The sequence below is a fragment of the Monodon monoceros genome, unplaced genomic scaffold (assembly GCF_005190385.1).
Source record: "Monodon monoceros isolate NGI ecotype Baffin Bay Population unplaced genomic scaffold, NGI_Narwhal_1 Super_Scaffold_21, whole genome shotgun sequence".
Lineage (NCBI taxonomy): Eukaryota > Metazoa > Chordata > Mammalia > Artiodactyla > Monodontidae > Monodon > Monodon monoceros.
In genome coordinates this window covers 114,235,916-114,378,577 of record NW_021703778.1, presented here as the reverse complement: position 1 = coordinate 114,378,577, position 142,662 = coordinate 114,235,916, and the positions used below count along the sequence as shown (strand labels likewise).

The 142,662-nt window shown below is 37.8% G+C and overlaps 2 pseudogenes; both read right to left on the bottom strand.

Annotated features, from left to right (window-relative positions):
* Positions 1 to 29,312: 29,312 nt before the first annotated feature.
* On the bottom strand, positions 29,313 to 37,167 carry LOC114903894 (annotated as a pseudogene).
* Positions 37,168 to 37,202: 35 nt separating this feature from the next.
* Positions 37,203 to 105,928, bottom strand: LOC114903893 (annotated as a pseudogene).
* Between the last annotated feature and the right edge of the window lie 36,734 nt (positions 105,929 to 142,662).

Sequence of the window (142,662 nt, the reverse complement as noted above, 5' to 3'; positions counted from 1 at the left end):
ACATACACACACACACACACACACACACACACACACACACGCACAATGGAATATTACTCAGCCATAACGAAGAATGTAATCTTGCCATTTGTGACAATATGGGTAGACCTAGAGGGCATTATGCTAAGTGAAATAAGTCAGACAGAGAAAGACAAATACTGTATGATCTCACTTATATGTGGAATCTAAAAGACCAAATTCAACCTCCAGCATTTCTTTAGTCTCTTAGGAATGCAAATTATTGCCCTTCACTCCTCTCTGCCCTCCCTGCCTCAGTCTCTCAGGGCAGATACCCATACATCTGCCAGCATTCCTTGCTTCTACCTCCAAAGAGAGCAGAATGATGCCCTTTGTATATTTTTAAGCTATTGATTTGTACCTACTAGTTAGTATTTTTGTTGACATTCAAATCTTCTTTAAGTAATTTGAAAGAATGTATTTGAAACAGAAATATGCTGTTTGGAACTCTGTATATAATGTTAAATTTTGTTTAGAATTCTTATTTATTTGTATGCTATGTTGTTGCATTTAAGAAATAAAAAATCAGGACAAATAAGGTAATATATGGGAAAGCACTTCAAACCATTTGGAAAAGCGAGACACCACATAAGTCCAAGGTATATTCATAAGAAGCTGGCAGCCCTCCATGAATGTAAATATTTCTTTCTGTAGAAATCTCCTATGATGCATTTAAAAGACAAAATTAAAAGACAAAATTGATTAAAATAGCCATATAAAATGTGACACTAATTAGTCTCATTAAATAAATAAGTCTCCCAATAAATAAACATTTATTCAGTATTTGCTATGTGCCTGGGTACTGTTTTAGAACTAGGGATATTTAAAGAGTAATCATTCTCAAGAGCTCACTGTCTAGCCAGGGACGTCACGAGGATAGAATTAACCATTTTGGGGTAACAGCATAGGAATTCTAAAAAGACTTTTATTTATAAAACTTTGGGAATACTTTATATGGAGACCCGCTCTTTACAAAGCCAAGATGTTTAACTTGAGCAGAAGTGGTTTGATACCCAGATTTAGAGCCAGGTTGAATAAGAAGTCACCAGGTATTTCTCGCTTGTTCTTCCTGCTGAGCCTACGTAGAACTGAAACCCCAAACAGCCCACTGGGATTAAATTTGTTAATTTAATGTCAGACTGGAAGGTAAAAGCCATCCTGCACTGCAGGTGAGGGCCTACAGCCTGTAAGTGAGCTGAAATTCAAATTTAACTGGATGTCCTATGTTTTATCTGGCAACTCTATTCCAATCCAATACATGACAGATGGTGGTAAGTACTATGGAGAAGATGAAGCGGAAGAGGATGATGAGGAGTGCTAGGAAGGTGGGGAGAAGAGGATGCTATTTCCAGCAGAGTGGACAAGGAAGGCTCACTGAGGCAGTATTTGAGCAAAGACCTACAGGAAGTGAGTCAGTAAGCCCTGTCGCTATGTGGGGGAAGAGCATTCCAGGCAGAAGGAACAGCAAGTGCAAAGGATGCTGAGGTAGGTGTGTGTCTGGTACTTTCAAAGAGTAGCAAGTCGGCTGGGAAGGCTGGAGTGGAATGAGCAAGGGGAAGAATAGCAGCCTATGAAGTTAGAGGAGTAATAGAAGCCAGATGGCGTAGAGCACTGTAGGCCATTACAAAAACCTTATTTTTAACTCAGACGCGAAGCCACAGGAGTATTTTGAAAAGAGTAGTGACATGATTTGAATTTATATTTAAAAAGTATCACTTTGTCTGTGTGTTAAGAACAGACTGAAGGAGGAATTTGGGAGACTCTAATTAAAGCCATTGCAGTAATCCAGTAAGTGGTGGTGGTGTGTTGGCAAGACGGTGGCAGTAGATGCGGTGATGATAAATGGTTATGTATCACCTATCTATATCCAAATATATTAGGGAAATTGAGAGAGAGAAGGGAAGCTCTCCTGAAGCCCTCATTATTAAATGAGATGATGGCGGGAGGAGTACATGAATAAGACTGGGGACACCTTACCTACCTGGGGACAGGTAGGTTTCTAGATGGAGGTGATGAGTTGAGCCATGGAAGCTGACTGAAGGTTGTAGTTGTGGAAAAGAGAGAGAGCCTGTCCATTCTGCTTCTTTCTCTTATTCCTACTGGTGAAGGACCCCTCCTTCTATCTAAAGCCATTCTTGTTCCCAGTGTTCTTTAGTTTGTTCCTCTCATCTTCCCAAGGAACTATTGATGACTTATGCTCTTCCATATGCAAGGTTCTGCCTCTAAAAAATAACACTGTTTAAATGATATTTATTATAGATAATATTAAAATAATACTATGTGTCCCGTTTGTTTATAAACATCCTAGCTGTGATTCTCAGTTTTTCCTTCTTATTAGCAGTGTGTGAACTTCATACCTCCCATTACATGTTTTTTTTATGTTATCCCTATTTAGCAGGATAGTATCCTAGAACTGCTACAACTTTTGTACACCATTATACATATGAGGAAATAGTTCTAGAAAATAAAGCCATTTATAACCTTACTTCCTGCCTCTTATAGGTAATAGAAGTTTATGTCATGCATTTTAGTTTTGAATTGTTCTGAAGTCAGTTGCTAGCTGAACAGCCTTTTTTAAAAATTTAATTTTCTCCTGTATACTTTTAGGGCATGAAAAATCTAAAGAAGAATATATTTCACAATGAGAGATTAGCTGTGACTTAATATTGTCTCCCAAATACACTTTTGATCCCATAAACACTAGTTCACTCCTTTCCTGGTGGGGGAGGAGTTTCTCTCCATCCTAACCCATTTTTCTGCTGCTCTGCCATGTTCATTTTATTCTCTCTAGGCACAGGTGAGGGTGACACTGAAGTTTACTTTTTTTTTTTTTTAACAAATGTGAAACAGATGTGGATAAGCTCGCAACTCAAATTTTCTTTGAAGGAGGAAATACATTTTTGCCTGCCAGAAGATGTTATTAAGAGTTAAATAAATTCAAAAAACATATTTCTTTTAATAAAAAAATCCTATTTAGTTTCTAAAAGAAATGTATGCATATGTGTTATGCATTGTAAAAGATAGGTGGTACAGCTAACTCTGGGGAATGGATATTTGATCACTCTTCTCCAGCTATATAAAATTCCATAAATGAGTGACAAGCAGATGGTGTCTCGTTATCTCCACCGGAGAGCCTTGAGTGTAGCCTGTAAGCCTTTGAATAGTCTGTTTTGTCTAAGTGAAAAACTTTCGAGCTTAGTCTTTTTTCCCTTTTTTTTTGCATAGACACATTCCTAGGCTGTATTAACTCTGAAGATCAAATTGATTCCTATCTCTATACTTGGAAAATTGCTCACTTTGAGAATGACGATATAGATTTCACATTGTGGATTTGAAGTCACAATAAACAGTGTAGGAGTGGGAATTTGAAAAATTAAGTCAACAATAAATATGTCTAAAAATAATAAATGTCTATAATAGACACAGGCAAATTAATTAAGTAGAAGCTTATTCAGGTGGGTATTTTATGGGTTTTTGGATGGCAAGGATTAGGCCCATTAAGCGTAGGGCCCATGCCTTACTCATCACCTGATTTTGTACTCCCCCCTGCCACACTCTTGCACACACACACCACCTAGCACCATGCCTATCTAGAAGCAATTTCATTAAATTCATTGAATTATTGAAAATAATTTGTTTTAGTTGATACTACATTTGAACTTTTGCTGCATTGGATTCTTATGGTTAATCTCAATGCATCATGAAACATGCTTATGCTTAAATTTATGATGACTGCACAGCTTAAAATTTCTAAAGAGAATTCTGTTTTGATGTAGCCTTTTAATAAAAGTATCAATTACAGGCATTTCTAAGTATAGTTCAGATTTCATAATTCTGTAAGTCTTTATATGTAAATGAATGAGCAAATAAAATAATTCCTGACCTACTCCAGTGCTAGTGGAAGACCCAGAATATTAAAAATTTACCATCATATTCAGATCAGTAGCATTGGGTCTATTCCACACTGTATTAGTCAGCTCAGGCTGCTATAACAAAATACTGTAGACTGGGTGGTTTAAACCAGGGGTCCCCAACCCCCCAGGCCGCAGACTGCTACCAGTCCACAGCCTTTTAGGAACTGGACCGCACAGCAGGAGGTGACTGTGGGCGAGCAAGTGAAGCTTCACCTGCCGCTCCCCATCGCTCCCCATCGCTAGCATTACTGCCTGAACCACCCCCCCCCACACACACACACACCTGTCTGTGGAAAAATTGTCTTCCGGGAAACTGGTCCCTCGTGCCAAAAAGATTGGAGACTGCTGGTTTAAACAACAGAAATTTATTTCTCACAGTTCTGGAAGCTGGGAAGTCCAAGATCAAGGTGCTGGCCAATTCAGTTCCTGGTGAGGGCTCTCTTCCCGCCTTTCAGGTGGCTGCCTCCTCTCTGTGTTCTCACATGGCCATTTCTCAGTGTATGCACACACACGCACACGCACACACACACACACACACACAGCTTTCACTGCTCTTTGGTGTCTTATAAGAGCACTAATTGCATCAAGAAGGCTCCACCTTCATGGCCTCTTCCATCCTAATTACCTCCTAAAGGCCTCATTTCTGAGTATCATCCCATTGGGGGCATCAGCGTGTAAATTCTGGGGGGCTGGGGCACAAATCCTCAGGCAGAGCTCATTTTTTATATATCTATTGCCACTCTCCCGACTTCAAGTCAGCTTCCGTGGCCTTGACATTCATGCTGACCCATAAAATGAGCTAAGAGAAAAAAAGAAAATAATTGATGAATGAGGAGAATGAAATGAAAGTACAGTGTTGGAACAATGTTAAGTTAGATGATGGTTGGGAGTAGAACCAATGAAGAGGCCAGATGTTATTAACCAATGAAAAAAATTTAAAGTAAAATCCAAAAGCATATGAGGCTTAGTCAGACAAAGAATGACAATCGGTGTACTGGAGTGGTATTGAGATGCTTGCCAAGGGACTTCGGGAGCAGCCTGTCAGATGCCACCAAGGCAGATACCAGCCCCAGGGATGGATGGTCAGGGGTACCCATGGCGCTTCTCTGGCAATATATCAGATATGTGTGGGGTCTGGGTGCTAGGAGGTGCTTTCCCCTCTTCCCTGGGATCATCTGACACTGAAGGATCCCAAGTCCATGTCTGTGTGGTTGTTCACTAGTTATGGTAGCCATGATAACCCAGCAGTTGCTTTGTTTCAATAGTTCAGGCAAATTCAGCCTGAGGAGCATCTTCTTAAACCCCTGAGGTTACTCTGTCTAGGGTATGAAGACAGCTCATTAGCTAAGATTTTTTACCCTGGCTCTGTAGTGATGACATGGACATTGGGATTCTGAGTGTGGCTGCAGGGATGTGCAGCCTCTGTCAGTGAGAACATAGTACACAATATTTTAACATGATAATATAGTTAGTGCAGCGATGTTTCCACTAGTTAAAACTTCTGGAAATCTTTGTCAGTCCTAATAGTTCCTCTAGACCTAATAGGACACCAGAATATTATTTCTAATGTGATTTGTCCAGCAAGATTTGAGTTTTCTTTCTTAACATCATTGGTGCAAGCTACCATACCAGAGAAAGGCCAACCACAGGACAAGGACCAAAGAATTAAGTTAGTGAATCCTACCCTTGGAATTCTTCCTGGAGCTAGTCTTTTTCTACTTGATTACTCGGTTTCTGGAATTAAAAGCCTGCAGTTGCGGTTAGGAAAAGCTACTGATGATTTAGTTACTGTGCTATTATCTACACTTATAATTACCTCTGTTAATGGGAAATTCTTTAGGTTACGAATCATGTGTTATTCACCAGTGTATCTTAAGCATTTAGCATTTTAATGAATGGAATAATCGTGAATGAGCTACATTTTTCTGAAAACAGAGGCAAGATTAGGTATCGAGAAAAGTTACAGTATTCATAATGTATTCCTGACTCTGAGGCAAGTGAAAAAATCCATCCTTTCAAAACTGGGATCAGTGGCACGCCATGTTCACATCAAAGGTTGTTTTCCTCCTCTCATTTCCTTTCAGTTTCCTGAAATGGGATGATTCTAATAATAGTAACAGATATCATATGGTTCACGCTTATTAGAGTTTAAGAACTGTGATATACACTTTAAATTACACTAAAGATACTACTACTAGCAGTAGCTAATAGTACTGAGCACTTGCTGTGTGCCAGGCACTAAGTGGTTTTTATATAATAACTACTTAAACTGTATCAGTCTCATATTGCAGACAAGGAAACTAAAGTACAGAGAAGAGGGCATGGACCAGTCAGCTGGTAGGTGTGGAGTCAGATATTGAACTTAGCCTCTGTGCTGGCTCTTTACCCTACTGATGTGGACATGAAAAGATATACAGTATTACTAATCAATCACCAGAGAAATGTCATATTTTAATGAATGCTTTAAGTGATTTTTCAAAAACAACTTAAAGTTACTGATTTCGCAACAATATTATAGTCATTAGTTAATATAAATTGTAAAATTTTACGAAGTTGCAGTAATTCACACTTATCATAATTTTCAAATTATATATGTCATTTGAACAGTACTTCTCAAACTGTAGTGTGCATTCAGCTCACCTGGAGATCATGTTAAAATGTAGATTCTAATTCAGTAGGTCTGGTGGGGCCTGATATTCTGTAATTCTAACAATCTTCCAGTTAAAAGTGATGTTGCTGGTCCATGAACTATATTAGCAAATATCTAGAACTATGAAGAGGCCATGATATTCTTCATTTTCATAAGCCTTTCTTTTAAAGACAATATTGTCATATCCAGTATAAGAAAAAATTGCTTTTGAAACAGTTTTGGATCATAGCTAGGCTGATAGTGAGATTTATAGGTGAATTAAATCTTCTCCTTTTCCTGGTAATTCAGTGTTAGAGAAGCTGGTGTCAGAGTCAAGAAGGTCTGCAACTGGTTCAACATCAATGATATAATTTTAGTAAACAGCATCGCTTCATGTTTCTTCAAAGAATTTCTTATCCCCTTTGATCCTTTGAAGGGTATTACTGATTAAATTTTGGTTCCTGCACATTTTGCATATAGCATTAAATAATACTGATGTTGCAAGAGGCTAAAATATTTTAATGGCAGTTAAATTTTGTACTGCCAGAATTTCCATAACAAAAAATAATCAATTGCCATATCAAGTTAGTGACAACATAGTAATATCCAGTTTATACCTAAGTAATATTTACTTTGTGTATTATTGATGGGAAATGAATATTTGTTGTTAGGTAATAATTTATGTCATCATGAAAGTATTTGTAGATTTAAGTGAAGAACTCAGAAATATTATTCTGATTCAGTAAGCAAATAGCAGCTGATATGAGCTGCACTGTACAGCATCACATTTAACCTGTGCACTAATACCAATAGAGAACTTTTTGGCTCCCATTTTCAGATACTTACCTATCAGTACACTAGTCAGAAGTGTAATTTCTTGTGTAAAAACACAGGTTATTTTAGATGTTTGACCAGCAAGGCCTTTTGATTATCAGTTATGTTTGTTTGTTGTCAGGCAATGTTTGCAATATTCTGATTCTGTTAGAACAGCAGGCAGTGCTGCTATCTGCTAGAAAATTGTCAGTTAATAAACCCGTATTTTGAGTCAATAAGGTTAAATAAAAGTGTGACAAAATTGTCTATGGTGTGAGTGATGCCTCTTGAATATGGAGCCCCTGGAAAGTGCATAAATGAACAACCCTGCATGGCAGCCCTGGCTGCTTCCTCAGCCTCTTTCACCCCAGGGCTGTTTTCTCACAGTGTCCCACATTAAGGCTGTGCTTGTACTGGTTGCATCACTCCTGGCATCTCCACTCTCCAAATTAACCTCAAGAATTCAGTCATAGAGAACTAGCTAGGACACTTGAAGTCTTTCCACAAGTAGCAGTGATAAATCTGTTTAGGTTTTTATATGGAGGCCTCTTGGAGAGGGAGCTGCTGTTGGTAGGTTTTCCATCCATGGAGTCTGTAGGTCAGCTGTTGAGCAGAAAGAAGGGGAATTCATGCAGGTCTCTGCACAGCGATCTTTGCATTTAACAGCCCTTTTGTAGTAGCAGATAGGGGCCTATGTCTCAGGCTCTATAAATTTATCCAATGACAGAGCAGATCCTACCACCACCCATTACTCCATGCAAAGGAAGTCTGAGCTGGAGTTCTTCCTTGCCCGAGGGCCACATCCCTGCAACATTTGGGTCACATTACATCTTGATTTTCGTGTCACCTTGACTAGAAATGCCAGTTCATGGTACCCGTATCATGTCTGGAAGGAACCTGTGGAATCACCTAGCTCAACGTCCTCTCCAGCGCAGTAATCCCCTTTCCAGCTTCCTTGAGTACCTCCCTTTTAGCTGAGGGTTTCCAGTGATGGGCTGCTCAATAGTCCATTTCATTTCAGTGCATTCCAGAGGCCCAGATCTATTTACTAGAAATATTGACCATATCTTAGATTCTCTTATTTATCAGTTAATTAATTATTAGTTTCCTTGTAACTTTATTTATTCAAATTATTTTTTTTCTGAAACAGTAAAACTTTGATCCCCTTCATGTTTATCAAAGGTGAATTTAAAGTCCACATGTAGCTATAAAGAAATATATAGAAGTAGAATATAGGATTATAGAACTTCAGAATGGGAAGAAATTATATAATGATTTATATTTGATTTTCTTCATTTACCCCCTTCCCCCACAGATGTTTAAATATAGTATTCCCCTTGTGTACCAACTTTAAATATCAAAAGAAAATCTCTTCTAGAGTGTAAGAGCTGAACTGCTATCAAAATACCACTGAAAATAAATGCTCTGTGGAATGTAACTGTATAGAAATGTTCAAGGTCGTTTAGTCTTATTAGCAATAAAGTCAATCAATATACACTGAATGCAGTGGATGCTCATGGAAATAATTAAGCTAATTGTCTTTGGGGAATCCATGTTGCAGATTTCTTTTCCAGTTTGCTATGCTCTAAGGCTGCCTTTTCCCCTTCTCTTTCTAGTTCTTTTAATGTTTTCACTTGAGGTCCATAAAGATCCAGTCAGAATTTAAACTGGAAGGATTCTCATGGGAACTCTAACTCTATCCTTTCTTCTTCCCTTTTAACCAGGCCCATTTTTTTTTTCATGAAAGATTTGGGCTGAGTTTGAATAAATCATAATCATTGTGGTTCTCTTAGCTGTTAACAAGAACAAAATGAGGGTGCATGCTTTCTGGACAGTTTTGATTGCAGGCTGCATGTGGATGGGCATGCTACTGAGGAAGGCTGTATGCTTGGTAGCTGTCTGACAAATTTGGGCCCACCCTTCCCCTCAATTATCATTGGTGGGGAGGATTATTGACAGAGCGTAAAAAAGGGACAATGCGCCCTGTAATGGCCAATCCCAACATGATCTTGGGTCTATGGATGTGTTTAATGCACAATTTCCAGAGGGCACACAGAGATATCCAGGCTTGAGGTGTTACTCATAGCTTTTCCCCCAAAGTTTTACTTACCGTTCAATTGCATAATCTAGAATAATTGTCAAGACATTTAGTAGGAAAGTTGGAATCATAGTGAAAATAAATCCTCATGGTTCAACTTTTTCTTTGATTCTTGCTTCTTTCAACTGTCTGCACCTGTATATAGAAACAAAATCAACAAATATTAAGTAAACCCTATGGAGGATTCTTGTAGGAAAATGATCAAGCTAAGAAAAAATCCCTACCTTCTATTAATTTATAATCTAACTGGAGGAGAAAAGATGAGAGAATCATGTCTGAAAAATTATTCAGGCTCAGTATGTTTTTCTGAAAAGGCAAAAAAAGGAGGGGGGGTTTACAGCAAAGGAAGTTTTATGTGCATTGTAACAATGTACTTTGAATAGTGCCAGTTTATAATATTGTGTCCCATTAACTCCATAGATTATCTAAATATTCTGATGGTGCCACTTTTTTTTTAACCTCCAAATTCTATTTTTCAGATGATCTTTCTCCTAAAAGTGATGACAAAACCTAGTCAGATTGTATGTTCTCATTTATATTTCAGAAATTTTGGTCACTATATTAGTTTTAGATTTTCTGCTAACTTGAGCGTGACCCTAGACAATCCTCTTCAGTTCTATAATTCTTGGATTCCTAGTCAGTAAAATGAACTGCTTGATCTGGTTTATCCCTGAAGTACATTGGGGTTCTAAAATGCAATGATTTTGATACTTATATATAATAGGGTAAACCTTTTTGGCCTTAGAGGTTTCTTCATGGTGTCAATCTCAGATGTTGCCAAATCTTGGACACGGATTTTTTTTTAAATGTCTTTTTAATTAGAAAAGTAGTTTATGCTAGTCATAAAAAATTAAGAAAATAGGGCTTCCCTGGTGGCGCAGTGGTTGAGAGTCCGCTTGCTGATGCAGGGGACACAGGTTCGTTCCCCGGTCTGGGAAGATCCCACATGCCGTGGAGCGGCTAGGCCTGTGAGCCATGGCCGCTGAGCCTGTGCGTCCGGAGCCTGTGCTCCGCAACGGGAGAGGCCACAACAGTGAGAGGCCCAAGTACCGCAAAAAAAATAAAATAAAATAAGAAAATACAAATGAGAGAAAAAGGCCCAACCACCAGAATAACTGAATAATCGTATATGCTTCCTTTTCCACTTGTGCCCTGTCCCAGTTCAGCCCAGGTGACGGTCACAATAATTGTGATGTGACAGCACACCTGAGGGGTTACCACCACACACTTTTCATCATCCTGAGGACTGGATGTTGCCTGACCAGTGAGTGATCCGATTCCATAATCACATCCTGAAGAGCCTGCTTTCTAAAACCATTTTAAAAAATTTTATCTCTTTATAATTTATTGATGTGAACACTTATATCATGAATTCTAGATCTTTCCTAATGTAAGCACTTATTTTTCCCTCTAAGCAATTTGTTAGAATGCATCCCACAAATTTTGATATGTTGTAGTTTTAAATTTTTCATTCAGTTCAAAATATATTCTAGTTTTCTTTGTGGTGCTTCTTTGACCCATGGCTAATTTATAAATACATTGTTTAATATCCAAATACTTGGAGATTTCTGGAAATATTTCTTATTATAATTTCTAGTTTAATTCCATTGTAGTCTGATAACTAATTTGTATGGTTTTAATCTTCTGTTTATTAAGACTTTATGGTAAAGAATATTGTTTATCTTCGTGAATGACTTGTGTGCACTTAAACAGAATGTTAATCTGTTGTTTGGGGGCATAGTTTTCTATAAATGTCATTTAAGTCAAATTGGTTTATAGCTGCATTCAAGTCTTCTGTATCCTTACCCATTTGCTGTCTAGTTATCCTACTACAGTTGAGAAACGAATACTGACGTCTCCAGCTATAAATTTGGATTTATTTCTTTCTCCTTGTAGCACTATCCATTTTTGCTTCATGAGTTTTGAAGCTCTGCATAAGCATTTAGCACTGGTCTATCCTCTTATTGAATTGAGTTCTTTATCATGATGAAAGGAACCTCTTTATCCCTGGTAATATTTCTTTTTTCGGAAACCTAATTTTTCTGATATTAGTATAGTCATGCCACTTATGATTAATTTTTGCATGTTATATTTTCCCCATCATTTAAATTTTAACCTATTAGTCTTTTTATATTTAAAGTGGGTTTCTTATGCATATTATATAGTTGGATCTTCACATTCTTGACAGTTTTTGCATTTCAACTGAGTATTTAGACTATTTATGTTTAATGTAATTAGTGATATGGCAGGATTTAGAACTACCAGCTTGCTACTTGTTTTCTATTTGTCTCTTCTGTTCTTTGTTCCTTTTTCTTCTTTTTATGTTTTCCTTTGGTTTAGTTGAGATTTTAAAAATTCCATTTTATTTTAAATAACAGCTTTTAACTATACCTGTTTTATTTTTAGTGGTTGCTCTAGGGATAACTATACATCTTTAATTTACCACAGTCTACTTTCAAATACTGTCATAACACTTTCCCTTTACTGTAAAACCTTTACAAAAATATACATCCATTTATTCCCTCCCATCCTTTGTACTGTTATAGTTAGCCATTGTACTTTTCACTGGCTGTAAATCACACAATCCAGTGTTATTATTTTTGCTTTAAAGTGCCAATGATCTTTTATAGAGATTTAAAAATAAGATGAAATATATTTGTGTCTACTCACATGTTTACCATTTAGCAGTCTTTATTCCTTTGTGTAGAGTCAGATTTTCCTCTGGTATCATTTTCCTTCTGCTTAAAGAATTTCCTTTAACATTTCTAGCAGGGCAGGAGCTAGGGATAAATTCTCTTAACTTTTATTTTTCTGAAAAAATCTTTATTTCTCTTTATTTTTGTAAGATATTTTTCTGGCTGACAAGAATTCTATGTGACAAGCTTTCTTCTTTCAGTGTTTTAATGTCTCTTTATTATATTCTGGCTTGAATATTTTTTGATAAGTATGCTGTCATTTAAATCCTTGTTCCGTTATACATAACGTGTCTTTTCTCTTTCTGGCCGTTTTTAAGATTTTATCAGTGGATGTTTAACAATTTGATTCTGATATGCCTTGGCATTTTTTTTCTTTATAGTTCTTCTGATTGGCATTTATTGAGCTTGAATCTGTGGTTTTATATAGTTTTTCATTAAATTTCAAAGAAGTCACTGTTTATTCCCAAAATTTCTGTTCATGTCCCTCTTCTCTACCAATTACATGTATGTTAGAATGCTGATATTCTGGGCTTTCTAATTTTTTTAAGTTTTTTTTCCCTTTATGTTCATTTTGGATGGTTTCTATGGCTCTGTCTTCAAATTCGCTGATCTTTTCTTTTGCAGTATCTAGTAAGATGTTAATTCCATCTAGTGTATTCTAAATTTCAAATTCATTTTTCATCTCTTAAAGTTTGGTTTGGTTCTTTGTTTTTACCTTGCATTTCTATTCTCAGCATGCTCATGTTTTCTCTCCCTTCTTGAAATATGAAGCATTTTTAACATCCTTGTCCACTAGTTCTGTCATCTCTGTTTCTGTGTCTGTTTCTATTGGTTGATATTTCCTGTTATAAGTTATAGTTTCCTGCTTGTTGCATGGCAATTTTTTATTAGATGATAGATGTAAATTGTACATTTCTGGTGCTAGATTTTGTTTTCCTTTTAATACTATTGAATTTTATTTTTGTGTGCAATGAATTTACTTTGTATCAGTTGGAATGTTTTGAGGTTTGCTTTTAATTTTCTTAGGCCATTAATCTATAGCTAATGTAGTCCCACCATTTAGGCAATATACTTTTGAAGATTTTACTTGATTTCTCATCTACTATAAGATCTTTCCACTCTTTCTGATGGGAACACAAGCTCTTCCCAGCTCTGTGTCCTTAGGAAATTGCCCAGCTCTGTGTTGGCCCTCTCCCACTCAGCTCCTCACTGCAGCCTGGTAACTGTCTCCCAGGGCACAAGCTTGGTCAATAGTAGGGCTCATCTTGCTTGTTTCTCTTCTTTCGTGGATCACAGTCTTGTCTTGCTTTTTGTCCAGTGTCTGAAAATTGTCATTTCATATATTTTACCTGATTTTCTAGTTGTTTATAGTAGGAAGGTAAATATAGTGTGTGTTATTCCATCTTGGTTACTAGCAAAATCTGTATTTTTTTTTTTTTTTACAAATATACAGTTTCTGATAAAGTATGCTGATTAGAAAACACACTCAGTATAACTTCAGTCTCTTGAAATTGTTGATGCTTGTTTTAGGGCCTTTATGGTTTTTGTCTCTTTGCTTTATCAGTTATTGAAAAGGTGTGTTATAATTCACAGAATGATTATGAATTTGTCTATTTTTCCTTATCATCCTTTAACATTTTGCTTTTTATACTTACAGTTTATGTTATTAGTTATTACAGTTACATTATTCCATTATGTTAAATTTAATAACGCTCTATCTTCCTGGTGTATTGAACCTTTTGAAGTGGGTGACCATCTTTATGTTTAGTAATGCTTTTTGCCTTAAAGCCTATTTTTTTCTGGTATCAATATATCTGTTTTCATAGTGTATCTTTTTTTAATATATTACCTGCAACCTTGCACTGTATGTTTTAAATAACTATTTTATATATTTTACATATTTTACATAAATATATATCTGATCTGGTAATTTTTTCCTTTTAATTGGAGCATTTAGGCCATTTATATTAAATGTAATTACTGACATATTCATGTTAAATCTAGTGTCTCATGTAATTTCTGTTTGTTCTGCTTGTTCTCTATTTCTTCTTTTCCCTCTTTTTTGGACTTTTATTTTTAATATACTAATTATTTTTTAAAATTTTACATAAAATAGAAATGAATACAAATGCAAAGTATATCAATCAATGTAAATTTAAATAGAGCCAAACAAGATATTAATATTTCTAAATGAAAAAGTAAAACAGAAAAACTTTTCACCTTATATAAAATTATTCATATTTTAGATGTATGTTGCTTGAATTGTCATTTTTCTCTTAGGATTAAAATAATGCTCTCCATTAAACTTAATTAGGCCATGAATGATTAAATATTATTTGAAAAATCACAAATGCAAACAGATTCTAAAACTTAAGAATTTACAAATAATCACAACTGATTATTGAACTCTTTTCCATGTTTAAAAACTCTAAAAATCTAGAATATGAATTCTGTATGGAAATAACTAGCCAAACACCATGTATCTTAAGTAAAACTCAGCTTCTAAGACGGTATATAAAGCATAAATAGAATCTGAAATATAAAGAAGTTTTTGTGAACAAATGAGTTTTGTCAATTACTTTTAAATATAAAGAAGCTGCAGTTCCTCAGATTCTTCTTAGTCAATGTTAGAACTTAAAAGGACTTCTTAACACAATCAAGGACAAAAAAACCCACCAAAACTCCTTTTCTTTTTCCTGAATTTTATTTATTTACTTTTTGTACAGCATGTTCTTATGAGTTACCTATTTTATACATATTAGTATATATATGTCAATCCCAATCTCCCAATTCACCCCACAACCACCAACACCCCTCCCTCGCTTTCCCCCCTTGGTGGCCATACATTTGTTCTCTACATGTGTCTCTATTTCTGCCTTGCAAACTGGTTCATCTCTAACATTTTTCTAGATTCCACATATATGCATTAATATATGATATTTGTTTTTCTCTTTCTGACTTACTTCACTCTGTATGACAGTCTCTAGGTCCATCCATGTCTCTACAAATGACCCAATTTTGTTCGTTTTTATGGTTGAGTAATATTCCATTGTATATATGTACCACAACTTCCTTATCCATTTATCTGTCATTGGGCATTTAGGTTGCTCCCATGACCTGGCTCTTGTAAGTAGTGCTGCAATGAACATTGGGGTGCATGTATCTTTTTGAATTATGGTTTTCTCTGGGTATATGCCCAGTAGTGGGATTGCTGGGTCACATGGTAATTCTATTTTTAGTTTTTAAAGGAACCTCCATACTGTTCTCCATAGTGCCTGCATCAATTTACATTCCCACCAACAGTGCAAGAGGGTTCCCTTTTCTCCACACCCTCTCCAGCATTTGTTGTTTGTAGACTTTCTGATAATGCCTATTCTAACTGGTGTGAGGTGATACCTCATTGTAGTTTTGATCTGCATTTCTCTAATAATTAGTGATGTTGAGAAGCTTTTAATGTGCCTCTTGGCCCCATGTATGTCTTTGGAGAAATGTCCATTTAGGTCTTCTGCCCATTTTTTGGTTGGGTTGTTTGTTTTTTTAATACTGAGCTGCATGAGCTGTTTATATATTTTGGAGATTAATCCTTTGTCCATTGATTCATTTGAAAATATTTTCTCCCATTCTGGGGTTGCCTTTTCGTCTTGTTTATAGTTTCCTTTGCTGTGCTATTAAGCTTTTAAGTTTCATTAGGACCCATTTGTTTATTTTTGTTTTTATTTTCGTTACTCTAGGAGGTGGATCAAAAAAGATCTTGCTGTGATTTATGTCAAAGAGTGTTCTTCCTATGTTTTCCTCTTAAGAGTTTTATAGTGTCTGGTCTTACATTTAGGTCTTTAATCCATTTTGGGTTTATTTATGTGTATGGTGTTAGGGAGTACTCTAATTTACTCTTTACATGTAGCTGTCAGGTTTACCCAGCACCACTTATTGAAGAGACTGTCTTCTCCATTGTATATCATTGCCTCCTTTGTCATAGATTACTTTACCATAGGTGCGTGGGTTTATCTCTGGGCTTTCTATCCTGTTCCATTGATCTATGTTTCTGTTTTTGTGCCAGTACCATATTGTCTTGATTACTGTAGCTTTGTAGTATAGTCTGAAGTCAGGGAGTCTGATTCCTCCAGCTCCATTTTTTTCCCTCAAGATTGCTTTGGCTATTTGGGGTCTTTTGTGTCTCCATAAAAATTTTAAGTTTCTTTTGTTCTAGTTCTGTATAAAATGCCACTGGTAATTTGATAGGGATGGCATTGAATCAGTAGATGGCTTTGGGTAATATAGTCATTTTCACAATATTGATTCTTCCAATCCAAGGACATGGTATATCTCTCCGTCAGTTTGTGTCATCTTTGATTTCTTTCATCAGTGTCTTATAGTTTTCTGAGTACAGGTATTTACCTCCTTAGGTAGGTTTATTACTAGGTATTTGATTCTTTTTGTTGCAATTGTGAATGGGATTGTTCCTTTTTTTTTTTTTCTTTTTTTTTTCAGTACGCGGGCCTCTTACTGCCGTGGCCTCTCCCGTTGCGGAGCACAGGCTCCTGACGCGCAGGCTCAGTGGCCATGGCTCAGAGGCCCAGCTGCTCCGCGGCATGTGGGATATTCCCAGAACAGGGCATGAACCCGTGTCCCCTGCATCGGCAGGCGGACTCTCAACCACTGTGCCACCAGGGAAGCCCTACCACTGATTCTTTTAGTGCGCCACCAGGGAAGCCCTACCACTGATTCTTTTAGTGTATTTTTTTTGCGGTACGCGGGCCTCTTACTGTTGTGGCCTCTCCCGTTGCAGAGCACCGGCTCCGGACGCACAGGCTCAGCGGCCATGGCTCACGGGCCCAGCCGCTCCACGGCCGTGGGATCTTCCCGGACCGGGGCATGAACCCGCATCCCCTGCATCGGCAGGCGGACTCAACCTCTGCGCCACCAGGGGACCCCAAGGGATTGTTTCTTAATTTCTCTTTCTGATCTTTCATTGTTAGTTTATAGGAATGCAGGTGATTTCTAGTAGTTTTCTGGTGGCATCTTTAGGATTTTCTATGTATAGTATCATGTAATCTGCAAACAGTGACAGTGTTATTTCTTCTTTTCCAGTTTCGATTCCTTTTATTTCTTTTTGTTCTCTGATTGCTCTGGCTAGGACTTCGAAAACTATGTTGAATAACTGTGGTGAAGGTGGACATCCTTGTCTTGTTCCTGATCTTAGAGGAAATGCTTTCAGTTTTTCACCATTGAGAATGATGTTTGCTGTGGGTTTGTCATATATGGCCTTTATTATGTTGAGGTAGATTCCCTCTGAGCCCACTTTCTAGAGAGATTTTATCATAAATGGATGTTGAATTTTGTCAAAATCTTTTTCTGCATCTATTGAGATGATCATACGGTTTTTTTCTTCTAATTTGTTACTATGGTGATTCACATTGATTTGCATAGATTGAAGAATCCTTGCATACATGGGATAAATCCCACTTGATCATGGTGTATGATCCTTTTAATGTGTTGTTGGGTTCTCTTTGCTAGCATTTTTTTGAGGTTTTTTTCATCTATATTCATCAGCGCTATTGGTCTGTAATTTTCTTTTTTTGTAGTATCTTTGTCTGGTTTTGGTTTCAAGTTGATGGTGGCTTCATAGAATGAGTTTGGGAGTGTTCCTTCCTCTGCAAATTTTTGGAAGAGTTTGAGAAGGGTGGGTGTTAGATCTTTTCTAAATGTTTGATAGAATTCGTCTGTGCAGCCATCTGGTCCTGGGCTTTGTATGTTGGAAGATTTTTTTTATCACAGTTTCAATTTCATTACTTGTGATTGGTCTGTTCATATTTTCTATGTCTTCCTGGTTCAGTCTTGGAAGGTTATACCTTTTTAAGACTTTGTCCATTTCTTCCACGTTGTCCATTTATTGGCATAGAGTTGCTTGTAGTAGTCTCTCGTGATGCTTTGTATTTCTGTAGTGTCCGTTGTATCTTCTCCTTTTTCATTTCTAATTTTCTTGATTTGAGTCCTCTCCCTCTTTTTCTTGATGAGTCTGGCTAAAGTTTTATCAGTTTTGTTTATCTTCTCAAAGAACCAGCTTTTAGTTTTATTGATCTTTGCTATTGTTTTCTTTGTTTCTACTTCATTTATTTCTGCTGTGATCTTTATGATTTCTTTCCTTCTACTAAATTTGGGTTTTGTTTGTTCTTCTTTCTCTAGTTCCTTTAGGTGAAACATTAGATTGTTTATTTGAGATTTTTCTTGCTTCTTGAGGTACAATTTTGTTGCTATAAGCTTCCCCTTTAAGAACTGCTTTTGCTGCATCACATAGATTTTGGTTTGTCGTGTTTTTATTGTCATTTGTCTGTAGGTATTTTTTAATTTCCTTTTTGTTTTCTTCAGTGATCTCTTGGTTATTTAGTAGTGTATTGTGTAGCCTCCATGTGTTTGTGTTCTTTACATTTTTTCCCCTGTAATTGATTTCGCATCTCAAAGCCTTGTAGTCAGAAAAGATGCTTGTATGATTTCAGTTTTCTTAAATTTACTGAGGCTTGATTTGTGACCCAAGATATAATCTATCCTGGAGAATGTTGCATGTGCACTTGAGAAGAAAGTAAATTCTGTTGTTTTGGGATCAGATGTCCTATAAATACCAATAAAATCTATCTGGTCTATTGTGTCATTTAAACCTTGTGTTTCTTTATTAATTTTTTGTCTGGATGATCTGTGCATTGGTGAAAGTGAGGTATTAAAGCCCCGCACTATTATTGTGTTACTTTTGATTTCCTCTTTTATAGCTGTTAGCATTTGCCTTATGTATTGAGGTGCTCCTATTTTGGGTGCATATATATATATATATGTGTGTGTGTGTATATATATATATATATATTTTACATGTTATTGGAGTATAATTGCTTTACAGTGATGTGTTATTTTCTGCTTTATAACACAGTGAATCAGTTATACATATACATATGTTCCCGTATCTCTTCCCTCTTGCGCCTCACTCCCTCTCACCATCCCTATCCCACCCCTCTAGGTGGTCACAAAGCACCGAACTATCTCCTTGTGCTGTGCGGCTGCTTCCCACTAGCTATCTATTTTACGTTTGGTACTGTATACATGTCCAGGCCACTCTCTTGCTTTGTCACAGCTTACCCTTCCCCCTCCCCATATCCTCAAGTCCATTCTCTAGTAGGTTTGTCTTTATTCCTGTCTTACCCCTAGGTTCTTCATGACAATTTTTTTTCTTAAATTCCATATATATGTGTTAGCATACAGTATTTGTTTTTCTCTTTCTGACTTACTTCATGCTGTATGACAGACTCTAGGTCCATCCACCTCATTACAAATAGCTCAATTTTGTTTCTTTTTTATGACAGAGTAATATTCCATTGTATATATGTGCCACATCTTCTTTATCCATTCATCCAATGATGGACACTTAGGTTGTTTCCATGTCCTGGCTATTGTAAATAGAGCTGCAATGAACATTTTGGTACATGACTCCTTTTGAATTATGGTTTTCTCAGGGTATATGCCCAGTAGTGGGATTGCTGGGTCATATGGTAGTTCTATTTGTAGTTTTTTAAGGAAGCCCCATACTGTTCTCCATAGTGGCTGTACCAATTCACATTCCCACCAGCAGTGCAAGAGTGTTCCCTTTTCTCCACACCCTCTCCAGCACTTATTGTTTCTAGATTTTTTGAGAATGGCCATTCTGACTGGTGTGAGATGATATATCTCATTGTAGTTTTGATTTGCATTTCCCTAATGATTAATGATGTTGAGCATTCTTTCATGTGTTTGTTGGCAGTCTGTATATCTTCTTTGGAGAAATGTCTGTTTAGGTCTTCTGCCCATTTTTGGATTGGGTTGTTTGTTTTTTTGTTATTGAGCTGCATGAGCTGCTTATACATTTTGGAGGTTAATCCTTTGTCCGTTGCTTCATTTGCAAATATTTTCTCCCATTCTAAGGGTTGTATTTTGGTCTTGTTTATGGTTTCCTTTGCCGTGCCAAAGCTTTGAAGTTTCATTAGATCCCATTTGTATATTTTTGTTTTTATTTCCATTTCTCTAGGAGGTGGGTCAAAAAGGATGTTGTTGTGATTTACGTCATAGAGTGTTCTATGTTTTCCTCCAAGAGTTTTATAGTTTCTGTCCTTATATTTAGGTCTTTAATCCATTTTGAGCTTATTTTTGTGTATGATGTTAGGGAGTGATCTAATCTCATACTTTTACATGTACCTGTCCAGTTTTCCCAGCACCACTTATTGAAGAGGCTGTCTTTTCTCCACTGTATATTCCTCCTGCCTTTATCAAAGATAGGGTGACCATATGTGCGTGGGTTTATCTGTAGGCTCTCTCTCCTGTTCCATTGATGTGTCTTTCTGTGTTTCTTTTGCCAGTACCATACTGTCTTGATTACTGTAGCTTTGTAGTATAGTCTGAAGTCAGGGAGCCTGATTCCTCCAGCTCCATTTTTCGTTCTCAAGATTGGTTTGGCTATTCGAGGTCTTTGGTGTTTCCATACAAATTGTGAAATTTTTTTTCTAGTTCTGTGAAAAATGTCAGTCGTAGTTTGATAGGGATTGCATTGAATCTGTAGATTGCTTTGGGTAGTAGAGTCATTTTCACAACGTTGATTCTTCCAATCCAAGAACATTGTATGTCTCCATCTATTTGTATCATCTTTAATTTATTTCATCAGTGTCTTATAATTTTCTGCATACAGGTCTTTTGTCTCCTTAGGGAGGTTTATTCCTAGATATTTTATTCTTTTTGTTGCAATGGTAAATGGGAGTGTTTTCTTGATTTCACTTTCAGATTTTTCATCATTAGTATATAGGAATGCCAGAGATTTCTGTGCATTAATTTTGTATCCTGCTACTTTACCAAATTCATTTAGTAGCTCTAGTAGTTTTCTGGTAGCATGTTTAGGATTCTCTATCTATAGTATCACGTCATCTGCAAACAGTGACAGCTTTATTTCTTCTTTTCCAATTTGGATTCCTTTTATTTCCTTTTCTCCTCTGATTGCTGTGGCTAAAACTTCCAAAATTATGTTGAAAAAGAGTGGTGAGAGTGGGCAACTTTGTTTTGTTCCTCATCTTAGTGGAAATGGTTTCAGTTTTTCACCATTGAGGATGATGTTGGCTGTGGGTTTCTCATATATAGCCTTTATTATGTTGAGGAAAATTCCCTCTATGCCGACTTTCTGCACAGTTTTTATCATAAATGGGTGCTGAATTTTGTCGAAAGCTTTCTCCGCATCTATTGAGATGATCATATGATTTTTCTCCTTCAATTTGTTAATATGGTGTATCACGTTGATTGATTTGCGTATTTTGAAAAATCCTTGCATTCCTGGAATAAACCCCACTTCATTATGGTGTATGATCCTTTTAATGTGCTGTTGGATTCTGTTTGCTAGTGTTTTGTTGAGGATTTTTGCATCTATGTTCATCAGTGATATTGGCCTGTAGTTTTCTTTCTTTGTGACATCCTTGTCTGGTTTTGGTATCAGGGTGATGGTGGCCTCATAGAATGAGTTTGGGAGTGTTCCTCCCTCTGCTATATTTTGGAAGAGTTTGAGAAGGTTAGGTGTTAGCTCTTTTCTAAATGTTTGATAGAAATCGCCTGTGAAGCCATCTGGTCCTGTGATTTTGTTTGTTGGAAGATTTTTAATCACAGTTGCAATTTCAGTGCTTGTGATTGGTCTGTTCATATTTTCTATTTCTTCCTGATTCAGTCTTGGCACGATATGCATTTCTAAGAATTTGTCCATTTCTTCCAGGCTGTCCATTTTATTGGCATAGAGTTGCTTGTAGTAATCTCTCACGATCTTTTGTATTTCTGCAGTGTCAGTTGTTACTTCTTTTTCATTTCTAATTCTATTGATTTGAGTCTTCTCCCTTTTTTTCTTGATGAGTCTGGCTAATGGTTTATCAATTTTGTTTATCTTCTCAGACAACCAGCTTTTAGTTTTATTGATATTTGCTATCGGTTCTTTCATTTCTTTTTCATTTATTTCTGATCTGATTTTTATGATTTCTTTCCTTCTGCTAACTTTGGGGGTTTTTTGTTCTTTCTCTAATTGCTTTAGGTGCAAGTTTAGGTTGTTTATTTGAGGTGTTTCCTGTTTCTTAAAGTAGGATTGTATTGCTATAAAGTTCCCTCTTAGAACTGCTTTTGCTGCATCCCATAGGTTTTGGGTCGTCGTGTCTCCATAGTCATTTGTTTTTAGGTATTTTTTGATTTCCTCTTTGATTTCTTCAGTGATGACTTTGTTATTAAGTAGTGTATTGTTTAGCCTCCATGTGTTTGTATTTTTTACAGATCTTTTCCTGTAATTGAAATCTAGTCTCATAGCATTGTGGTTGGAAAAGATACTTGACACAATTTCAATTTTCTTAAATTTACCAAGGCTAGATTTTTGACCCAAGATATGATCTATCCTGGAGAATGTTCCATGAGCACTTGAGAAAAATGTGTATTGTGTTGTTTTTGGTTGGAATGTCCTATAAATATCAATTAAGTCCATCTTGTTTAATGTGTCATTTAAAGCTTGTGTTTCCTTATTTATTTTCATTTTGGATGATCTGTCCATTGGTGAAAGTGGGGTGTTAAAGTCCCCTGCTGTGAATGTGTTACTGTCGATTTCCCCTTTTATGTCTGTTAGTATTTGCCTTATGTATTGAGGTGCTCCTATGTTGGGTGCATAAATATTTACAATTGTTATATCTTTTTCTTGGATCGATCACTTGTTTATTATGTAGTGTCCTTCTTTGTCTCTTGTAGTAGTCTTTATTTTAAAGTCTATTTTGTCTGATATGAGAATTGCTACTCCAGCTTTCTTTTGGTTTCCATTTGCATGGAATATCTTTTTCCATCCCCTTACTTTCAGTCTGTATGTGTGTCTAGGTCTGAAGTAGGTCTCTTGTAGACAGCATATGTAAGGGTCTTGTTTTTGTATCCGTTCAGCCAATCTGTGTCTTTTGGTGGGAGCATTTAGTCCTTTTACATTTAAGGTTATTATTGATATGTATGTTCCTATTCCCATTTTCTTAATTGTTTTGGCTTCATCATTGTAGGTCTTTTTCTTCTCTTGTGTTTCTTTCCTATAGAAATTCCTTTAGCATTTGTTGTAAAGCTGGTTTGGTGGTGCTGAACTCTCTCAGTTTTGGTTGTCTGTAAAGGTTTTAATTTCTCCATGAAATCTTAATGAGATCCTTGCTGGGTAGAGTAATCTTGGTTGCAGGTTTTTCTCCTTCATCACTTTAAATATGTCCTGCGAGTCCCTTTTGGCTTTCAGAGTTTCTGCTGAAAGATCAGCTGTTAACCTTATGGGGATTCCCTTGTGTGTTATTTGTTGTTTTTCCCTTGCTGCTTTTAATATGTTTTCTTTGTATTTAATTTTTGATAGTTTGATTAATATGTGTCTTGGCGTATTTCTCCTTGGATTTATCCTGTATGGGACTCTCTGTGCTTCCTGGACTTGATTAACTATTTCCTTTCCCATATTAGGGAAGTTTTCAACTATAATCTCTTCAAATATTTTTTCAGTCCCTTTCTTTTTCTCTTCTTCTTTTGGAACCCCTATAATTTGAATGTTTGTGGGTTTAAGGTTGTCCCAGAGGTCTCTGAGACTGTCCTCAGTTCTTTTTATTCTTTTTTGTTTATTCTTCTCTGCAGTAGTTCTTTCCACTATTTTATCTTCTAGGTCACTTATCCGTTCTTCTGCCTCAGTTATTCTGCTATTGATCCCATCTAGAGTACTTTTAATTTCATTTATTGTGTTGTTTATTGTTGCTTGTTTCCTCTTTAGTTCTTCTAGGTCCTTGTTAAATGTTTCTTGCATTTTGTCTATTGTGTTTCCAAGATTTTGAATCATCTTTACTATCATTATTTTGAATTCTTTTTCAGGTAGACTGCCTATTTCCTCTTCATTTGTTAGGTCTGGTGGGTTTTTATCTTGCTCCTTCATCTGCTGTGTATTTCTCTGTCTTCTCATTTTGCTTATCTTACTGTGTTTGGGGTCTCCTTTTTGCAGGTTGCAGGTTTGTAGTTTCTGTTGTTTTTGATGTCTGTCCCCAGTGGTTAAAGTTGTTTCAGTAGATTGTGTAGGCTTCCTGGTGGACAGGACTAGTGCCTGTGTTCTGGTGGATGAGGCTGGATCTTGTCTTTCTGGTGGGCAGGTCCACACCTGGTGGTGTGTTTTGGGGTGTCTGTGGACTTATTACGATTTTAGGCAGCCTCTCTGCTAATGGGTGGGGTTGCGTTCCTGTCTTGCTAGTTGTTTGGCGTAGGGTGTCCAGCACTGTAGCTTGCTGGTCATTGAGTGAAGCTGGGTGCTGGTGTTGAGATGGGGATCTCTGGGAGATTTTTGCCGCTTGATATTATGTGGAGCTGGGAGGTCTCTTGTGGAGCAGCCTCCTGAAGTTGGCTCACCCACCTCAGAGGCACAGCACTGACTCCTGGCTGCAGTACCAAGAGCCTTTCATCCACACGGCTCAGAATAAAAGGGAGAAAAAGGAGAGAGAGAGAGAGAGAGAGAGAGGAAGAAAGGAGGGAGGGAGGGAGGGAGGGAGGAGGGACGGAGGGAAGAAAGGAAAGAAAGAAAGGAAGAAGATAAGATAAAATAAAGTAAGATAAAATAAAATAAAGTTATTAAAATAAAAAATATATGTTAAGAAAAAAAAATTTTTTTTAAAGAAAAAAAGAAAAACAGACGGATAGAACCCTAGGACAAATGGTAGAAGCAAAGCTATACAGACAAAATCTCACACAGAAGCATATACATACACACTCACAAAAAGAGGAAAAGGGGAAAAAATCTTAAATCTTGCTCTCAAAGTCAACCTCCTCAATTTGGAATGATTCATTGTCTATTCATGTATTCCACAGATGCAGGGTACATCAAGTTGATTGTGCAGCTTTAATCTGCTGCTTCTAAGGTTGCTGGGAGAGATTTCCCTTTCTCTTCTTTGTTCTCACAGCTCCCGGGGCTCAGTTTTGGATTTGGCCCCACCTCTGCATGTAGGTCACCGGAGGGCGTCTGTTCTTTGCTTAGACATGACGGGGTTAAAGGAGCAGCCTCTTCCGGGACTCTGGCTCACTCAGGCTGGGGCGAGGGAGGGGTACGGAGTGCGGGGCGTGCCTGTGGCGGCCGAGGCCAGAGTGATGTAGCACCAGCCTGAGGTGGCCGTGCGTCCTGGGGAAGTTGCGCCTGGATCCCGGGACCCTCGCAGTGGTGGGCTGCACAGGCTCCCCGGAAGAGGGGTGTGGACAGTGACCTGTGCTCACACACAGGCTTCTTCGTGGTGGCAGCAGCAGCCTTAGCGTCTTATGCCCGTCTCTGGGGTCCACACTGTTAGTCGCGGCTCATGCCCATCTCTGGAGCTCCTTTAAGCAGCGCTCTTAATCCCCTCTCCTCGCGCACCAGGAAACAAAGAGGGAAGAAAAAGTCTCTTGCCTCTTCGGCAGGTCCAGACTTTTTCCCGGACTCCTGCCCGGCTAGCCGTGGTGCACTAACCCCCTGCAGACTGTGTTCACACTGCCAACCCCAGTCCTCTCCCTGTGCTGCGACTGAAGACCGAGCCTCAGCTCCCAGCCCCGCCCACCCCAGCGTGTGAGCAGACAAGCCTCTCGGGCTGGCGAGTCCCGGTCAGCACCGATCCTCTGTGTGGGAATCTTTCTGCTTTGCCCTCCGCACCCTGGTTGCTGTGCTCTCCTCCGCAGCTCTGAAGCTTTCCTCCTCCACCACCCGCAGTCTCCAACTAAGAAGGGGCTTCATAGTGTGTGGAAACCTTTCCTGCTTCACAGCTCCCTCCCACTGGTGCAGGTCCCGTCCCGATCCTTTTGTCTCTGTTTATTCTTTTTTCTTTTGCCCTACCCAGGTACGTGGGGGGTTTCTTGCCTTTTGGGAGGTCTGAGGTCTTCTGCCAGCGTTCAGTAGGTGTTCTGTAGGAGTTGTTCCACGTGTAGATGTATTTCTGGTGTATCTGTGGGGAGATAGGTGATCTCCATGGCTTATTCTTCCGCCATCGTCCCCTGGTCCCCTTGGGTGCATATATATTTATAATTGTTATATCTTCTTCTTGGATTGATCCCATGATCATTTTGTAGTGTCCTTTCTTGTCTCTTGTAATATTCTTTAAAATTCATTTTATCTGATATGAGTATTGCTACTCCAGCTTTCTTTTGATTCCTGTTTACATGGAATATCTTTTTCCATCCCTTCGCTTTCAGTCTGTACATGTCCCTAGGTCTGAAGTGGGTCTCTTTTGGACAGTGTATATATGGGTCTTTTTTTGGTATCCATTCAGCAAGCCTGTGTCTTTTAGTTGGAGCATTTAATCCATTCATATTTAAGGTCATTATCAATATGTATGTTCCTGTTACCATATTCTTAATTGTCTCAAGTTTGTTTTTGTAGGTGTTTTTCTTCTCTTGTGTTTCCCACTTAGAGAAGTTCCTTCAGCATTTGTTGTAAAGCTGGTTTGATGGTGCTGAATTGTCTTAGCTTTTGCGTGTCTTTAAAACTTTTGATTTCTCTATCAAATCTGAAGGAGATCTTTTCCGGGTAGAGTAATCTCAGTTGTCGGTTCTTCCCTTTCATCACTTTAAATATATTGTGCCACTCCCTTCTGGCTTGTAGAGTTTCTGGTGAGAAATCAGCTGTTAACCTTATGGAAGTTCCCTAATAAGTTATTTGTCATTTTTCCCTTGTTGCTTTTAATAGTTTTTGTTTGTCTTTAATTTTTGTCAATTTGATTACTATGTGTCTTGGTCTTTTCTCCTTGAGCTTATCCTGCCTGTGACTCTCTGCACTTCCTGGACTTGGGTCGCTATTTCCTTTCCCATGTTAGGGAAGTTTTCAACTATAATCTCTTCAAATATTTTCTCGGGTCCTCTCTCTCTCTCTTCTCCTTCTGGGACTCCTATGATGCGAATGTTGGTACATTTAATGTTGTACCAGAGGTCTCTTAGGCTGTCTTCATTTCTTTTCTTTCTCTTTTCTTTATTCTCTTCTGCAGCAGTGAATTCCAGCATTCTGTCTTACAGGTCACTTATCCGTTCTTCTGCCTCAGTTATTCTGCCATTGATTCCTTGTAGTTTGTTTTTCATTTCAGTTATTGTATTGTTCATCTCTGTTTGTTCTTTAATTCTTCTAGGTGTTTGTTCTTTAATTTGTCTAGGTCTTTTTTAAACATTTCTTGATCTTTGCCTCCATTCTTTTTCTGAGGTCCTGGATCATCTTCAGTATCTTTATTCTTAATTCTTTTTATGGAAGGTTGCCTATCTCCAGTTCATTTAGTTGTTTTTCTGGGGTTTTCTCTTGTTCCTTCATCTGGTACGTATTCCTCTGCCTTTTCATTTTGTCCATCTTTCTGTGAATGTGGTTTTCATTCCATCAGCTACAGGACTGTAGTTCTTGCTTCTGCTGCCTGCCCTCTGGTGGATGAGGCTATCTAAGAGGCTTGAGTAAGCTTCCTGATGGGAGGGACTGGTGGTGGGTAGAGCTGGGTGTTGCTCTTGTGGGAAGAGCTCATTAAAAGTTTAGTCTCCTTGTCTGCTGATGGGTGGGGCTGAATTCCCTCCCTGTTGGTTGTTTGGCCTACCGTGACCCAGCACTGGACCCTACAGGCTCTTTGGTGTGGCTAATGGCGGATTCCAGGAGGGCTTATGCCAAGCAGTACTTCCCAGAACTTCTGCTGCCAGTGTCCTTGTTCCTGTGGTGAGCCACAGCCATCCCCCGCCTCTTCAGGAGACCCTCTAACACTAGCTGGTAGGTCCGGTTCAGTCTCCTGTGGGGTCACTGTTCCTTCCCCCGTGTCCTGTCCTGATATGCACACTACTTTTTGTGTGCCCTCCAATAGTGGAGTCGTTGTTTCCCCCAGTCCTGTTGAAGTCCTGCAATCAAATCCCACCAGCCTTCAAAGTCTAATTCTCTGGGAATTCCTCCCCCCGTTGCCAGACCCCCAGGTTGGGAAGCCTGACGTGGGCCTCAGAACCTTCACTGCTGTGGGTGGACTTCTGTGGTATAATTGTTCTCCAGTTTTGTGTGTCACCCACCCAGCAGTTGTGGGGTTTGATTTTATTGTGATTGCGACCCTCCTACCATCTCATTGTGGCTTCTCCTTTGTCTTGGGAAGTAGAGTGTCTTTTTTGGTGAGTTCCAGTGTCTTCCTGCTGATGATTGCTCAGCAGGTAGTTGTGATTCCTGTGCTCTTTCAAGAGGGAGTGAGCACACGTCCTTCTACTCCGCCATCTTGAACCAGTCATCCACAAAACTTCTTTTAATGTTAAAATTACAAAGAATTTTCTTTTATGAATTTATAGAAATTTACATTCCAGAGCTTCTAGAGAAGAGTCTCTAATATTTATACATTTGTTTTCATTGAAATGTAAATAATTATAAATAATTGTATCTGGGAATTACTATTAACTGCTAAAATTAAGTCTCTGAGAAATTCCCAAAAGAACTTAGGCTTTAGCTTTTACAAAGAAGGTCTTAAAACCACTGTTCTGAAGAAAAATTTCCCCTGCTAGACTACTGTTACTCACTTTCCTTGCTCATTCAAAGTTCAGTTTTGTAGTCACTCAGCAATGAACAACTTTAATTTGGTCACATTGTCTAAACATATAAAGATGCCAGACAAAGGAATAAATATTTGTTTGTATCTAAATAGTTTCAGATTAGTGAATTATGGTTTTATTTATTTAACTTGTTAAAGTTAATAATTGGCAATGTATTCATTGTTTTTCTAAAATTGTATTCAAATTTCACACACCTGTCTTTTCACAAAAGGGACTTCAGTTTGAAGTTAAACTACATGCATTAAAACTATAATTAAACCCCAAACCTCACTTTGACAAATAATCATCCTATTAAAATAATGACACATTTGCTATTTCTTCTCCATTTCTGGTAAAAAATTAGTCAGGAAACAGAAAAAATATATATAATACATAGAATGACTTTCTTTAAAAAAAATCACTCTCTAAGAAGTGCACAAAAAGTGTGGCTTTGGAAATATTTCCTCTAAGAATCCAGCTACATTAAAAATAATGGTGTATATTATTATATCATTTCTTGTCAAAGACTTTCTGATGCGATTCCTGTATTACAATTTCAACTGATAACCTGGGACCTGGAAAGAATAAGTATTTTATCATTACTCAGTCACTTTTAGTTTCTTCTACTTTGCTTTCAAAAAAAAAGAGGCAGTGACATTTTAAAGCCATCTCACATGTAGTGGCAAAGAGCAAAATTGCAGAATATTGATGCACACAGAAACAGACATAACAAATTTCAAGGAGCTTTTGATGACAGAAGCAAGTAGTCCTGTAGTCAACATAAATTGGCGGTGAAAGGTTGAGATCTTTGATCATGATCACAAAGGAAAACCTAGAATAAATGTGGCAGAATAGAAAATATCTGAGGCACTTTACAGGACTCTATTCCTCTGTAATGTTGGAAGATGCTCAAATCAGAGTCTGAATCCTTGATTTCATTCTCTGGTTACCTTTAACTTCCTCGAGTCCTCTATGAATGTAACAAAGCACTTAGGTGAACAGTCCTGCCACCAGATTTTCTGCATGTTGCCTGTTTACATCACTCTTTGTCATTAAACCTTTAATCTCCGGGAATAAGCTAATTTGCTGCCGCTACTAGCTCGTATTTGCCATCTTTACCTCTTGAGGAATGGAAATCAGGAGGAGAATTGCCAGAGTCTCCCTAAAAAAGTCTCCATATCTGCCATTCTTTCCCAGGATATAAGAAGTGACTGTCTTGAATGTGATATGCTTATCATAGCAAGTTTGTTGAAATGATTCTGAATAACTGGGACACTCCCCATGTCATCATAGCACCTATGTATAGAAAAAAGTAAACAGGAATTTCTGAATGCTTGCTTTCCCCAACAAATTGATTTGATATCTACTCTAATAGCTGGAGACCATGGTGGCCCCAGATCCTTAATAGAAAATCTGAGGCCCAGCAGATATCCTCAAGTCCTATGGAATCTGGCCTTCTTAACTTCCAATTGATTTTTTTTTTAATCATTGATTTTTTTGCCCTCTTTTAGTTGTATTATGCTCTTTCCCTATACTTTTAGTGTTCATCCTAGAAATTACAAAATGTATCATTGACTTATCAATGTCTAATATTAATGGATAATTTTACTCTCTTCCTGGGTAATACAAGCTGCTTAGAACACTTAACTTCATTTACATACTTCCTTATGTACATATAATTATTTTTTAATGGATCAGTGTTTATTGAGATTTACTCACGTTTACAACTTTCTTTTCTTTTTTTTCTTTTTGTATTTTTGAGCCCTTGATTTCCAGCCATCATTTCCCTTTTCTCTGGAAGAAGTCAGTGAGAATTTAACAGCATATTGGACAAAGAGACAATTAGTGAACTGAAAACATACTTTGCAGATTCCTTTGGATGCAGGTTTCCTAATGGTGAACTCTTTCAATTTTTTATTCATCTGAAAATGATTTTATTTTTGCTAGTTACAAATCCTAGGTTAGCAGTTTCTTTCTGACTTGCATTGATGCTGTTCAAAAGTCACCTGTCAGTCTACTGTTATTCTCGTGAAGGCGAGTTGCTCTGGCTGCACTGAAGATCTTTTTGGTTTTATCCAGTTTCACTATGATCTGTTTAGGTATGGCTTTCCTTTTATTTATTCTGTTTGGGATTTATTTGGATTCCTAAGTTGGAAGACAGATATTTTTCATGAGTTTTGGAAAATTCTAGGCTAAAATCTCCACAAAAATGACCAGTGTCCATTCTTATTCTTCTGGATGCCAGAACTTAAGGATTTCTCATGGAATTCTAAGTCTTTTACATTCTCTTCCATGTTTTCCATCTTTTTCTTGTATGCTGCATGCTGGGGAGTGTCTTCTGACCTGTTTTCAGTTCACTAACTGTCTCTTCCACTGTCCAATATATTGTTAAATTCCATTGAATTTTTAATTTTTATTTATTTATTTTTATTTTTTTTGCGGTACGCAGGCCTCTCACTGTTGTGGCCTCTCCCATTGCGGAGCACAGGCTCCGCGGCCATGGCTCACGGGCCCAGCCGCTCCGCGGCATGTGGGATCTTCCTGGACCAGGGCACGAACCCGTGTCCCCTGCATCGGCAGGCGGGCTCGCAACAACTGCACCACCAGGGAAGCCCTGAATTCTTAATTTTTTAAATGGATTTTTCCATTGTAGAATTTCAATTTGTTTCTTTTTTAAAACTGCGAAGTCACTTTTTATAGTTGTTAGTTCCTTCCCCGCTGAAATTTTCACAGCTTATTTTTCTTCTCCTTGAAAACGTTAAGCATAGTTTTACTGTATATGATAATGCCTGACTATTTTGGTTATTTTTATCACTGTTGGTTCTTGCTCATTGTATCTTTTCTCTTCATGCTTTGGTGTATGCTGGGCATTGTGTTTGAAAAAGTATTTGTTGAAATAATTTGAGACTTAGGATGATATTCTTTTCCTCGAAAGAGGGGTACCGACAACCTAGAGTGTTCTCAGGCAGTCTCACAGCCTGAGATTTCATGGGCTATTGATATTTTAAAAAGAAGTGAGTCTACCGTCTGCACAAGGTTGAGTTATTTTTGTTTTACCGCTATTCTCAGGGTGTAGCCCTTTGGGGGCCCCAATTCCCAGTATTGGGTGAGCCCTGAACTCTGACTTTTCCCCTTAGCTCTAAGAGGCTATCAAAGCACATATCAGCTACCTCTTTCAGGTCAGCCAGTGATCACAGGGCAAACCTTTTCCCAAGTGTTGGATTTTTGTCCTGTAATTCCTTATTGTCTTGATATATCTTTGATGCTTTTAAGAAGATTTTAAAATAATATATTTAATCAAGCTTTTGCGGTTTTTTTTTTCCCAGAGTGTGGTTATATTTGGTTAAACTACTCAGTCTTTCATTACCTAAAGCAGAAATCTCCTCATACCTTTCATTCCATATTCTTGGTTTCCCTTTCCCTTTCTTTCTTCCTCCCTCCCTCTCTCCCACTCTCCCTCCCTCTCTTCCTCCTTCCTTCCTTCCTTCCTCTTTTACAATATGGCTGGAGTACTTTTTTCAAAAGAGTACATGGCAGGTAAACCTTCAGAATTCTTGCATGTCATTGTTTTGCTTTCATATTTGATTAGTAGTTTGATTATGTATAGAATTGTTGATATAAAGTCATTTTTTTAAGAATTTTACAGGCATTATGTCACTATTTTCAGCACTTATTCTTGCTAATGAGACTAATACAATGCCATCCTGTTTCTGCTTCCTTTCTATCTATAGGAAGTCTCCTGTTTCTTGGGAAAGTAGCACTAGAAAAGTCCTCTTAATATAAATCTATTTAAATTGGATTGTTTGGGGGGGTACCATTTTCTGCTAAAAATAGATGGTAGAATGATATGATATCTTCCAAGTTCATATTTCACTTTCCTGCACAATCATAAAGATAGTAATTTCAGCAAAAATATTTCAAGACTGCCCTACAAGGGCCTGTCTTAAATTCTTTGATTTTTAAATGAATCTCCCTTGATGACCCTTTCTTATTTACCATTCTCCTGGTTGGTTTTCTCCTCATCCATCCTAAACTGATCTAACTCTGCTAAAATTCTCATTTAGCAGTAGCTTTGTTGGTGACTCAAGTCACCAACACTTTTATCAACCCTATGAAACCTAATATCTTTTCAAGGTTTGCAATTTTACTTTAAAGTCAATTTATGCTATATATTTATTATTATACATTTATTAAATATTTATGGCTTACATATTTTAATCATATATTTATTAAAAATTCAATGAAATTGACCAAAATAGACTCTGATGTGATTGGTGAGGACAGATGTCAGTGTGATATGGGATGAGTATTTGAATCAGGACTAATTTTACAAGTGGCCAGTCAATTAATGAATATTTTTGAGCCATGACTGCTTCCCTATGCAATCTCATGGCTGTAAGAACTCAGATAATGAATACATCAAACAATAGGGAACTTCCATAGCTCTTTCCTGGAAGTTTCTGGCATATCCTCTTTATCTTCGGTGCGTTATGAAATTTCATGGTGATATTTCTAGGTTTTGATTTTTCTCTTCATTCTGCTCAGCATTCACTTTTTTCAGGGTGAAGCCAGGTCTCTTCAGTGCTGGAACATTTACTTCTTTGCTTTTGTTTCATCTGACAGTATGATTCGTCTACTTGCCATTTTCTAAAGATTTTAATAAATCTCTGGTCTGCTGATGGCTCTCTTTCCCCTTTTTAGTGCTGCTCTGTGCTTGCTAGCTTCTGTATTTCTTGATTGTAATTTTTACAGGCATTTTTGAGGAAGAGAAGGTAAGTATCTATGTAAATGGTCTACTACATAGAACTGGAAGCATCAGGATTATTTATGTTAGATACAGAGTGCTTTATTGAATGGAAATCTCATTCTCCATATCTATATCTATATCTGTATCTACATCTACATAGATATCCCCATACCAAATCCCTATTACTGGATATTTAGGTTGTTTATAATTCCTTAAAATTATTTTTAAAATGCTTCCCGTTAATTTTTGAGATTTCTGATTTTAAAATCTCCCTTTTCTCTGGATGCACATAAAAATTTCTACAAACAAAATAGTATTTTAACTAGAATAAATTTATGTTCTATATCAAATAAATATTCCATTCTTTCTGAATGGGATAACCATTTGAGCACTATTTAGAAGAGACTGTTTTCTTTGGGGCCAAATAAGAAGATTGCACGTGAAGGGCTTTTGACAGCCAATCTGAAGAGGCATGAATACTCAGAGGCCTCTATTTTCCAATACAGTGCAAACTCAGCCTAAAGGAGAGAATGGTGTAACTGCTGACACTGAGAGGCTTACATGCTAAAGGCAACCAAGTTTTCCCTTTTCCTTAGGGTTTGGCAGTCATCCTCAGGAACAGTTGAAAAGGGAGCAAAGAGAGACATTCTGTATTAGGGCGAGTTGAAACCAAATGTCAGTAATAGGGGTTTTGGGCTGCCTATTAGGAAAGAGACATATTTTAAGATATTATGTATGGATAAAATAAATGTTTTGAATATGAGCCCCAAATCAGTTATACTAAACAATCTAACATTGGTTCAGTTTCTGAAGTTTTCCATCACTGATTTGCACAACAGAAAAATGAGCCTGAAAGTATATGTTGTTCTAATGATAAGGTCTTGTTGGTGTTAATGACTAAGCTGCTGAAATCTTTATTAATGGAGTGACATTCAGAGCTCAGATATTTTAAAAATAGCACCAGGGCCTATAGAAGGGCTTCTCAATGTGATGTGGAACATTAATCCATAGCATCTATTCTTTAATTGCTCCACTGCTCCAAATTAATCAGAAGAGTGAATGTACTGAACTTTAAGTTGTAGCTGAGCTCTTTCTCCCAGGAGGAGCTGTAGATGGTGTGTTCCAGGACAAAGAGTGGCCAAGATTTATTCCTTTGTGTCCACAGATAGTCAAAACTCAAAAATGGTATATAAAGAAGGTTTTGTTAAAAGGTCAAAATTACTATCACTCTAAATTAGTAATTAAAATTATTGAAATTGAGCACAACTCCAGCTTTAATTTTAATTTTTTCTTCAACTTTATTTATTAATAGCTCATGGTTCTCCTGACCAATGGCAGATAATTCTGCTTATCTGTTAAGAGGTACCCCTTTTGAAGTCTAGTGTCTTATCCTGGAACCAGTGCTATGATTCCCAGAGATGTTCTAACTGTGAGCTGACTCAGGAGTGGAAAGATCTCTAAAGCTACTCTCAGTCAGCTGGCATGAGTTGCAGTGTAAGAAGCTTGGGCTAGGAGTCAAAAGTTCTACATCTAATCTTGGCTTAGCCACATTCCATCTCATCTGTAAAACGGGATTAATAATGCTAGCTCTGCCTAACTACAAGATTGTGAAGAATAAATAGGACTATGCATATAAACTGTGTGAAAGCAAGATATTAATATTTTAATATACACTGGGGAATTTCTGGGATCCCACTTGGAGAAAGAGGAAGAAAATGTCTTTTCGTCCTCTCCTCCGTTGATAAGTTCCTGGGTGTATTAGTTGGTTGAGGATGCTATAACAAAGTACTATAGACTGAATGGCATAAACAGCAGAAATTTATTTTCTCACAGTTCTGGATGCAAGAAGTCCAAGATCAAGGTTCTGGCAATTCAGTTTCTGGTGTGATCTCTCTTTCTCACTTGCAGATGGCCGCCTTCTCGTTATGTCTTCATGTCGCCTTTCATTTTCCATGCTTTTTAGTGTCTCTTCTTAGAAGGACACTAATCCTATCAGATCAAGGCCTCACCCTTATGACCTCATTTAACCTTAATTACTTTACTCCAAATACAGCTACACTAGTGGTTTGGGCTTCAACACATGAATTTAGGGGCAGAGGGACACAAACATTCAGTCTATAACTTTAGGAAAGATTGTATTGATCCAGAACCTATAGAGCCCTCAGCCATGGACTCATAAATGTCACTGGCTCAGCTGAGCCATCAACAGAGAAAAAATGACCATGTGCTACAGATTTGTTTTCCAGAACCTCTCAATTAGATTGTTCGTGAAGACTCTTCCATTCTTGGCTAATGCTTGAAAAAAGAACAGAATACTTAAATTTTGAGTTACCACTGCCAAATATTTTCATACAACTTTGGATGTTGTCAAAGCCTTTTGAGAAATATTGGATTCAGAACATCTGTACTAGAGTCATTGCACTTAATTGTTTTTATTGTTCCATCGCAAATTTCTTAAATAAGATCAATTACCTACTTTATGTTTGTGGAACCTATGCTCTAAGGACAGAGAAGAAAATGATTCAATTTTAATTTTAATCAAAATAAGGCAGTTACTCTATGTCAGCCATGAAAACACTAGAGAAAGATTTATTCTTTAAAAGTAAAAGGATAAAGGAGGAAATACTGTAAACAATGCATTTTTGGAAAGATGCATGCTTTTAGCCCAGTTAGCTCCATTTGGCATTTATGCCGATACCTTGCATGCTTTAGGATCTTGGAGTGGGGCAGGTGCTGTGATTGAAGAGGCAGTGGACCTGTGTCCTGTCCTAGGGTAAGGGTGCAGCTAACAGGGAGCTCATTCTGAGAAGGTGGAGTCCCTGGGAAGACAGTGGTTCCAGGAGTGTGGGGTATTTATGAATCACAGGTGCTTACTTCTGAGAAGTCTTCCAACAGGCACTGGCATCCTCATGCTTGGCTTAAATTCAGAGTGGGTCCTTGTCTTTGGGAGGAGGATTGTCCTGGGTGAACCTGTCTACTAGCCAGGTTAACAAGGTAAGGAACGGGGCAAATAGAACAATGTAGAAGCTTAGTGATCAGAACTGGGGCATAAGGTCAGGCTTGATATGAGTAACTTGCTTCTGAGATTGGGAAGGTGAGAGTTTTAATTCCTCCTGGAGATGTAGAGCACGATGTCAGGAATTTGGGTTTATTCAAAGGCAGTTCTCCTGCTGCTCTCTGGCTAATTTTTAGTTTTTTGTCTTTTCTGGGCTAGGAAGATTGATGTATATTAGCCTCAAATGACAGAGCTATATTTTCTTGGAGAGACTTTTCAACAAACTTTAAATAATTTTATAGTTTCATATAATTTTAGGTGAAAACACTGAGGACTAATGATTTACTCAGGTTCACAAAGCATTTCTAGGAGCAGAGTGAGAATTAGAAGACAAATCCATTTTCCTTAATAGAAAATATTAGAAAACAACCATATAGAGACAGACAGCTTTTGCTGTGCTATGCATTATTCAGTCTGGTGAGCATCCTTCTTTATGTTTCTGAAACAGAATATTAAATGACACTCTGTCTAGGTTTTGGCTGAAACCTCAAAGACTGAGAACAAAACAATATTTGCTAAATATCCCCATTCAAAGTGAGGTGTTGGGGCACCTATGTTAGACATGCCAAGGATGTGGTCATGTAGGTATGAAAGCACTGAGTGGATGAAGCACAATTGCTGGGGTCTGAGGTACCCTGCTCCCTTCCCCCATCGTGGAGGAGGATGGCCAGGTGCTTCCTGCTCACCTCAAGCTTGTGGGAGGCAGAGCTTGACAGTGGAGAACGGGGGGCCCAACGGACACATGTCTTCCTCAGGTTTCAGAGCTCTGAGGGTGAGCTGTGTTGGGGGAAGACTGCACTTCCGCAATGGCAGGGTGGTGGCATTTCCTCTGAAGACCATGCAGAGGAAGGAAACGTCAATTAGAGCCTAGAGATGGTCATACCACGTGAAGTGTCAGACACAGAAAGGCAAATATCATATGACATCGCTTATATGTGGAATCTAAAAGAAAGGGTACATATGAACGTATTTACAAAAATGGAAGTAGAGTCACATGTAGAAAACAAACTTATGGTTACCAGGGCATGGGGGGGAATAAATTGGGAGGTTGGGATTGACATATATACACTACTGTATATAAAATAGAAGACTAATAAGAACCTGCCGTATTGCACAGAGAACTCTACTCAATACTCTGTAATGGCCAAATGGGAAAAGAATCTTAAAAAAAAAAAAAAGAGTGGACAAATAAAAGGGCAAGTCTTCAAAGGGGCTGCAGATCGTGGTGGTGGAGGTTGGCTGTTGAAAGCATTTCGCCAAGAGTCTGTGTGGGGCGGGCCACCGAATGTTGGGGCTGATAGAGGTTGGGGAGAGGCAGTGGAATTATAGGTACCACATCTGTCCTGGGAGATGCAACGAGAGGCTTCCAGTGGGGGATTCTGAATTTCTGAGAAATCCACAGAAGCGCCTTGTGAGTGTAAACATCCATCGAGTCTGGAGAACAGCCCTCCCCTCACTCCCAGGGGTTCTGAAGCCACAGAGTGAGAGAGAGGAGTGGAAGGCCAGGCAAGGAGTTGAAGCAGGTGGTAGCAACCATGCTTGCCTCCCTCACTGCAGGCTTCCTGAGCTGCAGCAGGCTTGAGCTGGGGACAGTTTAACTTTGAAGGATGTGCAGGGTTTGATTATTGCTCCAAATTGCACTTTTCAGATACTGAAAAAGAAAGTTCTTTTGGCTAAAAGTGACCTGAGGACTTTTTAGTATTTGAGACTAGTCAGAAAAAAGTTATGAGATTTTACTGAGATTTCATCCTTTGGCAGAGGTGGAACTAGCCAAAAGAGCAATTTAAAGGAATGTGTGTGTGTGTGTGTGTGTGTGTGTGTGTGTGTGTGTGTAAATGGAGGCAGGGGGCAAAGGATAGTAGTGGTACAAATCTATTTACTTAGTTAAGTAAATGATTATACTTCTGTAGCACCCTAGATAAAATCCATCCAATACCTATCAAGCTATCTTGTTCTTATAGGTAAAATAACCTCACTGTCACTATGAAATAAGCATTCTGAGAATCAACTCGATGCCTTTTTCTCTAATATATAATACAATGTCATAAAATAGGTGCTCAATAAATATTTGTTGGACGAGCAGCTATTTGAAGGTAGTATCACTTAGGACTTAGGAGCTTAGGTTCTGGTTTTAGAGAAATGTGGGTTCAAATCCCGGCTCCACCATTTGCTAGCTCTGTCCTTTTAGACAATTTTTGTATCTTTCTCTGTGCCTCAGATTCATGTATTTAATATAGATATAACAGTAGCTCTGCCTCGCTGGTCTTTTTCAGAACTACATGAGGTAATGTAATATAAGCACATGGCTTGACATGTTAGGTGCTCTCAGTATGTAAATAGACATAGCTTATCAGATTTTGTAAACTGTTGCTGCATTTCAGACTTCTTCCATAAGGAACTTACACTCTGTACAGATATTATTGGTTTGAGTTAAGTTTTAGCAAAACTAAATATGTTGCTTTTAAGAGCCAATTAAAATCCTTCCTTCCTCCCTCCCTCCCTCCCTCCCTCCCTTCCTTTCTTCCTTCTCCCTTCCTCTCTCTCTCCCACCTTCCCTCCCTCCCTTATTTTTCACCATATTACCTTGGGTGAGGTATGGTGAGGCCAAAACAGATCAATAGAGAGAAGCCAGAAAGGGTTTTGTAGTTTGTTGGACTCACAGTTCCCTGGGGAGAACACAGCACACCGTGCAGGGCCACTCAGGGAAGAACTAGGGTCAGCCACAGGGCAGAGGGAGAGAGGACAAGTGGGCAAGTGCCTTTATACTGCAAGTGGGCGAGTGCCTTTATACTGCAGTTTCTGAGGGAAAGAATGGGCAAGCACGTTTAGGATTGGCTAATGTGAGCAGTGTCAATAGACTCTGGGGCATAGGGGCTGTCCCTGGTTGTCTGGTACCTGGCCCTGGGGCAATTTAGAGCAGGTGTATAGGGGCCAAGAGTGTGAGAGCTGATATTGGAGGTGGTTCAGGGTGTGGGCTTAATTGACTGCTCAAGAAGCAGAAATGACCAGCCTCTAGCCAGGGCCTCAAAACTGGGTCAGGACAGCATTTAAAAACCTGTATCACACTATATAGAGTCAAATGTTAGCAGGTACTGAGGCTGAGGTTTTTGCTAGGTAGGAGAATTTATCCTGTGCACATTGTAAATACTGAGTGCTGTAGATGCACTCCATCGAGTCAAGGCTTGAGCAGCCTAATGCCATTATCCTCAATTCTCTTTTAATGTGTGAAAACTTCCACCCAAGGGGTGAGCAAAAGGGTTATTGTTACTTAATGTTTGCTTAGCACAGCACATTTGGGAAATTTTTCAGAATATTTTATGAATGAATTCTGAGGTACCTAGAATTTGCAATTATGTCTAAAATATACATATTTATTGAATATTTTTCCACTAAAACCGTTGAGTTTGGGTAAGCCATAGATTGGCTCATGAATATGGAGCCTTTCAGTTTTTCAAGTCAGAGTCTTCTCTCCGCTGTCCTGCTAGAATATATGTCACCGAGCAAAGGGGGCGTTGAGGAAACATGGAGAGACTATTTTATGCTGTTTTGCTTTTGTTTGTTTCTTTGTTTTGTTTTTTTTGGAAAAATGAGAGAACAAGAGGAGGTGGAGATGGGGAGTGAAAAATTCAGTAGTGTGTAGATTTGTAATATTTACCAATTACAGCAGAAAACATAAGTCCTCTTGCCTATTATTTAAAAATAGATCTCCAGGACTTCCTGGTGGTCCAGTGGCTCCACGCTTCCAATGCAGGGGGCACGGGTTCTATCCCTGGTTGGGAAACTAAGATCCCGCATGCCGTGTGGCACAACAAAAAAAATTAAATAAAAATAGATCTCTGAATGTGTCTCCCACATTGCTATGATAAATAACAGCCACTTTAGTGTTCCAAAGAAAATCCTAGTTATTGGATTTCTATAGTGAAGCATTGTTTCAAAAGACCTTACCTTGCTTTTGAAGACTATTTGCAATCTTGATACATTTTCATATTACTGGCACTAAATTATTTTTAGTTCAACTGGCCACAGTCCGCAATAAACCTAGATTCTGTTTTGAATATACATTCTATATAAATACTTAAGTATATTCCCAGTCCAAAGATATGGTCTACGGTTTTTTACATAAACTGTAGTAAGAAGGAATTCAAATATTATAGGACCTATTTTATAAGCTTCCTGTTACCAGACAGATATGTCAAACTCATTCATATGAAAAATGTATTTCATTTCAAAACTTGAAGTCTCTGAGTAAATACTGTTACGGTATGCAAATAATTCAGATAAAATTTGTACACTTACAAATATTCTTACCTACCAAATGAAAACTTAGAATGAGCTGCAGGAATAGTTGTAATAACATATATAGTCTGTATGTTCACAGAGGACATTTTATTCTTAAGGTCTGAAACACTCAAAGAACCAAGTAGTATAAAAAGAGTACTGCCAGCAGTTCTTTCCTAGTCATTACCAATGATGTGACGACCTTGGGCAGATCTACCTCTCTGGAGGCCAATTTCCTCTTCTGAAAAAGAGGGAAATATATTAAATAATCTCTAAGGTTTCCTTTGTTATAAATTGTCATGATTCTCTTTTTATAAGTTATTTTTCATTTAGGAAAAAAGTAGGTAAAATGTATAAAATATGAATTTCATTGTATAACAGGAAATCATAAACTTTGTCGTGGCATGAACTTTTGTTTTTCAAATAAAGTGTATAGTTGGAAAAGTTCTGACATTTGTATGCATCTGTGAAATCATCACCATAGATTTCCTCATGCCTTTTGTATAGTCCCTCTCTTTCTCTCCTCGTCCTTCTCCTGCCCCATATCCAGGCAACCATTGATCTGCTTTCTATTGCTATAGTTTAGTTAGAATTTTATAATAAATGAGATCATACAGTATGTGCACCTTTTTTTGGTCTGGCAGTTCTGTTACTCAGCATAATTATTTTCAGATTCAGTTGTATTTTTGCATGTGTCAGTAGTTTAATTATTTATATTGCCGAATATTATTACATTGTAAAAATGTCACAGTTTATTCACCTTGTTGATAGATATCTGCAGTTTCCAGTTTTTATCTGTAACAAGCTGCTATGCATATTCCTGTATGTCTTTGTATGGACATAATGCTTTCTCCTAGGTGGGAGATGGGAATGGCTAGCTCATATGTCAGATGTCTATTAAGAAACCACAAAACCCTTTTCCAAAGCGATTGTACCATTTTACATCCCCACCAGTAGTGATGAGAGTTCCAGTTCTTCCACATCCTCACCAACAACTGGTATGGTCAGTCGTTTACATTTTAGCCGTCCTAGTGGACGTGAGGTGTTATCACATGGCGGTTTTAATTTGCATTTCCCTATTGATATGTGATATTGAATATCTTTTCATGTGCTTATTTGGCCTCTGTGTATCTTCTTCCTTGAAGTGTCTGTTCAGATTTTTTTCCTATTTTTAATTGGATTGTTTGGTCTCTTATTGAGTTTTGAGAATACATGATTCTTTACATACTGTGGATGTTGTTACTTTTAAGACTTTTTAGGTGTGACCACAGCAGTGCTCAGTCTAGGGCTAATTATCACCCAATATTGAGGTAAGACCCTTCTATGTTCTCTACCAAATGCCCTGTGAATCATAAGTTTCCCCAGTCTGGTTGGTGGGAACAGGCACTAGTCCCAGACCTGTGTGGAAACCAGGCATTGTTACTTCTAATTTTTTGGAGTAGTTCTTTCTGTGGCCTTGAGTACTTTCCTTAAGAACATGCGTTGATCAGTATCAGCTGAATACTTGGGAGGAACTATCTACATTTCTCTGGAGTTCCCTTTCTATGCAGTTTTCTCCTCTCTGGTACTCTATCCTGAGATTTCTAGCTTCTTTGATCCTCTCAACTCAGGGAGTCTGCTGGCACCCCTTGATTTCCCCCTCCCTGCTGCACTGTTGGAAACTCAAGACAGTAAACTGGTGCAATTTGTGAGTTCTCCTTGTTTGTTTCCTGTCTCTTAGGGATCACTGTCCTTTGTTATCTGACATCCAGTGCCTCAAAAATGTTTTGTTTTTTTAACACGTTTTTGTTTTCTTTTCTTTTTTCTTTCTTTCTTTTTTTTTTTTTTGCTACTCCAAGCAGGAGGGTGAATTTGGTCCCTTTTACTACATTTTGGCCTGGAGTGATTTTTAGTTGTTTTTTTCCTTTGAAGTTTGTGTGCATATATATATATATATATATATATATTTTAGTAGCAACCAATATTTATTAAGCACTCACTCGTATCAACAATTGGCCTGAGAATGTGAAGTTTGCGTAAACTCTTAAGGTGAGCCACTGGCCATGCTCGCAATCTCACTATCATTAACATTTTGGTGTATATTCCTCCAGTTGTCTCTCTCTCTGTTTGTATTTTTCTTAAACAGGTTTATTGAAATATAATTCACATACTATATAATTAACCAATTTAAATCATACAGTTCAATTTAAATCATACAGTTCAATGATTTTAAATATAGTCACAGATATGTGCAACCATCACCACAATTAATTTTAGAATATTTTTATCACTGTAACAAGAAACTATTTATCACCCTTTCATCCCCTACTTCCCTTACAGCCTAGTGCCCTGGCACTAAGCAACCACTAATCCACTTTCTGTCTCTATAGATTTACCTATTCCGGACATTTTTTTTTTTTCTCTTTTGGCCTTGCTGTGCGGCATGTGGGATCTTGTTTCCCTGACCGGGGATCGAACCCGTGCCTGCTGCATTGGAAGCACAGAGTCTTAACCACTGGACTGCCAGGGAAGTCCCTGGACGTTTTATATAAGTAGAATCATATAATATTTAAGCTTTTGTGACTGACTTCTTTCACTTAGCATAATGTTTTTAAGGTTCATGCATGTTCTTGCATGTATCAGTACTTCATTCTTTTTTTTTATAGCCAAATAATATTCTATTGTATGGATATATCAACTTTTGTTTATCCAGTCATCTGTTGACAGATGGCATTTGGGTTGCTTCTTTTAGCTGTTGTGAATAGTACTAAAGTGAACATTCATGCACACATATTTGAGTACCTATTTTTAATTATTTATAGCATATGTCTATGAGTGGAATTGCTGGATTGTATGGTAATTCTATGTTTAACTTTTCAGGAATTGCCAAACTGGTTTCCATACTGGCTGCATCATTTTACATTCACACCAGCAATGTACAAGTGTTCCAGTTTCTCCATATTCTTGTAAATACTTTACTATTTTCCATGTTACAAAAATATAGCCATCCTAGTGGGTGTGAAATGGTATCTCATTGTGGTTTTGATTAACATTTTCCTAATTACTAATGATGTTGAGCATCTTTTCATATGCTTGTTGGTCATTAGCTTATCATTTTTGGAAAAATGTCATTTAAGTGCCTTACCCATGTTTTAATCAGGTTGTTTGTTGAGTTACAAGAGCTCTTTATGTATTCTGGCTACTAAACCCTTATTCCATATATGTTTTGAAAAAATTTCCTCCCATTCTATGGATGTCTTTTCACTTTCTTAGTAGTATCCTTTGATCCACAAAAGTTTTTAAAATTTTGATGAAATTCAGCTTATCTATTTGTTCTTTTATTGCTTGTGCTTTTGGTGTCATATCTAAGAAATCATTGTCAAATCCAAGGTGATGAAGCTTTACCCCTATGTTTTCTTCTAATAGTTTTAGTGCTTAAATTTAGGTCTTTGATCCATCTTGAGTTAATTTCTGGAAGTGGTATGAGGTAAGGATCCAACCTTATTCTGTTGCATGTGGCTATCCAGTTGTACCAAAACCATTTGTTGAAAAGACTTTTTTTTCCCATTGAATGATTTTGGTACCTTTGTTAAAAATCAGTTGACTATAGACATATGGATTTATTTCTGGACTCTAACTTCTATTCCATTGGTCTATATGTCTATCCTTATGCCAGAGCACACTGCTTTGATTACTGTAACTTTGTACTAAGATTTCAAATTGAGGAGTGTGAGTCTTCCTACTTTATTCTTTTTTAAGCTTGTTTTGGCTATTCTGGTTCTCTGACAATTTTATATGAATATTAGAATCAGCTGAAATTCTAGTAAAGATTGCATTGAATCTGTAGGTCAAGTTGAAGAATATTGCTGTCTTAATAATATTGTCTTCTAATTCATGAAGATGGGGTGATTTTCATCTTCTTTAATTTCTTTGGTTGATGTTTATAGTTTTCAGAGCATAAGTTTTACACTTTGCTAAATTTATTCCTAAGCATTTTATTCTTTTTTGATGCTATTACAAATGAAGTTTTAAAAATTTCATTTTTAGATTGTTCATTGCAGGTGTATAGAAATATAATTGATTTTTGTATATTGATTTTATATCTTGCAAGCTTGCTGAACTCATTAGTTTTGATAGTTTTTTGGTGGATTCCTTAGGATTATCCACAGACAAGATTATGTTATCTGTGAATAGAGATGGTTTTACTTCTTCTCTTCCAATCTGGACAAGTTTTATTTCTTTTTCTTCCCTAATTGCTTTCTTTAGAACTTCTAATATGATGTTGAATGGAAGTAGCAAGAGCAGACACTCTTATCTTATTCCTGATCTTAGAGGGAAAGCATGCAGTTTTTCACCATTAAGTATTATGTTAGCTTTGGGGTTTTTGTACTTGTCCTTTATCAGGTTGTGGAAGTTCCCTTTGATTTATAGTTTGTTTAGTGTTTCTGTTATGAAAGGGTGTTGATCAAATTCTTTTTCTATTTCTATTGAGATGACCATGCGTTTTTTGTTTTTTTTTCTGTCCAAAGAGGGTATTACGTTAATTGCTTTTCAGTTGTTAAATTACCCTAGGGATAAATTCCACTTGATCATGGTATATAATTCTTTTTGTATTTTGCTAGAATCAGTTTGCTAGTATTTTGTTGAGGATTTTTATATTCATATTTATAAAAGATGTTGGTCTGTAGTTCTTTTTCCTTATGATGTCTTTGTCTGATTCTGGTACCAGGGTAATACTGGTCTGATGGAATGAGTTGGGAAGTATTCCCTCCTCTTCTAATTTTTGGAAGAATTTGTGAAAAATTTGTATTCATTCTTCTTTAAATGTTTAATAGAATTCAGCAGTAAAGCCATCTGGGCCTGAGTTTTTCTTTGTGGGTAAGTTTTTCTTTTTTTAATGCACTTTTCCAAACTGTAATTTATTTCATAATTGCAAGAAAAGATCTTTAAAAAAAAAAAGAGAGAATTGACATTGGAAACAGAAAATGTTCTGTTCTCTTTTATGCCTCAAACATATATCAGTGGATTCCTAAAGGCTAATTTAAGGTATGGTCAAAAGAGGATGTGGGTAACTTTTTGATTACTAATTCAATCTTTTTATTTGTTACAGGTCTATTCAGATTGTTTTTCTTGAGTTGGTTTCAGTAGTTTGAAATGTCACTTAAATATACTTTATATTTTTACATATACTGTGGATTACTTCTAGGCTTTCTAGTCCTTTGTGTAATCATCAGTCTACCGATTCTTAAGACAAATACCACACTGCTTTTACTTCTTATTATTTTAGCATTTTGAAAACCTATAGTAGCTAGAAAAGAAACTTCCCTCTTGTTACTCCTTAAACTTTTTTGGTTGGTTACTTCTGTCAGTTTATATTCCAGCTGATCATTAGAATCACTCTGTCATAACACCTATGTTTCCTCTGCATCCCTCTTCCCAAATTTCCTTTTGGAGTTTATTTGATCTGAGATAAATTCATATACTATCTAAGAAGGATTGACAGTTTTCAGTATTGACTGGACACATTGTGGGCACTCTCCTACCCTTTATTTTTAGTCTTGCTGGCCACTAGACTTCTGAGCTTCTTGAAGTATAAGTATGTAATGACTCTTGACTCTTTCCTTATTGCAGTATTTCTCTAGCTCTTCTCTTTCTTCTTCCCATCCTCCTACACTAGAGCTTTATCTCTAAACAGTCTCTTGCCAATCTGTCTCCTCCTTCAGGCTTCTCGTAGAGTAATTATTTTTGTCTGTTTCCATCTTAGAAGCATGGCGACTACCAATTGCTTAAGTCAGTCAAATAGACCTTTGCTCTGATTCCAAAGATCTTCAGCTGTCATCTAGGATCTCTGTCTCACTCCCACCCTAAGCCCATATACTACTCCACTTCCCCCACAACTCAAAATTTGTATCCCTCTCCTACTACCTATTGGTTTATAATTTCTACTTTAGAATACAATCTATTCACATTTCTTTATTTTAGCAAAGCAAAACTCACCAGTGTTTACCTACAGAAGATCATACTATCTTGCAGTATTTGTTACATAATCTCTTCCATAAAAATCATATCCTGTCCAAGAACATGGTATATCTCTCCATCTGTTTGTGTCATCTTTGATTTCTTTCATCAGTGTCTTACAGTTTTCTGAGTACAGGTCTTTTACCTCCTTAAGTAGGTTTATTCCTAGGTATTTTATTCTTTTTGTTGCAGTGGTAAATGGGATTGTTTCCTTAATTTCTCTTTCTGATCTTTCATTGTTAGTGTATAGGAATGCAAGAGATTTCTGTATTTTTGTATCCTGCAACTTTACGAAATTCATTGATTAGCTCTAGTAGTTTTCTGGTGGCATTTTTAGGATTTTCTACATATAGTATCATGTCAACTGCAAACAGTGACAGTTTTACTTCTTCTTTTCCAGTTTGGATTCCTTTTATTTCTTTTTCTTCTCTGATTGCCATGGCTAGAACTTCCAAAACTATGTTGAATAATAGTGGTGAGAGTGGACATCCTTGTCTTGTTCCTCATCTTAGAGGAAATGCTTTCAGTTTTTTGCCATTGAGAATGTTGTTGGCTGTGGGTTTGTCCTATGTGGCCTTTATTATGTTGATGTAGGTTCCCTCTAAGCACACTTTCTGGAGAGTTTTTATCATAAATGGGTGTTGAATTTTGTCACACGCTTTTTCTGCATCTATTGAGATGGTCATATGGTTTTTATTCTTCAATTTGTTAATATGGTGTATCACATTGATTGATTTGCATATATTGAAGAATCCTTGCACTCCTGGGTTAAACCCCACTTGATCATGGTTTATGATCCTTTTAATGTGTTGTTGTATTCCGTTTGCTAGTAATTTTTTGAGGATTTTTTCATCTATTTTCATCAGTGATATTGGTCTGTAATTTTTTTTTGTAGTGTCTTTGTCTGGTTTTGGTATCAGGGTGATGGTGGTCTTGTAGAATGAGTTTGGGAGTGTTCCTTCCTCTGCAATTTTTTGAAAGAGTTTGAGGAGGATGGGTGTTAGCTCTTCTCTAAATGTTTGGTAGAGTTTGCCTGTGAAGCCATCTGGTCCTGGGCTTTTGTTTGTTGGAAGATGTTTAATCACAGTTTCAATTTCATTACTTGTGATTGGCCTGTTCATATTTTCTGTTCCTTCCTGGTTCAGTCTTGGAAGGTTATACCTTTCTAAGGATTTGTCCATTTCTTCCAGGTTGTCCATTTTATTGGCATAGGGTTGCTTGTAGTAGTCTCTCATGATGCTTTGTATTTCTGTGGTGTCCGTTGTAACTTCTCCTTTTTCATTTCTAATTTTATTGATTTGAGTCCTCCCCCTCTTTTTCTTCATGAGTCTGGCTAAAGGTTTATCAATTTTGTTTATTTTCTCAAAGGACCAGCTTCTAGTTTTATTGACCTTGCTGTGCTATTTATTAATCTTTGACCATACTACGCAAAGCAATCTACAGATTAAATGCAATCCCTATCAAATTACCAATGGTATTTTTCACAGAATTAGAACAAAAAATTTTACAATTTGTATGGAAACACAAAAGACCCCGAATAGCCAAAGCAATCTTGAGAAAGAAAAACAGTTGGAGGAATCAGACTCCCTGACTTCAGGCTATACTACAAAGCCTCAGTAGTCAAGACAGTATGGTACTGGCACAAAAACAGAAATATAAATCAGTGGAACAGGATAGAAAGCCCAGAGATAAACCCACGCACCTATGGTCACCTAATCTATGACCAAGGAAGCTAGAATATGCAATGGAGGAAAGATAGCCTCTTCAATAAGCGGTGCTGGGAAAGCTGGGCAGCTACATGTAAAAGAATGAAATTAGAACACTGCCTAACACCATACACAAAAGTAAACTCAAAGTGGATTAAAGACCTAAATATAAGACCAGACACTCTGAAACTCTTAGAGGAAAAATAGTAAGAACACTCTTTGACATAAATCACAGCAAGATCTTTTTTGACCCACCTCCTAGAATAATGAAAATAAAAACAAAAATAAACAAATGGGACCTAATGAAACTTAAAAGCTTTTGCACAGCAAAGGAAACCATAAATAAGACAAAAAGACAACTCTCAGAATGGAAGAAATTATTTGCAAATGAATCAACAGACAAAGGATTAATCTCCAAAATATATAAAAGCTCATGCAGCTCAATATCAAAAAAACAAACAACCCAATCCAAAAATGGGCAGAAGACCTAAGTAGACATTTCTCCAAAGAAGACATACAGATGGCCAAGAGGCACATGAAAAGATGCTCAGCATCACTAATTATTAGAGAAATGCAAATCAAAACTACAATGAGGTATCACCTCACACCAGTCATAATGGCCATCAAAAAATCTACAAACAATAAATGCTGGAGAGGGTGTGGAGAAAAGGGAACACTCTTGCACTGCTGGTGGGAATGTAAATTGATACAGCCACTATGGAGAACAGTATGGAGGTTCCTTAAATAACTAAAAATAGAACTGCCATATGACCCAGCAATCCCACTACTCGGCGTATACCCTGAGAAAACCATAATTCAAAAAGAGTCATGTACAACAATGTTCATTGCAGCTCTATTTACAATAGCCAGGACATGGAAACAACCTAAATGTCCATTGACAGAGGAATGGATCAAGAAGATGTGGTACATATATACAATGGAATATTACTTATCCATAAAAAGGAATGAAATCGGGTCATTTGTAGAGACGTGGATGGACTTAGAGACTATCATGTAGAGTGTAGTAAGTCAGAAAGAGAAAAACAAATGTTGTATATTAACACATATGTGTGGAATCTAGAAATTGGTACAGATGAACCTTTTTGCAGGGCAGCAATAGAGTTGCAGATGTAGAAAATGGACATGTGGACACAGGGTGGGTGGGAGGAGGTGTGGGATGAATTGGGATTGACATATATATACTACCACGTGTAAAACAGATAGCTAGCCCGAACCTGCTGTATAGTGCAGGGAGCTCAGCTCGGAGCTCTGCGGTGCCCTAGATGGATGGGATGGGGGTGAGGTGTGGGCGAGTTCCAAGAGGGAGGGCATATATGTATACATACAGCTGATTCACTTCATTGTACAGCAGGAACTAACACAACATTGTAAAGCAACTATACCCCAATTAAAAAAAAAAAAGTGCATATCCTCTCCATCTTCCAACCCCTGCTCAAAACACACTTGGGACAGGAAGTATGTTCATTTTAAGTCTATTCTAGTCATTCTAACAGTTTTTTGTGATGATATTTATCTAGGTGTATTTGACTGTACAGAGATGCCTTATTTATGAAAATACAATGTACAAGAATGTATAATATATATGATTCAGATTGCTTTTATAAATATGATCCGCCACTGGATTCATTTAAATGTTAGCTTATATTTCCTGGAAGCTATAAAAATTTAAACAGGGAACTCTTGTTTCCAAGAGTGTGAAATCTCTATGTACTTATAAATCAGTACTTACAAATAAATAAAAAGAATTGATTCAAAGACACAGAAGAATATAAACCTTAGTATAATTTTAAATGTGTAAAAATTTGTTATTTAGTGCTTTGGTATTATATCTTCTTTATAAAGCTATTCTTGGGTATTCATATTTGTAAGACAGCTACTGCAGGTATAGTCTTTTTAAAAAATCTCTCTGTAAATTCAGTCCATGAGGGATAATGGATTAAGATCACTGTGCCATTAGAGAACTTTCTCACCTAAATTCACCCTGTGTGGGTATTAACACAGAGATTGCAGAGGACGATAAAAACAGAGAGGGATCTGCTTTATCCTATGGGAATCAGAAGACTTCCAATAGGTGACACTCTGAGTCTTGAAGGAGAAATAGAAGTTAGCTAGATGGTGGGGTGGGAGACGTGAGCGTTCCAAAAATAGCCAGGGATGTGTGTGTGCACAGACCTGAGAGAATGTGACAAATGTGAGAAAAACTGCTAAGAACTAGTACTGCTGGAACAAACACTACGTAGGAGATCATAGGGGAGATATGGCCAGAAGGCCAAGCTGGGGCCATGTCATAAAGAGGTTTGGAAACTATACCAAGGAGTTTGACCTTTATTCTCCAGGCAATGGGAACTTGCTTGCAGTGTAGTTTCTGTGGGTATATTATGAAGGAAAAAACTAAAATTCTTGTTCTTATATAATGGGCAAGGCAACCTTTAAAAAAAAAAAAGCACAGGCCTCCTCTTATGGGAAGAGCGTCAGCAAATCAGATTCACAATTGACTTCAGTTTTTCTGAGTTCCCTAGACTTTGTTCCTTTGCAAAGTACTTTTTTCTTGTTTTCAAAAGATCCAAGTATAGAATTGTTTACTTGTTTCTAGAGCTATTTATTTCCTTCACAGATTGTCTCTGTCTTTGAATGTGCCTTTAGAAATGGTGTTTTCCAATTTGATTCTCAGGAGTAAGGCCCCGAGCATGAAAAACATGAATTTTTTTCGTAGAAGCAAGTGAACTTTCTTTCTTTCCTGATGCACACAGATGGTTTCAGGATGTATCAATGCTGAGAGCCATTTACAGTCAAAAAATTTTTTGACCTTTGGCAAGCCCTAAAGGGAAAATGAGATTAATGTTACATGTCATTCCCAGCATCAGATTGGAGGAAGGATTTGTAACTATGATGTTTTAGTTTCAAATTTAAGAGAAACTTAACACCTCTGACTATATTTGTGCAGTGAGACCATGATGACTGAGAAAGCCTACAGGGCCTCAAGGAGGGGCTGGGAGGCGCACTGCTTGCTGTGTGATGCTGTGGGAAAGAAGTAGTGAGTGTTCCCAAATTTTTTTAATTTGTGAAACTTTTAAAAGTTATTTTGTATAATTGTAGAGTTATTTCCTGAGGGTTTACTTGTTTGTTTTTGTTTTTGGCGCAAATTCAAGAAGACTGATAATGAAGTTCTGAGGAAGTAGCTCCAACCACTGGGGAGTGAGGGATGGAGACTTAAGCTCCTGTACCTTCACTGTTAAGGATGCACTCTTAGTAGAACATGAAGGTTGCACTGCACATCAAATCCCCTAGCTCTTCATTTCCTCAGGTCTGAGTGACTAACACTCCTCCTCCACAATGTGACTTGGAAGAAAGGTGACAAAGAGCGTAATAGGAAGAAGGGTTAAACCTAAGAGTTCAAATGTTGATTTTGTGCTTCAAACAGGTATGGAATGGAGTAGGCCTAGGTGAGGTATAAGTGAATGAATTAAGTAGTTCAGGAGAGGAAATAAACACTTTGTAAAGTGGGCCATGCCTTTTGATTTTTTTGATTGTTTCTTTTAATTTTTACATAAAGACCTTTTCAAAATATCAGCTTAAAATGTCTAAAAGAAGATAAGGAAAAGATACTGTGTTTGAATTGAAATCTGGGCCAGAATTTAAAAAGGAGAATGGTGTATCCTTAGGGTCCTAGCAAAATAATTGTCATGGAAAGCACAGTGAGAAAGTTCTGGAAAGTGAAGTTTTGGAAGTAGGGAGGATCACTTGTATAGTTATCCTTTCACTCGGAGATTCTCCCCGAGCTCTTCTCAGCTCAAAACTGGAAGGGATTTGTATTAATATGGGAGGCTATTTCCTTGGAAAAGCCTCTTAGACCTTAAGAAATGTGCAAGAGGCTTTTTTGACAAGGTTCATGAAAATGGTGTCAGGAAAAGGAAATTACTTGCTTTAACAACTCTGACATTATAGGTGTGGAGTGTCTTGTATTCTGTTTGGTGACTTGCATACAGATGGGGCCATGTGGACTCAGAGCTATGTTCCTTTGTGTTTCTTTCCATTTCTACCACTACAAGAAAATGAGTCAGATATGCAGATCAAGTTGCCCTAAAAGAGCCAGTGGTTTTAATTAGTTTTGAGAGAGAAGTTAACCTAAATACAACATTGGAATTAGAGTTGGAAGGGTAGTGTTCTGCTTTACTCTTTATAGTGGCCTAGCAAAAATTTATGTTGCCATAGGATTTTAGAGCTCATGGAGCTTAGAAATCATGTAGTCCAAGTGGATCTGGACTTCAGTATTCTGACTTTGAGTTACCTTTTCCCACTATATTGGACTTTCTTTCTTTACAATGTGTAAAACACAGTGGCTATCAGTTAAGTTTAGGGAACTTAAAAAGTAGATGACCATGGCGAAAGAGACTCATCCCTGCCAATTTAGAATACTTCAGTTCTTCTATGAATATTGCAGTTAATTCGTGTGTTACTATCTGAATGTAGAAATTGTTGCACTGGACATCTCTGAACCTGTCATTGTAGACTTGAGGGCCCTTGAATCTTTGAAGCCTTTAGGAACACATCTTAACATTTCAAGCATGCAGATACAGAACCTTACCAATGTTAACGTTTCTGAGCCTCAAACTTCTCTCTGTAAAATTAAAAATTGTCCTTTTCTCTTTTAAGAGTCTGAGTTTTTTGTTCATCATTCCACCTGTGTAGAATGCTCTCTGCTTCTTTTCTTCACCTTTCCTTCCTTGAAAACTCAGCTCAAATCCCACTTCCTCAAAGTTTACTGATTTCCTCAGCTTCATTTAGATTACTATTCAATTCTTGCTTTTTGTAATTTTATATTTTTATAGATTATACTCCATACAAAGTTATTATAAAATATTGACTGTACTCCCTGTGCTGTACATTATATCCTCGTGACTTATTTATTTTATACCTAGTAGTTTGTACCTCTTAATCCCCTTTATCTATTTCACCCCTGTCTCTACCACTCTTCCCTCTGATAACCACTAGTTTGTTCTCTGTATCTGTGAGTCTGTTTCTGTTTTGTTATATTTGTTGGTTTGTTTTGTTTTTAGTTTCCACATATAAGAGAAAACATACAGTATTCGTCTTTCTCTGTCTGACTTATTTCACTAAGCATAATACCTTCCAGGTCCATTCATGTTGTATTCAATTCTTTTGACAGGTAATGTCACTACATGGTTTTGATGTTGTGGTTATTTTTCTTGCACTGTGGTTATTTACTGTTAGGTAGCTTTTAACATTTTAATACTTTATTTAAGCTCCAAATTGCAAGCTTTCAGAGAGTGGAAACTATGACCTCTCCAACTTTGCATTTAATTTAATGTATCTCAGAGTGCTTAGTGTATACTATATTCTTAGTAAATAATTGTAATTTTGATTTTATAAGGTCATAGGATTTTTTTTTTACAAAAACACTTTAATAAAAGCTTAGAAAGTGGTGGTATACATTAAGACATTTATTTTCAAAGTACAGCACATTATTTTCTTAACTGGATCTCTTTTATTTCTTAGTCTGAAAGTATATCTATAATATACATCTACAAAATTAATATATTTAATATTAATTTACCTTATGCTTTAAATAAACTTAGCATTATAAAAATATAGTTTATTTTTGGTGACAGTTTCTAAGTTTAAAATTTTAAAACATCTTGAATCTGTGTTCAAATATGGTATTTTTGATACTAAATTTAAAATTCTGCAGACAATAAAATGTAAATGCCTATATAAACAGGAAATAAGGTAAATATATTTTTATTGAAGAGACTCGAGAACAAGTCACTTCAAAAGAGATCAAAATAAGAGAATGTTTTGTTCTATACCTACTAGATAAAATAATAAGTACTGCAATTAATACCAAGGTAGCTAGTGTCCATTAGGACTTAGAATCACCTGAAACTTTATGAGGTGATGGACCCGGAAGTTTTACAGGATTTATTTCCCAACCTCTGGTTCACATATGTTTCATTAAGGCATCTAAAGTACTTGCTATTTTTTGCTGATCAGATTCAGTCAGCCTAATGTCATCAGTGTAATGGACCAGTATATTCCTTTCCTATTGCTTCTGTAACAAATTACTACAAACTTAGTACTCAAACCACACAAATGTATTATCTTACAATTTTAGTAGTCAGCAGTCCTAAAATCAACGTGTTGGCAGGGCTACATTCCTTCTGGAGGCTTTAAGGGGAAATCCACTTCCTTGTTTTTCCCAGCTTCTCTAGGACACCTGCATTCCTTCACTTTGTGTCCCCTTCCTCCATCTTCAAAACCAACAGAACAGCATTTTCAAGTCTCTCTTTCTTTCTCCCTCTCCCTGCTTCTCAATCTCTCTGACTTTTGATTCCATCATCATATCTCCTCCACTCTCTTTCTGACTCTGACCCTCCTGCCTCCTCTCATAATGACCTTGTGATTATATTTGAGTCCACTTGGTTAATGCTGGATAAACTCCCTTAATATCCTTAATTACATCTGCAAAGCCTCTTCTGTCACGTAGGTAAAATATCCACAGGTTTTGGGGATTAGGATGTAGGTATCTTTGTGGTATCATTATTCTGCTAACACAACCAGTATGATATTGCATGGAATACCAAGATGATAAGATCCCTGTGCAACATATTATGGCAGTGAATAGAGTTGAAGTAGTTCTGAGGTATACTGGTGGTCCACCTAAGTAAAGCAAACTTTTTTTCATGATTCTTAATTGGTATGGAGAAAAAAAACATTTGCTGGGTCAATAGGTACCTACCAGGTACCATAGTTGCTGTAATTTGATCCAATATAAATATTATATTTGGAATGACAGCTACAATGGAGTCAACACCTGATTAAGTTTATGATATTCCATGTTAATTCCCCAAAATGTATCTACCTTCTGTCCCAGCCAGACTAAATTAAATGAGGATGCCCCCCTTCCCATGCAGAGATCTTACTCTAGGTATGGGTCTAGTAGCAATGAGGGGTTGCTAGGATAATTGGCATCGGGCAGCTATTCTAGGTGATGTTATTACAATTTTATGCAAAGGAAGGCTACTCTCCCCAAACATAGGAGAGCAAGCTTCTTTCACTAGCAAAAGATAGTCAGAGTGACTTGAGTTTTTAAAATTCTCAGTTTCATCCATGTCCAAACAGATGTCACTATTCCTCCTCTGAGCTCCAGCATCATATTTAAAGACCCAAGCTTTTCACTTTCTTTCTTTAAGCAAGTCAGTGCACTCGGGAGAATTGAGCCTACATCACTGTCCTGGTCATTGTCTCTATTGACATCATGCTCAAATGCAGCAGCCACTGGGACCTGCCAAGGAACTCCATCACAATTATCCAGAGGTGATAATTTGATTAACTATAATGCCACTACATGTCTTGGATTATTCACATCTCATTTTCCTTTGGCTAGGAACTCAGTGTTACATTCAAGTCTAAAGACAAGATCCATACTGAATCCAAGACCAGAAGCCTCTGTATTGCTTGGGAACTTGTTAGAAAGGCAAATTCTCAGGCCCTGTCCCAAACATGCTGAGTCAGAATTTCTGGTAGGAGGGCCCAGGGATCTGTGATTTATAAGCTCTCCAGGTGATTCTGAGGCATGCTAAAGTTTGAGGAGCAGGAACTACCCCTAGGTTTGCTGAAAGAGCAAAGGGAAGAGGTTGTAATTATTAGAACTTAGAATCTTAGGGTGTGAGACCTCACTGAGCTGAAATTCAGACCTTTGAGGAGGAGGTGCTGCTTGGTGATGTTGGAATCTCTGAATTCAGAGGACCTTCTCCATGGGCTTGGAATCTAGACCTCTCTGGATGGTACTGTTAAGTCCATGGATAGGGGAGATAATGGGGCTGGTTCTACACATTCCAGAAAAACTGCAGTATGATTCAGCTGCTGCTACAGGAAGGAACTACCACTGCTGAGGTGAAGAAGCATGGCTGGGATGATGTTCACAGAAACTGCGAGCCAACAAGTTACTTCCTCCTCCTCTGGACTTTCATTCTCTCTCTGGTGCCCGTGTTAGAATTGCCTAATGTGGATTCAACCTGCAATGCAGAAATATGGTTTGCAGAGTCCCAGCTCAGAATCACTAAGCAGACTATAGAAGGTTAGGTTTGAAACTGAGAGACAATAACTTAATAACTGATAGAGTTAATTGGTGCTTCCTGTCTAATTTATTTACAGGAAGAAATACAGGAAGTTTTTAGACATTAACAGAGAATCAATTTTGAAAACATAATTTCCCACTAATATTCTTTCAACCAATGGAGCCATATAATAAATATATAAATAATTATTTTTGGAGATGTGTGTTAGAGCCTGAGCTGTGGATTCAGCATCCCATAAGACAGAAATGGCCCTGCCCTCAATAGAATACATTTTACTGGAGAGGCATTTTAGTTAATGTGTATCATGTTATTGCACCCCAAATTCTTATCACCTGTACTATTCATATGTGTGAATTGTGATTTTAAAACATTTTTTAAAGCTAAATACAACACAAAAATACCTTGGAAGTAGAAGCTGATAAAATACTGTAACTGATTTCTTGATTTCAACTGCTTGTGATTATCAGAAGGGTTTCATTGTTCTTATTGATTTTAATAAGTAAATGGCATAAATGTATACATATGAATAAATTTAATAGTAAAGTACTGAGAATACAACAGATGGATGCTCTGTAGAGTACATCTAGCTATCTGACTTCACTGGTGATTGCCTGGTACACATACTACTTAAGTTCTTATATAAATCCTTTAGTGAAAACCAAAAACAGACTTGGAAATAAAGATGTCAGCACTCACAGTCCCTTCATAAGGAAGCCGAAGAGCTAGTAAAATAGTTTTATTCCTGTGGCCAGTTCCGCAGTGAGGAAGACCAGGTTGGCTAAGGGAATCACTGGGTGCGGGAGGTGATTTCATAGACTTTGTTTATAAGTGGCTCCAAAGATTTGCCTTGAATTTACAGTATATGTTTATTTGAAGCCCTCAGAGACAGGTGTATATGAACATTTTTCTATCATCTTCTAATGAAGGGGGAAATGAACTACAGATTTTCTGATTTCTTTGCCAGCGGTAATAACTACTGTGACAACATGAACACAGATGCAAGGAACCATTCCATCTAAACCTCTTGAAAAAGGAGGGGATATGGGGATATATGTATACGTATAGCTGATTCACTTTGTTGTACAGCAGAAACCAACACAACATTGTAAAGCAATTATACTCCAATAAAGATGCTAAAAATATAAATAAAAAATAAACCTCTTGAAAAGGTCATGGATATTTTCCCTTGAGATGACTAGTTCTGATGCTCAGTTTGGGTTTAAAGGAAGCTATTTTTATATCTATTTAAAGACAGTGGACTTGTATTAAGAGTAAAGCCATAATGAGTAATAAAAAATGTACTTTAACATTCAGCTACAATAAACTATAATACTATTACCTTGAAATGATAAATCACTGGGATATTCAAAACACATTTTCATGTGTTTTGAATAATAACCTTTTTTTGGTTATTGAGACAATCCTATAAGATAGAAAGTGCACCATTATCACCATCATCTTACAGATGAAGAAACCAAGACCTCAACAGGTTAAGTGATTGCCTAAGGACATAAACTGATAAATGGTGGATTTAAATCTGGGGCACAGAGATAAACTTTCAGATACAATTTCTTATTTATAAGTACTTTGCATGTATTTAATAAAAAATAAGAAAAACTGAATATGTTCTTTCCTCAACATAGGATGGAATCAAGGCAAGAACACTGAACCAGAGACTGGGATCTAGTCCTAGTTTTGCCACTGACCAACTGATTTTAGGCAAGCTGCTGTTCTTTCAGGGCCTCAGTTTTATCACCTATACAAAGAGAGTGTCGAATTAAGTTGTCTCTAGTGTCTCTTTTAGACCTAACATTGTATGAAATAATTGCTGTTACTATCTAAGTCTGAGATTTTTCTGACTGATTACATAATTTCCCTCCACCATCCCCTCTCTACTTATACTTCCTGCCCCATACATTCTAACTGAGGAGGTAATTTCAGATACATGAATTATGCAGAACTCAGAAGTCCAGCTACCAAACATACGTTCCCCATGAGCTTACCTCTGTGCTCCTGTCTTATCTAACATGGTCTGAGTTTTCTCTAAGTAGAGCAACTTATAAAGTTGGCAGACACTGTGTATTAGTTTGCTAGGGCTGCTATAACAGAATACCACACACTAGGTGGGTTATTATATAGCAGACACTACATTCCCATGCAGTTACGTTCTGAGGTACCAGGGGTTAGTTCTTCAACATATAAGCTTTGGGGGGACACAGTTCAGCCTACAACATACTTCCTCTAGAAAGACTTCCTTAAAACATTTTTTAGGAGTCGGGAAGAGAGCCGTAGGGTAAACTAACAAAGTGGGGAGTGAATATAATTGGGGAAAATGGTATGAAATATGAAACAGAGAGTTGCTGATGAAGTCGATTAGGGGCCCCCAGAATACCCTTTGCTAAAAGTAGGTCTTGCCCACTGCAGTCGTTATAGATGTGATGACATGGATGAAATGAACTTGTCTTATTGATGTATCTTAAAAATAATTACTCTCTTGTGTCAGTGCTTTTGAGGGGCCTGTTAGAAAAAGGAGGCAATCTTCTGTATTTTCAGCTTAAGAATTCACTGTTATCACTCATCTAAAAGACATGTACTTAAACCACGTTCAGGACCGCAAGCAATCTTTCAGCTGAAGATTTCGCTCTGGCAATAGAGACAGTCTTAAAACTACTAAAATATTTGGCTGCTTTTTGCAATTTTTGGATTATTACTGTATATTTGTTCAGGCTGAATAAAAGATAATTTATTTGCTTTGAGTAGGTTTATGCAAGTTTTCAGTGTCTCATCCCAAACACCACAGACTTGACATGTATGTCACAACTCACAAAATGTCTAGATTGCACTGTCCAACGTGGTAGCCACTAGCCACCTATGTTTAAAGTTGAACTAATTAAAATTAAATAAATTTAGTTCCTCACTTGCACTACACACATTTCAAGTGCTCAGTAGTCATGCATGGCTACCATATTGGACAACACAGATATAGGACATTTCCATTATCACATAAAGCCTATTGAACAGCATTAATCTAGATTGTTTTTCAGATGACACCAATTGCTAAAATACCATCTCATTTAAAGGAACCAAACTGTACTGTAAAATGTTTTGTTCCTGCATCAGTTAGCAATGCATTCAGCTGTAAATAACAAAAACACTGGAAGGTTAAACTCTGCCTTCTGTGGCGTAAACATAGAAGGGTTTATTATTGTAGATTCAACTGCTCAACAATGTCAGGGCCCCATGTCACCATGATTTTCTTGGCCTTTTTCCTTCATGGTTGAAAGGTGGCTACTTTGGCTCCAGTCTTTATATCCATATTTAAGTTAAGAAGGAGAGAAAATTGTAGCATCTGTCAGGAAGGCAAAAGTTTCCCCAGAAATCCCTTAGCCAGCTTTGGCATGTATCTTAGCCACAGGATTTTCTGTTCCCACTCATGGAAGATGGTTAGGAATAATGGATTGGGAATCATGGTTGGGTCAGCCAACCAACAAACAGTGTTTTCCATAGCTTCCTAATAGAATTTACGAAAAATACTTTCTGACATCACAGGAATTTTAACAAGAAGCAGGAGATTATATTGCACGATTTCTCTAAAGATGATACATATTTAAGGTCTGGGTTTCCTGCCTATTCAACAATCCATATTTCTAATATTGACAAAGTAGGAAAGAGTGACATCTTGTCTCTGAATTACGTATGCTTACTGTGATGACTTTGAGCATATAGAACGGAAATTATGTCTGTTACTGAGAAGCAGTTTGATGAAGTGGAGAGTGGATAGATTTTCTTTTGCCTGTGGTTATAATTAGTAAGTTGAGCAGGTCACTTATACTAAGTTTGATCATCTGTAGGATGGAGATTGTTGTGAAAATCAAATGAGCCAACACATGTGAAGTGTGTCTGGTATGGAATACCACTTCTGTTTACTACCTCTTTATATATGTTGTGCAGAGTGGTCCCAAGCTGAGGTCTCATGAATTATCACAGTGAGTGTCATAAAATGTGAAGTATTAACATGAAGCATTAGCCTGATCATATACTCACACAAATATAAGTCCTTTGTTTAAATCTAGTGATGTCAAACTTAGCACAACGTGTTCTTTGTTTCCCTGAAGTTAAAATTTACTGAGAAGGTTAAAGATTTAATTTTTTTCCTTAAATTTCTTTTACTTAGTTAACTTGCAAATCTGGACATAATTTACAATAAAGTTGAACTCCGCTCAGTGAGCTTCAGAAACTAAATTGCCTCAGAGAGGAAGCACATGTGGAATGGGAGGTGACCACAGGAACAAATATGGGGAATTATGAGAGGCAGGCTTTTCTGTATCCTGAGCAACTTTAGGAAAGGAAGGTAGTTGTCAAAGGAAACCAGCGGGGCCCCAGAAGAAGCGATTCTGGAGAAAAAGGAAAGGGCTGATGGAGATTTACAAAAGAATAAAACTTTCCCTAATATTAACAGCAACAACCTTGAAGCCATACAACCATCTTTAGAGTGAACAGGTAGAGAGAAAAGTGCATGGTTAGAGCAATCATTTTGAACTGATACTGGATTTTTTCCTTGGGTATAGTGGCCAACTGGGGCTGCAATCAGCTTAATTATACCTACATCAAAAGGCGTAGCACAAAGGAAACAGGTGTATCTGAGAAAAATCTACCGTAAGTAGTTGCTCTGATGGAGCGGAATCTGAGAATTCTAGGTTTCCCCTGTGAAATTAAGTGGCTTACAAATTCTCCTGGCTCTTTCAATGTAGAAAGGATTTTAAAGAAAGTGGACAAAGGAGCTATTTCCTTCTTTGTTGCTATTATCCAAATTGAAATCTTCTGAAGCCTGTCTTAGGCACCCTGCTTCTGAGATGAGGCTCTGTACTTGGAATGCTTGGTACATGTGGACAGCAAGAGAGAATTCACAGAAGGGCAGTCAGAATGGCTGAGTGATATGACATTAAGAGGAGTGATGAGCAAGTTTGGCTGGACAGTGAGAAAGAGAAGGATAAGCATTTTGTTCTATATTTGGAAAGCAATAAACAGCAAGGGCCAAAGGGAATTATTTGCTGCGTTACTTGGGGCATAATGAAGCATAACAAGGTAAAATGAAAGTAAGGAGAATTTAGTGAGTATTTGAAATGCCTCCTGCCAGGAGCAACTACAGTTTAGCCTTCTTAGAACAGGCCTCATTTAGCACAATGGGCTTTCTCTAGGATTGAATGCCATCCGCCACCCTGTAGAATCCTTTCTTCTAAAGAGGCACTGTGAGCACTTTTATTAGAGATTTAAGATTATTTTAGGCTACAACTAAAAATAATGTTGCAAGAAGCAATTCACCATTGCTTTGCATATTCAACAGTTTAAAACTGCTTGCTTTTTCTTCTTCATTAACAAACATTGCTTTGGTTTGGACACCCACAAAACCAGAGGTTGAAACAAGGATTTAGGTGCATATAGTTTATTTGGGAAGTGAGTTCAGGAAAGACTCCCTTCAAGAAGAGGAAGGGAGGGAGGAGAGTGAGATGGGAGAAGGAAAAGCCAATAAGCTGCATTATAAATGTTCTCGCCACTGTAGACAGTGGGGGCTTAACTCACAGAAGGCCTCCCAGAATTCTCTCTCTTAGGTATAGGAGGCAGGAGCATTTATTCACTGGCTCCCATTGCCATTGGTTGAGGGTTACAGTCCAAGATGTTTACTTCCCAGCACTTCCAGGGCCTGGCTTCCCACAGATTTGGCAAAGGATCTGATCTTTGAAGAAAAGCAAAGGTTTCACGTGGTGGGAGTCTGTCAAGGTACATGGAACTGTCCAGCACAGATGTGGCTAAAATCAGAGGTGGTCCAAGGAGATGGGACTCAAGGCACAAGCAACATCTACTACAAGCCAGATTTACCTCTGTAAGCACCTAACTCATCGGCTTCAGACTTAGCTAGAAGGAGGGCAGAGCACTTTAATATGGCAACTTTGACTCTGCACTGTCAGAGATGGTGCCCTTCTTCAAAGCCTACATTTTTTCCATCCTTGCAGCATCTGCATATTCTTTCTTATTATGCCCCCTTGGGACTTCATTAACTTCCAGACCCTTTTTTTCAATTTTATGCAGAAATTATAATTTTCTATGTTGCCATTAACTTTTTCATACTTGTCTCATCCAATGCAATGCTAAACAAGCAGCCACTCCATGATTGTTTGTGCAACTGTGTACCTAGTAAAGTGATTTGCATTCAGTTTATATTCAATAAATGTGGGTTGATTTGTTTTTCATTTCTATCATTTTTTTTTAAATGGAAAAGGCAATATGTTCTCATGATAAAAATTCAAGCAATGCAAAAGTTTATACAATGGAAGTCCATTCTTCCTCTTACCCTGGACTTCCAAGCTTTCTTCCTTGATATAGTAATCGTTAATAGTTCTGTATTGATTCCAGAAGTTGGATATGCAATCATACTTATATATCCATTAAAAATGCAAATGGGATTATGTTGTATACATGATCTGTACCTTACTTTTCATTGAATATGTCAAAAATGGTTCAGTAACAGCACATACAGACCTACCTCATTCATTTTAATGGCTATCTGGTATTCCACTGTACAGATGTGCTATTTATCAATCTGATTTTTCTCCTTTCCAAAATATTTCTATTACTATAATAATCATAACATAGTTAATATTTTCCCCACTTTATTAACCAGGATAAACTCAGTTATACTGTGATGTATTCATTTTCTATTATAATAACAAATTACCACAAACTTAGCAGCTTAAAACAAGACAAATTTATTATCTCTCAGCTTCTGTGGGTCAGAATTACGGGTATGGGTTTGGTGGGTCCTGTGTTCAGAGCCTTACAATTCTGAAAATCAAGATGTCTGCTGGGGCTGCAGTCCCACCTGAGGCTTGAGGTTCCTTTCCAAGCTCACTGGCTGTTGGCAGAGATCGTTTCCTTGCAGCTGTATGACTGAGATCCTTATTTTCTTGCTAGTTGTCGGCTGGGGACTTCTTTCAGCTCCTAGAAACTGCCCTTGTCCATAAGCAATTAATAACATGACTGTTTGCTTCTTCTAGCCAGTAGGAATGTCTGCTTCTGCTGCTGCGTCTTTTTTAAAGGGCTCACCTGATTAGGTCAAGCTCACCCAGAGCAAGTTCCCTTTTGATTAACTCAAAGTCAACTGATAAAGGATCTCAACATCTGCATTTTATTTTATTTTTTGCATATCATGAGAGGGATATCCTACCATATTCACAGGTCTTGCCCACACTCAAGAGGACAGGATCATGAAGGCCATTTAAAGAGTCTGCCTATCAAGTGTAGTAAGCCCCTCCAAAATATCATTGGTTTAAAACAATGAAGGCCTGTTTTGCACTTAAGCTGCATGTCCATCATGGCATCTCAAAGGACTTTTGCTCATTCATTGTCATCATGCAGGGACCTATACAGATGGAACACTTGCCCTTTGAACGTTACTGTCAGCCATTGCAGTGGGAAAAAAGAGATTTGGAGGCTCTTGCCTTGTTCTTTGGTCAGAATTACATGACCCCCACCCAACCACATGATGACCAGGAACTGCAATACCACGATATGCCTGAGAAACTGAAATATCCTGCCAACCATTTTTATTATTTATATACCTAGGTTGTCACAGGTGGACTAATTTGATTCTCAAATAGCTTCCTCAGAAAGGTTCTCTCAAGTATTCACATTTGACAGCCATTGCACTCCTTTTTGAGACCTCTCATGATTAACTAGTGGTAGATTTCAAAGGGTAGCTATAAGGAAGGTAAAATATTTTGAGTCTTTCTTCAAAGAGTAACCTGTTTTTATATGTGAAAGTGTCATGTTTGAGAAAGTTGTCAGTTGGAGGCTGTATGACAGCTTTGAGTTTCTCAGCAATAGGCTCACTATGTGAGTTTCTGCTGTGTAGTAATTGACCTTGTCAGCATCCAAATCTCCAGGGAGGAGATAGGTGATCAGAGAGCAAAAGAAGGTAGCAGATAGGAGACATGATGAGCAGGCAGCAAAAATCTGTCAGTAATAACAGAGGCTGGGTAGGGGTTATCTTCTCTGAATTACTTTACAATATTTTGCTAGCTTCCTTTGCAGAATCAGAATCTTAGATCCTTGAAGTCCAACATTCTGTTTACTCTGTGATATCTTTTCAAAGTAGACCTCTGGTCTCTGTGTGAACGTATCCAAAAACAGGGACCTCAGTACCCCCCGAGGCGATGTATTTCTTCTGTGTAAGTAAAAATTTCAATTACATACAGATGTAGAAAGAACAGTACAAGTAATCTCTGAGTACTCAACATCTAGCTTAAGCAATGATGAATGTTTTGCTATTCTCCCATTCACATTTTCTTATTTTTCTAATTTAAAACAAATCCTATACATCAATCTATTTAACTCATATATACTCCAGTGAGTGTGTCTAGTATGTAAAGACTTCTTTTACCCATTACTTATCAACCATTTAACTTTTAGGTAACTCTGCTTATTAGAAACTTCTTCCTTGAACATTGTGCTGAAAGTTGGCTTCCTATAAATTTGGCTCATTGATCCTGATTTGTCTTTTTGGAACAATGCAGAATAACCACTCTATCTTTCATAAGACTATCTTGTAATCAGCAAATATTTAAATTCTATTTCTGTGGATTATGGTACCTGCCTTTCCTCCCTGCCCATCCTAAAACTTTTGTCATCAAACATAATATATTTTATTTAACCATCAGGGCTATGATGAAATTACTATCTTAGCAAGGCTTTTCTGAACACATTCCAAATGACCAAGGTCTGTCTTAAAATGAGATAGCAGAACACAACTCAATCATGTAGAGATGGTCTGACCACTGAAAGGTGCAGTACTGTCTCCCTTGATCTGGATATGCATGCAGGGTACATTTTTTTAATAGGAGCACTGCTGACTCGTATTAAGCCTTTAGTCATCTGAAACAACTCGGTATTTTTTACATACATTTTTATAAAAGGACTTCTTTTTATAGGTATGGAATTGATTTTGCTGAATCTAAATGCAGGCTTAACATTTCTATCCTGTTTGAATTTGATCTTATTAGTTTCTGCTTGTCTCAGTTCTTTCATTCAACAAATTAGCCATTTCTCTTGGTTTTATGCCATATCTAAACTTAATAAGCCTGACTTCTAGATCTATGCATAGTTGGTAGAGAGGCAGGGGAATGGGGTGGAAAGAAGCCTGGGTTGGAGTCAGACAGCCTGGGAAAAATCCTGACTCTATGCTCTAGCTGTGTATCTTGGGTGGATGCCCTTACCTTTTTCACCCGCAATTCCTCATCTTTTCAGTGGAGGATATAATAGTACCTACTTCATAGAGTTTTTGTGAGGAATAAATCATTAACATATAAAGTGCTTAAAATTCTTAACCCTAGCCAAGAGTAAGGTTTAATATATGTTACCTATTATTATTAATTAGACATGTTAACAAGAGCTGAGTCAAGGGTACAACTTGGAGGCCATGGACCAACACTATTTGGGAAGAGTCGTTCAACCAGCTAAGAATTCACCTAAATGTTTTGTTATCTAAATGTTTCTGTCTTTTATGTAAGGTTGCCAGATTAGACTTTGTAAAAATGCCTGTTGATGTCAAGATACACTATTTTTTTAGCCTTTTGATTAATTTTCACCTTAGTTAATTATTGCTTAACCGATATAAGAGCCATAATAAAAAATTGAGTCAGTTTACTACCTTTTTTTGAAAATGAGATTGTAAGCATCATATTGGTCCTGAAATAAACACAAATATCTCTTCAATCACTACCCTAGGCCCGAGGGCAGCACTGGGGCATGGAGTGGGGGAGAGGATGGTTGCTTTGAGAGTTTACACAGAAATATCCTGATATCAGTTGAGAGAAATTAGTTGGTAAAACCGTGGCTTAGGTGAGTTCATAAGCTGAAGTTGGTGATATTGGGGAGGGGAAAATTTCCCCCTATCCCTTTTGATTCTTCTGGCTGATCTAATAATTACATTGCCACAAGGCATATTAACAAGAGAAAAAAAAAAACAAATTTAATTTTGTACACATGGAGGCCTCATAGGACCCAAAGAAGTGACCAAAGCAGGCAGCTTTTATGCATTTTAGACAAAGAAACAATATATTTGTGAATTGACAAGACAAAGGGGTTTGAGCTTGGGATAGTAAATTAGTAAAGGAGGTTTGTTTATACAGCCTTCTTGGCCTTGAATTTCCTATCTCTGATGATAAAGATGTCTCTTTACTTCCTGGTCCAGGGAGGGTGGCTTTCACATAGGAGATTTATTTCCTGCTTTCAGGAAGACAAAGGAGGGTCAGACTGTCCTTCTTGAATTGGCTGTTTCTTAAGTAACTTTAATTCAAAGTATTCAGTAATATGCCAGAGTGGCATATTTGGGGGCAGCCTGCCCTGACCCGCATCAGTGAGTTTCTCTGAAAAGCAGTGCTCATCCCAAACTAAGAAAGTAATATCCTAAGACAGATGGTTTTAAAAAGAACAGTATAGTGTGGACGAAAATTGTTGCCTATCATATCAGTAAACAAAGGATGTTGCAGGCTTCAGGCCATCAGCCACTGCAGCCACCGTCCCCCACCCACTGTGCACCCCGAGGGGATTCAGATGCAGAAAAACAGGATACTGGCCCTAGATAGCTAAGGTGCATATCAAAGGAATGCTTTCAATGAGCCCAGACTCTTGCATCTTCCCATTCACGGAATAGTGCTAAATTCATTAACTTGAGATGTTTGTTTTTTCTTTAATTAGCAGTAATCTTTTGATGCTCTGACTACCTTCTTTTCACTGCAGAAACTCCTGTACATCCTGGCTCCTCCCTTACCTCTTAGGAGAAGTCCCTCAGAGCTATCTGAGAGGCTGCCTCCCAGGCTTAAGTCCTTAGCAAGTCTGCGGAATAAAACGTAATTCTCAACTTGTAGGTTGTGCATCTTTTTCAGTTGGCAATAGGATGCATGGAAGTAAATCTGTAGAACATGTTCAATGGAAAGAAGAATCCAGACTATCCCAGAAAAGTAAGACTGCTAAAGGTTATCCCTACTTCCTTTGAGAAGAAGAAGTGTACATCTATACCAGAACTCCAGTGATATACTTTGCAGTTGGATAAGATTAGGTGTCTGTCGTCTGTTTCCACAGAATACCAAAAGACCTGAGTGGCTTTTCACAAAGTAGGGAGGATAACCATATAATAACCATCGTAAATATTGCAGTGGTTTGACTTAAAAGAGAGGCCAAATAGTATGCCAGAATTCACTTTTGGGAGAAACTGGGGGTGAGGAGAAGCTGGTAACTGATAATTAAGAGAGATGATTTTTTTTTTTTTTGTGGTACCCGGGCCTCTCACTGCTGTGGTCTCTCCCGTTGCAGAGCACAGGCTCCGGAAGCACAAGCTCAGCGGCCATGGCTCACGGGCCCAGCCGCTCCGCAGCATGTGGGATCTTCCCGGACCGGGGCACGAACCCGTGTCCCCTGCATCGGCAGGCGGACTCTCAACCACTGCGCCACCAGGGAAGCCCGAGAGACGATTTTTATTTTGCATAGGCAGGTATCATAAAGTCCAGTTAGAGGGGTGTTTGGCTGCCAACTGATAAAGACACACTATATCTACTAAAAGATTTCAAAAAGAAAAACAAATGGTGAGCCCTACAATTATGCTATTCTGTTTCTGTGCTTTTCTTCCCCCCCACTGATGAGGTTTGAAATGTAAAGCTGGGTTTAAATGGACATACTGTTCCACTGGTAAAATCACATTGGAATACAGTAACACATTAGAATACAATACATTGGAGACGAGAACGGAAATTATTAAGAGTGTAACATTTAGGATCCAGACAATTAAAAAAACCAAAAAACAATTACGGTGTATAGCCCTCTGCATTTCAGTGAGTTTTGGTGATGGCTTGGCTTTGGAGAACATCAATTCCACTGAACCTCTTTTCTTGCAAATATCTGTAGAACCTAGAGAGAATCTGCCTTATTATGACTATAAGGAAATCAAAGAGGCAGATGCTAATACTGAATGTCCTCTTACAGGGGCAACTCTTTGTAGTATGGCCAGAGCAAGGCAGCAGCATGAGCTTATTCATTTGTACACTGGACATAGAATGATAAATGGAGTGACCAAATTGAAAATTATTTCAACCCTACAGTAATTATTAAAATTACAGGAAATAACTGAAATGACAATATTAATTTTTAAGTATTTCTATTAAACATTATTTAAAAGAGGTTAATGATTCTTGTAATCATGGCAGGTAATAGATCTAGTGTATGTATAATGAGATGCATATAGTTCTTATAGGTTAGTAAAGGAGTACCCATTTTCAGTTAACTTTTATAACATTTTAAATTTAGGGAGCTCTCTAGGTATTGATGTATATAGCTAAATAAAGTATGAATTCTCCTTTGCTGCTTAAGACAACTTTCTGGTGCAGAGTGGCAGAACGTTTTCATGAATTAACAGTGCTTATTCCAGTTGCTATGCAATTTAAGAACAACTCTTATTTTCTAATACATTTCTCATTTCCCATGATTTCAAAAATTGCCATCAGACATTCTATAATTCTAGTTTTCAGTACCCTGTGTGATTTCACTCATTAGAACCCAGGGACTTTGTTTCATTATTATCACTCAACTGCAGTAGGTGAAAATAGCACTACACCAGGCTGGAGCCAGGAGTCTAGTTTTACCCAAGCATTGCCATGTACTTGTGACTGAGCAAGAAACTTAATTGCATTTTTTTAAAATGTGTAAACCAAAAACATTGGACTGTATGATTTTTTTGAGGCTCCTTTCAGTATCAAAATTCAATTCTAGTTTTTGCTTTTTTTTAATAGTATTTATTCTACCCTTTCCAAACTGACAATTATTATTCTTAATGCTATAAAAGGAAGCAAAATAGTTGAATATTTCTATTTCTTTTCTGTCATCAGGCAGTGTTATACCATCTGCTTTAAGATTTAGGCCAACCTCTGCTTATTTTTTTCTCTTTGCCCTAAGTCTAGCTTTAAAAACAAGGTCTTTTTGTGGCTGCAGAAACTTGTGCTAAGCCTTGCTCATAGAGTTTATGAAATCAGACAGAACCAAGGCTTGGATCTCAGTTCTGCTTTGTGCTTGTTGTGTGAAATTGTTGTGTGAAATTGGCAAGGCTATTGAATTCTCTAAAATTCAGTTTCCTCATTATTATACTGGGTTAACAGTGTTTATCTCATGCGATTGTTGTGGGATTACATGAAAAAAAACATAAAAAGTGCTTAGAACAATACCTGGCCCAAAGAAAGCCCGCGAGAAATGTTATTTTCTTATTTTTGCTTCTTGGTGCCATCATCATTATCATCGTCATCATTTTTGTTATCACTTGGGAAGCTATTTTTGAAATATTATTCTGGTTTTTCATTGCTTCTTTCTACTAAAAAGCAACATCAACAATACCTCATATGTGTAGATAATTTCACAGTTTACAAGGTATTTTTACATGTCTTATCTGATCTTTACAATAATGCTCTGAGTTGAGAAGGATTAGTTTCTCCACATTACATATCAGAGAGTCTCAGAGAGGTTTAATAACTTGTCCAAAGGATGAACCCAGGGGACTTGGGATGTTTACTTCCCTAGCCCCATAGTCCCTAGTACAGGAAGTGACTAAGGTAACCCACATGGTACTAGCAGGACGGTGATAAACAACATCAGGTGGCCTTGTGACAGAGTCATCTGCAATGAACATCAGCACTGGAAAGTTTAAAGCTTCTTTAAAGAAAACTTTACATGATTTGAGAGAACACTGCTATTTTATTATAGAGTGTGAATGTCTTGAAATAGAAACAGTATAAGGGTTTTTTTTTTCCCCTTGTATACATTGGCTTGTAAACAAGGTTTATCTCTCAAAATTTATTTTTAATTTTGAATATCATAAGCATGCTACTTTTTAAAAAGACAGTATGGAATGTGGGGTTCTAGAGGCATTCAGAAGGGGGTCCTGAGGTGGGTGTTGGGAGCAGTGAGTGGTCATTGGACATAGAAACGGTCTCTAGTTGTGCCTGGGTGTATTTGCTGGAGGACACAGACCAGTGTAACAAGTCACACTGATTCATTTGTCACATTTCCCTCCTTATTTGTCTTCCTCCAATCAGGAGGAAGACAGCTGTTCTTGTCCTCTAGGGCACTTTACTGTGGGAAGGTTTCCACCAATTTGAAGAAAATGGAAAAAACAAGGACAGCAAAGTGAGCTTTTCATAATGCTAATTTTATGCTTCAATTTAAAAAAAATTTTTAGTTAAGAATTTCCTGTTGTTTTCCTATGAAAAAATGTCCTCTTCTGAATGATAGCAAATAGTAGTTGGCAGTTGATTTTAATTTGCTAATCAGGCCAAATAAAAAGTTGGTAAACACACATTGGCTTTTGAAATTGTATTGGTTTGTGGAATGCGAAGTCTGAGGTGGGAGACATCCCTGGCAGAAGGCACCTAAGACCAGATTTCTGTGTGGAAGCTCTTGGTCACTGGCTTGGCCAGCTCCCTCCACTGACCCAGCTCCCCTTGTGCTGAGCTCTGAATAAATATCCATCTCAGTGAATGAAATGTGATTTAGTTGAGTTCCTCTTGAAAAGCTGTCTGAGGGACTGTGAGATGTGACTGCTTTGACTGACGCCCCCATTTTCTCTCTCTCAAAATAAGTCAGATTGACAGGATTCAAAGGAGACATGAAATTAGTTCTTATTGGCTGATTTAGCAACAAAGCCAGGAAGCAGAATCTGCTAAGTGGAAAATATTCTAAGACTAGGAATGAGAGATTGTGAGTATAAGGCAAGTCTTAACTAGCTGAGGAAGTCTCTCCGTTCCTGCAGCTGATAAGCTACTTTTGTAACTGGATGAAATGTTGGTCCCAGTGAGGACCCCTTTGGCGCAGACACTTTCCGACTGACTGCCAGGTGCAAGAGCAGATAGCATTCAGCCATTACTCATGCACGCACCCTTCATAAAAGAGTTTTTCCAGTAGCTACTGAGGAGGCATCAGCCATTCAGGAAGAATTCAGTGATAGTTTCTGCTTAATAACACGATAACCACTTCCATTACATAGTTATTTCAGACTTTAAAACAAAAATCAGGTGAGATAAAACTGTCTGAAAGGGAATGTCCAGGTTCTTCTCTTCCATTTCCTTATGGTACTGCCGCTGGGCCAGGCTGAGTCTCTGATAATGCCAGTGCTACTCTGAAGATCTACAGAATGAGGAATAGGGATGTTCTCTTTATATTAATACAGATTAATTGGGGGGGGGGGATCTGCCCTAATTTTCCCTGCTGCAGTTGAGCCCTTTTTCATTAAAGGAAAAGAACTTAGACCTGCTTTCTCCTCTGGTAACTGGAATGGAGAGGATGAGGTGGAAAGAAGGTTTCAGGCATTACCACAGGGAAGTGAACTGGTGTCTATTCTGTCCCACTCCATTCCATATTGTAGGCATTTGCCCTCCCACCCCATCACTTAATAATGAAGTCAGGCAGTACAGCAAAGCCTCAGACAGAAGGCCCATTAGGCATGCCTGTGATTAAAATTGATTAGCTAGAAGTCCAACATGAGTGGTGAATCAAATCCAATTTGCATGAACTACGAGGTGCTTCATTAAGGCTAATCATTTTCTTCTGTCCTTTGGTAATAAATCATCCTTATGTGGGGTTCAGTTAGATCAAGCTTGAGGATTTTGCCTTTAGATTCCTCTGTTAGCTATGCTCTTTGGCTTCATTTTCTAGGATGGTACCTGTCTGGAGCCCCACCTCAGAGCTTCATCCTTGAAAAAACTTCCTAGAAATTTAAGCAATGATTCATTTAGGTCCACGTGCCAGCGCACAAGACTCATACGAAATGAAGTGTGCATCTTTTAAAGTACCAGTAGAACAAATCATACTTATTTAAACTGATAAAGTACTCAGGCCACATAGTGCACTGTGTTGAGCCCACTGATCATTAAATAATTTTACATACCCTTCTTGAAATGAGTCTATTTAAATCCAGCAAAATTGACCACATTTAACCTTCCAGAGCTCATGTGTAGATCATTCTTTCTTTGCAGTCTCTTGGAGAATGATGAGATGCTGCTTGTTTTGCCCCAAAGGATTATTTCTGCATATCTCCTGTCATTTGTATACTCTGTTCTCTGTGCCTGAAGCACCCTTCCCATCCCCTCTCACAGTCCTCTGTGCTTGTGTCTGTTGAAACATTTATCACACTGCAATACAATTTCTTTTTTACTTATTTATCTCTTCTACTCCTTGGAAACAGGAATTTCATGCCTAGCCCACAGCTGATAATAAATATATATTGAATAAAATGTTGTGAATTATGAGATGGTAGCTATAATGGACCATTATGCAGCCCATTAAAAGAATGATGTTGATCTCTGTATATTGGCAAGTAAAGATGCCCATATATTTCATAATATAGTTACTGAAAAAAAGAAAGCTAAAAAACATTATGCATAGGATGATGCCATTTTTGTTTTTAAAAAAGTGCTTATGCGTGTATCCATGGAAAAGGTAAAAGTGTAAATATGCAGGGGCAGGATCTGGGATGTAAAGGTAGGGCTTTTACTTTTACCTTTATAAATTTCTATATTCTAATTTTACTTTTAACTATAATTTTCCATATTTTAATTTGTTAGACTGAGTCTGTATTACTATTATAAGTTAAAAGCCTAATAAATAGCTTTAAAAACTATAAATTACAGATTCTGGTTGCAAATTTTTATTTTGAAAAATACTATGTTATTTCTAGGGTTGCTTTAACAAATTACCACAAACTGTGTTGTTTAGTACAACAGAAATTTATTCTTTCATGGTTCTGGAGGTTAGAAGTCTGAAGCCACGCTCCCTCCAAAGGTTCTAGAAAAGAATCCTTCTTTACCTCTTCTAGCTTCTGGTAGTTGGCCGCAATCCTTGGCATTCCTTGGCTTTTGCACACATCACTCCAGTTTCTGCCTCTGTTTTCACATAGCCTTCTCCCCTGTGTGTCTCCGTGTTTTCACATAGCCTTCTTAAAAGGACACCAGTCAGTGTAATTTAGGGTCCACGCTAATCCAGTGTGACCTTACCTTAACTAATTACATCTGTAAAGATCCTATTTCTAGATAAGGTCATGTTCTGAGCTTCTGGGTGGACTTGAATTTGCAGCGGGGAGGAATAAATTTTCCCCAGTACAAACATTAAACAGCACTTACTAACAAAGGCCGGAACCAACAAGCTTTGTGTGTCAAAATGTCTCTTCTGCAGACAGTTTTCTGAGCGGTATCTTACCATTACAGTTTGCGTACCTCGTTGGACTGGCACAGGATGGGAGCACCGGGTGATGTTACTGCTACTACAGGTTTGGAGAACCTAACAACCCTTGAGCTCATCCCTCCTCTAGCCTGAGACCCGAATTCACTTCATTCTACCCCTCCAGTTCTGGGATGAAGCAGCTTTTAGTTCCTCTTCTAATCTCTAGCTTTACTTTTGGTCTTAGGTTTTGTTTGATTTACAAATTCAATTCCCTTATTTCTTACTTTTTCCTTCTTCTTTTAAGATTATTGTCTACTGTGTACAAGCCTCTGTAGGGTACACAAAATGGATTTCCTTGTAGTTTGTTAATACTTACATAATGTTAATATTACCAACCAGGGTTCTTGGCCTTCCCCAGTCAATAGAAATTGACTAGAGGCCAGACAAGAAATTCAGTCAAGGCTTTATTGGGGCCCCTGCTGCAGCAGGGGGGAGCAAGAACAAGCAACAGGCTCCCTTGCTTGCTTGCTTCCCAAGGGGAACCTTTTTCTTATATGGGGTGAGGGTAGGGATGTGTCCAGGGGTTGGGCCAGAGGGGTGGCTTAGGTGTTTTCCCCACCCCTTAGGTGGTGTTGTGTGGAGGGGACATATGTAGTACCCTGCTTTTGCTCCTGGCACCCTCTTTTTGCTCCAGGCTCCTCAAAAGTGGCAGTTGGGTTTTTTGGTCTTTTTGTATCTTTTGGGTCCAGAATTTGCTTCAGCTGCCCATGCACACAGTTATTTTTAGTCCCATACAGTTTCTCTGTATTTTGTTGCTCGAGGAGAGGTATGTCCAGGTGCAGGCATTGTAGCGCTGCAGCAAAGGGTCCCAGGTCCCAGCCTGTCTCATTAATACTGTACTTACTGATTGAAAGATACACATCAACCTTTGTAAAATTGAGGTTCTTCGTATAGTTCAGGCATGGCATAGTTCAGCTGACAGCATTTAAAATTTCTTAGTGGTAAATAAATTACACATCTTACAGTTAATGTCTTCAGATTCAATGATATATGGTAGCAAAAGAAATTTGGGCAAATCTTCCTGCCATTACACTAGATAAGCACATGTTGTGAGTGATTGTGGGTTAAGAAATAGGAACCTATAGTTCTTTATTTTAATATAGTTTTTAAAATAAAATGTTTATTATTGTTACTATTTTTTAAATTGAGGTAAAATTGACATATAACATTTTATTAGTTTTAGATGTACAACATAATGATTCAATCTTTGTATATATTGTGAAATGATAGCCCCTATAGGTCTAGTTAACATCCATCACCACATAGTTATAAATTATTTTGTGTGATGAGAAGTTTCAATATATATTGTCTTAGCAACTTCCACATATGCAATACAGTAGTATTAACTATAGTCACCATGCTATACATTATATCTCCATGACTTATTTATTTTATAACTGGAAATTTGTACCTTTTGATCCACTTTACCCATTTTGCTCACTCCCCACTCCCTGCCTCTGTCAATCACCAATCTGTTCATTTTTTTTTATTTTTTGTTGTTTTGTTTTTAGATTTCACATGTAAATGAAATCATATGGTATTTGTTTTTCTCTGCCTGATATATTTCACTTAGCCCAATGCCCAAGGTCTATCCATACTGTTGCAAACAGCAGACTACATTCTTTTTATGGCTGAATAATTTTCCATTGTATATATACACCACATTTTCTTTATCCACTCATCTATCAGTGGACACTTAGGTTGTTTCTATATCTTGGCTATTGTAAATAATGCAGTGACCATGGACTTGCATATATCTGTTCTAATTAGTGTTTTTATTTTCTTCAGATAAATACCAAGGTGTGGAATTGCTGGATCATATGATAGTTCTATTTTTAATGTTTTGAGGAATCTCCATACTGTTTTCCATAGTGGCTGCACCAACTACATTCCTACCAGTGGTGTGTTAGTGTTTCTTTTTTCCACATTCTCACCAACACTTGTTATTTCTAGTTCCCTCATTTCTTATATTCATTCCAGAAATATGATTTAGCACCTACTATTTGCAAGGGATAGAACATATCTAAATGCTCTTATAGAAACAGTATTAGTACTTACATTTACCAAGCAGGAGGTCTGGATATCATTAAAAATTCTATAAGGCAAAAATATATGTGAACCAGGACAGGAGGCAAGCTTATGGTCAATAGTGTACAAAGTTATCAACACTGTACCTTTCCCATTGGCAAGTTTCTTCCAATAAACTGGGTTCTCAGATTTTTTACTAGTGAACCCACAGTCTTTTAGGTGGAAAATTCATTGGTATCAACTTAGTATTTAGCTTTTTCCCAAGCCTGCAATCAGTTATCAATACTTACTGTTCATGGTGTTTGTACCAAGTATCCTTTTTGTAGTGTAGATTTCTGTCCCTCCCCCAAAGGGCTAAAATATCACATGGAGAAGGGAAAGAAAATGCAAGAGGAATTCTAATTCATGAGTTTTTTCTCTTATATAGTATTTGTACAGAAATAAGCCCAGCTAAAATTGATAATTCACCAGCTAAAAGAAAATGGTTTTATGTGGCAGACCTACTGCCCCAGAAAACAAGTAATTAAAGGACCTCTTAAAATAGCCATAAAATTGACATTCTGTGGGAGCCCATGTGTTCATTACTGTTCTTTTTAGTGAGGCTCCTCCCTGGGCACTATTCTGAGACCTGAGGTCTGTTGGCAAAATGAGCAAATCACCTAAGGACTTTGCATCCTCTTCTGGGGAAAGGGTTAGTGTATTTCTGGTGTAGGCAAGATAGTTATATCATGTCAGGTGGAAGTATGACCTTGTTATTGTTTTTATTTGGAGATTCAGTATGATTTGAGGAGATCTGTATGGGTGCCAAGTTGACAAGCGGTGGACTTGTGATGCTTAATTTTATGTGTCAACTTTGTTAGGCCATGGTAACCAAATATTCGACCAAACATTAGTCTAGATGTTTCGGTGAAAATATTCTGTAGATGACATTAACATTTAAATTGGTAGACATTGAGTAAAGCAGACTGCCCTCCATAATGTGAGCAGACCTCATCTAATCAGTTGAAGATCTTAGTAGAAAAAGAACTGAAATCCCTGAAAGAAGAGGGAATTCTGTCAGCAGATGGCCTTCAGACTTGAAGTGCAATGTCAACTCTTTCCTGTGTCTCCAGCCTGCTGGCCCACCCTACAGAGTTTGGACTTGTCAGTCTCCACGATCACATGAGCCAATTCCTTAAATAAATTATCTATCTATCTTTCCATCTACTTACTGAATCTATTATCTATCCATCCTATTTGTTCATTTTCTCTGTGATGATTCTTTGGCTAGGGAAAGTTGGGGGCGAACTTCTACTGAGGAGAAAATGGGTCTTCCTCTAGATTCCAAAGCTAATGCTAACAGAATGCCACATTTCCCTCAGTTTCCCCAAATGTGAGCCATTTATTGGTGTTAGTAATGAAACTTCAGTTGTGAGTACAAAGTTTACATTACACTTGCTTAAATGTCCTAGTGTTTAGACGCAGAGGGCTTATCATCATAATGTAAACAAGAAACAAATATGATGGCCCATGTCTTCTTTCCCCGAAGGTAAGACAGCATCACTACCTCAGAAAAAGGAAGCTTTGGACCAAAACCAATGGGGGAAGGAGACAGAGAGTGGCTGGCTGTATTCAAATAGGTCTTCTGCCTTTCTTTTTTTTTTTAATTTAATTTAATTTTTTATTGGTGTATAGTTGTTTTACAATGTGTTAGTTTCTACTGTACAGCAAAGTGGAGTTCCTTGTGCTATACAGCAAGTTCTCATTAGTTATCTATTTTATACATATTAGTGTATATATGTCAATCCCAATATCGCAATTCATCCTGTCTTCCCTTCCCCTGCTTGGTGTCCATATGTTTCTTCTCCACATCTGTGTCTCTGTTTCTGCCTTGTAAACCGGTTCATCTGTGCCATTTTTCTAGATTCCACATATATGTGTTAATATACGATATTTGTTTTTCTCTTTCTGACTTACTTCACTCTGTATGACAGTCTCTAGGTCCATCCACATCTCTACAAATGACCCAATTTCATTCCTCTTTATGGTTCCTTTAATATTGCATTGTATATATGTGCCACATCTTCTTTATCCATTCCTCTGTCAATGGACATTTAGGTTGCTTCCCTGTCCTGGCTACTGTAAACAGTGCTACAGTGAACACTGCGGTACATGTGTCTTTTTTGAATTATGGTTTTCTCAGGGTATATGCCCAGTAGTGGGATTGCTGGGTGATATGGTAGTTCTATTTTGTTTTTTAAGGAACCTCCATACTGTTCTCCATAGTGGCTGTATCAGTTTCCATTCCCATCAACCGTGCAAGAGGGTTCCCTTTTCTCCACACTCTCTCCAGCATTTATTGTTTGTAGATTTTCTGATGATCGCCATTCTAACCGGTATGAGGTGATACCTCATTGTAGTTTTGATTTGCATTTCTCTAATAATTAGTGATGTTGAGGAGCTTTTCATGTGTTTGTTGGCCATCTGTATGTCTTCTTTGGAGAAACGTCCATTTAGGTCTTCTGCCTATTTTTTGATTGGGTTGTTTGTTTTTTTGATATTGAGCTGCATGAGCTGTTTGTATATTTTGGAGACTAATCCTTTGTCCTTTGATTCATTTGCAAATATTTTCTCCTATTCTGAGCGTTGTCTTTTCATCTTGTTGATGGTTTCCTTTGCAGTGCAAAAGCTTTTAAGTTTCATTAGGTCCCATTTGTTTATATTTGTTTTTATTTCCATTACTCTAGGAGGTGGGTCAGAAAGGATCTTGCTGTGATTTATGGCAAAGAGTGTTCTTCCTGTGTTTTCCTCTAAGAGTTTGATAGTGTCCAGCCTTACATTTAGGTCTTTAATCCATTTTGAGTTAATTTTTGTGTATGGTGTTAGGCAGTGTTCTAATTTCATTCTTTTACATGTAGCTGTCCAGTTTTCCCAGCACCACTTACTGAAGAGGCTTTCTTTTCTCCATTGTATATTCTTGTCTCCTTTATCAAAAATAAGGTGACCATATGTGCAAAGGTTAATCTCTGGGCTTTCTATCCTATTCCATTGATCTGTATTTCTGTTTTTGTGCCAGTACCATATTGTCTTGATTACTGTAGCTTTGTAGTATAGTGTGAAGTCACTTGCCTCCTTGCCTCCTTTGTCATAGATTAGTTGACCATTGGTGCGTGAGTTTATCTCTGGGCTTTCTGTCCTGTTCCATTGATCTATATGTCTGTTTTTGTGCCAGTATCATATTGTCTTGATTACTGTAGCTTTGTAGTATAGTCTGTATTCAGGGAGCCTGATTCCTCCAGCTCCGCTTTTCTTTTTCTCAAGATTGTTTTGGCTATTCGGGTCTTTTGTGTCTCCATACAAATATTAAGCTTTTTTTTTTCTAGTTCTGTGAAAAATGCAGGTCTTCTGTCTTTGCTCACACAGTCCTTCTCACCTGGTTTGGCTCAAGCCAAATATATGATGCTTTCTAAGCTTGAATGGATTTTTCTTTCTATGCCAGATGCCCCTTAGAGACTGCTCATCTTTCTACTCCCTTTCATAGCAAAACTTCTTGAGTCAGTGTCTCCACATTCTCACCTCACTTTCTTCCATACCTGACTCCATTCAGACTTTTGTCCTTATCACATTGCAGAGACTACCCTAGTCGAGGCCCTTCGTGACCTCCACATTGCCCTCTAGCTTTGTTCAAGATTATCTCTGTGTCTTTGATTTTCTGTGATTTGAATATGGTATGCCTAGGGGAGTGTGTATGCATATGTATATATGTGGTATTTATCCTGCTTGGTATTCTCTGAGCTTCCTGGATTTGTGGTTTGTTATCATTAATTCTGGAATTCTTAGCCAATATTACTTCGGGTATTTATCCTGCTGTTTTTCTTTTCCTTCTGATATTTCAATTATTATATGTTACACCTTTTGAAATTATCCTACAGTTCTTGGATGTTACATTCTTTTTTCTTTTTTATCCTCTTTTCTCTTTATATTTCAGTTTTGTAAGTTTCTATTGACCTATCTTCAAGCTCACTGATTCTTTTTTCAGCTGTGTCCAGTCTACTAATGAACCCATCAAAAGCATGCTTCATTTCTGTTACAGTGTTTTGTTTTGTTTTGTTTAACATCTTTATTGGAGTATAATTGCTTCACAATAGTCTGTTAGTTTCTGCTTTATAACAAAGTGAATCAGCTATACATGTACATACATCCCCATATCTCCTCCCTCTTGTATCTCCCTCCCACCCTCCCTATCCCACCCCTCTAGGTGGTCACAAAGCACCAAGCTGATCTCCCTGTACTATGTGGCTGCCTCCCACTATCTATCTATTTTACATTTAGTAGTGTATATATGTCCATGCCACTCTCTCACTTCATCCCAGCTTACCCATCCCCCTCCCTGTGTCCTCAAGTCCATTCTGTATGTCTGCGTTTTTATTCCTGTCCTGCCCCTAGGTTCTTCAGAACCTTTTTTTTTTTTTTTCTTTAGATTCCTTATATATGTGTTAGCATACAGTATTTGTGTTTCTCTTTCTGACTTACTTCACTCTGTATGACAGACTCTGGGTCCATCCACCTCACTACAAATAACTCAATTTCATTTCTTTTTGTGGCTGAGTAATATTCCATTGTAAATATGTGCCACATCTTCTTTATCCATTCATCTGTTGATGGACACTTAGGTTGCTTCCATGTTCGGGCTATTGTAAACAGTGCTGCAATGAACATTGTGGTCCATGACTCTTTTTGAATTATGGTTTTCTCAGGGTATATGCCCAGTAGTAGGATTGCTGGGTCATATGGTAGTTCTATTTGTAGTTTTTTAAGGAACCTCCATACTGTTCTCCATAGTGGCTGTATCAATTTACATTCCCACCAACAGTGCAAGAGGATTCCTTTTTCTCCACACCCTCTCCAGCATTTATTGTTTGTAGATTTTTTGATGATGGCCATTCTGACTGGTATGAGTTGATGTTTCAGTGTTTCTGGTTTCTAGCAGTTCCTTTTGATTCTTTTTTAGTTTTCATCTCTCTGTTTATATTACCCATTTGTTCTTGCATGTTGTCTGCTTTTTCCATTAGTGCACTTAGCATATTAATCATAGTTATTTAAAATTCCAGACCAGGCCTGATAAAACCAACATCTGTGTCATACTGGAGTCTGATTCTGAAGCTTGCTTTGTCTCTTCACACTGTGTTCTTTCTTACCTTGTATTTTTGTTGTTGAAAGCCGGACATGATGTATTGAGTAATAGGAAATGAGGTACGTAGACTTTAGTGTAAATTTTTTTGTTAATTTGGCTAGCGGTTGGACTGTGTTTAATGTCATAGCTATAGATACCACAGGCTTCAATTCCTCTCGTATCTTTGTTTTTGTCTCCCCTGTTGTTCTTGGGTTTCACTAAAAATTTCTTCTTCAACAGACCTGAATTCATTATTATTGTACTAAAACCCTGTTGGTGTGGTGGTAAGGAATGCAGGAGGGATAGCATTTTATAATCTTATTATTAAATTTCAGTCTTTTAGTGGCCCTGTGTCTCTGCGCTATGACCCTCATGTGTGTTTCTTAGTTTCCCTCTCCCAACCTTCGAATGAGATGAAGGCTAGAAGGGGAGAAATGCCCTTTTTCCAGATGGGATAAAGCTCTGGAAAGTAGATCTTTGTTATGGAGAGCCTTCTGACGTATTTCACAACGATTATGAGTGCCTATCCCTCGCTATAGCCACAAGGTGATCTTTTTTGGCTCTTCACTGGTGGGAAGAAACTGGTTAGGTTCCTGGAGGTGAAATTCATGAACGTGTAAGGGTCCCCTAAGACCCTGCAGTCCCAGGATTCTCTCACTCTCAAGCTAGTCCATCTTCAGTCTCCAGCAATTCATCAAAATTACCACTTAAATGTTTCTACCAATTTATGGCCCCAATGCTTCTGCTTCAGATCTCAGCTGTGGCTCTCCAGAATCTGGCATGGTGGCTTGCCCTGAAACCTCAGTTCTCTGATGTTTCCAAGAAAAGTCACTGATTATCAGTTTGTTTAACATTTTCTTTTCCTAAGGATGGAAGTGATGATTTCCAAGCTTTTAACATGTTGAATCCCAAACTGGAAGTCTAGGTATCCTTTACAGTACCTAGCACTGTGCTAAACAGGAATTGGCACACCATGTCTTGGCTTGTGTTTTCACCAATGCTACTCAGCCCATTTCCCCAGCACTTCCACAGCTGCACAGGACACTCTTTTTGCCAGGGGAAACTAGTTGGAGCTTTGGCATGTGTGTTTTAATGGCTGCCAATCCTTTAAATATAGGCACTAATTTCATACTTAGAGTGAGTGATGGATGACAGCTGAGATCAAGTGGGGTTGTCCCACTCAGCTTCCTGTTTTCTTCTCCCAGACATGTATATTTGCATTATTGCCAAAAAAAGAAAAATAAATCCAAAAAAAATCCACACTTCTCTGTTGGGCTGGAGCCTTGGCCTACTCAGGAAGGGTCATTTCTGGTGTCTCAGGTGTATAGGATCTTCCCTGAGGCTTGATTTCTGAGATTTAGAGACACTCTGAAGACTTTAATTTTCTTATTTATGGTTTTGCTTTTTGCTGTGTGGGAATACATTTCTCTCACCCTTTCTTTCTTTATTTCCTTCCTTCCTTTTTTCCTTCCCTCCCTCCCTCCTTCCTTTTCCTTTTTAATATTAGTACTTAGCATGTTTATGTTAAGTTAAATGTTTTCCTCATTAATGTTAGCTTTTAGCAGAATAGGAAAATTTAGCTGAAGACAACTGCCTGGTGAATCTTTTCAATACTGATTTGAAATGCAAATTAATATAAGCAATTACCAGATACTATACATAGTCTTAAAATGGAAGGCTTTAAATGACATTTTCCTGGCAATCTGTATAAATCTCAAAGATTAGGCATTCTCTTTATTCAACAAACTAAATATGCATCCAAAGCCCAATTTGAAGTTGCCATCCCATAATCATTCTTAATTGTAGCCAGCTCTGAAATAAAGATGACCTCATCAAATAAGTTACCAAAGAATTACTCCCTATTTGGGAATATATGTTTGGAAAGAGAGATACCTTATGTATTGGGGTTGGGTGCTGATGGCCTCAGAGGATGAAGACCAAGATGATATTTTAGGGAGATGGATTTTTTTTCTCAGTCAGAAGGAATTGAGTCTTCTCTGTGTTGAACACTTAATATTCATTCGTTATTCAATGAATATTCATTGGGTAGTACCATGTTTTGGCCATATATTTTAATTGCTGGGGATGCAATGGGAATAGGACAGACAAGGTCCCTTCTCTCATGAGTCATATCCTGGTTGGGAAAATAAAATTAATCTAGAGAATGATAAGTACCCTGATGTAGGGCTGAGAATGGCTGGGTGGGTGGGTGAGGAGAGGGTGCCCATAAGATAGGGTGGAACAAGCAAGACCGTTTTGAAAAGGTGACATTTGCATTGAGCTATTAAAGAGCCAGCCAACCACTCATTTTGTAATTTTCACAACTTGAGGAAAAGGTAACTTTAGTTCAACTGGTATAGGCAAAGAAATGAATTGCTTAACTAGGTTAAGTCATTTCTCTAAAGTTACACAGACTTCAAATCCTATTCCATTTGTCTCCAAAGCTGCCCGCCCACCACAGCCCACAGGTCGTTGCTCACCAGCTGCCTCAGTCTTGGGTAGAAACAAGATTTTTGTTTACCTGATCTAGGACTTTAGGTTTTCATGGAACAGAGAATTTTCTAATAAAACTAACCCCCAGTCATCTATTTTCTCAGTAAGAATATTAAAAATCAAAGAAGACAGCCACTTAATTTTCATAAAAAAAGATATTTTAATACCAAAAAAGTTAAAAGGATATTGTCTGACAGTAAAGGACATGACTTTGAATTGAATAAATTAGCTTTATGAAAGACACATTATTTTGTCTCTGTTTTTACTTATTTCACAGAGAATCACTAGAACCACAACATAAGAAGACTCATTTGAGAACCAATAGACTCAATGACCTGCAGGTTTACCTCCAACCTTGAGAATCTTAGGTTGATGCAAACTTCCTAATCTTGATGTGTAGAGGGGCAACGCAGGGAGATGCCCTGCCCTGAGGATATAAACTTTCTTTTAATTCAATCAGTCCAGCAAAGGGCAGGCAGGTCATCTAGACCTAAGTATTTCCAATTTGAGTGTTGTCCTTTGAAATGTTTATCTATTTAGGAAAGAGGAGATGATGCATTCTCTGTTCATTAAAAAGTTCAAACACAACTTAAAGTTCTTTACAAAATAATACACAAACTGTTTTTCCGTAGGCAGTTGCTTACAATGGCTTGAATAAATTAAGAGATTAGATTCATTGCTTTTCTTATTAATTAAATATATGGTTAGAAATGACCATTTGGACTTCTATTAATATCAGTAGAAGTGTGTATGTATATATGTATGTATGTGTGTGTGTGTGTGTGTGTGTGTGTTTGTGTGTATCTTTGTCATGAATATTCAAGTATTGATCAATTTATGATAGTGATATATCTGTATTTCTTTTCCTAACCGTGAAACATAAGCACAAATAGGAAATGTAAAAGAATAAATACTATTTTAAATTATATGAAAACATAATGATAATTACAGAGGCAATAATTGTATACAAGAGCAGCAATAGCATCCTTGAGGCCATTTCTACAGTGTTTCAAGTACCTAATTATATCAGTTTTATCAGAGTTCATCTCATAGAGAGATGAGGTAAGAAGTGTTGGGCTCAAGGATCAATTGAAATTTCAGTTCTGTACATGAGTAAAAATAGCAAATACACAAGCTGTTTGAATGCCTGGCTCTTCTCTTCTTTTGTCAATATAACTGTTATTACCTTCGCACTGTTTTATCTCCCTCTCTTAGGCTTAATAGCATGAGCTAAAAGCAGTTGATTTCAGAAAGCAATTGAAGGGATGAAGAGAAATACAAATTATTAAAAATGTACCAGATACAAGTGAATGCATTCTACAATATTAATAAAGTCCAAAAAGGCTTAGAATTAGTTTGAAGCCTTTCCTCTGATAGCTGTTTAATATATATATTTTTAATTTCAAAAGAAGTCAAGGATGGTAGAAGGAAGGAGAAGTAGGAAACATATAAAAAAGCTAAATCACCTGTAATACCACTACCAGGGTCAGCACTGTTTGTGTTTTCCTGAAATCCTTCTGGTCTTTAATATGTATATATTTATTATGTATTTATTAAATATGTATTTATTAAAACAATTATAATGTGTACATAATTTTCTACCCTTTCATTAACTAATATTATGAGGCACTTTCATGATAAGAAATATTTTTCATACACGTGCTTTGTATGATGGCCTAATATTTTATCACATAGAAATATTAAACTTTTTCTAGTTACTCTGCCACTCTTGGGCATTAAGGTTGTTTTCAGTTCTTCCTTCTTAAAAATAATGCTGCAATGAACATGATCAAATATGAATCTGTTTGCAATTTTGAAATACTTCCTTAGATTAGATTTCCATAAGTAGAATTGCTATGTTAAAGAATGCAAACCCTGCTTAGAGTCTTTACAGCAGAAATGTAGAAACAATCTACCAGTGTGGTTTAATAATTCCCACTTCACTGTACCTTCACCCCTACTGGTATTATCTCTGAAAAAAATGAGTTTGATAACTTGATAGATTAAAAAAACTCATTATATTAATTTGAATTTCTTTCCTTTTTTTCTTTTTTAGTGAGATTCATTTGTGCATTTCTTCACTAAAATTTCTACAAAGCATCATGTTGGCAGGACTGGCTTCAGTGGAGTGTGACCTGTACAGTTGCGTGAGACTCCAAAGCTCAGAAAGGTATTGTGCTTGGTTTAATGCTCTGCTGTCACCATCTTGGAATTTTATCTTTGAACTTATGTTTTGTAAGTGAAGTTTGATGGGACAATGCAATGAATATATGTATGAGCAGAGCAGAAGAAATACATGCAATAGGTGTGTCCACTCTTCCTCATCACTCCATTTGCCCAGAGTTTGTGATGTTCCACGAGTACAGCATTCTGGAGGACCCAGGATGCATACAAGTTCAGGGAGACTCAAAGTGAGTACAAGGTAAGCATGATACATCTATAATTGAGTAAGTAGGGGGAGGTGACAGCTCCAAGCGGCCATGCTTTATGTTTGTGCCAGAACTTGCTTCCAATGAAGAAAGAAGGTAATTTTTTTTTTTTTTTTTTGTGGTACGTGGGCCTCTCACAGTCATGGCCTCTCCCGTTGTGGAGCACAGGCTGCGGACGCGCAGGCTCAGTGGCCATGGCTCACGGGCCCAGCCGCTCCACGGCATGTGGGATCTTCCCGGACCGGGGCACGAACCCGTGTCCCCTGTATCGGCAGGCGGACTCTCAACCACTGCGCCACCAGGCAAGCCCAGAAGGTAATATTTTTCTGAGAAACATGAACCACCAAGAAACCCTATCATATCCTTTTTCACTCATGTTACTTTCTTGTATTAGCCAACCACTTACACTGAAAATAATGACATAGAAGGAAAGAAAAAGATAAGCCAACCTATAGTTCCTCTTCCCTTTAGTCCTTTCTTGCTCGTGATGAGGAAGAGAATATTGTGACCAAAAAGCAGGAGAGTAAACAGAACCCTGGAGTGAAACCGTGAATGCAGTGTTGTTCGTCCGGTGGTCATAAGAACTGTTTCTGATTCTCCTGCCTGATGAGAATGAAAGAGAACATCTGTGAGCTCAGTTGGGGCATACCAACTGATATCACATCTGGTGCATTATCTGCAGTTGAGGCTTCTACTTAATTGTCACACACTGTGATCCAGACTGGTATTTGCAGGGGACAGACTAGTGAATTAAATGGGAACAAAATGGGACCATCACCCCTGCATCCCTTAAGTCTTTGAGGGTGATGCTAATGTCTGCTGTTCTACTGAGGGTGCAATATATTTTTTATTTACTATCTTAGTTGCGAACAGGGAGTGGCAATTTCAGGGGTTTCTGCTTTGCCTTCACTAGTATAGTGGTTTTATTCATTAGGCTCAAAAGAGCCTACATTAGGGTCATGTCAGTGTCTGAGATGGCTAGTCCAATTATACATTTGGAAACTGGGAAAATACCACTGGATGTGTCTGTGGACTTAGTGGACTCACCGTAGATGACGTTAGTCCAGAAATCCATTTATTGCTCAATTTCCATATACCCCTACTCTAATAGGGAGGCCGTAATGGAGCTTTGAGCCCTCACATGTTAGTGCCTGGGTTTGGTATTTATGGATGTGGGAATATGGGAAGTATTCTCTCCTCCTTAATTTTCTAGAAGTTTGTGTAATATTGATATCATTTCTTCCTTAATTGATAGAATTTGCCAGTGAAACAACTGGTGAATGAATGAATTTAATTTCTTTAATTGATATGGGGTTATTCAGATAATGTGAAAGAGCTGAATGTCCCCTTTCTCCAGTGTACAGCCAACCAAGTAAATGGTCATAGGTCTGTTTGGCAGAAAGTCTGGGGGAATCACTGCTTTGTATATTGGCTATGATGTTGCAGGGCCTTCCTCAAGGGGAACCAGCTTTCTTTCAGTAGATTTGTTCTGGGTCAAAGAGCTGGCTTAGGTCTGGAAATGGGGAAAGGGATCGTGACTTTTCTAGGAGGCCTGATCTCAGCCTTCTCCTCATCCTTTCTTAATCTCTGTTGATTATATTATGCAATACGCTTGTTGGATATTTGACTATCTTGCCTTTAGGGATACATAAGAAGTGAGTATGAGCGATATCCATAGGTCCCTTTGAGTCAGGCTTTCTTGGCTACCGTTCCAACTTGTTCCCCATTTTGAATAATTACTTCTTCCTTGTCAATGATGGTTGAATGCTACCTTTTGACTTTTCCTACTTTGGATTCCCTACTGTTGCTGAGGCGCCCAGTTCTGCAACAGTTTCTCTGACGATTAGTACTGGTCTCCAGAGAACCACCACACTTGAACTTTGACTTTTCAGTGATGCTGGTGACCCCTCACCTGAGCGTTCCTTATTGCCTTGGCAAGGGGAATGTTCCCTGGCTGTTTCCAGAAATGTAGTCAGCTGGTGGATTTTATGACCTTATATTATAGTTCTATTCTATCCACTACTCTGAGCCTGTTAATTTCTTCCTCCACAGCCTGTCACAGAAATTCTGGCATACGTTTAAAGTGGGCCATCACCTTTTTCAAGATTTTAAGAGCCATCCCACAAGTGTATATAAGCCAACTCAAGAATCCCTTCCCATGGTATTAAACTGAGAAACAGGAAGAGAGTTGCACTAGTAAAAAAAAATTCTCCCTCAACCAACTTTATCTTCTTCATCCCCGGTAGATCTACTCCTGGTACCAATGGTCTTGGTAAGGTTTCTAGAAGCATGAGATTTTTGTGGAAGTTATTTATAGAGGGAGTGTTCTCTAGAGAAACCTGTAAGGGAATGAAGGAAGCATAATAGAGCAGAAGTCAAGCGAACATATGTTGCAAGAGAAATCTAGCCTTGGCCTCTTCCCACGGGGAGCTCTGGAGTGTGAATGTTGCTGCAGAAGTTGTCCTTCCCAAAGGCAAGGGGGTCTTTTTTACACCCTTACATCAAGTAGCCATCCTGACCCACGGGGTAAGGTGTAACCTCTTAGTTGCAGCAGGCGGGCTCCTTAGTTGTGACATGTGAACTCTTAGTTGCGGCATGCATGTGGGATCTAGTTCCCTGACAAGGCCCGGGACCCCTGCATTGGGAGCCCCGAGTCTTAACCACCACACCACCAGGGAAGTCCGCTTCATAGACTTCTGATACCCACCTACTATAGTTGGCACATATGATGAACCAACTCTCCATTCCATCTTAAGGTGTTCATAGGCTGCACATGCATGGAGCTACAAAGGGGTTAAACCTTTGGTGCAGAGCTATTCAATTCTTCATGCACCAAGTTGGAGTAAGGCAGACATAATATATGGTTGATGCCTCTTTAACAAAGAGTTGAACTTTGTGTCAGTCAAAATCTATGAGGAGGGAATAATGGCACATGTGCCATAAATTTGCAATTGTGGAGTTAGAGTATAAGCTCTTAGAGGGTGAGATTGTGATTTATACATCTTTGTACCCTCTGTAGCTAGCACAGGACCCTGAATAAAGCAGATGCATAATAAATATTTGTTGATTGATTGTTTTGGCTACCTAACAATTTATGCAAATGAAGGAGCTAGTGTCAGTGAAAATTGTTGAACACTTAACAAGAATTTTTATTCCTTTGGCTTTCTTCTTTGAGAACATTCTTTGACATTACAGGGTGAAATCAGAGCTGGAGAATGTGCAGCTAAAGGTTAACTCTGCCCTCAAAATATCATCTTTGGGGCTTCCCTGGTGGTGCAGTGGTTGAGAGTCCGCCTGCCAATGCAGGGGACACGGGTTCGTGCCCCGGTCCGGGAAGATCCCACATGCCACGGAGCGGCTGGGCCCGTGAGCCATGGCCGCTGAGCCTGCGTGTCTGGAACCTGTGCTCCACAGTGGGAGAGGCCACAGCAGTGAGAGGCCCTGCAAAAAAAAAAAAAAAAAATCATCTTTGTAGTAGTAAAATAAAGCACTGATACTGAGGTCCTTATGCTTTTGTCCTGGTCTTTCTATAAAATATAAGGCCCATGTATTTTTTTTAGAAATCCCTTTTTGTCATTGTTCAATCTTATCTCCTTGCATGAATTACTCATTAGAATTTAGCTTCTTCCAGAGCCCCAGTAACATATTTTGGTTCCTGGAATGTTATTAAGAGTGATATTTTGTGGTCAGCAATAATCACTCTTACTATCTATTAATAGGTCCTGCTTGAGTCAAGGGAATTTTTTTTGTTGTTGTTATTGGTATTGGTATTGGAGTGGGAAGGTGAATACCCCCAGGATTTGCATGTTTAGTCCTTGACCAAATCAATGATATAAAATCGGATTTTAGTGGGTTCAAAGGAGAATGTAATCTCGGTTTATTTATTGGAGAGCAGGTGTCCAGGGCCAAAGGACATTGCTATAGGATTAAGAATGTTGTTCATGTTACAATGACATTTGCTATGTTTTTAATGCTTTCCCAAAATGATTTCTTCTCAAGCAAAACATGCTGAGAAGAATTCAAAAGGCTTGAATACTAGAGTGCCTGAGGGAAAATCCAAAACAACACCACAATCTCTCTCTCTCTCTCTCTCTCTCTCACACACACACACACACACACACACACACACCGTGTGTGTGTGTGTGTGTGTGTGTGTGTGTGTGTGTGTATGGACAGGTACATTCCAGGTTAGCTTATGCTATTAATGAATAGCATGGGGCTGGGCTATTTGCCACAATCAAAATTAAAAACTTAGAACTCTTGACACCTCTCATCAATTTGATCTTTCCAATTTCCTCAAGCTAATGAGGGTGATGGTTTTATTTGACACTAAAATATTTAGGAAATGCCTTAATCTAACAATGTGACAAGATAAATTGGGTTTAAATAGAAAACGAACATGGTCCTTTAACAGAAGCAAATGTATTTCTAAGACAAACACAGTTGGTCTTGTTCCCCTGTGTGTTTCTATATGAGTGCCCTGTAATAATTAATGTTTTAAGAGCGTAAAATAAGGAAGAAAATTTGAGCTCTAAAGCCTTAAGGAATTTTATGTTTCTGTGAAGTATTTCCTTATGTTACTCATCACTTGATTTGAATGTGAACTAATTTCAGTCCTCTAAAGCAAGGTATTTGCTAGCCTCAGTAGGGTGGATTGAGCATATAAAAATTATTAAGAAAAGCCATAAGCAGTGCAATTTGCAACTGTGAAGATTTGTGCAATGCATCTATAATATACCCACATATTGCTATCATCTAATTATCTTTTGGTGGCTAAAACCCAATGTTTGTCCTTGGGAACAAACTTGTAGTATAACCTTTGTCTAGGTCTGTAGACCTAGACCTTGAGTGTTCAGACTTAGCTGACGGTTCATACTGAGTATGTCAGTTCATACTGAGCTGACAACAATTCAAGATACTTAGGTTTGGGAGATAAGAATGTCAATTCATTTCTTTAGTAGTCTTGAGACAAGAATATCTTCCCAAGGAGTGAGTTACTAATACCAAATAATGATGATTCCTGGCCTGTTCCTTAGTTTAGTCAGAAATCTAATACTTTAAACCACATCTAGCCTTTCGAGCATGTATAGTTAGAATGATGTTTGATAGCAGTTGAATGACTTCGGGAATAAAATAAATTGCTTGTATCGGCATTTTTTTTTTTTTTTTCTGTACGCTGGCCTCTCACTGTTGTGGCCTCTCCCGTTGTGGAGCACAGGCTCCGGACGCGCAGGCTCAGCGGCCATGGCTCACAGGCCCAGCCGCTCCGCAGCATGTGGGATCTTCCCGGACCGGGGCATGAACCCGTGTCCCCTGCATCGGCAGGCGGATTCTCAACCACTGCACCGCCAGGGAAGTCCTGTATCAGCATTTTTAATCTTACTTTTGGAAATCATAATTTCCATTTAAAATTTGAAATAGCATTATCATTGCTTTATAAACATTCATTCATTCATTTTTCAAATGGTTATTCAGAGCCTACTTCGTGCTGGTTATTATGAGGCATTAAAGAAAGAAGAATAAGTTGTATTACTTCCTTTACAAATCTTATTAACTGACAAATAAAGATACACATGTATATATATACAAACATATTCATACGCAGAAAGCCAAAAGTAATAAGGTACAGTGTGCTATGGTTATGAAAAGGAAGAATTGATTATTTATAGCTGTGACAGATTATTTATTAAAATGTTACCATGTGGGACTTCCCTGGTGGTGCAGTGGTTGAGAGTCCGCCTGCCGATGCAGGGGACACGGGTTCGTGCCCCGGTCCGGGAAGATCCCACATGCTGCGGAGCGGCTGGGCCCGTGAGCCATGGCCGCTGGGCCGGGCGTCTGGAGCCTGTGCTCTGCAACGGGAGAGGCCACAACAGTGAGAGGCCCATGTACCCCACCCCCCAAAGAAAAAACTTACTGAAATATTAAATGTTTTAACAGCCACTTTATAGTGTATTTTTGGGATATCAGGTCAGAATCCTAGTCATAGTCTTCAGAGAGCCAGATGGCCAGGAGAAAGGAGCAGGGAATATCATCAAAGTTATTTGCCTTTATATCAGCTACTAATATGGTGCCTTAAGACTGAGAGTATGGGTCTTAAAATTGGAGATAATACTTCAAAAAGCAACTTAGAAGATGGCTACTTAGTCTTGAAGGGTGAATGTTTCTAAGATAGCCTTCTGAGAATCTATTGCTAGTAACATGGGAGTTAAGGCATGTTTTGGGTTTGAGAGACCAGAGAAGGACCATGACTGTAATCAAACATCACAAACTAGAAGAGAAGAGAGGGGAAGAAAGAGGATGGAACACTTATCAGGCTGCCCATGGATCCCTGGGTAGGGGAAGGCCTGAGTGCTTACATAGCAGATACCCTCCTGCTCTGTCCTGTAATGTAGGTGCCTGAAATCTGGGGCCTAGAGCCTGGGGAATGACTGATATGATGACCTAAGTCATAGTTTACTTAGAACAGTCTGTTTATGCCTGTTGCCCAGCATAATTATATATAGCCCTTTCACTATCCAAAGTGAGTTTGAATGATAATATGGGCATCCTTCCAAGTGATACCACAGAGGAAGTTAAAGATGTGGCTGGAGTCTGGGTAGAAGGGCAGCCCTCATGATTTGCCAGAACTGAATCTTCATAGTGTTGCTTTTGTCTAATCCCATGGTAAAGTAAGACCATTAAGCCTTATCCGGACTGGAGGATATTCTGTGGTCAGTGTTGGGAAAGCAAGAGATACCCAAGGAGGGGCAAGAAAATTGTCCATTTCACAGACTCATCAACTGGTCCCCTGGAAAACCTGGGGAAGATATCAGCATTTTTCTGTGTGTTGGAACTACTGCTGTGAAAATCCTACTCACATCATAGATAGGGTTCCCATCTAATTGATAAGTGAAAATACAGCAGGATATTTATATTTTCCTTTTACTTATTCCTCAGACCTTCCAGTGCCTAAATTAGGGGGCCAAAAGCAAAAGGTGATTGTAAAACATTGTGTCTTCCCAGCTTTGCTTTCTCAAAGCCTGGATTTACTGAGATCATGCCAAGGACATTTGAGGATCGTGAAAACAGAGGGGAGCAATTTAGCTGACACTAATAAAAAATCTGGGGGGTAAAGAGGGTTCAGAGAAAAGGGGACTCCCAAACTGTTTGGTGGAAGCACCCTAAGGATATTTATCTGATAAACATTATAGAAAATTCCTGCATTGTGTGCATAGGGAGGCTGGGTTTCTATGAATTTCTAGATTTCTGAGGCACAGAAGTTGAGCTGTGTAGGAACGATGTAGTCAAGGCATTTAAACAGAAGCCACTGAGGACTGAGGACCACAGGAGCCCCTTTCTACCTTGGTGTGCCCAGTTTCAATGAACAGGGATCCCTGGATGGAGGGCACAGCACGTGAAGTTGGCTTTTTAGGATCAATCATATTTAGATACATGGGGAGGAGGGAACGCAGGGCACAAAAACCCAAAGCAGGAAATCTCATGATGTGAAAGAAAAATGGTCAGATATTTAAATTGTTTCACAAGTCCCTCATGATTGACTTATTCTTCAGACTTAACTGCTCATACTCTGCTCAACCACACCCATCCCTCAGCTTGGAATATTCCTTTTGTCCATTCTAATTTCACCTGACTAACATCTATTGAATCTTACAGTCCAGATTATACATAATTTTCACAAAGTTTAACGTCCAGTGGCTTGGTAAAGCACTCTGTTGTTATACACTGTCATTGCACACTTGCGCAATATATTTGTGTTGTGCTTACCACAATTGTATTTAAATTTTTGAGTAATTAATTTTCTTAATATCTGTCTCTTGCTAGATTCTAATTTCCACTGGCTCAGAAACTGTGTCATCAATGAATCCTCAGTACCTAGTACAGGGTCTGGCTCAAAGTACGTGTTCAATAACTATGTCTTGGATGAATGAATTAATTAGGCTGAAACATGAGGTATGCTATAGGAGGTTCTGGGAGATTAGACTCGAGAGATAGGCTGGAATAAAATTTTGGAGTGTTCTGAATACAAGCCAGTGGAGTTTGGCCTTTTTCTAGGCCCCGAAGAACCTTTGAAAGTTTTCAGAGTACAGAGTGTCCTACCCACATTCAAACAGTTGGTTGGAAAGTTGCTCTTGGTAAACAGTTTCGAATTGTGCACAGAATACCCATGAGCTGTTGGTAGTCGTATGTTGATAAGGCAGGAAAACGGAGTGGAGGGAGAAAGGAAGGCATTGACTTTTATGGAATCATGTTTCTTTACCTCAAGCAACAGGTCCAGACCACCAGCAAAGTAAAAGGAAAAAAATGTCCCTAGAGAGTCTCTGTGAAAGAACTATTTTCTCTGAAGTTAGCTCAGTCTAAAACTGACAAATTTTGGCAAAATAGAAGTGACTTAGCAGTTGATTTCCTATAGTAGTGGTTCGGCTTTTAGTAGAGTGTATGGAATAGAAGGTGACTCTGATCTTTCCAAGCAGGTAGCAGTGCTGTATCCTCAGTGCTACACAGCCTAGTCTCAGTTCTTTTGACCTTATCTGCTGGTGGCCGTCAGCAAGCTAATACCTTTGTTAACAAGGTCCTAACAGTACTCACCACGCATGAACTACTAGGATCTAATTATTGCAAGTATCCCATCCAGTGACTTTTTTGACAGTACTTAGTTGGTTCTATAGACCCAGATTAAAGCAGGATAAGGGCCTGATTTTTCTAGTTCCAATAAAAGTCCAACTCTGAGTGTCATATCCTTTTACTGTCATGGTGTAAATGACCTCACTTCTTAGGGTTCAAAGAAATTGACAGAGAAATGTGGAGAGCAAAGGAAGGTGAGTTAGGCCCATTTGTCCACAGCTACACATGCCTCAGCCACCCTCACGTCTTCTTGGAAACTGTCTCCAGGCCTTTAAAAGTTGCATAGAATAAAAAACAAAAACAAGAAGGAGTGGTAATAATTTAAATATGAAAAATAATAATAGCTATTACTAAGTGCTTATGCTACAGCAGATGCTTTAAATACCTTTTATAGATTTCTTATTTGATACTTACAATAATCCTTTGAGGTGGGTGCTGTCTCCATTTCATACATGAGGAAACTACAGCTCAGAGAAATGATTAGGCCTTGCTTGGAGCCAGACCTGGGCCTCTTTAGTTCATAACTCTGTGGATGGGCAGGAAGCAGAAAGGGTGGAGTGTGTGGCCCTTGATCCTCAATCATCTTTAAGGAAGATTGAGGATATGATTAAGAGAATAACTTTCTTTTGAGGTCACCAAATATAAATTAAGCACTGAAAAGGAAAACTCAGCAAGAGTTACGAATCTATTATCAAGTGATACTGAGTATGAGATATGCTGTGGGCTGTAGTGTTTGGATGGGTTGACAAGAGGGCACAAGGTGTCTGCTTCCCATGGGGGTGAGTTGGGATCAGAGAGAAGAGGAGGAATACATGAGAGAATAAATGTGTCCAGCTGAGATGGAAGGGACAGGCGTTGGGGGCGGGGGGCTGCAGTTGCTAAATAGGGGAGTTGGGTGTTAGGTCATGGGACTTGGAATGTGAAGCTAAAGAATTTGGGATATATAAAGTAGATAACCAGAGTTACTAAGATAATTTAAGCAAGGAAGTAACTGGTGAAAAAAATGTGTTTGGAAAAATAATTGGCAGCACAGGTTAAAGTGGGCAGAGGGACTTTAGGAAACAAGCAAGGTAGCTACTACAACCAACCATGAACAAAAGGGAGAAGATTGGAAAAAGATGCACACAGAGGAAATGAAAAGGAAGGGATAGGTAGAGAGATGTTATGAATCTTTATTTAGCTTGAGAATTCTACCAGTACTATATAATTACTACCTTAAATTAAGAATACTAGGGAACTAAGTAATTTATGGCACAAATAGCACCTTTGAATTACTAGTAAACTTTTCAACTTGTTACTTTCTTTAACATAAATCATTATTTAATTTTTATAGCTACAGTGTACTAAAAAGTTTCTAGGTACTCTACAAATCATACAATTCCATATGATTGCTACTTGGATGGATTGCAAATTGGCCAAGCTTTTTCTTCTGTGTTTTGGGTTCTCTACTCTCAATCAATAAACCTTTGAGAGAGGGAAATTTATCTGGAGGACTCATGTCTTCCACAATATAGAGGCTTATTATGATGTTAAAAAGAATCAAGGTCTAAGTGATCATCTAAAAATAAAACAATTTCATTTTCTGCTCAAATGATGATTTGTTGAGAATTATGCTGCTGTTACTTGAAGCTGGAACGAGCAGCTGTATCACCATTTGCATCGTTTCTTGTGCAAAACGCTAGGGATCAAATTCTGGTTTAAATCTCAGCCTAGAGAAACACGTTTAGTTTATTAAATGTAAACAGAGGCCGAGTTATAGGGAAGCTGAAAGGAAAACAATAAGCTCAACTGGAACACATGCTGACTCCAGGAAGGATGAAAGGCTGCCTATGTTTCAGCAAATCTGGTCAGGGATGGCTTGGGAAGGGACAGTGTCTGGGTCACTTCAGAGTTCGCTTTTTCTGTTTATTTTTTAAGCAGTGCAAGTGCCGCTTCCTGTTTCGTACACTTCCTTGAAGTCCCTTTGAACTTTCACATGGCTTATATTCACTTACAAGGGTTCATTTACTCAACAAGAATTTTTGAGGCCACTGTTTGTAGAACCCTCTTAGGTGTAGGCATTGGAAGGGTTATGTGAGGAGTAGAAGAAACAGTTCCTGTGTATGGAAAACTCTAAGAAAGCAGGTTTCCAAAAAAAACTTTAAAAGAGAGAATCAAAAATAACATGGACCATGACATGAAGGCAAATAAGGATAAAACAAACCAAAGGGATACAGAGTACTTGATGAGGAGTCTGGGAACCTAGATCCTAGTTTCAGCTGTGAACTGGGATCAGCTGCCTACACTAGCTGGGCCTTAAATTATCATCTAAACACTAGAGAATCTTAAAACTCCCATGGTTATGTAAAATTTGCAATTTGGGTTAATGGTCAGTGTAGAAATTGTTTTAACAAAATTTTTTTTCTGAAGTCGGTGAAAATTCATGAGTTAGCATTATTTAGAGAAACTTTGAAGATTTTTTACTGTTCATCTAAACAACCAAGTTTAGTTATTTTTTTTTCCTGTTGCAACTGAAGTTCAGTAAATGAATGATATTGTTATATATATTATCTATATATGCTATAAACCCCACAGGACAGTATTATAACTTTGTTTTAAATAGTCCTGTATATTTTAAATAAGCTAAAACAATATTATATTTACGCAAGTATTTATAATTTACAGTGTTCTTCATTCATACCTAAAGATCCAGTCTTCCTTTTGGTATCATTTCCCTTCAGCTTGATGAATTTCCATTAGCATTTTCTTTAGTGTAGTTCTGGTGGCAATGAATTGCTGTTTTTCATTCACCTAAAAGGTTATTTCATCTTCATTTTCACTTGATAATTCTTTTGGATATAGAATTTCAGGTTGACAGTTCTCTTTCTTCTATCAGTCATCTTGAATATTTGATATCTATAGGACTCTAATCCCAATCAAAATCCCAGCAAGTCATTTTGTGGATATCAACAACCTGATACTAAAGTTTATATGGAAAGGCAAAAGAACCAGAATACCCAGCACATATTGAAGGGGAAGAGCAAAGTCAGAGAACTGACCATGCCTGTCTTCACGACATACTGTAAAGCTACAGTAATCAAGATAGGGTGGTACTGGTGAAAGAACAGACAAGTATATCAATGGAACAGAACAGAAAACACAGAAATAGACCCTGACATATAGAATCAACTGATCTCTGACAAAGAGGCAAAGACAGTTCAATGGAGAAAGGGTAGTCGTCTCAACAAATGGTGCTAGAACAACTGGACGTACACATGCAAAAAAAACGAATCTAGACACAGAACTTACCTTTTCCACAGGAATTAACTCAAAATGGATAGTAGACTTAAATGTAAAATGCAAGATTATAAAACTCCTAGAAGATAACATAGGAGAAACTCTAGGTGTCCTTAGGTCTGGCAGTGACCTATGTGATAATAGCAAAAGCATGATCCCTGAAAGAAAGAGTTGATAAGCTGGACATCATTAAAATAGGAAAATGTTTTGTCTGCAAAGACACTGTTAAGAGAATGAAAAGATAAACCAGAGACTGGAAGAAAATCTTTGCATCTTTGCAAAACATATATCTGATAAAGGACTGGTATCCAGAATACCCAAAGAGCTCTTAAAACTCAACAAGAAGAACACAAACAACCCACTTTAAAATGGGCAAAAGATCTGAGCAGACATCTTACAAAAGAAGATATACATTTGACAAATATGCATATGAAGAGATGCTCAACATCATATGTTATTCGTTTCTGGTGGGAATGCAAATGGTACAGCCACTTTGGAAGACAGTTTGGTAGATTCTTGTAATACTAAACATACTCATAAGATGATCCAGCAGTTGTGCTCCTTAGCATTTACCCAAATGAGTTGAAAACTTACTTTCACACAAAAACCTGGATGTTTATAGCAACTTTACTCATAATTATCAAAACTTGGAAGCAACCAAGATGTCCTTCAGTAGGTGAATAGGTAAACTGGTACATCAATCAAATGGAATATTAGTAAGCAATAAAAAGTGAGCTATTAAGCCATGAAACACATGGAAGAAACTTTAACGCATATTGCTAAGTAAAAGAAGCCAGTCTGAAAAGGTTACATACTGTATGATGTTCTGGAAAAGGCAAAAACTATAGAGACAGTAAAAAAGATCAGTGGTTGCAAACAGTTTAGAATGAGAGAGGGAGGGATGAATAGGTAGAGCACAGGAGAATTTTAGAGTATTAAAACTATTCTGTATGATACAGTAATGGTAGATACATGTCACTATACATTTATCAAAACCCATAGACTATAAAACACAAAGAATGAACCATAATGTAAGCTATGGACTTAAGTTAATAATGTTGTCTCTATATTAGCTCATCAATTGCAACAAAAATGCTACATCAATGCAAGGTGTTAATAATAGGGAAAACTGGAGGTGGGGGGTTTATAGAAACCCTGTACTTTCCACTCAGCTTTCTCTAAACCTAAAACTGCTCTAAAAAAAAAAAACCTAATACTGCTCTGAAAAATAAAGTCTAATGATAATAATAATAAAAAAAGAAATTGAAATATACCTAATAGGAATTACCAAGACAAAAAGAGAAAGAATATAAATGACAATATGAGGGGACCTTCAAGATGGTGGAGGAGTAAGACGGGGAGTTCAACTTCCTCACGAAAAATACATCAAAAATACATCTACACGTGGAACAAATCCTACAGAACACCTACTGCACACTGGCAGAAGAACTCAGACTTCCCAAAAGGCAAGAAAATCCCCACATACCTGGGTAGGGCAAAAGAAAAAAGAAAAAACAGAGACAAAAGAATAGGGATGGGACCTGCACCTCTGGGAGGGAGCTGTGAAGGAGGAAAAGTTTCCACATACTAGGAAGGCCCTTCACTGGCAGAGATGGGGGTTGGGGGGTGGGGGAAGCTTCAGAGACACGGAGGAGAGCGCAGCAACAGGGGTGCAGAGGACAAAGTGGAGAGATTCCCACACAGAGTATCGGTGCCAACCGGCACTCACCAGCCTGAGAGGCTTGTCTGCTCACCCACCAGGGTGGGTGGGGGCTGGGAGCTGAGGCTCAGCCTTCAGAGGTGAGAACCCAGGGAGAGGACTGGGGTTGGCTGCGTGAACACAGCCTGAAGGAGACTAGTGCGCCACAGCTAGCTGGGAGGGAGTCTGGGAAAAAGTCTGGACCTGCCTAACAGGCAAGAGACCATTGTTTTGGGGTGTGTGAGGAGAGGGGATTCCTTCCCTGACTGCCCACAGAAGGCAGAGCACCACCTAAACGAACTCCAGAGATGGGCATGAGCTGCAGCTATCAGCTTGGACACCAGAGACAGGCATGAAACCCTACCACCGCTGCTGCAGCCACCAAGAATCCTGTGTGCAAGCAGAGGTCACTATCCACATGTGGCCCCCCACCCCCCCGCAAGCCTGTTCAGCCCGCCACTGCCAGGGTCCTGTGATCCAGGGACAACTTCCCTGGGAGAACACACAGCATGCCTCAGGCTATTGCAAAGTCATGTTGGTCACTGCTGTTGCAGGCTTGCCCCGCATTCCAATTATAACTACCATACCCCTCCCTCCCCCCGGCATGAGTGACCCAGAGCCCCCTAAACAGCCGCTGCTTTAACCCCATCCTGTCTGAGCAGGAACAGATGCCTGAGGGCAACCTCCATGCAGAGGTGGTGCCAAAGGCAAAGCTGAGCCCCAATAGCTGTATGAACAAAGAAGAGAAAGGGAATTTTCCCCGTGCAGCCTCAGGAGCAGTGGATTGAATCCCAACAGTCAACTTGAGGTACCATGCATCTGTGAAATACCTGATTGAACAACAAGTCAACCCAAAATTGAGGAGGTGGACTTTGGGAGCAACTGTAGACTTGGGCCTGACTGGTCTGCGACTGACTGGTTTCTGATTTTTATATTTATCTTAGTATAGTTTTTAGTGCTTGTTATCACTGGTGGATTTGTTTATTGGTTTGGTTGATCTCTCCCTTTTTTATTATTACTTTTTTATTTTAATTATTTTATTTTATTTTTTTCTTATTATTATTTTCTTTCTCTTTTTCTCCCTTTTCTTCTGAGCCATGTGGCTGACAGGGTCTTGCTGCTCCAGCCTTGTGTCAGGCATGAGCCTCTGAGGTGGGAGAGCTGAGTTCAGGATATTGGACCACCAGAGACCTCTCAGCCCCATGTAGTATCAGTTGGCGACACTTCCCCTAGATATCTCCGTCTCAATGCTAAGACCCAGCTCCACCCAAAGCCAGCAAGCTCCAGTGCTGGACGCCCCATGCCAAACAACTAGCAAGACAGGAACACAACACCACCCATTAGCAGAGAGGCTGCCTGAAATCATAACAAGTTCACAGACACCCCAAACACACCACAGGATGAGATCCTGCACACCAGAAAGACATAATCCAGCTCCATCCACAAAAACACAGGCCCCAGTGCCCTCCACCAAGAAGCCTAAAAACCCACTAAACCAACCTTACCCACTGAGGGCAGACATCAAAAGCAATGGAAACTACGAACCTGCAGCCTGCAAAAAGGAGACCCCAAACACAGTAAGTTAAGCAAAATGAGAAGACAGAGAAATACACAGCAGATGAAGGAAAAAGGTAAAAGCCCACCAGACCAAACAAATGAAGAGGAAATAGGCAGTCTACCTAAAAAAGAATTCAGAGTAATGATAGTAAAGATGATCCAAAATCTTGGAAAAAGAATGGGGAAAATACAAGAAATAAAAAGGACCTAGAAGAACTAAAGAGCAAACAAACAATCATGAACAACACAATAAGTGAAATTAAAAATTCTCTAGAAGGAATCAATAGCAGAATAACTGAAGAAGAACGGATATGTGACCTGGAAGATAAGATAGTGGAAATAACTACCACAGAGGAGAATAAAGGTAAAAGAATGAAAAGAATTGAGGACAGTCTCAGAGACGTCTGGGACAATATTAGATGCACCAACATTTGAATTATAGGGGTCCCAGTAGAAGAGAAAAAGAAAGGGTCTGAGAAAATATTTGAAGAGATTATAGTTGAAATCTTCCCTAACATGGGAAAGGAAAGAATCAAGTCCAGGATGTGCAGAGAGTCCCATAAAGGATAAATCCAAGGAGAAACACGTCAAGACTCATATTAGTCAAGCTATCAAAAATTAAATACAAAGAAAAAATATTAAATGCAGCAAGGGAAAAGCAAAAAATAACATACAAGGGAATCCCCATAAGAATAACAGCTGACCTTTCAGCAGAAACTCTGCAAGCCAGAAGGAGTGGCGGGACATATTTAAAGTGATGAAAGGGAAAAACCTACAACCAAGATTACTCTACGAGCAAGGATCTCCTTCAGATTTGATGGAGAAATTAAAACTTTTACAGATAAGCAAAAGCTAAGAGAATTCAGCACTACCAAACCAGCTCTACAACAAACGCTAAAGGACCTCTCTAGGCAGGAAACACAAGAGAAGGAGAAGACCTACAAAAACAAAAACAAAACAAGAAAATGGTAAAAGGAACATACATATCGATAATTACCTTAAATGAAAGTGGATTAAATGCTCCAACCAAAAGACATACACTGGCTGAATGGACAAAAAAACAAGACTCATATACATGCTGTGTACAGGAGACCCACTTCAGACGTACGGACACATACAGACTGAAAGTGAGGGGATGGAAAAAGATATTCCATGCAAATGGGAATCAAGAGAAAGCTGGAGTAGCAATTCTCATATCAGACAAAATAGACTTTAAATAAAGACTATTACAAGAGACAAAGAAGGACACTACATAATGATCAAGGGATCAATCCAACAAAAAGATATAACAATTGTAAATATTTATGAACCCAACGTAGAAGCACCTCATTACATAAGTCAAATGATAACAGCAATAAAAGGGGAAATCAACAGTAATACAATCATACTAGGGGACTCTAACACCCTACTTTTACCAATGGACAGAGCATCCAAAATGAAAATAAATAATGATACAAAAGCTTTAAATGACACATTAAACAAGATGGACTTAATTGATATATATAGGACATTCCATCCAAAAACAACAGAATACACTTTCTTCTCAAGTGCTCATGAAACATTCTCGTGGATAGATCAAATCTTGGGTCACAAATCAAGCCTGGTAAATTTAAGAAAATTGAAATTGTATCAAGTATCTTTTCCGACCACAACGCTATGAGACTAGATATCAATTACAGGAAAAAAACTGTAAAACATACAAACACTTGGAGGCTAAACAATATGCTAGTAAATAACCAAGAGATCACACAGGAAATCAGAAAATACCTAGAAAACATGACGGTGAAAACATGATGACCCAAAACCTATGGGATGCAGCAAAAGCAGTTCTAAGCAGGAAATTTATAGCAGTACAATCCTACCTCAAGAAACAAGAAAAATCTCAAAGAAACAACCTAACCTTACACCTAAAGCAATTAAAGAAAGAAGAAAAACTCCCAAGTTCGCAAAAGGAAAGAAATCAGAAAGATCAGATCAGAAATAAATGAAACAGAAATGAAGGAAATGATAGCAAAGATCAGTAAAACTAAAAGCTGATTCTTTGAGAAGATAAACAAAACTGATAAACCATTAGCCAGACTCATGAAGAAAAAAAGGGAGAAGACTCAAATCAACAGAATTAGAAATGAAAAAGGAGAAATAACAACTGACACTGCAAAAATACAAAGGATCATGAGAGATTACTACAAGCAACTCTGTGCCAGTAAAATGGACAACCTGGAAGAAATGGACACATTCTTAGAAAAGCACAACCTTCTGAGACTGAACCAGCAAGAAATAGAAAATATAAGCAGACCAATCACAAGCACTGAAATTGTGACTGTGATTAAAAATCTTCCAACAAACAAAAGCCCAGGACCTGATGGCTTCACAGGCAAAGTCTATCAAACATTCAGAGAAGAGCTAACACCTATCCTTCTCACACTCTTCGAAAATATAGCAGAGGGAGGAACACTCCCAAAACTCATTCTATAAGGCTTCCATCACCCTGATACCAAAACCAGACAAAGCTGTCACAAGAAAAGAAAACTAAAGACCAATATCACTGATGAAATGGATGCAAAAATCCTCAACACAGTACTAGCAAAGAGAATCCAACAGCACATTAAAAGGATCACACACCATGATCAAGTGAGGTTTATCCCAGGAATGCAAGGACTCTTCAAAATATGCAAATCCATCAGTGTGTGATACACCATATTAACAAACTGAAAGATAAAAACCATATGATCATCTCAATAGATGCAGAAAAAGCTTTCAGCAAAATTCAACACCCATTTATTAAAAACCCTCCAGAAAGTAGACATAAAGGGAAATTACCTCCACATAATAAAGGTCATATATGACAACCCCACAGCCAACATTGTTCTCAGTGGTGAAAAACTGAAACCATTTCCTCTAAAATCAGGAACAAGACAAGGTTGCCCCACTCACCACTATTATTCAACATAGTTTTGGACATTCTGGCCACAGGAATCAGAGAAGAAAAAGAAATAAAAGGAATTCAAATCAGAAAAGAAGTAAAGCTGTCACTGTTTGCAGATGACATGATGCTATACCTAGAGAATCCTAAGGATGCTACCAGGAAACTACAAAAGCTAATCAATGATTTGATAAAGTAGCAAGATACAGAATTAATGCACAGAAGTCTCTTGCATTCCTATACACTAATGATGAAAAATCTGAAAGAGAAATTAAGGAAACACTCCCATTTGCCACGGCAACAAAAAGAATAAGCTTGTACTTTGTGGCTGTGAGGATCATTTCCTCCACACTATTCACGGTGAAGAGTCTCAGCACGTGGACGTTGTTCTGCTGGCCGATACGGTGGACGCGGTCTTGTGCTTGCAGGTCCTAATGAGGATTCCAGTCGCTGTCAAAAATGACCATGGTATCAGCTGCCTGGAGATTTAAGCCCAGGCCTCCAGCTCTTGTGCTCAGCAAGAAAATGAAATACTGGGACAGAGGTTCATTGAATTTCTTCAGCAAAGCAGCATGATCTTCAGAATTGGTGGTGCCATCAAGGCGCAGGTAAAGGAAGTTCCGAAAAGCAAAGTAATCCTCCATGATGGTCATGAGAGACGTCATCTGGCAGAAAAGCAGGACTCGGTGATTAGTCGTTCTCAATGTTGGTAGGATACGATCAAGTAGGTCAAACATTCCTGAGGCCTGATGCAGCTCAGACCCATTATGACCCCATTTGAAAAACCCAGGTGTTCAGCAGAGGATTCCTCAATGTGCTGAAACATATATGGATGATTGCAGATTTTTCTCAACTGCATGATAGCGTTCATAAATGTCTTAGCACCTCCTTTCCCCTTCTTATCTTTCTCCGAACCATCTGTTGAGAAGGATCCCTTTGACTTGCATATGGCGATACAGAATCTTCTGCAGAGCTGACATGTCACACTTGATCACATATTCAACTTTTTCTGGAAGCTGGGATTCAACTTCTTTCTTCAGTCTCCTCAGTAAAAATGGTCTCAATACCTTATGCAGATGCCTGATGATCAATATAGTTTCTTCTTCATTTAAGTCCACTCTCTCTCCAGTCATGGCAAATGGAGCATTAAACCACTGCTCAAACACGCTGCAGCTCTTAAAAATTGTAGGAAGGAGGAAGTTGAGGAGGGCCCAGAGTTCCGGGAACTTATTCTGCAGGGGGATCCCAGTCAAGAGGATCCTTCTGGGGGCCACATAGTGAGTGTTCAGGACCTGAGTCAGCTTGCAGTGGTGATTCTTCATTTGGTGGCCTTCGTCCACTATCATGTATTTCCACCGAGTCTTTGCAAGAATGTGCTTGTCTTTAAAATGTACTCATAAGTAGTCAGGAGGGCATTGAATTTGCCACTCCATAACTGGGGACAAGGGAGCGACACATGGCGAGGGTGCCCTTGTAAGAAATTTTCACCACAGAAGGAGCCCATTTGTCAAATTCATACGTCCAGTTAGAGTCGAAAGGGGGACAATGATGAGATAGGGGCCATTGAGTCTTTTGTGATCCATCAGATAAGTGATGAGTGCAATGGTCTGTATTGTCTTTCCCAGCCCCATTTCATCAGCAAAGATTCTGTTCAAATTGTTATTATACAGAGAAACCATCCATTCCAGGCCCTGGAGCTGGTAATGCTTCAGGGTCCCATTGAAGAGGAGGGCCGACTGTTTCTCCACCCTTTCAGAGATGCCATGGGCCACCGTGAAGTAGGACTGGGAGCCCCTGGCACTGTATTGCATGCTGTACTCATTGTCCACGTAGCAGACATTAGTATTAAAGAAAAAAAGAACTAGACAGGTAGCCCTCATGAACATATACACAGATGAATTCCTAAAAATTGAATCCAGTTATATATTAAAAGGGTAATACAACATGATCAAGTGAGGTTTATTCAAGGAATGCAAGGTTGATTTAACATTCAAAAATAAATGTTAATATAAAAAGGGGGAAATTCGTATGATACTTCAATAAATGAAGAGTGAACACTATACAAAATTTAACCCTTACTCATGATTTTAAAATAACTTTAAAACTGGAGCAGTAGGGAACTACTTCAGTCTTAAAAAAAAGCATCTATGGAAAAACTTGTGGCTAATATTATATTTAATCATTAAATATTAAATGCTTTTCCCTTAAAATCAGGAACAATATGAATATGTCTACTCTTACTACTTGTTTCAACATTGTATTGGAGGTTCTAGCCATTACAATAAGGCAAGATATTTTTTTAAATTGGAGTATAGCTGATAATGTTGTGTTAGTTTCTGTTGCACAACAGTGAGTCAGTTATACATATACATATGTCCACTCTTTTTTAGATTCTATTCCCATACAAGGCAATTTCAAAAAAGGCATAAACTTAGGAATGGAAGAAGTAAAACTGTTGTGGTTTTTTTGGACAACATGACTGTTTATGTAGAAAATTCTTAGAAATCGATAAAACAGTTATTAAAAGTAATAAATGAAGTTATCAAGTTTGTAGGATAAAAGTTAACTGCATTTTTATATACTGACAGCAAACAATTGGAAACAATTAGAAAATGAGATTATTGAAGTTGAATTAATTATTCAGTATTAAAGAAATGTAATAACATTCATTTATGACCTTACACTAAAACTCACAAAATATTGCTTAGAGAAATTATAGATACTCTAACTAAATGGAACAATGTACCATGCTCATGGACTGGAAAACTTCATATTGTTAAAATATCAATTCTTCCGACATTGATCTTTAAATTCTATGCAATTCCAACAAAATATAGCAAGAGTTTTTGGAAATTGATAAGCTAATTCTAAAATTTATATGAAAATTTAAATGACCTAGAATAGTCAAAATAATTTTTTTAAGGGCGAATTTGGAGATCTTATATTTTCTGATTTAAAGATATGCTGTAAACTACAGCAATTAAGACATTGGAGTATTGTCAAGAGGACAGGCACATAGATCAATGAAACAGTAGAAAGCACAGGAATAGTCCACAAATACACGGTCAATTGATTTTCAACAAAAATGTCAAGACAATTCAATGGGGGAAAAAGTCTTTTCAAACAAATGATGCTGAATCAATTAGAAAGATATATTTTTAAATAGGAACATTATTACCCATTACTTCATGTCATACACAATAATTAACTTTAAAGGCATAATAAATCTAAATATAAATCTAGTGCTGTAAAACTATTTAAAAAGTAGAAAATATTCATGAAAAATGAAAAAACTGATAAATTGGACCTTATAAAAATTCAGAACTTTTACTCTTCAAAAGATATCCATTAAGAAAATGAGAAGACAAGACATAGAATGGGAGAAAATATTCCAATATGTATATTTGACAAGACTTGTATCCCGAAAAAGAACAATTACAACTCAGTTACAAGAAGATAAGCAACCCAATAGAAAATTTGACAAACTACTTGAATATTGACTTCACAAAATAAGATATACAAATTGTCAGTTTGTATATCTCTCATATCCTGGTGATGGAAATGTAAAATTGCAAATCACTTTGGAGAAACTGTAGGTCTCTCCACAAGTTAAATGTGCATATAGTGTTTAACCCAGCCATTCAGATCTTAGGTATTTATATCAAAGAGAAATGAAAATATATATCCACTCAAAGACAGCTGCTTGATATCCCTGTGTCTCAAATCACAACTGTTCTTTCTATCACAGGACTTTGAAGACATGTTTGTTGTTCTCTTAGTCATTGTTCCTGGGCTCAAGTTCCTGACTCCCTTCTGAAAATGGTCTCATTTTATAGCCAACATTGTGTTTGTTTAAAGGTCTTTAATAAATTTGAGTGCAGGACCTATAGCCTGAGCATAGAGATGATGAACAGGGCAGTTTAGGCATGGGGGCTGGATTTAGGTATAGACCTATTCAGTATAGGTATTAGATGGTAGTGGAGTACAGTGCTAGAGCATTGGAGTTGGTCAGACTTGAATTTGAATATTCCTCAATGTTTTTATCTGTCGACTGGGCTTTTGTGTGGATCAAATTAGATTAAAAGTGTTTTGCATAATTCCTGGCCTCCAAGTTCTCAAGAAATCATGACTCTTATTATAATGACACAGCATACTAAACCCATTCATCTCTTCTTGCTTAGGATAGGTTTTAAAATTAAATTTCTAGTATTACTTCTGATACTGATGAGACAAAAGTCCTTTGGGGCCCTGATTATCAAAATGAGATATAAATAGTCACATACTGACCATAATAGGGTCTGGGCAGGAACATGAGTGAGGCTGAGAGAAAACATCAAAGATCACAGGGGTTTTTCTCAAGAGAGAAGGTGGCTAGAACAAAGTGATGATTCTGCATACTATGGACCATGGTTCTTGCCATTTTGAGATGTAATAGAAATTTAGTATGGTGGGAGAAGAATGTGATGCTGTGGGCTTTAAATTTTACTGTTTAAATTTTGGATATGCAGAAGTCCACTGTGGGACTAAGCTATTGAAAAAATCAAATTCACACATTTTTGCATTGTGACCTTCAATTTTAAGAACTCAAGTTGAGACGAGTTTTTCATTATTGGGTAGGTGGTAGCTTGGTAAAGGAGAGAAAGTTGGGCTGTGGTGATGGTGATAAAGGCAACATGAGAGAAAGAGAAGGACCTCTAGGGATCTTTCTTGAGACCATGATAATGACTTCTGGGAGTTATCTGGTGGTAGGGTTGTGTGTTCCCTGACACACAAGGTTCTGCATCCCTGTAGCTGCCTTTTGAGTGTTATGTCATGACAGATACCAAAATTTGCTTTAATGATTGCAGGAAGATTATTTCCCCCTATTCAATGGCATGAAGCAATAGATGAATATTCAAATCTAAATTGTATACATATGTGTGTGTATGTGTAACATATATATATATATATAAATGTTTCATAAGTCTGATACTCAATTATTCATTTTTATGTATGCAAGACAACATTTTCAAATCTGTTGTCCTTTTACTTTCCTTTGTAGTTACAAAATCAAAGTAAAGTCAACATATGCATATTTCTAGGTAGACTGATGTTTTTTTAAGCTGCATTAGCTTGAAATCCTTGGTGAAGATGTGCATATGCTTACTTTATACCAATAATGTCAGGAAAGAGTTTGAAGGAACAATGCTTTGTATATAATTAGTAGCATGATGAACATAATTTGAATAACAAAAATATTTGCTCTTAATTGAAGGAAAATGAATCAAATTCATCAGCTGATAGCATTCACTAAGAAGACATGGGGAAGTCAGATGAGAAATCTTAAATAGAGGATGCTTTAACAGGGGGATTTATGTTCCACAACTAGGTGTTTAAGAAATAAAAGACAGTTGATATTATGAACTCTCACAAGCATATCCATGAATATCTGTTAACGATGGAAACAACCATAGCTAAGTATGAAGATGTTAACTTTGTTCCTTTCAATTGAAATCATTATTACCAATATTGAAGAAGATATTAAAATAAATCATCTCTAATCCCAGTACTCAATCACAACTTTTCATCTTTTTGCAAGTTTCTTTCTAAGCCTTGTCTTTAACCATTTGTATTTATGGTTGTGACACATTTTCTAATTCAGCTTTTTTTTTTTAACATCTATATTGGAGTATAATTTCTTTACATTGTTGTGTTAGTTTCTGCTGTATAACAAAGTGAATCTGCTATACGTATACATATATCCCCATATCCCCTCCCTCTTGCGTCTCCCTCCCACCCTCCCTATCCACCCTTCTAAGTGGTCACAAAGCACGGAGATGATCTCCCTGTGCGATGAAGCTACTTCCCACTAGCTACCTATTTTACATTTGCTAGTGTATATGTGTAACGCTACACTCTCACTCTGTCCCAGTTTACCCTTCCCCCTCCCCATGTCCTCAAGTCCATTCTCTATGTCTGCGTCTTTATTCCTGTCCTGCACCTAGGTTCATTAGAACCTTGTTTTTTTTTTGTTTTTTTTTAGATTCCATATATATGGAATTCATCCCATCCTCCCCTTTCCCACCCTTGGTATCCACATGTTTGTTCTCCTCATCTGTGTCTCTATTCCTGCCTTGCAAACTGGTTCATCTGTACCATTTTTCTAGATTCCACATATATGCGTTAATATACGATATTTGTTTATCTCTTTCTGACTTACTTCACTCTGTATGACAGTCTCTAGGTCCATCCACATCTAAAAATGACACAATTTCATTCCTTTTTATGGTTCCTTTAATATTCCATGCTATATATGTACCACATCTTCTTTATCCATTAGTCTTTCGATGGACATGTAGGTTGCTTCCATGACCTGGCTATTGTAAATAGTGCTGGAGTGAATATTGAGGTGCATGTCCCTTTTTGAATTATGGTTTTCTCTGGGTATATGCCCAGTAGTGGGATTGCTGGGTAATATGGTAATTCTATTTTTAGTTTTTTTAAGGAACCTCCTTAATGTTCTCCATAGTGGCTGTACCAATTTACATTGCCATCAACACTGCAGGAGGGTTCCCTTTTCTCCACACCTTCTCCAGCATTTAATGTTTCTAGATTTCTTGATGATGCCCATTCTCACCAGTTTTAGGTGACCCCTCATTGTAGTTTTGATTTGCATTTCTCTAATGATTAGTGATGTTGAGCATCCTTTCATGTGTTTATTGGCAACCTGTATATCTTCTTTGGAGAAATGTCTATTTAGGTCTTCTGCCCATTTTTGCATCAGGTTGTTTGTTTTTTTGCTGCTGAGCTGCATGAGCTGCTTGTATATTTTGGAAATTAATCCTTTGTCAGTTGCTTTGTTTGCAAATATTTTCTCCCATTCTGAGGGTTGTCTTTTCATCTTGTTTATGGTTTCCTTTACTGTGAAAAAGCTTTTAAGTTTCATTAGGTCCCACATGTTTATTTTTGTTTTTATTTCCATTTCTCTAGGAGGTGAGTCAAAAAGAATATTGCTGTGATTTATGTCATATAGTGTTCTTCCTATGTTTTCCTCTAAGAGTTTTATAGTGTCTGGCCTTACATTTAGTTCTCTAATCCATTTTGAGTTTATTTTTGTGTATGGTGTTAGGTAGTATTCTAATTTCATTTTATATGTAGCTGTCCAGCTTTCCCAGCTCCACCTATTGAAGAGGCTGTCTTTTCTCCATTGAATACTCTTGCCACCGTTATCAAAGGTAAGGTGACCATATGTGCATGGGTTTATCTCTGAGTTTTCTATCCTGTTCCATTGATCTATATTTCTGTTTTTGTGCCGGTACCATACTGTCTTGATTACTGTAGCTTTGTAGTATAGTCTGAAGTCAGGGAGCCTGATTCCTCCAGCTCCGTTTTTCGTTCTCAGGATTGCTTTGACTATTCGGGGTCTTTTGTGTTTCCATACAAATTGTGCAATTTTTTGTTCTAGTTCTGTGACAAAAGCCATTGGTAGTTTGATAGGGATTGCATTGAATCTGTAGATTGCTTTGGGTAGTATAGTCATTTTCACAATGTTGTCTCTTCTTATTGAAGAACATGGTGTATCTCTCCATCTGTTTGTATCATCTTTAATTTCTTTCATCAGTGTCTTATAGTTTTCTGCATGCAAGTCTTTCCCTCTTTAGGTAGGTTTATTCCTAGGTATTTTATTCTTGTTACAGTGGTAAACGGAAGCATTTCCTTAATTTCTCTTTCAGATTTTTCATCATTAGGGTATAAGAATGCAAGAGATTTCTGTGCATTCCTTTTGTATCCTGCTACTATACCAAATTCACTGATTAGCTCTATTAGTTTTAAGGTAGCATATTTAGGATTCTCTAGGTATAGTATTATCATGTCATCTGCAAACAGTGAAAGCTTTACTTCTGCTTTTCCAATTTGGATTCATTTTATTTCTTCTTCTTCTCTGATTGCCATGGCTAAAACTTCCAAAACTATGTTGAGTAATAGTGGTGAGAGTGGGCCACCTTGGTTTGTTCCTTATTTTAGAGGAAATGGTTTCAGTTCTTCACCATTGAGAATGATGTTGGCTGAGAGTTTGTCATATATGGCCTTTATTTTGTTGAGGTAAGTTCCCTCTATGGCTACTTTCTGGATAGTTTTTATCATAAATGGGGGTTGAATTTTGTCAAAAGCTTTTCCTGCATCTCTTGAGATGATCATATGGTTTTTCTCCTTCAGTTTGTTAATATGGTGTATCACATTGATTAATTTGCTTATATTGAAGAATCCTTGCATCCCTGGGAGAAACCCCACTGGATCATGGTACATGATCTGGTGAATGTGCTGTTGGATTCTGTTTGCTAGTATTTTGTTGAGGATTTTTGCATCTATGTTCATCAGTGATATTGGCCTGTAGTTTTCTTTCTTTGTGACATCTTTGTCTGGTTTTGGTATCAGGGTGATGGTGGCCTCGTAGAATGAATTTTGGGAGTGTTCCTCCCTCTGCTATATTTTTGAAGAGTTTGAGAAGGACAGGTGTTAGCTCTTCTCTGAATGTTTGATAGACTTTGCCTGTGAAGCCATCTGGTCCTGGGCTTTTGTTTGTTGGAAGATTTTTAATCACAGTTTGAATTTCAGTGCTTGTGATTGGTTTGTTTATATTTTCTATTTCTTGCTGGTTCAGTCTCAGAAGGTTGTGTTTTTCTAAGAATGTGTCCATTTCTTCCAGATTGTCCATTTTATTGGCATATAGTTGCTTGTAGTAATCTCTCATGATCCTTTGTATTTCTGCAGTGTCAATTGTTACTTCTTTTTCTTTTCTAATTCTATTGATTTGAGTCTTCTCCCTTTTTTTCGTGATGAGTCTGGCTAATGGTTTATCAATTTTGTTTACCTTATCAAAGAACCAGCTTTTAGTTTTATTGATCTTTGCTATCATTTCCTTCATTTCTGTTTCATTTATTTCTGATCTGATCTTTCTGATTTCTTTCCTTCTGCAAACTGCAGGGTTTTTTGCTCTTCCTTCTTTAATTGCTTTAGGTGTAAGGTTAGGTTGTTTCTTCGAGGTGTTTCTTGAGGTAGGATTGTATTGCTATAAATTCCCCTCTTAGAACTGCTTTTGCTGAATCCCATAGGTGTTGGGTCATGGTGTTTTCATTGTCATGTGTTTCTAGGTATTTTTTGATTTCCTGTTTGATTTCTTCAGTGATCTCTTGGTTATTTAGTAGTATATTGTTTAGCCTCCACATGTTTGCATTTTTTACAGTTTTTTTCCTGTAATTGATATCTAGTCTCATAACGTTGTGGTCGGGAAAGGTACATGATACAAGTTCAATTTTCTTAAATTTACCAAGGTGACTCAATGTGATTTGTGACTCAAGATATGATCTATCCTGGAGAATGTTCCATGAGCACTTGAGAAAAAAGTGTATTCTGTTGTTTTTGGATGGAATGTCCTATAAATATCAATTAAGTCCATGTTGTTTAGTGTATCATTTAAAGCTTGTGTTTCGTTATTTATTTTCATTCTGGTTGATCTGTCCATTGGTAAAAGTGGGGTGTTAATGTCCCCTACTATTATTGTGTTACTTTCGATTTCCCGTTTCATGGCTGTTAGCATTTGCCTTATGTATGGAGGTGCTCCTATGTTGGGTGCATAAATATTTACAATTGTTATATGTTCTTCTTGGATTGATCCCTTGATCATTATGTAGTGTCCTTCTTTGTCTCTTGTAATAGTCTTTATTTAAAAATCTATTTTGTCTGATATGAGAATTGCTACTCCAGCTTTCTTTTGTTTTCCATTTGTGTGGAATATGTTTTTCCATCCCCTCACTTTCAGTCTGTATGTGTCTCTAGGTCTGAAGTGGGTCTCTTGTAGACAACATATTTATGGGTCTTGGTTTTTGTATTCAGTCTGCCTGTCTGTGTCTTTTGGTTGGAGCATTTAATTCATTTACATTTAAGGTAATTATCTGTATATATCTTCCTATTACCATTTTCTTAATTGTTTGGGGTTTGTTTTTGTAGGTCTTAATTTTATTTATTTATTTATTTATTTTTGGCTGTGTTGGGTCTTCGTTTCTTTGCGAGGGCTTTCTCTAGTTGCAGCAAGTGGGGGCCACTCTTCATCGCTGTGCGTGGGCCTCTCAATATTGCAGCCTCTCTTATTGCGGAGCACAGGTTACAGACGCGCAGGCTCAGGAATTGTGTCTCATGGGCCTAGTTGCTCCGCAGCATGTGGGATCTTCCCAAACCAGGGCCTGAACCCGTGTCCCCTGCATTGGCAGGCAGATTGTCAACCACTGTGCCACCAGGGAAGCCCCTGTTTTTGTAGGTCTTTTTTTCTCTTGTGTTTCCTGCCTAGAGAAGTTCTTTTAGCATTTGTTGTAAAGCTGGTTTGGTGGTGCTGAATTCTTTTAGCTTTTGCTTGTCTGTAAAGGTTTTAATTTCTCTGTCGAATCTGAATGAGATCCTTGCTGGGTAGAGTAATCTTGGTTGTAGGTTTTTCTCTTTCATCACTATAAATACGTCCTGCCTCTCCCTTCTGGCTTGCAGAGTTTCTGCTGAAAGATCAGCTATTAACCTTATGGGCATTCCCTTGTATGTTATTTGTTGCTTTTCCCTTGCTGCTTTTAATATTTTTTCTTTGTATTTAATTTTTGATAGTTTGATTAATATGTGTCTTGGCATGTTTCTCCTTGGATTTATCCTGTATGGGACTCTCTGCACTTCCTGGACTTGATTGACTATTTCCTTTTCCATATTAGGGAATTTTCAACTAGTGGAAATGTGGTAGTTATTTCCACTATTTTATCTTCCAGGTCATTATCCATTCTTCTCCCTCAGTCATTCTGCTATTGATTCCTTCTAGAGAATTTTTAATTTTACTTTTTGTGTTCATCATTGTTTGTTTTCTATTTAGTTCTTCTAGGTCCTTGTTAAACGTTTCTTGTATTTTCTCCATTCTATTTCCAAGATTTTGGATCACCTTTACTATCATTACTCTGAATTCTTTTTCAGGTAGACTGCCTATTTCCTCTTCATTTGTTTGGTCTGGTGGGTTTTTACCTTGCTCCTTCATCTGCTGTTAATTTCTCTGTCTTCTCATTTTGCTTAACTTACTGTGTTTTGGGTCTCCTTTTCGCAGGCTGCAGGTTTGTAGTTCCCGTTGCTTTTGGTGTCTGCCCTCAGTGTGTAATGTTGATTCATTGTGTTGTGTAGGCTTCCTGATGGAGGGGACTGGTGCCTGTGTTCTGGTGGATGAGGCGGGATCTTGTCTTTCTGGTGGGCAGGACTGCATCTAGTGGTGTGTTTTGGGGTGTCTGTGAACTTATTATGATTTTAGGCAGCCTCTCTGCTAATGGGTGGGGTTGTGTTCCCGTCTTGCTAGTTGTTTGGTATGGGGTGTCCAGCACTGGAGTTTGCTGGTCATTGAGTGGAGCTGGGTCTTAACGTTGAGACAGAGATCTCTGGGAGAGCTCTCACCTATTGATATTTCGTGGGGCTGGCTGGTCTCTGATGGTCCAGTGTCCTGAACTGGTGGCTCTCCCACCTCAGAGGCTCATGCCTGACACCCGGCTGGAGCACCAAGACCCTGTCAGCCCCATGGCTAACTCTGCTGGACCTCAGGGTCTCCTGAACGTATCCATGGTCAGTAGCACAAGATGACATCAGGAACTGAATAGGCCAGCACTTTTCATCTTAGAGTTCCCATCCTCCAGAACTGGTCTTCCTAAAGCCGGGCCACCTGCAGCAGTAACTTCTTCCAGCCCCTCTTCCATAACGCAACCTTCCAGATTTAAATATACCCACTAATTCAGCTTTTTTTTACATAAAATCATATCATAAACATTTTTATTATTTCTACATACCATCTTAAATGCCCTTTTTAATGGTTGCACACTGTACTGTTACGTGCTTGCTATAATTTACTAAAGCAATCTTGCTTTATAAGAAGCTTGTTATTTCTAAATTATGTCATTTTAAATTAAGTATTTTAACTGAGTACCTAAGCTACAGAAATGCAGCAGTCCTAGGTTTTGCACAATAATGCAAAATCCACAGTATCATTATTTTGGTGTGACAGACTACAGTGACTCCAAAGTGTAACTAAAAAGTTAACACTTTTCGGTTGCAGATAACAGAGAAGAGAGAACATTGGACAAATGATTAGAGAAATTAACTTCTCCTTTATAGATTCCGATTTATGGGCTTCCCTGGTGGCTCAGTGGTTGAGAGTCCGCCTGCTGATGCAGGGGATGTGGGTTCGTGCCCCGGTCCGGGAAGATCCCACATGCCACGGAGCGGCTGGGCCCGTGAGCCATGGCCGCTGAGCCTGCGCGTCCGGAGCCTGTGCTCCCCAACGGGAGAGGCCACAACAGTGAGAGGCCCGCGTACCGAAAAAAAAAAAAAAGATTCCGATTTATGTCCACTTCTGTGTTCCATGGAAAATTTTTCTGTTGTTAAAAAGAGAAATGTTACTGGAGGTGAGTTTTAATGTTCAAGTTTGACTTTTTGCTATTCCTGAAACAAAATAATTTCTTTGATTCTGTTTTCATTGTGTCTCTCTAGAATAAAATCTAGATATATATATCTATGTAGATGTTTGAGTCAAATATGCACAGAGGAAGCAGTTTTTAATAATATGTGTATGTCTTAAGGTGTTGGCTTTACATGTGATTTGAGTACCCTGAAATCCACATTTTACATATATATGATTTTGCATACTAATGTGCTAAGGTGATGAAATTTTCATCCATTTATTTTGGTTAAGATATTGACTTAGACAAATAAAAGCACTGTCTTCCCCAAAGGAAAAGAAAAAACTGTTACAAAACATAAAAAATATATTAAGAGGCAAAATGAACCACATTTTTGAATTATTTATTTTAACCTTAGCATCGTTGATTTATTCTGATCCCTTCCAGAAGCAGGACCTGAAGAAATTGAACTGGCTGAAGGCAGGGTGGGGTGGGGGTCATGGGTGCAACATTAGAATTTGACTGAAGGGAAGTAGTCAAGGAAGAGGTATCCTAGTATTCAGGATAAGCGAGATGTAGATCTGCTTGTTTAGTTCATTGTGGCCTAAAAATAAAAATAGTTAACGTTGTTAATTATACTATTAGTTGCAGATTTATTGCACATTGACAGGAGTCTTATTTCATGGTTCTTGTTTAGTGAGAAATCTTCTTAATTCCTTTTGAGAGCTGAACAGTGCACTTTGGTCTTGGGGGAAATCTCATACAGTATGTGGCTTTGGATCAAAAATACATATTCAAAGTTAGTATCGTTATGGTGGACTCATTACATCATAGATTTGATTTTGGTACACCAGATTTTCCCAAATTTATAATTAACTTTATCCTTTTGTTTGTCTCAAAGTTTATGTGGAAGGTCTATACTTAGAAGCATCATTTAACCCTGCAAATAAGTGTGGCATGTAAAACACAAGAAATAACCAAGTCATCTCTGTAGAACAAAGATATACACCACTGTGTCCAGGATCTTTTGTTAGCACATCAAGAACATTTTAAATCAAGTTTTCTCATGTCAGGCTGTCTAGTAGCTTTCATGCAAAAATTATTTTTAGCAGAAAGAAGAACAGCCTAGATCAAATGAAGTCTTAATTTTTAGTATAATGCTTGGAAAACTGAGGTAGATCTAAGATCTCATTTCAGCAGAACTGAGTGTAACAGACAGGTTCAAAGGTGGTAATGTCATATATTGTCCAAAAGAAGAACCAATCAGAACTTTTGCTCCTCCTTATTTGTTCTCTTTTTATGAATAATTTTCTGATTATAAAGGTATCACATAGTCATTGTAGAAAATTCAGAATATATAGGAAAAATATGGAGAAGAAAATCAAAATCAACTACAATCCCTCCAAAAAGGCACAACTGGGTCCTTGGCATGGTCAATGCAATACCACACTTCCCCTGGAAAAACTGGTTAGTTTAGGAGTAAGTATATGACTTAAGATCAGTAAATTAGGTCCAATAAAACTCAGTCTTCATTTTTATCCCTGAAACTATTAAGGGAGTTTAGAACTGCCAGGATTACCATGTAGGGTCACTAAGGGGAGCTGAACTGAGTGATGGATAGAAAAGGCCTAAGTCCTGTGACATGATTTTAAGCCCCAAATCTAGCCATACAAGAAGCCAACAACTCCTGGACTTCTCAATCATGTAAGTCAGTAAGTTTCACCTTTTTTTTCCCTCTGTAAGTCAGTTTAAGGTGAGTGTTTGTCACTTGCATCTAAGAGGCTTCTGGTTTATAAGCCCATTGAGTAAACTCCCAAGCTGTGGAGCTACCACAAATAATAAAACAATCACAATTCTTTATTAAACAATTCTGTGTAATTAGCACTTTGCTGAGAAACATAAAAAAAAGAAAAGAAAGAAAAGAGGTAATTCTTACCTGTCCAAAACTATAGTTAGATCTCACTTCTATTGTCTCTATCAATGTATTGACTCCTTGAGTGATGGGGTGTCAAATATGGAATGAAGGTTGGAGATTCTCTCATCCAAGGGTGTCATATAGGTGGCTCTAGTGCTGCAGCACCCCCCTCTCTTGTCCAGGGAAGACATTGCTAATTGCTCATGGCACTCAGTCGACTGAACTTAAATTTGGCCTTAGGGCTATTGTCAGCATAGCATTACAGAAAGTCACAACAATTAACTGAAGTCAGTTCTCAAGACAGACCTATTTACTACCACTGCTGAGTCCATTCCCCTCATTTTAAAGATGGGAAAACAGAGTACCTGGGGGGTTAAGTGACTAGTTCATGATCATCCAGGTAGTGACAGTAAGCTGTTTTTCTGGTTATCACTAACATCTTCCAGGCAGCTAAAATCATCATCTGTAAAAATTACTCAGTGGTTACCTATAGTATTGATTGCACTTTATTGATTTAGACAAATAATGTGACATGCCTTATAGTTCCCATTTTAAAACAGTTCACACCTGTTATAAGTTGTATCAGTCAGTTATTGCTAACAGATAATTACAAAAATCTCTGACACATATACAGCAAAAACCATTAATTTTCACATGGCTTTGGCATAGGTTGGTGGCTCTGCTGATCTCTGCTGGGCTCAGTTGAAGAGGATTAAGCTGCAGGTTGTGTTTGCTCCACATGTCTCATCCTTCTTGGACCAGTGGGCTAACCATGATATGTTCTTTTAACAGTGGGGGCAATCTAACCACAAATGACGTTTTCATGTCCTAGCTTACTGGCTGGCTGTTAATATCTCAATGGCTAAAGCAAATTACATGGTTAAGCCCAAAGGAAGTAGAGATGTACACATTCTTCTGTAGCAGGAGCTATAAAATTACATGGCAAAGTGTTTGGACATAGGGAAGAGTGAAAAATTGGAGTCCAAAATGCAATGTATCATATAAATCAGGAAGGAGATTTATAGGATACCATAAAAATATATAAATGGTTTAATCAAGTTGGGGGTAGGGTTTTCATTACCAAGGCTTTCTTTAGGGAAGCCATATTTGGTTACCAGGTAAAGAGGTAAAGGAGCTTCCCTGCAGAGGTAACAGCTTGCATAAATATTCTCTGTTGGAACAGAGAGAAGGTCGGAGTGTCAGAAGCATTGAAGGCATAGGGTAAAATAGCGAGAGATGAGATTGGAGAAGTGGGTAGGGACAGACCATTTGAATAGTCCTAGTAGTTCTATCATCCTATGAAAAGTGGAATGTCATTGATTGGTATTAAGTAGAGAAGTGACATATGTAATTTGCATTTGGAAAAGATCACTGACTACAGTGCAGAGAATCAATTGTAGGGAGCAAAAGGGAATTAAGAGCAGATAGTAGACAGATCCATTATTGTAGGAGAGACCTGTATTTGATTCTACTTTCAAGTAGGGTGGTAGGAGTGAGAACAGAGGGAGATGAACACAATAGTTTGAGGGTAGAATCAACAGGACTTAGCTTCTTATACTAACATCCCTCTTGTTCTCTTTGCTTCAGCTTCACTTACTTTCTTTCAATCCCTGTACTCACCAGGCACCCGTCTACCACAGGGTCTTTGTTATACCGTTTGTTATACCTAGTATGCTCATTTCTCCACTCTGCCTAGTTTAACTCTTAATCGTCCTTCAGATTTAATTTCCAACATCAATTCCTCAGGGAAGAATGATCTAATCTTTCAAAAAATATTATGATGGGTTCTCACAGAATGATATGCCTCTTTTACATAATACTTGATGTAGTAGAAATTTCACATTTGTTTTATGATTATTTGATTAGGGTTTATATCTCTCCACTAAGCCTTGAACTACATAAAGAAAAATGTTTTATTTGGTTTTATTTATCATGATGTTCCCAATTCTGAGCTCATTGTCTGTGTATGCAGTAACTACTTAATGTATGTGATTTGAATGAATGCTTCTGAATGGAATATTTGGTTACATAGTGGTTATATAAATGTTTACGTTGATCAGTTATTATAGGTGACAATATTTTTGAAGTTAATTTCAGGCTAGTAACAATCAAGATGAAACCAAAAAAAGCTGAAAATTGAAATCAGGAAGTAATTTTCAGAGAGAGAAGAATGAAATAACAAATTTAAGCAGAAACTGAATATGCTACTCTATAAAAGCCTTGATGCCTGCAGCAAGGGCACCTCTATGACCTGATGAATATGATCAATACCCTCCAAAGACTGAAGATTAAAAGTAAGCCACTGAGTTTCAATAAGAATCATATTAAAATTCATAGTGCTGCTAAGTGACAAGAAGTCTTTTAGAGCAGAACCCAGGTAAAATTTACATTTGCTCTGGGGCATCATCTTGGTGTCATGTTTCCTCTACACAGTCAGTGAACAGAGGCCCCAAAGCCCTTGAAAACAGGTCACTCCTGAGCCTTGAGAGTGCAAGAGAGAGATTAGGCTCTGAAGTAATCATGGAGCAGAAAACAAATTGCAATACTTTGCCATCAACAAAAAGAAATCACAGTAAACTAGTCCGTCCTAGAGGCCATTTAAATTGCCATAAACTTTTGCTTCATCCTAATCACTATACCCTAAACACTTGTGAGTTTTTCTTTATGGTTTATAGTTTCCTATTCCATAAAACTCCAAAAGAAAACGTGAAATGGCAGGAAAGAAGAAACAGGCTTAGAAAGTAAATGTTATTTGGTTTTTTTTGTTTTTCCACCCCTCCCCCACCCCCCGCTTTCCCCCCTTGGTGTCCATACATTTGTTCTCTACATCTGTGTCTCTATTTCTGCCTTGAAAACTGGTTCAGATTCCACATATATGCGTTAATATATGGTATTTGTTATTTGTAATTTAGGATTTTTTAATGACGTTTTTTGTTTATATGTGTTAATTTTGCTGCGAGAAGCAAAGAGTAGAAAGATCTCTCATATAGATGCTGAATGCTCTGTGCCCACTCTCTTGGATCACCAGTTACTGCTACTACTATTATTGCTATTATTATGATTATTACTATTATTTGGACTTATAGTGGGTACTGTTACTGGACTGCAGCCAATATCTTTAGGTCACAATGAATCTTTCAGAATATTTTCTTGGATAGCACAATTGTAGGCAAATAGCCTAGACTGATGCATCCTTGTGGTCTGCTATTCCTTCTGCCTTGACTACATTATTCTTAGACTGGCATGGGGAGTTTGCTTTCTCTCTGAAGGGTAACCATGCAATTTGGAGTCCTGAGAACTTCAAACTAAGCATTTAGACTCATTGCAAGTAAGATCTTTTCTTGCAATTGAGATGGAGAAACTTGTAAAGTTATTCACAGTGGCCTTTTCAAACAAGACAATGCTTATGGCAGTTTTCATCCTTGGATATTTTTAAGTTTCCAGACTCTTAACTCTTACCTGTTCTTTTTTCTTTTTTTGATGAATATTTCCAAGTGTGTGTATATGTATTGCCTTAAGGTTTTATATTTCATTTGAATTCAAGTTCTAAATTACTTTTGTGGTTGTTTGCAATAAAGTCTTTGTTTTTAGATTTGGAGACCAGAAAAAAAATGATTAAAAAAACTCAATATGATTTTTGAGACATATTGAATAAGTATTAAGAAAATGAACATTCTGGCAAAGATGAAAACTTACTGAATGTGAAATATGCCATTTCTAAGTTACTGTACCTAGAATGACAAATTAGAGGTGATTTAAGGTATGAAAGTGAAGGCTTTTTGAGCTACAAACTTCTGTAGAATATTCTTCTTCATCAGTTGTGCTCAGTCCCCCGAATTTCTAGATTCTAGTCCGTGCTAAGGCTTTGGGGGCATAATCAAAAATATAGTTTCGTGAGTCTGCCATGGTAACAGAGACTCTATCATTGTTTTATGAACAAGGATTCTGGTTGCTGATAGTAATTTACTTATGAAGCCTAGAAATCAAAGCTACCTGTATTTGTTAAGTTTTTGCTGTGTGCCCAGTGTGTTCTAGAAAGCAGAAGTAATGTGCTCTGCTATGGGGGAGCTTCAAGTCAATGATTAAATAGTTTAAGATAATAGAGAATCAAGAGGCAGCTTCTGTGTTAAAACTTACAAGGGTAATGGGATACAGAAAAGGGGAAGATTACGGCTTTGGAGTTGGAGGAGGTGGAGGTAGAACTTGAGGCAGCTGTGAAAGATGTATAATCCATGAAGGCATTTATGAGAAGGAAGAGGGAAATGCTTATAGGGAGTGAGGAGGGGAGCATCTCAGTTACAGCAAACTATAGCTACGAGTGAGGCATGTGTGAAGGGGATTAAAGTATAGGGGATTCGAAGTATAGGCATTGAGGAAGGAAGTTGCGGTGTGTGGCTTAAAGGTTGTACACCACTGCTCCCTTCTTTAACGTCTGTACTTCTTATTTTTTGTTGTAACAGAGACTTTGACTTCCAGGGAAAGGAGTTTGATTTTATACTGAGGAAAGGAATTCATGAGGAAAATGAAATGTGTTTGAGGAGGCATAGCAAGGCCATTACCCAAAGGTGCAGGAGAGAGGAACTAGAATTACTGTGACCAAGTAGGAAGTTACTGCAGCAATTTAGTGTAAAATAGTGAAGACCTAAACCAGGGATTGGTCATTTTTTTCTGTAAAGGATAAAATAGTAAACATTTGAGACTTTTTAGACCATATGGTCTCTGTGGCAGCTCTTCGACACAATATGCAAATGAATGAGCATGGCTGCATTCCAACAAAACTTTATTTAGAAAAAAACCAAACGGCAGAGGGCTGTATTTGGCCTTCAGGCTGTAGTTTACTGACTTTTGGTCTAAACCACAGTGGTGACATGGAAATGAAAAGAAAGAAACAATTTGAGATGTTGAAAAAATACTATCACATTTTCATATCTGCTTGAATAAGAGGGGTTAGGAGAGGAAGGAGCAAAATATTTCAAACAATACATCAGTCCTTGAAATAGCAATGTGGGATTTATCAATATGGACATGGTGAATGAATTTGCAAAAGTTAACTTGTTGAAGGAGAAGAATGGAAGTTAAGGACTGACTGTTAGGATAGCTGGGGATGGAGTAGTGACTGGCCTCTGAGATGGTGTCAATACCTTGTTTCTTGATCTAGATGCTAGTTTCACTGGAGTGTATAATTTGTGAAAATATATGAAGCTGCACAATTATGCTTTTTGTCTTTTGTTTATTTTTGTTATACTTTAATAACTGTTTAAAGGGGATTGAAAGAGGAAGTAAAACCAGTGAGAAGACAAAAAAATCATGATCAGAGAAGTAGGAGAAGAACCAGAAGAATAAAATATCATGGAAACCAAGAGAGGGTAGAAGAGAAGGGACCGATTGGTCGGATCAGAGAAAGAAGCAAGGTTAAGATGAGGACGGAGAAATGGGTTTAAATTTACCTAGGAGGTAAGAGATGACCTCCAAATGGTAGCTTCAGTGGAGCATTAGATTGAAAATTAAATTTCAGGTTTTTAAGCAGAAAAGAGGAGGTAAGGAAATGGAGCAGTTTATTTAAAAACTCAAGGACAGTGGTTGTAAAGGAAAACACAAAAGTAACATGTAGTGAAGGGAATAGTAGAATAAAGTGAGGGTTTTATTTCTGATTTTTTTAATGGGGAGTGTTATGTATGTTTGAGAAAAAGGGCAGTTAAATGAGTGTAAAAGACTGAAGATGTGAATAAAAGATGGAGAATATATGGGACTAAATAAGCTAGATCAGAAGGATGTATACCTCTAAAAAACAAAAGGGTAAAAATCAGAAAGAAAGGCAAGATAAATTCAGATAAGAAGTTACTCTGAAGAAGGGCAGATCTATCCATGGTGGTGAAGCCATCTGCCCAGTTTTGTTTGCGTGTATGTAGGAGAGTTGATTTGGGGGTTGAAGGAAAGAGGAAAATCTCTGTAACTTTAGGAGCAAGTTAGTAAAAACTGGTTAGGTATGGTTGTTAAAGAATAAGATGCAATCCCAGGATATTCCCCAAAGCATCTCCTTGAATAATTGGCTGGTGTCTGACAACTATGACTATGAATGTGGTTGACTAGCACATCAAGTTACAAATTCCTATAAGCAATATCATTATTGTATTATAGGGGAAATCCCACGTATTTGAAGATCCATCTTGATACCACAATTTTTCCTTTTAGTACATACTTTATTTTATGGAATTGTTATAATGAAGTTGAAAAAGGAATCTGGCATAACTAATTTATAAAACAAAACTTCTAATATTAAGATCAAAACTCTAAATGGTTAAAATTTAGAGTTTAAATTTACAAAAGTATTTAATAAATGAACAAATAATGTATGCACACCCACAACCTTAAAAATTCAGTGATACTTCTCTATATAATCTTAAAGAGGGTTGTGTTGCACACATATACACAATACCAATAAAATCAGACTCCTAATTTTAAGGACTCTGGATGTTTATTTAAGTGTTTTTATAACTTGTAATTCACTTTGTGAATATGCCAAACTCCATCAAATCCAGTAAAATCAAGGCTGTGAAGTAATAAATAAAAATCAAATCACTTTGTGAAACTGCATTATATGGGTATAATTGGATACACCTAGCTGCCTCATACTGATAATTAATAAACATTTTTTCACATTGAAATATAATTATCAGTCCCCTCTGAACTATGTATGCAAGATTGATGAAATAGTTGAGCCTTAATGAACAGAGACATTTGCATTTCATTACCAAGTTGTATAATTCTGCTCATAAACTTTATGAAATATTTTTAATGCTTAATTCATTGCAGATAAAAGTGAAAATATTTTAAAAATCTGTGCTGAAGTGTTTTATTCCTCAGCAATGTGCTTTTACTTAATATTCTTTCATTTCAATAAAGTGGATTGAACCAAAGTGAGATTACAAATTTAAAGTTCCATAACTTTATCAATTACTCTCTAAGGTCCATGAAATATTTATCAGTCAGTTGGATCAAGGCAGCATTTTAAAACATGCACATATTTAAGTAACTTCTAAGGGTAGTGGACCTTAACTTATTTTGATTGGTATTAACTCTTCTAATAAAGACTGACATTATTTACAACTTCTAGGTCTTACAGTTCCATACCAATACTGCTGAATATTGAAAGGTAAATGACTACTATTATAGTAATTTAATTTTTTTTTCTGTTGAATTTTTTTCTGTTGTTACTCTAGTTTTTTACTCCAGGGAGATCTCAAACTTCCTCTTTGTTCTCATGATACTCTCAAAGGAAGAGATGTATCAAGATACTCTGATTAGACCTTATTTTCTGGGGATAGAAATCCTTTTCCCAAATGTCAGCACGTTTGTAATTAAGTCCCTTTTCTGCCTCTACTCCCAAAGAGAAGTGGGTAATTCCTATTTTTGGATAATCCCTACCCCAAAATAGACTCGGATGATCAGCGTAGTCAAGCAGAGTTCTAGAAACTGGGACAAGTTTTTATTTCTCAGTCCTTTGTCTTTAGAGTAGAAGACATGCTTTCAATGGGTTTTTTCTTGGTTTGGAGTCATAACTACCAACTAGGGGTAGTAATGAAAGGAGCAGATATACAATTTCATCATGCTTTAAGTGTAATTATGATTGGAAAAAGTGAGTCTTCCTCTAGGTCTGAACTCAATCAGAGCATCTTTCATTGGAATATGAGGCCAAACTTTCTCTATATATACTCCCATCCTTTCTTGTCTTACTATACTTCCTTCATAGCACTTATTACATCTTAATATAGATATTATATAAACATATAAATATTACATAAACATATAATGTAAATATATAAGTATTACATAAATATGTATATATATTTATTTATTTATCCTTTATTTGTCTCCCATAACTAAACATAATCTATGTAAGCTCAAGGACTTCGTTCTGTCTTGATCACCCGGAACAGAATGGGCACTCAATAAATATTCATTGAACAAGGACATGCATGGTGGGTGTACCCTAAAGTGACCTCCAATGAGTTACATTCTTGCGTAATTTCCTCTCGTTGAGTGTACACAGAACTTGAGATTTGCTTCTAGCCAATAGAATATGGCAAAGATGAAAAGATTTTTCAGATTTGGTTAAGGTCCTAAATCAGTTGACTTTGAGTTAATCAAAAGGAAGATTATCCTGGATGGATCTGACTTAATCAGGTGAAATTCTTAAGAATCTCAGTGCCTTATTTTTTTTATATAAATTTATTTTATTCTCTTTTTGGCTGTTTGGGGTCTTCGTTGCAGTGCGTGGGCTTCTCATTGCGGTGGCTTCTCTTGTTGTGGAGCATGGGCTCTAGGTGAGTGGGCTTCAGTAGTTGTGGCACGTGAGCTCTAGAGTGCAGGCTTAATAGTTGTGATGCACAGGCTTAGTTGCTCCACGGCCTGTGGGATCTTCTTAGACCGGGGCTCGAGCCCATGTCCCCTGCATTGGCAGGCAGATTCTTAACCACTGCACCACCAGGGAAGCCCCTCAGTGCCTTATTAATATCACTGTTTAATAGCATACTATTTCATTACTCCCAACCAGATATTTATGGATGTAAAACAAAGAAATACGGTTATCAGAGCCACTTTATATATGCATTTACACTTTTAAGATTTAATTTATGGTTATTGTAAAGTTCTTGAAGAGATGACAGTCTAATTAGTGTAGTAAAACTTTTGAATAAGACTTAGAGACACTTTCAAAGCTGCATGTGAACAAATACAAGAGTATAGTGCAAATTGAGTTGATGAGGATAGATTGGGCAGTTTAAGGTACAAATAAAAGTTAAAATATGAAAATTTTACCTTCTTTTTGGCGTCTTCTTGCCTCTACAGAATTATTTCTACTACGTTTTATCTTCGGTATATACTATTTATAAATATTACATTTTATATAATGTACAGTTTCATTCAAACCCTTGACTACAACTGCTGTGTATATATATACAACTTCTAAATTTCTTTTTTTTTTTTTTTTAAGGGCTTCAAATGCTTGGCTTTTTATTTATTTATTTATTTTTGGCTGTGTTGGGTCTTCATTTCTGTGCGAGGGCTTTCTCTAGTTGTGGCAAGCCGGGGCCACTCTTCATCGTGGTGTGCGGACCTCTCACTATCGCGGCCTCTCTTCTTGTGGAGCACAGGCTCCAGACGCGCAGGCTCAGTAGTTGTAGCTCACGGGCCTAGTTGCTCCGCGGCATGTGGGATCTTCCCAGACCAGGGCTCGAACCCGTGTCCCCTGTATTAGCAGGCAGATTCTCAACGACTGCGCCACCAGGGAAGCCCTAAATTTCTTTTTTTAATCCCAGATCTTTTTCCTGAGCCCTAGTCTTATGTATATAACTATTTACAGGACTCATATCCTTGGGTACCTGGTGATATCAGAGAGCTTTTCCTATAGCATAAGTCAGCTCACATTCAAATTCTTTAGCACCTACAAGGCTATCCTTCCATTATCTGTTGTTTCCTAATGTTCCAATCTCATCTCTCATTCCTACCCTGTGCTCCAGCTGCATCTAATTTCTTGCAGTCCTGAGTGCAGCAGGCAATTTCATTCTCTATCTTGTGCCCATCTTTGTGCATGGAAATTATCTCCATGTCTTTCGCTGCCTAGCTCAAGTTTGGCCTTCTCCTTGATGACTTACAGAAATGATAACATCCTTTTTGATGTCCCAACTTACATATTTCCTACAAATGTATGCGCTAATAGCTGTCACAATAGGTTTCACGTCTGTACCCTCCACTTGACTCTAAGTACCTTTAGAGTAGAAACTGTCTGGACATCTCTGTAACCTCAGCACATACCATCTTACACATGACACTTACTGATAAGTGCTCATTAAATACGTGATGAACGAATGATTGAATAAGGAAGATGTGCCCTTCTCATTAGTACTTTACTTCTATAACTTTGAAGAATTTATCAGTTTATTAATTTTATCAGTTTATTAATTAATTAATCAGTTTATTAATTTTTATTAAAATTATTAATTTATTAATTTTTATAAATTTTAATTTATCAGTTTATTAATTTTTTATTAATTTTGATTTATAAAATCAAACAATTTTTTTCAACTAAAAAGGAATATATTCCCTCTTCTGTGATCGTTGACTGGTACAGCCATTCTAGAAAAACATCTGGGCATACTTAGTCAAATGAGTAGATGTTTACCGTGGGTTCCAGCAGCCTGTTTCCTGGTTACACATCACAGGGACATTCGCACACAGGCCCGTGAGGGGACATGTAGTAGAATCTTTATTACAGTCTTATTTGTGGTAATGAGAAGCTGGAGACCAGGTAGTTGTCCATCACTGGGGGAATGGATAAGTAGCATAATGTAGATGCACATTACAGACTATTATGTAGCACTCAGAAGCAATGGATAGATGTCCAGAAATATGGTCATATCTTTAAAAATATAGGGCTGAGTTTAAAAGTAATACTCAGGATGGTATCTACAGAATGATGCTATTATTTAAATCAAAATACATGCACATAACAATAGAAGACTCACAATAATTCATACATATAAAGGATATACATCAAACATATTATTTTCCTATGAGAGAGAGAGAAAATGGGAAGGAAGTGAATGAATGCAGTGGATTAAATAAATCAATAAATTAAAGGAATGGACCAATAACTGTAATACACCATGAAATTTGTTTATGATTAACTCAATATTCTGAACCTGAGGTACTTTCACCCACAAGCACAAAAAGAAACTTAGAAAACAGGAAAGTCCTATAAAGCAGTGGTCCCCAACATTTTTGGCACCAGGGATTGGTTCCATGGAAGACAATTTTACCATGGACTGGGGGGTGCAGTGGGGAGGTACAGGGATGATTCAGGCGGTAATGGGAGCAATGGGGGGGATGGTTCATGAAGTAATGTGAGTGATGGGGAGCGGCACATGAAGCTTCCCTTGCTCGCTGCTCACCTCCTGTTGTGTGGCCCGTTTCTTCACAGGCTGTGGATCGGTACCGGTCCCTGGTACAGGGGTTGGGGCCCCCTGGTATAAAGGAAATTTTAAATTGTTTTTCAAATATAAGTGACCTAAATAGAATAATCTGGAATATATAACATAATAAACATTGACCCTTTCTTCTCTCAAGTCATCTTGGACTGGCACTGGGGCCAGCCTTGCTCTCCCCAAGAGCCTAATAAATCTTTTCATGCTGTCTTGTTGCACATGTGACATCATCAGTCTCTTTTTATCGGAACCAATTTTAGGCGGGGGATTGATCCTACCCTTTGCAGGGCAACTACAAAACAATTGGCATTGTGAGACCTGGGGGTCTTCTCTTGTTTAAGGCTTGCCAATTGCCTCGACTGCCTACTGGTGGGCATGTGTTTTGAGTTGTGTTGCTGTGTGCCAGGAAGCTTACATTTTGTTGGATTTTGAGTTGTGCTGTGCTTTGATGCATTTGCTGAGTCCTACCAAACGTCTCATAGATTAAACTAATCAAGTTAGAAGTTTCAATAATAAGCATTTAGGGACAGGAGTATGGGGTTTGAGGCCATCCGTAAAGTGGCCCTGGGTTGTGGACTTTGACCTGGACCTATCCATGTGTCTCATTTGCAGCATAAGCCATGACTGCCTCTAGGCTCAGGGGAGCAACTCTTATACTGTGACCCCTGGTTGCATGTCTGAACCAGGCGTTGACCTCCTGTGCAATATATGGGCCCAGGTTGGTTGCTGTGTGAGGAAGAGCGGTCACCATGTTGCATGCCCAAGTCCACATTCCTAAATTCAGAGAGCTCACTAGGATGCATTAAAGCCTTACAATGCCTCTGCTGCTGCTGCCTATGCCTCTATTGTTACAAAGATCTTGATCTTTAAGATTATAGGGTAAAAATTCCCAGTGTACCCCACGGTGTGGACCAGAGGATACCATCGCTCTATTGGTTAACTGTAATACAAACTGACAAAGACTGTGGGTTAAACTGAGTACGGAACTTACCAACTTCATGTGGTTAATTCAAACTCAACTTAATCTTAAGGTCCCTAAACCCAAAAAACCAACATTCATCCTGGGAGAGGACCCTAGCCTCAATGTTACTGATTTGGAACTCTCTGGAGATGGGAGACTTATGAATACTATTAGGATAGAGAGGACTCCCTTCTCCCATATAGTGTATCCAGTAACCAAAAGCCAAAGCAAAACAAGATAAAAGAAAATGATCTCTACATGTAGTGGAAGGAAATAGGAGCTGTAGCAGGGGTCTGTGATTTGACCTATTTGGAAGTTCAAAATTTACTGAAAGAATTTATGCAAGAAAAGATAAAACACTGGCTATTGTGTTTAGAACCTACAATATAGGTTCTAACTTAACTTTAACATCAGCTGAGATGTACCAATTGGCAAACATTCATGGTCTAAATTGATATTGTGGTTTGAATTACAGTTAGACCTTGGGATTCTACTAAATTTAAACAAGGTACCCCCTATATTTTTAGGGGAGTTACTGAACATAAAATAGGGGGCAAACAGGTATGCCTTATCCTAACCATCAGAAATATTACCTTGTCTAAATTCCTCATGATCATGGTACCCAGTATCTGAAAATATCCCACAGTAGGCAAGGATGTTCTGACCCAAAAAGTCATAAAATAAAATTAAGTCTTTGTCATTTACATTTGGCCTGATAAAATAGAACTCCTTAGATTCTCTCTTGTGACCAATGCCCTCCCAGGTTAAAAAGTTAAAACAGTTCAATATAGATTTAAACAAGGCCTACAGAAATTAAGACCCACCATATAAGACTTACTGAAGGAAGGGGTCATTGTTCTATTGCCTGATTCTGATAATGCTATTCCTGATAAAAATGAATGGCATCGAATACTGGATCACCTCAAGCATCTCATTTTAGTGGAATGAAAATAGATTATGTAATAAGGAGAAAAAAGTTAGATCTCACATTCTACACCAAAATAAATTCCAAATGAATTGAAGAGTTTATTATAAAAAGGAAATAATAGAAGTTTTAGAAGGCCATATAGGTAAATATTTAGATAGTCTTGCTTTGAGGAAGAAGTTTTTTAGAAAGACACTAAACCAGAAACTAAAATGGGGAAAAATGCTGACTTAGCATACCTAAGTAAAGTTTCTTATACAATAATAAAATATAAACGGAATTACAGGAAAAAAAAAAACTGAGAACATTTGTGGTATATTTAGTGTATGTGACAAAAAAAATAATATCTGTGACTTATAAAGCTTCTTTTTTTTTTTAAACATCTTTATTGGAGTGTAATTGCTTACAATGCTGTGTTAGTTTCTGCTTTATAACAAAGTGAATCAGCTATACATACACATACATCCCCATATCTCCTCCCTCTTGCATCTCCCTCTCACCCTCCCTATCCCACGCCTTCAGGTGGACGCAAACCACCGAGCTGATCTACCTGGGCTATGTGGCTGCTTCCCGCTAGCTATCTATTTTACATTTGGTAGTATATATATGTCCATGCCACTCTCTCACTTTGTCCCAGCTTACACTTCCCCCTCCCTGTATCCTCAAGTGCATTCTCTATGTCTGCGTCCTTATTCCTGTTGTGCCCCTGGGTTCTTCAGAACCTCTTTTTTTTTTTTTTTTTTAGATTCTGTATATATGTGTTAGCCTATGGTATTTGTTTTTCTCTTTCTGAATTACTTAATTCTGTATGACAGTCTCTAGGTCCATCCACCTCACTACAAATACCTCAATTTCGTTTCTTTTTATGGTTGAGTAATATTCCATTGTATGTATGTGCCACATCTTCTTTATCCATTCATCTGTCGATGGACACTTAGGTTGCTTCCGTGTCCTGGCTATTGTAAATAGAGTTGCAATGAACATTGTGGTACATGAATCTTTCTGAACTATTGTTTTCTCAGGGTATATGCCCAGTAGTGGGATTCCTGAGTCGTATGGTAGTTCTATTTTTAGTTTTTTAAGGAACCTCCATACTGTTCTCCATAGTAGCTGTATCAATTTACATGACCACCAACAGTGCAAGAGGGTTCTCTTTTCTCCACACCCTCTCCAGCATTTATTGTTTCTAGATATTTTGATGATGGCCATTCTGACCAGTGTGAGATGATACCTCATTGTAGTTTTGATTTGCATTTCTCTAATGATTAGTGATGTTGAGCAACCTTTCATGTGTCTGTCACAATCTGTATATCTTCTTTGGAGAAATGTCTATTTAGGTCTTCTGCCCATTTTTGGATTGGGTTGTTTGTTTTTTGATATTGAACTGCATGAGCTGCTTGTATATTTTGGAGATTAATCCTTTGTCAGTTGCTTCATTTGCAAATATTTTCTCCCATTCTGAGGGTTATCTTTTCGTCTTGTTTATGGTTTCCTTTGCTGTGCAAAAGCTTTTAAGTTTCATCAGGTCCCATTTGTTTATTTTTGTTTCCATTTCTCTAGGAGGTGGGTCAAAAAGGATCTTGCTGTGATTTATGTCATACAGTGTTCTGCCTATGTTTGTGATTGTTCTGTTTATATTTTCTATTTCTTCCTGGTCAGTCCGGAAGCTTGTGCTTTTCTAAGAATTTGTCCATTTCTTCCAGGTTGTCCATTTTATTGGCATATAGTTGCTTGTAGTAATCGCTCATGATCCTTTGTATTTCTGCAGTGTCAGTTGTTACTTCTGCTTTTTCATTTCTAATTCTATTGATTTGAGTTTTCTCCCTTTTTTTCTTGATGAGTCTGGATAATGGTTTATCAATTTTGTTTATTTTCTCAGAGAACCAGATTTTAGGTTTATTGTTCTTTGCTATCGCTTCCTTCATTTCTTCTTCATTCACTTCCAATCTTTATGATTTCTTTCCTTCTGCTAACATTGGGTTTTTTTTGTTCTTCATTGTCTAATTGCTTTAGGTGTAAGGTTAGGTTGTTTCTTTAAGATGTTTCTTGTTTCTTGAGGTAGGATTTTATTGCTATAAACTTCCCTCTTAGAACTGCTTTTGCTGCATTCCATAGGTTTTAGGTCGTAGTGTTTTCATTGCCATTTGTTTCTAAGTGTTTTTTGATTTCCCCTTTGATTTCTACAGTGATCTCTTGGTTATTAAGTAGTGTATTTTTTAGCCTCCATGTGTTTGTATTTTTTACAGATTTTTTCCTGTAATCGATATCAAGTCTCATAGCATTGTGGTCAGAAAAGATACTTGATATGATTTCAATTTTGCCAAGGTTTGAACTGTGATCCAAGATATGATCTATCCTGGAGAATGTTCCATGAGCATTTGGGAAGAAAGTGTAATCTGATGTTTTTGCATGGAATGTCCTATAAATACCAATTAAGTCCATCTTGTTTAATGTATCATTTAAAGCTTGTGTTTCCTTATTTATTTTCATTTTGGATGATCTGTCCATTGCTGAAAGTGGGGTGTTAAAGTCCCCTAGTATGATTGTGTTACCATTGATTTTCCCTTTTATGGCTATAGCATTTGCCTTATGTATTGAGGTGCTCCTATGTCGGGTGAAAAATATTTACCATTGTTATATCTTCTTCTTGGATTGATCCCTTGATTGTTATGTAGTGTCCTTCTTTGTCTCTTGTAATAATCTTTTAAGTATATTTTGTCTGATATGAGAATTGCTACTCCAGCTTTCTTTTGATTTCCATTTGCATGGAATATCTTTTACCATCCCTTCATTTTCAGTCTGTATGTGTCCCTACGTCTGAAGTGGGTCTCCTGTACACACATATATTGGGTCTTGTTTTTGTGTCCATTTAGCCACTCTGTGTCTTTTGGTTGGAGCACTTACTTCATTTACATTTAAGGTAATTATTGATATATATGTTCCTTTTACTGTTTTCTTAATTGTTTTGGGTTTGTTATTGTAGGTCTTTTCCTTCTCTTGTGTTTCCTGCCTAGAGAAGTTCCTTTAGCATTTGTTGCAGAGCTGGTTTGGTGGTGCTGAATTCTCTTAGCTTTTGCTTGTCTGTACAGGTTTTAATTTCCCTTGCAAATCTGAATGAGATCCTTGCTGGGTAGAATAATCTTGGTTGTAGGTTTTTCCCTTTCATCATTGTAAATATGTCCTACCACTCCCTTTTGGCTTCCAGAGTTTTTGCTGAAAGATCAGCTGTTAACCTTATGGGGATTCCCTTGTATGTTAATTGTTGCTTTTCCCTTGCTGCTTTTTTTTTTTTTCTTTTTTTTCGGTACGCAGGCCTCTCACTGTTGTGTCCCCTCCCGTTGTTGAACACAGGCTCCAGACGTGCAGGCTCAGCGGCCATGGCTCATGGGCCTAGCCGCTCCGCGGCATGTGGGATCCTCCCGGACCAGGGCACGAACCCTCGTCCCCTGCATCGGCAGGCGGACTCCCAACCACTGCACCACCAGGGAAGCCCCCCTTGCTCCTTTTAATATTTTTTCTTTGTATTTAATTTTTGATAGTTTGATTAATATGTGTTGGTGTGTTTCTCCTTGAATTTATCCTGTATGGGAGTCTCTGTGCTTCCTGGACTTGATTGACTCTTTCCTTACCGATATTAGGGAAGTTTTCAACTAAAATCTCTTCAAATATTTTCTCAGTCCCTTCTTTTTTCTCTTCTTCTTCTGGGACCTCTGCAATTTGAATGTTAGTACGTTTTATGTTGTCCCAGTAGTCTCAGATTGTCCTCAATTCTTTTCATTCTTTTTTCTTTATTCTGCTCTGTGGTAGTTATTTGCACTATTTTATCTTCCAGGTCACTTATCTGTTCTTCTGCCTCGGTTTTTCTGCTATTGATTCATTCTGGAGAATTTTTAGTTTCATTTATTTTGTTGTTCATCATTGTTTGTTTGCTCTTTAGTTCTTCTAGCTCCCTGTTAAACATTTCTTGTATTTTCTCCATTCTATTTCCATGATCTTGGGTCATCTTTACTATCATTACTCTGAATTATTTTTCAGGTAGACTGCCTATTTCCTCTTCATTTGTTTGGTCTGGTGGGTTTTTACCTTGCTTCTTCGTCTGCTGTGTGTTTCTCTGTCTTCTCATTTTGCTTAACTTACTGTGTTTGGGGTCTCAGTTTCGCCAGCTGCATGTTCGTAGTTCCCATTGCTTTTGGTGTCTGCTCCCAGTGGGTAAAGTTGGTTCAGTGGATTGTATATGCTTCCTGATGGAGGGGAGTGGTGCCTGTATTCTGGCGGATGAGGCTGGATATTTTGTTTCTGGTGGGCAGGACCACATCCTGTGGTGTGTTTTGGCGGTGTCTGTGAGCTTTGTATGATTTTGGCAGCCTCTGTGCTAATGGGTTATTTTTGTTCCTGTCTTGCTAGTTTTTTGGCATAGGGTGTCCAACACTGTAGCTTGTTGGTCGTTGAGTGGAGCTGGGTCTTAGCATTGAGATGGACATCTCTGAGAGTGCTTTTGCCGTTTGACATTATGTGGGGCTGGGAGGTCTCTGGTGTCCCAATGTCCTGAAGTGGCTCTGCCACCTTAGAGACTCAGAGCTCATCTCCCCAATCAGAGGCTCAGGCCTGACACTTGGCCAGAGCACCAAGATTGGCTTAGAAGAAAAGAGAGAGAGAGAGAGAGAAAAAGAGAGAAAGAGAGAAAGAGAGAGAGAGAGGGAGGGAAGGAGGGAAGGAGGGAGGGAGGGAGAGAGGGAGGAAAGAGAGAAAATAAAGTTATTAAAATAGAAAAAAATATTAAAAATATAAAAATAAAAAGTAATTTAGAAAACAGAGAGAAAGAAAGAAGAGAGCAATCAAACCCAAAAATAAATCCACCAATGATAACAAGCACTAAAAACTATACTAAATAACAGCAACAACAAAAATAACCAAAACGCACAGTCAGAACCCTAGGACAAATGGCAAAAGCAAAGCTATACAGACAAAATAACACAAAGAAGCATACACATACACACTCACAAAAAGAGAAAAAGGAAAGAAAAGTATATATATATATATAATTAAAAATTTAATAAGGAAGAGAGCAACCAAATCATTAAACAAATCTACCATTGATAATAAGCTCTAAATGCTAAACTAAGATAAATATAAAACCAGAAACAAATTAGATGCAGAAAGCAAACCCCAAGTCTATAGTTGCTGCCAAAGTCCACCACCTCAATTTTGGGATGATTCGTTATCTATGCAGGTATTCCACAGATACAGGATACATCAAGTTGATTGTGTAGATTAATCCACTGCTCCTGAGGCTGCTGAGAGAAATTTCCCTTTCTCTTCTTTGTTCACATAGCTCCTGGTGTTCAGCTCTGGATTTGGCCCAGCCTCTGCATGTAGGTCGCCTGAGGGCATCTGTTCCCCACCCAGACAGGACGGGGTTAAAGAAGCGGCTGATTTGGGGCCTCTGGCTCACTCAGGCTGGGGGGAGGGAGGGGTATGGAATGCAGGGCGAGCCTGCATTGGCAGAGGCCAGTGTGACCTTGCAACAGCCTGAGGTATGCCGTGTGTTCTCCCGGGGAATTTGTCCCTGGATCACGGGACCCTGGCAGTGGTGGGCTGCACAAGTTCCCGGGAGGGAAGGTGTGGTTAGTGACCTGCGCTTGCACACAGGCCTCTTGGTGGCTGCAGTAGCAGCCTTAGCATTTCATGCCTGTCTCTTGGGTCCACACTGATAGCCACGGCTCGCACCCATCTCTAGAGCTTGTTTAGGTGGTGCTCTGAATCCCCTCTCCTTGCGCACCCCGAAACAATGGTCTCTTGCCTCATAGGCAGGTCCAGACTTCTTCCCAGACTCCCTCCGGGCGAGCTGTGGTACACTAGTCCCCTTCAGGCTGTGTTCCCACAGCCAACCCCAGTCATCTCCCTGGCATCTGAACTCTGAAGCCTGAGCCTCAGCTCCCAGCCACCCCTGCCCCGGTGGGTGAGCAGACAAGCCTCTCAGGCTGGTGAGTGCTGGTCGGCACCGCTCCTCTGTGCGGGAATCTCTCTGCTTTGCCCTCTGCACCCCTGTTGCTGCGCTCTTCTCCATGGCTCCAAAGCTTCCCTCCTGCCCATCCCCTGTCCCTGCCAGTGAAGGGGCTGCCTATTGTGTGGAAACTTTTCCTCCTTCACAGCTCCCTCCCAGAGGTGCAGGTCCCATCCATATTCTTTTGTCTCTGTTTTTCCTTTTTTCTTTTGCCCTACCCAGGTATTTGGTGAGTTTCTTGCTTCTGGGGAAGTCTGAGGTCTTCTGCCAGAGTTCAGTAGGTGTTCTGTAGGAGTTGTTCCACATATAGATGTAGTTTTGATGTATTTGTGGGGAGGAAGGTGATCTCCACGTCTTACTCCTCTGCCATCTTCAAGACGCCCGTCACAAAGCTTCTTTACAAAGTATACATAAATAGAAAAATAGACAAATGAAGAACATTTATTAAAGATAAAAATTGAAATAACACTAATAATATGACAGTATGTATTTTTACTAGTATAACTGTAAATTAAAACAACAATGTGATAGTATTTTTATTGTACCAAATTGGTAAGTACAGAGAATTAAGAACACACAGCATTGGCTTTGGTGCAGGCAGTTGGGAACTTTGATATGCTGCTGGTAGCAGTATAAATTTATGTACCCTTCTTAAAGTGTATGTACTAGTGCAAGTTCTCTAGAGAAACAGAACTAATAGGGTTAATATCTATCTATATATAGAAGGAGGTTTATTATAAAGAATTGGCTCACGAGATTATAGAGGCTCATAAGGCCCAAGATCTGCAGTTGGCAAGCTGGAGACCCAGGAGAACTGATGGTGTAGTTCTAGTCCAAAGTCTGGCAGTTTTGAGACTCAGGAAGAGCTGATGTTTTAGTTCAAGTCTGAAGGCAGGAAAATACCAGTTCTAGCTTGATGTTTCAGGTCCAGCTTGAAGGCAGTTAGGCAGGAGGAGTTCCCTCTTATTTGGGGCAAGGTCAACTTTTTTGTTCTATGCAAGCCTTCAACTGTTTAGATGCGGCCCACCCACATTAGGAAGGGCAATCTGCTTTATTTAGTCTATAAATTTAACTGTGAAGCTTATTCAAAAACACCAGAATTATGTTTGACCAAATAACAGGGCTCCCTGTGGTTCACTGAAGTTGACACGTAAATTAACACTCCCCCTTATATATATGTACATATATTTATCTTTTCTTTGTTTTCTTATTACTAAACAAATATAAACTAACTGTATAATAAAACACAGATAAACTATCACATTTTGATGCATTGTTTTTGTATTCTATACCTATATTCAACAAATTGGTTAAGTATTGTGTTTGTATCGCTTTGTTTCTCTTAGTATTTTAATTATATATTGCCATGTCATTTAAACTATTTGAGAGCACAATTTTAAATGTCTGCATGAAAATTCATTATTTGTATGAACCACACTTCATTTAATCATACTCTGTTGTTAAATGGAAGTATTTATAATAGTGAAAAATTGGAAACACTGGGTTGTATATATATTTTGATTCATAGCTCTGAATATCTTCTTAAGACAGATATCTAAAAGTGAAATTACTTTATCAAATTAAAATTTAATTTTGATATGTATTATGAAATTGTCTCCTAACCCAGCTGAAAGAACTTTTCACCTGCCTTCTACCAAAAATGCTGGGTTCATCACATCATAAGTAAATATGACTTAAACAAATAAACAAAACACCTTTGTCAATTTGGGTGGTTAAATATAGTATTGTGTTAAGTTTTTATAATTTGCATGCCTTTGTTCCAGTTATCTAGTAAGTGAGTCTGGATATTTTTCACATTTATTAGCCATATCCTCTATACATTTATTCTCTTGATTTTTCTACATGTAGAAGGCAGGGGAGGGGAATCTCATTCAGTATAAGTTTTTACATTGTAAAAACTTCACATGTTTGTAGCTAATGTTTATTCCCAGTCTGTGGTTTGTGAGTATTTCTTCAGTAATAACTAAAATTTATTTAGAATTTACTGTGTGCCAAGCATTAAATGCTTAAATACATGATTTCATTAGGTTTCATAATAGCTTTAATGCCTATATGTTACTATCTGCATTTTATAGATAAGGAATGTAAGGCATAGAAGTTGTTTTGTTTGATGCCACAGACCCTGGCATCATTCTGCTGAGACCTAATCCTGGCCCCACCAGTTGAGAAGCTGAGGGCTTTCCATTGTCCTGGGATCTCAGAATGGCTGGACAACATGAACCAGCCACATACAGGAGCACCTGGAAACATGATAATAATAATAATAGTGGCATTTTCCTCCATAGGTTGAAATGCATCACCTTGTGGAATTGACTGTGCCTCAAGGACCTGTATCTCCCATCATTTGGCTATATTTTCTAATTTATAATTTTGGCTAAATTTTCTAATTTCTAATATATATTTACTGACTACGCATTTTACGAAAGCTATGAATAACCCCACACACCTCAGAGTTAGTCCTATACTAAATGAATCTCCAGGCCTTCCTTGCTCTCACTTGTTCAAGTTTTGAAATTTTAAAGTGGTATTTGTAGTTCATTTTGTGACTTTAATGCATGATTTACATTGATGATTTATCCCCATTAGAGAAGGGGATAAATTTGCCTGTGTACTCACCACATAGAATAGAAAATTAACAGATGTTAGCATTTGATCATATTTGCCATGTGTATATATATTTTTGATAAAGAGTTGAAATCCACTTTATTCTTGCTTCCTAGGTTTATTCTTCTGTCTCTACAAGCAGCCAGTATAAAGAATTTTGTGAGTATCTTTCTGGCTTACTTTTCATATTTATATTATGAAAATAAATGTATATTTTATGCAAATAGCATATATATAGACATATATCTTTGAAACATATAGCGTTTATATATGATTTTAAAAATTAAGCAATGCCAAAATAACTACAATGTGGGGTTTTTTTGAGGTTAGTTTCTTTTTCTTTTTCTTTTTTTTTAATTTATTTATTTTTGGCTGCGTTGGGTCTTCATTGCTGCACGCAGGCTTTCTCTAGTTGCGGGGAGCACGGGCTACTCTTCATTGTGGTGCATGGACTTCTCATTGCAGTGGCTTCTCTTGTTGCAGAGCATGGGTTCTAGGGGCACAGGCTTCAGTAGTTGTGGCTCATGGGCTCTAGAACGCAGGCTTAGTAGTTGTGGCACATGGGCTTAGTTACTCCGTGGCATGTGGGATCTTCCTGGAGCAGGGCTTGAACCTGTGTCCCCTGCATTGGCAGGCAGATTCTTAACCACTGCGCCACCAGGGAAGCCCCACACTGTGTTTTATTAAATGCCAGCCAAATGTGTATTGAGATGTATCTGTGTTTCTAATATGTCCTGTTTATTCAGTTCAACAACCATCTATTACTTATTAAATAAATCTACTCTAACATTTATTTATTACCATAATGAACATTTAGGATTTTCCCACTTTTTTCCATTATTACAAAAAACACTTTATGTGTAGTAGTTCTCAAACTTACTGGTCTCAAGATCCCTTTACACTCAGATAATACTCACAGCCCCAAAGACTTTTGTTAATGTCGGTTTTATCTGCCAGTATATTGTATTAAACTCACGAACTGAAAAAATATATTTAGCTATTTAATTCATTTAAAAGTAACAGTAATAAACTGGTTCTATGCTAACAGAAATTATATGTTTTTTATGAAAAGTAGATTATTGCATTTGGAATTTGTAAGCATTTATGTGTGGTCTGGTACAAGGCTTGGTAAACTGCAGCCTGTGGGCCAGATTGTGTTCACTGCTCTTTTTGTACATCCTATAAGCTAAGAATATTATTTACATTTTTAAATGGTTAAAAAAATCAAAAGAATAGTGTTTCAAAACATGTTAATGACATGAAATTCAAATTTCAGTGTTCATAAAGAAAGTTTTATTGGAATGCAGACATGCTCATTTATTATGTAATGTCTGTGGCTGCTTTAGTGCTACAAGGGCGGAGTTGAGTGGTTTGTTAAATGAGGGCTAAATGTTGAGATTATCCAAATCTTCTATATCCTTGTTTTGTTTGTTTGGCCTGCTTCATCTCTTAGGTTTGGAGAGAGGTATACTAAAGTATCCCATTCTAACTGTGGATTTAGTTTTTTCAATTCTGTTAGTTTTACTTTCTATATATTGAGGCCAGGTTATTTTGTGTAAACAAGTACATGCTTGTTGTATTCTAACACTTTGTTTGATGTTTCTTTTATCATTGTGAAATTTCATGGTGTCACTTCTTACCTTTGTAACGGATTTTAAAATTCAATTTTATCCAGTATTAATATTAATTCAACTTTTGTTTGGTTAGTACTCTCCATTGTATTTATTATTTTATTTTCAATATTTGTATGTCTTTTTTTTTGTTTGAATTTATTGTATCCCTTTTAAGGATATACCTAAATTGTAAAATCCATGCTAATATTCTGTCTTTTAATAGATACATTTAAAGCATTTACCTTATTGCAATTACTAAAATATTTGGACTTATTTATTCTAACTTATTTTGTGTTTTCTATCGTATTACTTATTTGCCTATTCTTACCCTTTTCATTTCCCATTCTGGATGAATAGATTTCTCTATTGTATTTTTCCTCCTCTGAGTTTAAAAATTATATATCCTATTCCTATTTTGTTGACAGCATCTCTTAAAATTTAAATATATGTATATAATAATTAACCACGATGTAAAACTAATCTGTATCTTTATCTGTTTCTTGAACAATATGACGGCTTTGGATTGCTTTAACACTGATCTTCTGTATTCTGGGTTATTGTTGTCTAGTATTTAGTTCTACCTTATTTTTAACTTCCTAATTAGAAGTTATTTATATAATTATTTTTTTTTTATCTACTAAATATAATTGAGATTCAAAATATATTTATCACTTTCTTTGCGTGCCATTCCTCCTTTTATCTTATGTTTTCCTTCTTGGTTCAATTTTCTTTTTGTGGTACCTACTTTAATATTTCTTTCTGGTAGTGTTCTGAGTAATAAACTCAGTATTTGGCCAAAAAAGTCTATTTTCACCACAACTTTTGAATTATAGTTTATATAGGCCAAATCCTACATTGATTTTCACTCCTTTTTTCATAAATTTCTTTCTGGACGTTTATATAATCTTTCTCCTAAATTTTAGTGATTTCTGTTGTCCCCATAATTTGTTTTTTAAATTTCTCTAAATTTGTTTTTTGTTGTCTTGCTCAGGACTTGTACCTTTTCAAACTACCTTTCTTCAAGTCTGAAAAATTGTCAGTCATTACCTCCTGTGAATATTGCCTTTCTCCCATTTTATATTCATTCTTGAA